Consider the following 121,896-nt stretch of genomic DNA (forward strand, 5'->3'; position numbering starts at 1 on the left):
ATGTGCCAGCAAGTACTTACAGTCTGCCATATCAGGGCAGATAGGAAATGGAGACGCAGAAGGCAGCAAAGACACAAGGGTTACTGATGAATTAACAACCACAGAAGAACCTGAGAACAGGTAACATACTGGATTTCTTCCTGCAAGAAGGGGGCAAGGTCTTTAGACCAACTAAAGTGCATCTACACTAATGTATGCAGCACAGGAAACAGAAGGAACAGGAAGCTGTTTCACAGGAAAACTATGATATAGTGGCAATTACAGAAATGTGGTGGGATGTCTCACATGACTGGAAAGCCACAGTCAATGGCTACAAACTTGTCAGAATGGATAGACCAGGAAGGAGAGGTGGTGGGGTGACCCTGCATGTCAGGGAGTGTTTTGTCTTGAGCTTAATGATAGTGATGGTAGGCTTCAGTGTTTATAGGAAAGAATCGGGGGAAAGGCCAACAAGGAGGATACCCTGAAGGGAGTCTGTATTGACTGACCAACCAGGAAAAAAGAGACAGAAAAAAATATTCTTTAGGCATCTGGGAGAAGTTTCACAACTGCTAGCCCTTGATTTTGTGGTGGACTTTATCTTCCCTGATGTCTGCTAGAAACACAGTATAGCATGGAGGGAGCAGTCCCAGAGGTTCCAGAATGTGTAGAGGAGAAATTCCTGACGCAGCTGGTGAGAGAGACAAATAATGAAGGCTGGACCTGCTGTTTGCAAACAGAGAAGGAATGGACGGTGATAAAATGGCTAGAGACCATTTTAGGTACAGTGATGACAAAGTAATATAAGTTCCTAGTTGTTGAAGTAAAGAGGAGGGTCAGTAGAATGGTTGCCTTGGACTTCCAGTGCTCAGATTTTGGCCTCTTTTGGACACTGGTCAGCAGAGTTCCTTGAGAGGCAGTTCTGAAGGGCCAAGGATACCACAAAGGCTGGATGTTCTTCAAGAGAGAAGTCTTAAAGGCACAGTAACAGGCTGTCCCCATATGCCAAAAGATGAGTCATCAGGGAAGAAAGTTGGCCTGTTTGAATAGAGATATGAGGTTGCAACCCAGGGTAAAATAGTAGAGTTTATGGAAGAAGGGGCAGGTTACTCAGCAAGACTACAAAGTTGCTATGAATCTATGCATGGAGCAAATTAGAAGCACCAAATCCCATCCAGAAATTAATTTGGCTTCATCCATTAAAGAGAACAATAAATGCTTCTACAAATGTGTTAGCAACAACTGGAGGACTAATTCTTTACTGTATGCATGTGGGAACATAGTGGTCAAGGATAAGGAAAAAGGCTGAGGGACTCAATACTTTCTTTGCCTCAGTCCTTAGTAGTAGGACCAGCTGTTTCCTGGATACCCAGCTCTTCAAGGTGGAAGACAGGGAGAGAGAGCACAATAAAGCACCCATAATCCACAAGGAGAAGGTTAGTGACCTGCTGCACCACAGGTCTATGGAGCTGGTTGGCATACATCCAAGGATATTCTGAGCGCTGGTGGAAGTGCTCACCAAGGCACTTTCCATCATTTACCACCAGTCCTGGCTAACCAGGGAGGTTCCAGTTGACTGGAGACTGGCAAATGGGATGCTGTCATGGAGGCACCCACAAAACAGACAGCAATAGTTACCCAAAAAAGTGGATTTATTGTAACCAAAATTACCCAGCACTACGTCCAAGACAATTAAAATCCAAGTTTGGATATCAGTCAGGAATATACTACTACATGACCAGTTAAGCTTTAAACTTAACCCTTAGGGAACATTATTTCTAGAAAAATGATCCAAAATTTTTGATCAGTCACCTCATAAAGGGGAAACTTCCCATTCAAAGGTAACCAAAATACATACTCAAAGTGTCAGTGAGGACTCACTTAATCTACAGAAGTATCCTTAGATGGCATCCCATTGTGAGGGAAGAGGATCTGACTGCCAGGCTGTTTGCTGCATGGAGACCAACTCAAAACATCTCCGTAGAAGGACTCCATTTATACCCTAAGTCAAGGGTGCATTGTGGTTATTTATAACTAGTTGAAGGACAGAGACCACAAAAAACACACAAAAGCAGGATGTTTCTGTGCCCAGAGGCACCAGTTAATGTCTGAGAGGCACCAGGCTCACATTTATCAGATTCTAGCAAGTTTCATCCCTTTGTCAGGTGTCTGTCAGGCTTTTATGTTTGTCAGATTGGTTGTTCCTGCCACAGATGCACATCTGCAGGGAACTACAGATAAATCAGTCTTACCTTACTGCTGGGTATGGTTATGGAGCAGATCATCTTGAGTGTCATTATGCAGCACATGCAGGACAACCAGGTGATCAGGCCTAGTCATCATGGGTTCATGAAGAGCAGGTCTTTCTTGATAAACCTTATCTCCTTCTGCAACAAGGTGACCTACAGAGTGGATGAGGGAAAGGCTGTGGATGTTGTCTACCTGGATTTTAGAAAAACATTTGAGATTGTCTCCCACAGCATTCTCCTGGCTGGTTATGACTGGGGTGGGTGGATGCTTTGCTGTATAAAAAACTGTCTGGATGGCCCCAAAAGTGGTAGTGAACAGAGTTAAATCCGTTAAATCCACTTGGTGGCTGGTCACATTAATGAGTTTAGGCTGCTGCCAATAATCCTCTTAGTTGTGTCCAGACTGCTATAAATTGGGGACTAACTTGAAGAACAGCTTTGTTTGTTCAATATAACTGAAAGTATTGAAATAATTGATCTTCTTAAGTCTGACCTTCAAACTCAGACCTTTGTCACTACTGACATGAGGCTGAAGAAAAGCTATTTCAGGAACGGTATATTTGGAAATGAAAATTCATATTTCAGTCTACAGTGAAAAAGATGTTACTGGTTCATTGGCTTAAAACTATGGGGTTTCTCATGCACTTCTTCAACATTCTTCCTGTATAGCACTGCCTACTTAAGGCTTTCAATAGGAAGGTTCTTGTATGGCATGAAAGCCATTGTTGAGTCATTAGAATTGCCAATATATTTAACACTAAACCTATGTATAAATGCTGTGTTGGGCAGAGACCTTAATATCTTAGCTCTTGAAGATCAGCTTTCAACCAGAAGCCCACAACAGTAGAATTAAGTGATTTAACTGCTACTTGCTAGTGATATGGGGATTTTACCCTATGTCACCACCAGGCTGGTATTTCATTCTATTTACTTTTGCCATATTGGCTACTCAGTGACTTTTATTTTCTATCACCTGGAAGCCATTTCACAAAAGGCATTTCTTCTAGGAATGTCACCACATGAAAGGAGCAGATGTTAGCGCTGTTAGCACAAATATCTTCCAAAGGACCTGTAAAGAAAGACAATTGTGAGTTGTAAATTTGTCACAACCGTCCCTAAAACACATTGAGGGAAATGGCATTCATTTTTCAAAAGCACAGAGACCCTCATACAGCATCATTGGAAAATTTTTCTTTGCATTGTGCACAGGCAGTCGTTATGAAGCTAAATACAACAGCTTCATAAAACAATTATACTGTGTTACTGTTACCAAGTAATTTCAAGGGTTGCAAAAAAGAATGAAAAAGAAAAAAAAACCTTACTTGAATGTAAGCTCAATCATTTCTTATACCCCCAGGAAGAATGCAATTTATATTCAAATGTATTTTTTACCTGTCAATCCTTCAGCTTGATGGATGTCAGAATACTACATTTTTAGTAGTCTTGCAATTGCTGGAGAACTTAAATACACCCTGTGATTATATGCTGCAGGGCCGACAGCTGAAATGTCAAATAGCCACTGCAATGCTCCTGGCAAGACTATTCTCCCTTTGTGGCAGAAATTCAGGTGCTTGTCTTCAGCTGCAATTAGCATTTGATTTGGGATAGGCTTTGGTTGCTCTGTTTCACACCCTGTCCCCTTCTTTTCTCTCTCTTTTTCAGGCCTATTGATAGAGTCAGAACACTGCTTAAATTATCATCTCAGCCAGGTCAGAAAGCAAGTTTCCTTCTACATTATTTGATGTTACGGAATTGCTGATCTATTCTCTGTTAAGAAGCTCATGGCAAAATTTTTAGGAAGTATTAACAAATAAGGAAGAAGAAGTTGTTATTTAATTAACTAGCATTGCACCATTATAATTACCAATAATGGAGTAGCTAAAATTAAAATGCTGCAAAATCTTCTAGTTTTGGTTAAATCTATGTTATATAGTAAAAGGGGCAACTGTTTTCTGCTTGCAACTTATGAAAAATATCAAATAGAAAATATACAGAAAAAATAACTGTATTTTTGTTGTTCATAAGTAAAAAGAAAAATCAGTAGATGGCAAAAAAAAGAAAGCACCTGTATTATTTTTGTGTTTGTCTCTGAAGATATCATATAGACCCTTATATCTGAATAAATTATCTTCATTTCATTTTCAGCTCAATTCCATGGAGATATATGAATTGCCTTCTGGTCAGGGTGACTAGAAACACCAGGTATTGTTCTGGTGGACAAGCTGTTTTGCACTGCAGTGATATATATAACAGATATACAATCTACAGGAGCATTAGAGCTGTTCAGAGACCATTTGGACAGGCACTAAGTCTAGAAGTTCCACTCAAAATCTTGTGTACACGCTTGAAAGTTTTGTATCTTACATCAATTTACTAACACCTTTAAAAAACCAGTTACATATCTAATTCTGTATGAGTCACCCAAGGCACTCTAGATAGATAGCACTTAACAATAATCAAGTGAAAACATGTCTAATCAGAAAATCCATAGCGAATTTTAGTGTTTACGGGTCTGACAGCAGAGTCTAGAATATTTTACAGCTCCTGAGAGCACCTGTACTTGGTAATTAATGATTTCCTAAGTCTAGGCAAAACATAATAAACTAAATACCATCTTGATTTCTTTACCATTTCAATTCTCACTTTATTCTTCATGGCTTCTATTTTGGAAAAGCTGAAATTAAAAATAAAAAAATAATAATTAAAAAAAATCCACCAATGCATTATAGATATTGAGTGTTTGAAATGCAGCTGTTAGATGTAAAGCAGAGACTATGAATTTTAAGAATTAGTTTTAAAGTGAGATCAGACCTAAACAGTCAAGAAGATGTGAACAGACTTAATGACCAGTCTGCAGCAGATTTTATGCATCCTACTCTCAATTAATTGGTATGATGTAACAAACTAGGCTCTCAGATCACAGTATCACAGTATAACTAAGGTTGGAAGAGACCCCAAGGATCATCGAGTCCAACCTGTCCCAACAGATCTCACAACTAGACCATGGCACCAAGTGCCACGTCCAATCTCCTCTTGAACACCTCCAGGGACGGTGACTCCACCACCTCCCTGGGCAGCACATTCCAATGACGAACGAACTCGCTCAGTGAAGAACTTTTTCCTCACCTCGAGTCTAAACCTCCCCTGGCACAGCTTGAGACTGTGTCCTCTTGTTCTGGTGCTGGTTGCCTGGGAGAAGAGACCAACCCCTTCCTGTCTACAACCACCTTTCAGGTAGTTGTAGAGGGCAATGAGGTCACCCCTGATCCTTCTCTTCTCCAGGCTAAACAATCCCATTCAAAACATTTCAAAAACAATTATATTAGTGTAATTTTCCTTGCAGAATACAAAAGATCAGATAGAATCTGGGAAACATTAGTGATTGTTTAGAGAAACTAAAAAAATACTTTAAAAAAAAACAACAAAAAAACAACACCCCAACCCATACAGAAATAGCATTGGATCACCAAGAGACATTTTTACTAGATTTTAAAACCTTCATCCAAAAAAATCCCTACTGAAAGTGATGTCAGGATTAAAAACTCTACTGCAGAGTAATTAGAAATAGTTTCACTATATTAAGAATTTAAGATATATACTGTGCATCAATATGAAGCCTAGATAGCTGCCCAGAGTATTTTTATTCAGGATTTTCTTTACTCTATTCCCTGTTAAATGTTGCAAGTAACCAGAAAATAATGTACAGTTGAAATACCAATAGGTAATAGTGCGTTATATGTCAACTCCTGGATTGACCTGAGCATGTTTCCTGAATACAAATCAATACAAATCAAAAGACAAAAAAAAAACCAAAAAAAACACAAGCCCATACCATTAAACCCCAGTACCTGAAAATCCTATACAATGTTATTGTCTGCAGGTTCCCATCTGAAAAGCCTGTAGTTGACCATGGTTTGCATCAGTAGCTCAGTGTGTAACAATAACTATGGGAAGCAAGACAGTCATATTTTCCAATGGTCACTGAGTGTGGTGGGATGAAATTACTCCACAAAATAAAATTGCCAGACCAGCTCAGCTGGAAAAGCAAATGAATATATATTTACAAACACACTAAAATCTAGAAATACATAATGTAATGAATATGTACAAAATATACAATATTTACATATATTTACAATTTATAAACAACACAACCAACAGCTTCCCCCTCTCCCCTCTCCCAGACAAGGAGAAAAGCAGAGAGTAGTTTGTTAGTACTCAGCCACAACAAACGCACGTAGCCAAGGTCAGTAGCAACCAGCTAGTATCTGCTAGAGCAAAGAAACTCAAAAGAGAGTTAGTTTACACAACTAACTTTATATTAGTGATCAGACCAGTGGGATTATTTAGACCTTATCATTATTTTCCGTTTCCAGCCAATAGCAGTTTATTTACATGCTACGACTTTTCTATTCAGTCTGTGGAAAATTTTCCTAGGCACAGTGTAACACTGCCACACTGAGGTTCCCCTTATTTTAGTGAGGATACATTGATACAAAGATATTTAAAGGCAAAAGGAGAATCCATCATACTATTCTTCGGGGTAGGTTTGTACCTGTATTTTCTTGGCATTCCCAGGAAACAAAACTCAAATATATGTCCTGCATACAAGGCACACAGAATCACAGGATGCTAACATTATATCAGAGGCCAATTTCTCTGACCTCAAGTGTGGAAGAAAACTAGTTCAGAATAAGCACATTTCTGAATGCTCTTTTCTGCTATGAACTATAGAGGAACTGACATGAAAAAAAAAAAAAAAAAACAAACAAAAAATAACCAAACCAAAACAAAAACCAACCCCCCAAAAAATGGGTCTGGCTTTTTAGAATATAGCTCTCCACCTTTAATTAAATTCTCAAGAAGACACGTTTTGACAAGTCTGAAGTGATTAAAATGTCAAAAAATCCCATGAATTTCAAGTTATTTTAATAAGATTTAGACATGGAAGAGAGGATGGGCTATTGCCTAAAACAAATGCACATCATTCCAAAGTCTAGATAGATTGCCTTGGTTTAGCATCGTGATGCCTGTTAGCACTGTACAATTAATTGTTTTTTTCATATTCAGAAAAAAATTGTTATTTAGATTGTATACAATTTCCTGCTAACACAATCTCCTGAGAATCTCAGTTACTGTAACATTAGTCAAGATTCTAGGAAGTAGTGTTATTCAATAATATTAAAGACGCACAAATTTACTCCGTTTCTCAGAATCAGCAGAATAGAATAGAATAGAATAGAATAGAATAGAATAGAATAGAATAGAATAGAATAAACCAGGTTGGAAGAAACCTTCAAGATCATCGTGTCCAACCTATCCACCACCACCTAATCAAAATCACCTAGCAAACTCCTGGCCAAGCTGTCAGCCCATGGCTTGGATGGGAGCACACTGCGATGGGTTAGGAACTGGCTGGAGGGCCGAGCCCAGAGAGTGGTAGTGAATGGTGCCACATCCAGCTGGCAGCCAGTCACTAGTGGTGTGCCCCAGGTATCAGTACTGGGCCCCATGCTCTTTAACATCTTTATTGATGATCTGGACGAGGACATTGAGTCCATCATCAGTAAATTTGCTGACGACACCAAGCTGGGGGCAGGAGTTGATCTGCTGGAGGGTAGAGAGGCTCTGCAGAGGGACCTCGACAGACTGGGCAGATGGGCAGAGTCCAGCGGCATGAGATTGAACACATCCAAGTGCCGGGTTCTGCACATTGGCCACAACAACCCCATGCAGAGCTACAGGCTGGGGTCAGAGTGGCTAGAGAGCAGTCAGGCTGAGAGGGACCTGGGGGTGCTGGTTGATGGTAGACTGAACATGAGCCTGCAGTGTGCTCAGGCAGCTAAGAGGGCCAATGGCATCCTGGCCTGCATCAGGAACAGTGTGGCCAGCAGGAGCAGGGAGGTCATTCTGCCCCTGTACACTGCACTGGTTAGGCCGCACCTCGAGTCCTGTGTCCAGTTCTGGGCCCCTCAGTTTAGGAAGGAGGTTGACTTGCTGGAACGAGTCCAGAGAAGAGCAACAAAGTTGGTGAGGGGTTTGGAACATAAGCCCTACGAGGAGAGGCTGAGGGAGCTGGGGTTGCTTAGCCTGGAGAAGAGGAGACTCAGAGGTGACCTTATTACTCTCTACAACTACCTGAAGGGAGGTTGTAGACAGACGGATGTTGGTCTCTTCTCCCAGGCAGCTAGTACCAGAACAAGAGGATACAGTCTCAGGCTGCGCCAGGGTAGGTTCAGGCTAGATGTTAGGAAAAAGTTCTATACAGAAAGAGTGATTGCACATTGGAATGGGCTGCCTGGGAAGGTGGTGGAGTCGCCATCACTGGAAGTTTTCAGGAGGAGACTTGATGGGGTGCTTGGTGCCGTGGGTTAGTTGTTTGGGTGGTGTTGGATTGGTTGATGGGTTGGATGCGATGATCTTGAAGGTCTCTTCCAACCTGGTTTATTCTATGTATTCTATGTATTCTATGTATTCTAATCTGTCAACTAAACCATGCAACCCAGCATCCTGTCAAGCCTCGCCCTGAACACCCCCAGAGACGGTGACCCCACCACCTCCTCAGGCAGCCCATTCCAATGGGCAATCACTCTCTCTGTGTAAAACTTCCTTCTAACCTCCAGCCTAAACCTCCCCTAACACAGCCTGAGATCAGGCTGGTCAAGCAGGACCTGCCCTTCCTAAATCCATGCTGGCTGGGCCTGATCCCTTGGCCAGCCTGTAAGTGCTGTGTGACTGCACTCAGGATGACCTGTTCCATAATCTTGCCTGGCACTGAGGTCAGGCTGACAGGCCTATAATTCCCTGGCTTATCCAACCAGCCCTTCTTGTGGATGGGCACCACGCTGGCCAGCTTCCAGTCCGCTGGAATGTCTCCGGTGAGCCAGGACTGCTGAAAAATGATGGAGAGTGGCTTGGCCAGCACATCTGCCAGCTCTCTCAGCACCCTAGGATGGATCCCATCTGGTCCCATGGACTTGTGGGGATCCAAGTGGCTGAGCAGATCACCAAATACCCCATTCTGGAACAGAGGAAGAGTATGCTGCTCCCTGACTCCTTCTGCCAGCTCTGCAGGCCAGCTGTCTGGAAGACATTCTGTCCTGCTAGAAAAAATCGAGGCAAAGAAGTTGTTAAGTACCTCTGCCTTCTCCTCATCCTTTGTTACAACGTTCCCCTCCGTGTCCACCAAGGAGTGGAGGTTGTCCTTGCCTGAGTCTGCCTCTGAAGCAGGACAAATTTATGTGGAGTAAGAACATAAAAGCAATATGCTTTCATTTCTTTTCCATTCCTCTTCACACTGAACTTTACTCATAACTCATTACAAGGGACAAGCATAATCCTAAATATCCATAGTACATATTGCCTTCCTTATAGCATTACTTCTCTCTGGCCTTCCATTCCTTGATATTTTTAAAATGTAAGCACATACATAGTTTTTGGATTCACATGATGAAAAATTGACCCTTTAGGTTCATATGTTTACAATGAGGGTGGCGAGACACTGAAACAGGTTGCCCAGGGAGGTCATGAATGACCCCTGCCTGGAGATGTTCAAGGCCAGGTTGGATGAGGCCTTGAACACCTGGTATATTGGAAGGTGTTTCTGCCCATGGCAGGGCAGTTGGAACTAGATGATCTTTAAAGTTCCTTCCAACCCAAACCATTCTATAAATATATGTGTTGATCATTGAAGTCCAGGTAATACTGAACAACTCTGTCCATACAGACTTAAAAAGTATTATAGATAATGCATTTCAAAAGGTAATGAAGGATAGTAAATATCCTTGCTTGCTTATTCTGGCTGGTGTGCAAAGCTGATCATAATTATTTTGGAATGATTAATATCATGAACAGATGTTACCAGGAATTATAATCATTCCTGTTAAAGTAAAAATCTCAGTAAATTATTTCAAACACAATCAGTATCTGAGACTTAAGATTTGCATTTTGAAGTTCCCGTCAATAAACTTTTGATGTGTGCATCAGTATTGTAGGTGCATACAGTTGAAAATTACAATGTAGGAAGAGCATGATAAGAATTTGAGGAAATTCTGTATACCAGGATTCAATGTCATCATAGAATCAGAATCACAGAATGCCTTAGATTGGAAGGAACTTTAGAGATTATCTATTCCAACCTCCCCACCACGGGCCAGGACATCTCTCATCTAGACTTGGCTTCTCAAAGCCTCATCCAACCTGGCCTTAAAAACCCCCAGGAAGGAGGTATTCACAGCCTCCGTGAGCAACCTATTCAAGGTTTCTTCTCTAGGCTGAACAACCCCAGCTCCTTAGCCTATCCTCATAGCAGAGGTGTTTGAGCCCTTGGATCATCTTTGTGGTTCTCCTCTGAACATGCTCCAAAAGCTCTGTGCCTTTCTTATTATGAGTACACCAAAACTGGATGCAGTATTTGAGGTGGGGTCTCGCAAGAGCTTCCTTTACCTGCAGGCCACAACCATCTTGATGTACTCTAGGATATGATTTGCTTTCTGGGCTGCATGAGTGCACTGCTGCCTCATGTTCAGCTTCTCATCAATTAATACACCCAAGTCTCTTTTAAGCACATGCTTAAAAGGTTTTGCTGACCTGCTGATGAATAGCTTTCAATCACATTTATACTTCTTCCTCTTTTCCCATACTCTCCAGGGTACAAATGGTTGCTTTCTATGGAAAAATCCATTAGTGTTCCCACATTTTTATTAGCACATAGTTATCCAACTGAATGTAAGATGTTATCTCCCAAGCTTATGTTCAGCTTGCCACAGCAGGTAATAGAGCAGGGAACATAAAGAATAAGCCTTTAGGACTTTCTGATAATCACTATTCTCCCACATCAGAAAGGTATGTCAACTTTCACATTAAACCAGCTCTGCAGTCACTTTATGCTGTCATGTCTAAAGACTGGAGAGCTGACTCAGAAGTCTGCTGCTTCAGTAAAGTGCTCTGAAGAACAGCTGTGTATTGAGGTCTGCTCCTTGGAGTGACTCTGGCTTAAATCTTGAGTCTTTACTGTTATGGAGAATACATATGTTCCATTGAACACTAAAACAAATTCTGTTTTTTAGACGTGGGAATGGCAATAGCTGTTGGAACTTGAGACAGAATTCCACATCTTTCCATTTAATGGCAGCCAGGAAGCACTTATAAAAAATGTAGCATTTCCTGCAGTCTGTGAACTATTACTGAATTCAAGTTTTACATTCCAGTGTGCTGCTGTTTAAACTTTGGTAATGGTCTAGCTGAACAGAACCAGTCTCCTGCTCAGCAGTGTAGTATCTTTTTACAAGTAGTTGGAAGAGGTCCAGCAATATGTGGAGGTGGAAGGGAGCCTGGGAAATGTCAGTGAGAGTTTTGGCAGGTTGGAATAGTTCATCAGAGGTCAGGGAAAAGAAAAAGGCTGGGAAAATTTGAGGGAGCCTCTGAGTGCTCAAGATACTGATAAGGGACAGTAGGATTTCAGAATGTCTCTCTAGAAAGATAGGGAAAAGTAGAAATAAATTAATTGGAGTTCCAGAGAACAAAATGATTTTGTTAGGGATTTCAGAGAAGATTGCAGGCATCACTCAGTGTTCACCTGTGCCTCCATTTGTCCCTCAGAAGGATAAAAGGTGTGAATAAGGCAATACATTACTATCAGCAATAATGCACTAGAACTACTGTTAAGTAAGACATTTCCTGATTGTTCTCCTGATAAATTTCTGCTTATACTGGAATTGAACATTACCAAGGAAGAGACAACAGAAACATCTAAATTTTGTAACTGAGACTAAAGGAAAAAGAAGCTGTATGTAGAAATGAAGACAGATAAATAATAAAAATATCTTTGTTTATAAAAGCCAACTCTCCTGCTAGCAAACAAAACAAGATTAGTACAACTCAGCAGGTTCCCACTCCTCTCCTAAGTTGATCCAAAAGCCAAGATGGGGCAGGGGAAAAAAGGAATGGAGAGATTCCCTGTATGTCAGCAATCCTGATGTTAGGCCTACTGTTTTTATTTTTTTTTCTGGAAGTCCTACTGAAAACAGAGAGTGAAGAAGAAATAGCGAAACATAAAGTTTGGCTGCCATGTTGGTTTACCTGGACCAGTGTTGAAATTTTTATAACACTGAGGGAGACAGAAATTTGCAGAGGGTTTGTCAACATATGCCATCAATAAATATAACCCCCATTAATGTTACTGATTATTAAAGCAATCTAAGAATATAGCCTGAGAACATCTGCAGGTATAAAAAATATCAGACTTGCTATAGACACTACTGTGATTCTAACAGTAATGATGACTGAGTCATTTTCTTCTATTTAATGCATTTTGTCCATCTCTTGCTTTATTGGCAACTACATCTTAAATTACATTATATGTTCTTATACTTAAGTAGGATATATATGGTTTTTAATTGTTAAAAATAAATAAATACTTCTCTTTTAAAAAACATTTCCAGTACTCAATATGAAATCTTGTCATACCAGCTTATGTGACCTGTCATCAGTCTTGTTAGAAGCAATGGCTCTGCTCAGGTCAAAACATCTTGTCCTTCTGACAAATTGAAGCACTTGTTATATTTCTCCTGCTGAACAATCTCCATATCAGCATGCTTTTTTTTTTGCCTTTTTTCCCCTTTTTTTTTCCTTTTTTTTTTTTTTTCTGATTTACAAGGCATCTGAGCTCTGAAGCTTCCCTAGGCCCAAAACTCAGAAACAAAGCACTACTGCTTCTCCTAGCAGTTTGGAACACGTTCCTTCAGAAAACAGGGACTCCAGTAAGTCCTTGCCTCCCACTCAAGTGAAATATGCCCTTCCTCATACAGTGGACCAAACCAGCATTTTGCATTTACAATGTAATAAGTGGTGGTACAAGATAAGTATAGAACAAACTTTGTTTAGGATTCTAAAACAAAATTACATTTAAACATAACTTAATTCATATTTTTAAAATCTTATGGTAACACATTTCTCTGCCTTGTTTCTACACTGTGTTAGAAAATGGGGAAAAAAGGGGGGAAAAAAAAGAGTTAAGTGATATGAGACAGGCAGGATACCACAATGTATATGTCATCTTCTCAGAATTCTGGGTTCCTCTTTCACTCTGTGCCTCCCTTCCCCCCCAACCCCTTAATCCCTCCGTCTTATTCCTCAGCTCCTCATCGGTCAAACAGGAACTTCTGCACATTAACATCATATAATATCTGTCCCTCTTCCCTTTCCTGAACCAAGTATGTACTATGTATCAGAGTCATTGCTGATCCAACCAGTTTCTGGTTCAGAAAGCCTTGTATCAGCCCTTTTTTACTGACTTGGGCATTTTCCATTCTGCAAAACTATCTTTGCAGAGAAATATGGTTGGCCTAGTTCACTAAATCCTTAGTCATCTATTGTCCAAAGGCATTTCCTCCAGATTAGTCAATTATAAGGCTTAATGATTGATTTTTGTAGGTACATACAACAGCTTTGTCAGCTCATAGTAAGTTTAGACATTGAGGCAATTCTTAATACCTTTGTGCCAAACATCAAACAGAAACTCCTGACAGACTTTTTGAACTCCAACAGGTTACTTTAGGCTCAAGGACAAAGGATGAAGAGACAACAAGAGGCCAAAACCAATATTTATTACACCTCTACCCAAAAGTATTAGGAAAATTCTGCAATGCAGACTGAACCCAAAGGAATTGAGCAGGGGTTCCACTATTCTTGGCACAGTGGTTTTCTTCAGGCTTGGTGCCTGCATATTTCTTTGTATGAGACCAAATGCTCTCTCCTCTGTTCAGAGTGGTATTTTTTTGACTGATACTTGGCAAACGGCAGAGGCAGAATAGCTTTACACCTTTATTTTCTGTTAGAGCTAGCTAACCTGTAAACAGCTTGGCTGTTCTTTAGCTCCTGGTGTGTTTCCTTGGGAGCTAAATCTCAGATTTATGATTTCTTCTCATTAAAATGGGCCCCTGTTTTTTAACTACAGTATGTAGAGCTCTGTATCCAGGTCTGAAAAGTTTTACAGTGCTAAAAGAAGGGATTGGGAATACAGAGATTACAACTTTGTTTCAAGTTACTACACAGCCTTGGGAAGCTGTGTATATATGTATAATATAAATGCTACATTACATACTTTTTTATTTAGTATGTGTATTCTTCACTAAGATGATGATGTTTTCCCTTGCAGTTAACTTCAGAAACACTTTAAATTAGTTTCCAGTAGTTTTCAGCTTCTGGTGTATCTGCATCAGGAGTAGTATACATTTGCCTAGGTCTTGCAACTGCAGAATTTGTGGAATTGGAGCAGTCTTCTACAGCAGAAGGCCCATTCTTACTCTGTGTCTACAGGCTACTCCAGATCTGTCTGGGTCTTGACACAGAATTCTCCACACAATGTGCTCCGGTAGCCCTTGGTTCCTTCAGGTACTATGTTGATAGGACTCAAAATCGCATCTTGGAAGTGGGTGCACATAAAGGCTCTGGAAAGACGGTAACTAGCCTGACAATTCTCAAGGTCTTTGTATACCCTTGGTATGCTGTATTGCTGCACATAGCTATGAACTGAAATCCTAAGAGCAAAGCTAAGCAAAGTCCAACCAAAAGAGCAAAGGTTACAAAAGTGAGAATACTATCAGACTAACAAAAAATGTGGAAAAGGGAATGTGGCATTTGAAGATTGTCTCTAAGCATTCTCCTTGTTTGGAGGGGCATAAAATCAACATGCCAGTGGGTATTAAAAAGAGTGATGTGATCACTCAGAATCTGTCAATCCATATTCATCCCACTTTATTACAAGCTCTTTTGGGGTCCAACAGTTGACAACATCACAAGTGAAAACCAACCTCGCTATCTGAATAGTTCTCCATCTAAGCTAACTGTGGCTCACTCACAGAGAAATTCTGCTTTGGGTCACCTAAAACCTTCTGTGATTTCACTCACTTCATGTTGCTATTGTGTGACCTGGACATTATAGAAGAGGTGACTAGAGAGATCCAGGAAGTATAATGCAAGCAATGACTCATAAAATTCAGTCTCCAAGGAACCTACACAATCCAATCAAAAGTTTCATATGGAAAACAAAACAAAAAACAAAACAAACAAACAAAAACAAATGCAAACAAACAAAACCAAAACAAACAAACAAACAAAATTACCACAGAGCCACAAAAACAAAAGTGGCGAGCAGGAGAAATTGAGAGAAGACTGTGTCCACGGAGGCGTCCAATGCAGCAGTCACATTACTGCACAGATTTGGGGTATCTTTCTGTAAGGTTCCTGGCTCCCAGAAGCCTTCCTCTGCCTCTTAGATTTCAGTGCTTTAGACTCTTTTACTACAGGTACTTCTCATTAAATCAACTAATGACATTAATCTGTGTGCTAACAGTTAAGCACATAAAATTAAATTTCACTTAGTAGAAGAGAATTTCATAGTAATCCTTATGGGCACCTGAAGAGTTAAGATTTATCCAACTGTTTACAAAGTTGCCCTCTACTTTAAACATAATATGGTTTTGGGAGGATATGGTTAATACAAATAGCTGTATTGTTTTGTTGTTGTTTTAATGAAAATATACATACATATGAAAATTTTTGCAGCAAACGTACAAATCAGAAATTTAAAAATGTTAAGTTGCTTCAATATTTTTGGTTTAATCAATTAATTGTATCCTGTATCAATGCAAAATAAGAAAAACATTTTATATTTTATTTGATTACTAAACTAGCATTTACTCAAGTGAATAAATCCAAGTGGTCTGAAAGGGCTACCTGCATAAACCAGAAAGTAATCCTTAAAAATATTCCTGTTAATTACATAACAGAAACTATAAGGCAATGTATTGTTGTTGCAAACCTGAAGGCCAAATGGTCTTTTGCACACTAGTGCTGCAAAAGTTTCCTTAATATATTGTGAACTGTGTTGTCAAAAGGAACTAGAGGTCATTATTTGACTCAGCAAAGAGGATTCCCACACTGCAGTCAGCAGTTAGCTAAAATATTCCCATTGCTTCTAAAGTTCATATGCGACTTCAAATTACTATTTTTGAAGAATCTCAGTATTTTCAACTATGTCAAATGATATTATTAAATTATTATTGGAATTCTCTAAAATAAAATACATTTAGTGCTGAAGCAAAATCTCTGCTTCTAACAATGTGACTTAGCAGAAAGGCTGAAGGCTGGTGGTCCCACTGTTTCATGTTTAGGTCTGTAGTGATACCAGCAAAAACATCAAGATGAATCCTTGAAGGTGTTTTTTTTGGGGGGGGTGTTTGGAGGTTTGGATTTGTGGGGACTTTTTAAAGTCAAGACCAACCAAACAAAATTGGTGAAACCAACCAACCAGAACTCCTTGTAATTTTGTACTGAAGTAGTCCTTAAATCCACTGTCATTTCCTATCAAGCCCCAGAAGAAGTCATCAGGTAATCACTAGACAAGGTGTAACACTTCCAGATGCTTTTCCCTCCATTATGTAAGGAAATCCACCTGAAATTGTGACAGCCAATGCTAACAAAATAAATCTAAAGCATGACTTTGCACTAATATTACAACAGAAAGTGACACAGTTTCTCAACATGAGGTACTGCCTACATTTAGAGTAGAATAGAATAAATAGAATAGAATAGGATAGGATAGGATAGGATAGGATAAGATAGGATAGGATAGGATAGGATAGGATAGGATAGGACAGACCAGGTTGGAAGAGACCTTCAAGATCACCTTTGTTGGATTTAGTTGACAGAGTGGAAGCAAAACACGATTTCCTGAAAGAGATATAGTCTATGATGCCAGTCCTGAATCCCTACCCATAAGATGGAGATACAGGTTCCTCTGAAACTGGTGTTCAGGGACAATAGTATTCTAGTCTATTAGGTGAGAACCCTCACAGATACTTATTTCACAGAATAAGAATATTAAGGGTTGGAAGGAACCTCAAAAGGTCATCCAGCCCAATTTCCCTTCCAGAGCAGAATCACTTACACCAAATCACACAGGAACACATCCAGGTGGGTTTTGAATATCACCAGAGAGGGAAACTCCACAACCCCCCTGGGCAGCCTGTTCAAGTGTTCTGTGACCCTCACAGTGAAAAAATTTTTCCTAGGCCTCAATTTCCACCCATTGCCCCTTGTTCTGTTATTGGGCATCACTGAGAAGAGCCTGACTCCATCATCTTGGCACTCACCCTTTATCCATTTATAAGCACTAATGAGGTCACCCCTTAGTCTCCTCTTCTCCAATCTGAAGAGCCCCAGCTCCCTCAGTCTGTCCTTGTGAGGAAGATGTTCCACTTCCCTAATAATTTTTGTGGCTCTGCACTTGACTCTCTCAAGCAGTTCCCTGTCCTTCCTGAACTGATGGGCTCAGAACTGGATACAATACTCCAGATGTGGCCTCACCAGGGCAAAGTAGACGTACTGCCACACCCCTTCTAATACACCCCAGAATGGCGTTGGTTTTCTTGGCCACAAAAGCACATTGCTGGCTCATAGTCAACCTCCCATCCACTAGGACTCTCAGGTCCTTTTCGCCTTCACTGTTCTCCAACAGGTCAGTCCCAAACATATAATAGTACATAGGATTGTTCTTTCTCAGGCGCAAAACTCTACAATTGCCCCTGTTGAATTTCCATGCAATTTCTCCCTGCCCAACTCTCCAGCCTATCTAAGTCTTGATGAATGACAACACAACCCTATGGTGAGTCAGCCACTCCTCCCAGTTTTGTGTCATCAGCAAACTTGCAGACAGTGCTCTCGGTTCCCTCATCCAAGTTGTTGATTAATATATTGAATAGTACTGGTCCTAGTACTGAGCCCTGAGGGACTCCACTAGATACAGGCCTCCAACTAGACTCTGTCCCATTGACCACAACTCTTTGACTTTCCTTCAGCAGTTCACAATCCACCTCATTACCTGATCATCCAGACCACATTTCCTCAGTTTAGCTGTGAGGATGCTGTGGTACTTTTCATCTCTGAAATGTGTGGGTTTTTTCTGAATATGTAGACTGATTTCTGAAGATCTGTCCAAGACAGTTAAAATGACACAGGTGTTGGGCTTGAATTCTCATACTTCATTCAGACACAGATGTGATGAACACATTAACATAGCTAATTATATAGTTAACTATAATAATATAGTTAATTATATACAAGTCTTGTGAAGTATTCACTAGCAGGGAATAACAAAAGATTTTCCAACCAAAAAATAATATGGAAACAAAGCTGTTGGTGGTTTTCAAGACAAAGGACATGGCTGTCTCAGATAATATTGCTTTATCTCCAAGTAGAACTCCTTTAAGGAACATACTTAGTCTAGGGTCAATATTTACATGCAAAGCAGAATCATTTCCTAAAGGCAAGGAGAAGCTTCATAGTGTCAGGTTATAATAAGGGCTAGATCTTTGGGGTGTAATTAATCTTACTAATTGTGGTCAGTTAACTGCTTAGGCTCCTTCTGCACACCTTTCCAAGAAAGAGTGTCTCCAGAGCATAGGTTCTCATAAAACCTGTTGTAGAATCAGTCCTGAGAAATTTCTCTCTTCTTTAACTGTAGGAGGAAGCCTAAAAATCTACCTTTCATGACAATCTCAGATACCAAAAATTTAATACAATCAGTCCCATTTTGTTATACATAGAACCCTGGAGTCAGCATGAAGTTGGACAAACCCAATGATTAAGGCATGCAGTATTTTATCATATCAGTATCAGATCTTTTCAGGTCTATCAAAGAACCAAAATAGAAAAGACAACATTGCAAATTCGTGTTTTTAAATTAGGAAATTCCTTTAATTCCAGTTCACATCTGTTGCTTAGCTGCCTGAAAACCTCTCAAGCTCTCCAATAGTGCATCCCTTCTAGGAAAATCCAGATTCCAACCACCCATGGATTCAATTATTGTTACAGGCGAAATCTTTTTAAACTTATCTTATCTTCAGTCTACTTGCCCAGCAAGGAACCTGACAGTAAATATGAGCTCTGCTTTTATTTTAGAAATCACTGCAGCTTTCCTCCAGGAAAACAAGCAATTAAATGTCTTTTTGTATCCCTGAATGTTGAAGTACCTGAGAAAGGTGTGAAATATTTTTATACTAAATGCTCAAATGCAGAGTTATTCACACATACTTTTTAGTGGTTAAGAATGTTGCATTGTATAATTTCAAGAACTTGCCACATTGTTTACTTTGGATGGGAGGTTCACTCACATTCTGTTAAAATGATGTTAGTTTATTCAAGGTCATGCATTGTTTAGCTACTTTCACTTCCAATTTAATTGACTTGGAAAAAAAAATAATTCCAAGAAAACATTAATCAAATGTTGATAGTGAAAAGGGGACTTTAAGAAGAAAAAAGGTACTCCAAAGCTAGAGAACTATAGCAGGAGGAAACAAACAATAAACAAAAAATGCCCATACACATCCAATCATAATCTAGATGATACTAATGGATATCCTGCTAATAATAACAACAGTAATAGTTCCACATTAAATATAGACATGGAAAGTTAGGAAAAAGCATACTTCACTTCCTTTACCTTTAACTATCTAAATGTTAAATGCTTTAAAATGGCAGGTAGGCTCCCCCTAGAGTTGATGGATAATAGAAGGTATAAGGGATCTACTGTAGCTGTTTGAAGATGACCAGATATATAGCAAGGGGGAGTACTTAATTTCATTAACTGTAAAACAAGCCATGACAAATGGCTTAGATTAGACAGTCACATTTTAAATGCAAAATGTGTATCTTGCCACCCAATGCAGTGGCATGACTTACTAAGGAATTCTCTCTAATACTAGATTTCAGAGTCAGGGCTGTTTAGAAATGCAAGAGAAACAAAGATCAAAACCCCTGTATCTGACTGCAGTGTATTGGCATTAGATTTCATTCAAGGCTGAATCTCATTCATTTGTGTCCAGCATTCAAACTATATGTCTCTTTTCCCTCCTTAAAAGCACCATCTTTATACTTCACTTGGTTGTGTAAGAAAATTCTGGAGTTTGTCAATAATATAATTCTATCATGTCAGATAAAAATGAACCTAGATAAGACTTTATAACAACCACACAGTGGACATTTTACAGAGAAGTGATTCTTCATCAATAGAACGAGGACTTTTAAAATCTAAACTGTCATTTTTGGGAAATAAGATATAAATGTTGTTTGACTCAGTAAAGAACAAAACCAGGGAAATCTTATTAAACCAATTTTATCTCTTATAGGAGATATTTTACTAACTTAATTCAGAGGAACCTCTTTTATATTCCAACCAGTATCAAAAGCTTGAACTACCCAGTTTATGAAGAGTACGAGATGCAAATACTGTTGTTTCTGTTACTGGTCTGTTTGAGAAAACAAATTCCACCAAACTTCAAGGCACTCTCTGCACTGATCTCTATATTATCTTTTAAATTCACATATTTTTCATGTAAAATTCCTTAGTCATTTTTCTGTAAACCAAATTAAACCTTGACCCTCCATTTGTCTAAGTTAACTAAAATACTAAGTGTTAGACTGTGGTTTCAGAGATATTGTACAATGCACTGTCAGGAAAAGGCGTGGATAGCTTGCATACGAAATTTCCTGAAAACTATGTTTACAAGGAATTTGCTTTGTTATAAAGCCTTTAAATCCACTCCACTTATTGAACCCTGCTCTTTTGCTAATATACATCTCTCAAAGTTTTTACTTTGCAAGGCAAAATATAGTATAAGGTTTTCCCACAAATATTTATGCTCTAGACAGAACTTAAGCTGGCATGAAAATTTGTGTTGCCTTTCATAGGTGGGAAAATATAATCTATTAATTATTATAGCATCTGCTTTTGTAATGACCTCTGTAACAGGAAATAGAGCACAAGTGACCCAATAAAGCTGGTGATAAAATTATAAATAACATCTGCTTTTTTGCTATTGTGTTGTTTTTTTCTGCAGTTCTGAATGGACCATGTCATATTATAACTCAGACGGTCCCTCTGCAGAAAGACACTGGAGGAAATCTGTGGGTTTATGTGCAAGTTGCAGGAAGAAAAAGCTGCTAAGTTGCTAAACTACTTCAGCTTATTTTGAGAAAAAAATAGTACACACATATTGTTTAGAAATACAACTTTTCATGTTATATGTGTTTGACTCTCAACAAAAAAATACGTATTACATATGTAAGACTTTTCCTCTATATTGCATGTATAGAGAACAGGAGGTCCCTATAGCCTCAAAATTTTACAATATACACTTGTTTTCAACAATAATGGCTGTAAAGCTGCAGTCCCTTTTTTTCATTAGTCTACCAAACTGCTTGGTACCTGAACAGATAGCTGTGCCCAGTTAGTTCTCAGATGTTGACACAGAGTTTCAGCAAATTCACCACGAGTTTAAGTATTTTACTTGGGTATCTTGTGACAGGAATAAAATTATTTTAATATCTAACTAAAAGTTGATTTAAAGCCAAAACCATTTATTACTATGGATTTTTTTTTTTATATAAATGGGGTAAATTATTTACAATCTAAAAATAAAAATGTTTTCTGAATGACAAAACTAATGAAAACCGGCTACTTTTCTCTGTAGTTCTGCCTTGTAAATTTCTTCCCCTGTTGTGATGATCTCAGCTTCTCCTTCACTTCCTTCACACATATCTTTTATCAAACACCTTTTTGTACACAAGACAATAGTGCTGTTGCTACCCTGAACTTCTAAGCATAGTAATTAGCTATCTGGTACAATACCTAGCTGCTTGATCAACTGCTCTAAGCTCATTCTACAGGATAAACAGGTAGAAAATGAGAGACTCTATTTTACCCCTACTTATCTTACTAATGCCAGCACCTCCCCAGACCTGTGAGACCATACTTAGTCCTCTGTTTCTCCCTCAGATGGCATCAACGTAAATTGACTGCTAGGTTCAAAGATTACTCAGGAAAATGGCACATATGCAATCAAACTGAAAAATTCACAGCGTAATTGTACAATCTCCAACTCTAGAAGGGTGATTAAAATCAGCAAATTAAAAGCTGAAGAAATAATATGTTTGTCATTTTTGAAAACACTATTATCTTGACCAAAATGGATCACCACCATTACTCAAAATTACTCTGTTGTATTTTAGCAAGGTCCTTGTAGGGATGAAGAAATTAAAAGGGGGGAACTGTCTTTTAAGGATACAGCAGAAGACTAGGCACCATGATTATAAATTGTCATGTATTCCAGTCTAGCAATATAGACCAAATAAATATGTACAAGGTAAAAGAAAAGACTGTCCAGCAGACTTCCAATGCTTTTTCCATACCACAGCTGTCATGAGACTGTGTAGGAAGAAAATTAGAAAGGCCAAAGCCCAAATGGAAATTAATTTGGTTTCATCTGTTAGAAAGAACAGGAGATGCTTCTACAAATACATTAGCAACAAATGAAGGACTAAGAAGAATCTCTGTCCTTTGTTGGATGCAGGGGGGAACATAGTGGTCAAGGCTGAGGGACTCAGTAACTTCTTTACTTCAGTCTCTACCAGTAAGACCAACTGTTCACTGGATACCCAGACCCCTGAGCTAGAAAACTGGGATAGGGAGCACAGTGAACCCCCCTTAATCCACAGGGAGATAGTTCGTGAGCTGTTGCACCACTTAGACAAACATCAGTCTATGGGGCCAGATGGCATATATCTGAGGGTAATGAAGGAACTAGTAGAAGTGCTCACCAAGGCACTTTCCCTAATTTACCCTCCGGATAACCAGAGAGGTCCCATCTGACAAGCAATTGGCAATGGTGACACCCATCTACAAGAAGGGCTCAAAGGAGGACCAAGGAATTACTGATGTTAGTACCAGGGAAGGTTATGGAGCAGATCATCTGGAATGTCATTATGCACCACGTGCATTGCAAACAGGTGATCGAGCCCAGTCAGCATGTGTTCATGAGGGCAGGTCCTGCTTTATGAACCTGATCTCCATCTACAACAAGATGATTCAGCAGATGAAGGAAAGGCTCTGAATGTTGTTTACCTGGACAATAGTAAAGCATTTGATGTTGTCTTCCACAGCATCCCCCTGGTGAAACTAGCTGCTCATGACTTGGGTGGGTGGACACTTTGCTGGGAAAAAAATGGTCTAGATAGCCTAAAGAGTGGTGATGAGTGGAGCTAAATCCAGTTGGTGGCAGTTATAGGTGCTGCTCCCCAGAAATCAGTGCTGAGGCAAATCTTGTTTAATACATCTATCAATTATATGGATGAGTGGATTGTGTGCACCTTCAGCAAGTTTGCACACAACACCAAATTCAGTGGGAGCATTGATCTGAAGGTAGGAAGGCTCTGCAGAGGTATCTGCACAAGTTCACATGGGCTGTATGAGGTTCAACAAGGCCAAATGCCAAGTCCTGCACCTGAGCCAGAATGACCCCAGGCAATGATACACACCCTGGGGGAGAGCAGCTGGAAAGCTACCCATCAAAGTACCTGCAAGTGCTGGTTAACTGCTGGCTGAACATGAGCCAGCAGTGTGCCCAGGTGACCAAGACCAACAGCATCCCAGACTACATCAGAAATAGTGTGCCCAGGGAAGTGATCATGTCCCTGTACTAAGCACTGGTGAGGCCACACCTTGAATACTGTGTTCAGTTTTGGGCCCCTTGCTACAAGAAAGACACTGAGGTGCTGGAGAATGCACAGAGAATGGCAATGAAGCTGGTAAAGGGTTTGGAGAACATGTCTTCTAAGGCAGTGTTAGGTCAGCAATCAGACTTGATGATCTTAGAGGTATTTTCCAACTTAAAGAAATCTATGATTGAATGATATGCTTTATTCTTCTTCAGTATGCATTGTTTGGGTTGTGTTTTACTCTCTTTCCATAACAGGAGAGCTTCCTGAAAAATATCACTTTAATAATACCCATGCATTCCAAATAATGAGAACTGATACTATCACCCATCACAAAGATATGTGAAAACAGTGTGTTTTGTATTCTGAGGTGACAAATCTTCCTTTGTCATTAACATGCAGAAAAGTTTGGTACCTTCTATAGATACCTGTCAAGCACATTTTAACTCTGACTTATCTTTCTGAAAATGCCTATTGGTGTTCTTTGAATAAATCACATCCAAAGTGATTTCTTTCTCTTTTCATGGTTCTTTGAATAAGGCATCTCCATGTGTGCATGATATGAGCCACAATGTAGTAGAAAGATTTTCGCCCTGTGAATGAACATATAATGGATGTTTGGCATTAACATCCATTGCATAGGTGGAAAATTAGAAGCAGAAAAATCTGATTGCTACCTTCCATATAGTGTGTGCATCCCTTTCAGAGCAAATGTGGACATTCTGTCCCTAATGAAGCCATCAACTGGTTTGTCATGGATTTTTTTAAATCAAGGATTTATTTCCCAGGGTGGATTCAGCTCTTCAGTTTATATGTCTACAGTATAGACTTCTACATCTCAGTTACCAACCAGAGCATCTTACATACAATAAAGTGAAGAGGGTGTTTCAGGCCAAGAGTTATTTAATCCTTTTAAAACTTATTACAATACCACCTTTCACACACTGGGAAACCCTTTTTCTCTTCACTAAGAGAAGCCTAAAATGATATGTTCAGGTAAAGATATTTCCATTTACTAAGCTAAATTGTAGTCACAGGACTTAGTTCAGCTGCAAATAAACATAACCAGTACTGATAAGTTCTTTGAGAAGTACAAGTAGCATCTATCAATATAAAGTATGCATTGATTGCATGTATTTCCCTTCTTCAAGCAAAATGGTCTCAGTTTTCCTCTTGCAACATTTTAACTGTCATTCCTAAGTAAACTTTGTCATTCGAACAAATCAATAACATAAAAAATAAATGCAATTATATGTCACAGTGACTAAGAAGAATCCTTTCTGTTAGATGTTATGACTATGTAAATGCTGTAAATGTTCAGACTCCACTTCTTAGGAACTCATTTTCCTCAGCCATGTCAGAATTGTTCACTGTCTGTTATGCGCATATCTGCTAATCAATTTCCTCAGCCGTGGAACTCCCAATAAACATTAACACAGGTTAAGTTAATGTTTACAGTTGTGGTGCAGGCTTTGTGGTGGTAGTTCTCTGTTGGTTTTGGGGGTGTTTTGGGGTGGTTTTTGTTTTGGGTTTTTTTTGTGTTGTGGTGTTGTTTTTTACTATTAGGGAGAGCGGATAAAAAACAGTTTGTGAACAGGAAAGTAGGTCGAGCTCATAATAAACACAGGTCTAATGTTCCTATTTATAGCTTAGCTCTTCACTTCCTGCTATGTAAGATTATACTGCTTTGTCTTTTTCTTCACAGTTTTCCTTACAATTTGAATATATTTCAAAACTTCTTTAAGACTCTGTTGGAAAAGGCAAAAATTAATGGGTTAGACAGATTTAACATAAAAGAATTAAAATTTCTCTGTTAAACTGGTGGAATTGCATTTAGTCTAATATAATATAAACATATGTCATACCTTTGCTGACCTAAAAACAATATTAAAACAGAACTTTTTGCTCTACAATAAGCAGAATAAACAACCAGGATAATTCCTTGAGTCTTAAAAGTCTGTGCACTATGAAACAAATTTTTGGCCATCCCACTGGAAATACAATTCCTGCATTGCAACAGGTTTTCTTACACATTTTTGTGAGGCTAGAGATTTGGAGAAAGTCAATAAAATATACATTGAAACACACACAGTTAATTACTCTTGTAACATAAAATTAACAGTATCTGCAGACAGTATTATATGCACAATATCCAATCAATTTTGGATTATTTTAAAATTATATGCTGGATTTTGAATGCATAAAGATAGTAAAAATCTGAGCATTTATAGGAATTTAACAGCTTTTTTCCCCTATCAAAATAGTATCTGAAGTCCAGAAAGTAGTAAAAAAACCCTGTAAACATTCTAACATAATGTATCAAGAAGGAGTAAAACAAACTATAAGATAGCTTTAGTATATAATGTTATCATTACAATGCTTGTATCATTACATATCTGGGGCCCTCAGTTTAGGAAAGATGTTGAGTTGCTGGAATGTGTCCAGAGAAGGGCAACAAAGCTGGTGAGAGGTCTGGAGCACAGCCCTGTGAGGAGAGGCTGATGGAGCTGGGGTTGTTTAGCCTGGAAAGGAGGAGGCTCAGGGGAGACATTATTGCTCTCTACAACTACCTGAAAGGAGATTGCAGCCAGGTAGGGGTTGGTCTCTTCTCCCAGGCAACCAGCACCAAAACAAGAGGATACAGTCTCAAGATGCACCAGGGGAGGTTTAGGCTGGATGTTAGGAAGAAATCTTCACAGAAAGAGTGACTGCCCATTGGAATGGGCTGCCCAGGGAGCTGGTGGAGTCACCATCACTGGAGGCATTTAAGAAGAGACTGGATGGGGTGCTTGGTGCCATGGTTTAGTTGATTAGATAGTGTTGGGTCATAGGTTGAACTCAATGATCTTGAAGGGCTTTTCCAACCTGGTTAATTCTATTCTATTCTATTCTATTCTATTCTATTCTATTCTATTCTATTCTATTCTATTCTATTCTATTCTATTCTATTCCATTCCATTCCATTCCATTCCATTCCATTCCATTCCATTCCATTCCATTCCATTCCATTCCATTCCATTCTATCTCATCTCTCATTATTATACTACATACTCTAATATTCTACTAAATGCATTAATTTACTATCAAACCAATTCACAAAACAATTCAATCTGCCAATCAAGCTCTGTATGTAAACAAATTTTGGAAAGGTCAGGAAAAAAAAAAAAAAAGGATCACCAAATTCAGAGTGTTCTGGACATTAACTCATAGGTTTATTGGTTCACAAAAAGGACTTACAGATATCGTGTGCAAAATTTCAAATAGGATACTAGGTTTCATTAACTGGAAAGTTCAGTCTTTTTAGAAAATCTTACTATGTACCTAGACTGTTACAATATACCTAGCTGCATAAATTCCTTTGGCATTGCACATGTAACTAACAACTATAAAACTATTTGTAGTTTGGCCAGCTATAAATCCTGTGACTCTTCAATGGTCTCTTCTGCATAATTTTGTGTTTTACACATGAAACACAACACTGATTCAGCTTCATCATTACTGCTATGAGTCTTGTCTGCCATAGCTGCAGCTAAGATGGTTGTCTTTAAATTAGATACTGTGACACAGCACTGGAGTGTGGTGATTCCTAAGCCCTAAATTCTGTTCTTTCTGCATCACTTTCTTCATCTTTCTACTTGGGAGTCTCCATGCAGCCCTAAGTACTAACTGGCTACACAGTTCAAACACACCAGTATAGATAGTTTAAATGTAACTATAAAACTAGCCTTATGTGAGGGGTTGAAGCAGACGCCCTCCCCACCATGGGCAAAAATAATGACTCAGGCAAACAAAAGTGGTGGAAATTTTAAATGAGAAGCTGTGAATGTTTACAGAGAGCCAGAAGCGCAGTGACAAAAGAAATCCCAAAAGTATAACCAGAAATATCCCATCCCCACCTGAGGGTACACCCAAGACCCCCAGGGCTCCTTCTTCCCCCTTTCCCACTCCACTGCTAGGCTAGTCTCAGCTAGCCAGATCTGAGACTGCCCATCCCCCCCAGCCTTGGGCCTAGCCAGGCCCAAGGCCAGGAGACATCTCCCCCAAGTTACTGGGTGGCGGCAAGGGAAGAAAGAGAAAGTGCCAGACCCTATGCTGAGATCTCATAGTGGTGCAGGGTATCATGGGATGAAATACCTTGTTTCCTGTGTCCACCCACTGGACTGGGCTTCCAGACACAGGAAGCGCCCCTCGTATGAACACAGCAGAGAGCGCCCAGCCCAAACTGCTACACCTCAAAATATTTCCAAGTGTGTTACAGCAATGGGTAGAGTATAGACAGTTTAATCTACTCAGCTGTAGGTGAAAAGGTGATTTTTATCCTATACAATTTGGTTTTATTCAAATTCAACATCCAGTTTTTATCCTTCTCCACAAAGCATGTGAAACACTTGAGGTGAACAAGACTGTATCTCCATTCTGTCACAGGCCTTACTTTCCTAGTCAGTATAGTTTGCCTAGCATCTTGGATCTATACACTTGGATTGTAAAGGGCTATGTAACTTAGCCTGTGCCAGTATAAAGGCTCACTGCAGCAGCTTCCGGAGTTACTGTGCTGCTACTCATTTCTGGTGTGAAGAAACCTTCATTCTCCAGTACCTATTTTTAACAGAATGCCACAGCCAGTTAGGTAAATGTCTGGTGGTTTTGACATGACTGAGAGACTGGAGATGCTTTGAAAAAGTCTTTCAATGTGAAAAAAAACACAGCAACTTAAACCCCTGACCCTCCATCTGAGCGCTTAATTAGTCTACTAATAAATTTATGTACATTACCCTTTCTGTCAGCTGCCCACTGTTTCTATATAACTCACATGCAGAGGTTTCCAGGCTCTGGCCTGTAGCAATGCTGATCTGTGTGTGTCTTGCACTACAATACCAAGTCTTGAATAAATCTTGGATTTCAGACTCATTCATGTGTTTGATAATCATCTTACTTTTGGAAAATCCAATACAGGATAATAAAACTCCAAGCAGGCTTCCATACAAAACTCAGGACTGTCTTCTTACCACAGTGACCTAGTGATCAAGACTGAAGGATCACAAATCACAAACAGAAATAATTCCCATGGACAGATAGGTGGAGCAGGGGGATTTTGATTATAGGTAAAAATTACTGTAGCACTCCTGAAAGTTACTGCAATCTACAGAAACTGGAATCCCAGATGATATCTTGTTTGCAACATCCAGTAAACAAGTAGCAATGTCTTGATCATTAAAGAATGATGGTTGCAAATCTATAATGTGTCTTTAAAAAAAATAATACAGTTTAAAAAAAAAAATAGAAAAAAAAAAAAAGTCATCACAAAAGCTGAAGTTTCTGTTTGTGCTGATTGTTTGATTTAATGTATGCCACGAAACACATACTGGTGTCATGACCAGGATCATGTTCCTGCAAAAACCAAGATTATTTTTTTTCATGATCATGAAGATTAAAGGTAAACCTGAACAATGATCTATATTTAAATGTTGATTTCACAAAATAAGAGAAGTGAAAGAGGTAAGTATTTTTGTATATGTAGAATAGAAAGAAAAAGAAAACTACAACTGAGATTTCTTTACCATGACTAGTGCAGCCACAGCTACCTTTTTCTGTAACCAAACTGTAACAAGCCATTAGATTATGCAAATTACCTGTGAAGGTAATGAAATGCAGTGTATGCAGTTATCTTGAGAAATTATTGTCATCTATTAGCCGTCCTTCACAGCACACTCTTAGTAAGTTATTCTTCTATACAGTTTCATAATTGAAATTTATCTGAATAATTAATAATACTGGTTATGCAACATATTGTGTGTGGGGGGGGGAAAGGACACTTATTGTTAAGAAACTATAATAAAAAGAAGTGTGGGTGGAGTGCAGAAAGCCCAAGGTAATAACAATCAATTAAGCTTATGTCTCTAAATTCTGGCCTCCTTTCAGCTTAATTTGTATAATGGAGTAGAGCTAATGCACTGATGGACCAAGATTAGCTTGGATAGCATACATATATTTTGTCAAAAAAAACTTATAAATGTATTGCAATTTCTAGTTCAGCCCCTTGGTTTTGTACAATAAAACATGAATTTGCTTCTTTATTTTGCCATCATTTGAAGTTACCAGTTCCATTCCACTCAGACTCCATGCCATAGCTCCAGTTACTTCAGTGCTTCAGAAAAAGTGCTTCAGCACTTCAGAAAGCTGAAATACTGATGTCAGAGAAAGCAGTATCTCATTCAAGTTGAATAGCTAAATCAGGTTGTGTTTCTCTAGCGTTATTTGTAGAATGTACTTTGAAGAGAGATATTGTGTTGGCATATTAAATATATAAACAGGTAAGTAAATAAGCAAGCAGACAATCTCTGTGTTGCAGAAGAAAATTGTGAATCAGGTTTTAAACTGACTTAACAAGTCCAAGTGCCGGGTGCTGCACTTTGGCAACGGCAACCCCATGCAGAGCTACAGGCTGGGGTCAGAGTGGCTGGAGAGCTCCCAAACAGAGAGTGACCTGGGGGTGCTGATTGACAGCCACCTAAACATGAGCCAGCAGTGTGCCCAGGTGGCCAAGAAGGCCAACGGCATCCTGGCCTGCATTAGGATAGTGTGGCCAGCAGGAGCAGGGAAGTCATTGTGCCCCTGGACTCTGCACTGCTTAGGCCACACCTTGAGTCCTGTGTCCAGTTCTGGGCCCCTCAGCTTAGGAAAGATGTTGACTTGCTGGAACATGTCCAGAGAAGGGCAACAAAGCTGGTGAGGGGTTTGGAGGTTGTAGACAGGAAGGGGTTGGTCTCTTCTCTCTAGCAACCAGCACCAGAACAAGGGGACACAGTCTCAAGCTGCACCAGGGGAAGTTTAGGCTCGAGGTGAGGAGAAAGTTCTTCACAGAGAGAGTCATTCATCGTTGGAATGTGCTGCCCAGGGAGGTGGTGGAGTCACCGTCCCTGGAGGTGTTCAAGAGAGGATTGGATGTGGCACTTGGTGCCATGGTCTAGTCATGAGGTCTGTGGTGACAGGCTGGACTCGATGATCCTCGAGGTCTCTTACAACCTTGGTGATACTGTGATACTGTGAAATTAAATAGAAATTGCATAAGGAATGATTTTTAAAACTTGCAGTATCACCTGCAAGAAACTTCAGGTCTACAATAATGCAAAAATCCTTCCCCATGAGTGTAAAATACAATCATAAAGCAAAGAGATTGGTGAAATATTTATAACAGTAAATGAAGCAATACAAGCTCATGGCCTTTCTGTATTTTTGTGATACAGTCCCTTATATCTTTACAAATATGGGATGAATATTGAAAAATAGGCACCTATGACCATGCATAAAGAACAGCAGCAAGACTGGGCATATGAAATACTTCAATCTTTTAAGAAGGAAAATCAGAGTGTTTCATTTCATTAACCATACAGATTGTGTATTAAATTGGTTCACAGCTTCTGCATGATTATATACAATCCCAAACAGACTAATGAAGAAGACATAAAAGATATTCCAGGGAGCAGATTTTACACAGAAGGGCATTTTCCCATTTTCCCTAACTTTTCTTACCAACATGAATTAAACCATCACAAGTTGCAACCCAAAGTTTTATTAAGATCCCACTGCAAAGTAAAAAGGATTTTTGGCACATTTGTACCACTGGTTAATACATACAGAGTAGAAACATGGGCATTCTCCAAGAATATCAAGTATCAGCTAAAAGCTGAGTTGTAAAACATGAAAAGATTTATACATAGAGTATTGCTGGAACCATGCCAAATCCTAAAGGGACTTAGTTCTGGTACTTGAAGAAGGAGACCTTGAGTATCTCAGACATAATAAAAACAAGACTAGAGGCCCATAAGTTCTGCCAAGTGAATTCTAGCATGGTCCTAGAATCAGATACGGAAAAATGGAGACAATGAAAAAGACCAGCAGAGTTCATACACAATCAAGGTGAAAGACATCTTGGAGACTGCGAATAAGCAAAGGTACGAAAAAAATGTACAACATAAATTATCACTAATGTACAGTACAATGTAAACCACCAAAGACTGTAAGAAGAGCTTTTAATGATAAATCTTCAATCAGAAGCTACATGAACAAGCTCAGCAGTACTCTGAGGCAGTGTATAACACAGTGTAACAACACAAGTGAGCACTGCAGAAACATCTTACGTCTATCTTGTAATTACTGACGTTGCAATACTATTCTTTTAATGGAAATAATCTAAGCATGCTGATGGCTATTTGAAAGTCTTAGATTACTCATTGCTGTCTTTTGCTTCAGGTTAGAGTTTCTTTATAATGTAACAATAAACATAAATTAAAATTGCTCATATCCTCTGCAAGAATGGAAGAATAAATTTCTACGGAAAAATTAGTTCTATGTACATTATAGTCATATTATTTACAAGACAGCCTGCCCTTGCAACTATTTGAAAAGCTTGGTTCCTGTTCCTTCACCCCTCACCTTTGGGATAGAACACATATCCACTGTTATTTTTCAGGAATAAGACCCTCTTGAAGGGAAAACAATTGTGTCTCCATGGTATTTTTAATATTTGTTGTCAAAGTGTAATCTTTTAAAGTCTTTAATCTTTAATCACAAATACTTTTATCAGATTCTATGAAGCTACTAATGCACTTATTCCATAATGCACATGCTAAAATACTTTGCTGAAACTGAATTGGGACATAATGTTCAAAATGACAAAACATGTTTAATTTAGATCACTAGAAAAAAATGAAATAAAATCCTTACTCAGCATTCTCTGACCGCTTTAGAAAGGCACAAAAGGAAATGCAAAACAATGATATTATTTAAACTCATTTAACTCTGTCATTATAGGTAATAATTTCCTGAACTATTATGATCCATTGAAACTAATAATATTTGTTAGACAGACACTGAAATTATCTAATATTTAATGCCTTCCGGGCCTGAGCACACACCGTCTAGAAATTGCTCCTTAACATACATGTGCTCTTTACTACTAACATATAAACTTTTAAGCTTCAAGAACAGTGTTTAGTAATATGTTCTGAACAGTTGCCAAAATGACTGCACCTAAAGCAATAAAGACTGAAAAGATGCACGCAGAATGTGTGCAAATTAATAAGAAATGCTAGCTCATTTATTTTTTTCTGTCTTTCTTTTGCCATTGCCTAATGTAAGATGCAAAGGACACCAACACAAAAAGATACTAATAAATAATAATACCAATAATGATTTGGAAGAAATTAGGAATAATCCTACATGAGGAATGCTTCTGTATATAGTCAAGAAGTCTTATTCTCCAATATGGTGTACAATCCCCACATATGTATCAAATATCCCATATACTTCAAACAGGTTTGAACTGATTATTTATATCCATATGAAACTCCTTAGTTTCAATTTCTTCCTCTAGTGTGGTTAATTGTCAATTGTCACCCAAAAAAAATATCCCTCACTATGATTTGAAAGACAGGCCAACTCCTCTACATTCATTTAGTTAAAGTATACTGATAGAAAGGGAATACAAAGATTGGGGGTTAGAGTTTTTGGGGGTTTTTTCGTGTTTGTTTTGTTTTTGGGGTTTTTTTAAAGGAAAACAAAACAACAAAAAAGCCACACCCACCACAAGAAGTTATGAAACTTGGGGTTAAAATTGGCAGTAGTAATCCAACTCCCCTGAAAAAAGAATAATAATACCAGCCTCTTCCAAAATCTTGGCATTCCTTTAATTTGAATGCCATTTTTGTTTCCTTTAATTTTATCCATAAAACATTTAACAAGAAAAATGTGTCCAGTCTGTTAAACTGATACCAACAGAGCTCATACAGCAAATCCTCACACAGCAAAAGTTACACGTGAACTTAATTTCATAAACTTTGAGCAATCCCATTGTGGTAATTTAAATGTATTTTTTTTCTGTATAAAGAGTAGCATGTACATGAATTATTACTGAATTATGACCTGTGCTTTTAAGCCCAGCTTTAAAACTATGTGCTGTTTTCTACAATTTCCACAGATCTACAAGTAAAGGTACATGAAGAGTGTTTGCATAAAAGTAAGAGGGAAGATGAATTTAACTACTACAGTAATGATTAACAGCTGCAGTTCATCAGCCTCAGAGGAACTTAGAAAAATTCCACTAACTTCTACTTAGTCACCAGATTCTTTGCTCCAATTCAAAGAAAAAACCCTTACAGATTTTTTGACAACTCATTTGCTTGCTTGAGGTACCATGAGTTCTCGTTTTATGAACAAGAAAATCATTTTTCACTAGGTCCATTCTGTGAACTCGCACTGCTGAAGGGATGTCACTCCACCTGAGCATCACTCTGATAAACACAAACAGTCCTTCAGTAAGCTCTTTTATTGTTAAATGAACCCTGAAAATTCCTACTCACATGCCTGAATCTGGCTGATTATTTACCTTTGCGATTTAGTTAGTTATTTAGTAATGAAGTCATTTAGGGGGCAGGAAAAGAGGGGGAAGGGATGCCACGGAAATGTAAATGAGGGCAAAAGCAATCGTCTGGTATTTCCTCAATGCTGCAAAGCCGAGGCAGACGCAAACACTTCGATAAAACGCTTAGAGTTATTGCATCCTCAAAGCCGCTGAGAATGGGGAGGGGGCGATTTGCTTCCTTCGACAGGCAAATGTCCGTGTGTTTGTAAGAGAAATCAAACTCCACTAGCCAAATACACACCCTACCTCAACGACGTGCATCTGTTGCTGAGAAGGTGACTTTGGAGCACGCCCAGCTCTCGCCTGCGCTACTGGGAGGGGGGCTGACCAGCAGGAGACTCATTCATTAATTATGAGAGGGAAGATGTCCCTTTAAGGTCTGCTGTTCTCTCTGAGGGCCGTAGCCAAAGGCTTGGAGGGGAGAAGTTTGGCTTTATTTGTACATCTGAGTGCTGGCTAGTTCTACGGGGAGGTTTCTAAAGCTCGGAGGTCTTTGGACGGTAGGTAGGAGGAAAGTTCTGTGCCGAGAGAGGAAGCTAAATTCTTCTTAATGCGAAGAAGCAACGTAAAGACTAACAAACAGGAAATGCCTAACTCGGCTGCAGGGCGGACGGGCGGTGCAGAGCGCTGAGTTCCATTCGCCGCACAGCACCGCCGGGCGCGCCGGCGGCAGGACCGCTCTCGCCACCGCGGCTCCTAGCCCCGGCTCTTGGCCCCGGGCTCGCTGGAGCCCAAGTATGGCTGCCTCCTACTGGATGCTTACAGGTGAGGAAAGCTCTTTTTCTGTCTTGCTTTGAAGACCCAGGTTCCAAAAGCAGCTCTGCAGCTGGCGGGAGGGAAGTGAAGCTACTGGCGGTTGGTACTGGCGGTTGGTACCGCAGCACCGCGTACCCCTTCTCTATCCCTCCACCCGCCTCTGTCCCAGGATTGCCCTGCCCGGAGCTGCCTTCCATCTGAGTCCGTTAGGGACTTCCTCAGTTTGCTTCTCTGTGGGAACTTAAGCCAATCTTAGAACGCAGTGGGTGGTGGGGTAGGCTGCTAGGTGAGCATGACTGACTGAATGAGAGGAAATACTGTAATTGAAGCTGCATCGGGAAAAGAGGCTGCTTTCCCTTTTCACCTCTCCTTGGCTTTCAGATGTTCTCAGTAAAAGGGGAAGTGAGGAAGCAGTTAAGTGCGCTCAACTAACTTCAGAAAGATGAGTTCATCCAGAGATGGAATATGTAATACTCCTTTTAGGGTTTCATTTATTGTTAAGGATTTAATTGCTCTTTTAGTAAAGCAAACACAGCAAGTAACAATCCCCCTAGCTAGTTAGTCGGTAGTAACATTTTGGATTTGAAACCGGGGGAAGCTAAGAAGTGGGAAAGAGGCTAATGCAATACTGGCATTCATATGCTTGCAAACTTTGACACTGAGCTCCCCAGCAGCTTTTGAGCTGGCAAACAGCACACAAAGAACCTGTGGCAGTACAGAGGAAAGCAATTAATTTCATAAGAATCACTGAAATGCAGGCAGCAGCAAGTGGGGAAAAGGCAAGTCTAAAGCTTTTTCCCATTTGCCTATTGTGCAAGAAAGAACACACAGAGGAAAATGTGAGAATCTAAATGTAGTACTTTGGTGTGCCATACCCTTGTTCATGGATTTCTTTACTACTTTTATTAAACAGTGATATTCTCCAAAATAAGGTTTCACTGGTGCTCCTTCACAGAAGGAGGCTTTGTAAAGCAACAACAATTTTGTGCACCATAGTCTCCCTTCAGAATTACAAGTTGCCACTGGTATTGCTGACAGATAACTCTCAAGGTTTATTGTCAGACAGGAAAACATCTCAAGGGTGGGTCCCATCCAGATCTGTCAGGGGCTTAAGAGTTTTTGTTGCTTCCTTGGGTTTGTTGCTTTCTTTTAAATCAGTGTGAAACACAACACATTTAGAAATAAGAGGAGGCATTACAGATACAAGGAATGGGATTCAAATTGACTCAGATAAGTAAAAAAAGTTGTCCTCCATAAACATGACAAATGTCATAAATATAAGGACAAGGAGTTTTAGAATTACTGTTGAATAAAAAAGAAATGCTAATGAATTATGTACCCCTCTTTCTTAAAAAAAAAATAAATCTGATATGCATCAAAAGACATAACCAATCTAGAGTAAAAGAGGTGCATAGAGGTGTATGTGTATTTATAGATTTCTCTTATTTTTTTTTTAATTTGGTGCTGGTGAGACATCTTAGAACTTGAGTAGGAGTCTAACAGATGCAAATAAACAGGCAGAGGTGAACAGAGAAGTGACAAGCCTGATAAGGGCTGAGGAAAATGACCTACAAAGGAAAACAGAATGGATTAGGTTTGTTTATCTCAGAGAGTGATAACTAAGGGCAAAGTGTTGAACATGTCAAATACATATGTTTAGTAAGAATATTCTTCCAAATATCAAGGTTTTCTTTCTTTTGTAAGAGCACTTGGGCATGACTTTCTATATCTCATATGTTGGTTTATAAAGAGATAGATGAATAGTTGATTTTTCCACATCCAACAGAGGACAAGAGGGAATCAGTGTAACTTGCTGTGCAGAAAATTTAGGATATATTTAGAACTTTCTTACTCTTGAGGTAATGAATAGCTTAAAGGCACTACCAAAAACTCCATTTCTGAATAATCTTCTTCACTGAAAGCTCTGGTGAAGTTTCATAGTTGAGGTTTGCCTCATCTGGACTCAGTATAAGGACTTGGACTAGAGAGCTGATGACAGTTGCTCCAGCCTTATGCTTCAACAGAGGAGGAAGAAAGAAATTGGGCTAACAGGTTCCATTACATTTTAATGCTTCCTCACTTAGTTTTATGCATAGATTGCTCCCTCCTGGAATTCTCTCCTCATTCATGATCAATATGTTGCTGGTACTGATTAAGAGAATCCACCTTTAAACTGGAAAAGGCCAGTTATTATCAAGTCAGCACTTTATGCAGAAAATGAATTTGAAAAGGCAGGACAGACACAGAATAAATAAAAGCATGAAAAAAAACCCACACCACGTTTTCCCCAGTTTCTCCCTCCATCTTTATTTTTTACGTTCCATTGCTTTTGCAACAATAAGGTCCAGCATTTCTTGGCAGATTTCTCCATGTATCTGAGATTTTTCCCCACTACTTTTTCTTATCCAGGGCCTGAGCATGTTTGCATGAACTCTTGCTAAGTTGCTGATAATATGAGGTAGAGGGGGTTTCCTATAAACAGGACCTGTCCTTGTCTATAATCTGTACACAACCCATCTTCATAAAGCAGATGATCAATAGCTGAAGATATAGGGCACTGCATCTCAAATGTTTTTCAAAATGCTAATCCTGCAAAACCAGAATGCCTCCAAAATCCCTATGAAAATATGCATCACCATTTTTATCCTGACTGGTACTGCACTTAAGAAGGTCTAAAAATTGCTGCAATTATTAGTACCTAAAAAAAAAAATGTCTTTTTAAAAAAGGATAAATGGCAAGAACTGTCCAGTTCTGTACTTAACAGACTAGAAGAGATCATGCAGTTTTGAACTTCTGTGTTAAGACTTAAAATTATTAACTTGTTTTAGCTCTACTGGTGCCAAAATCATCTCTCTCTCTGACATTAGCAAAATTAGTATGAACTTACTAACTTATAATTACATAGTTTTTAAAGTTTTGGAAATGGTTTTCTTCTACTGGCCATTCTTTGACATATTCAAATAAACAACCATATACGGTAATCATGGATAGATCATGTACATTTACTGTTCATTACAGTGTAAAATCTCACAATTTTTTTGTTTGAGAAAGGATTTCAGCACGTTTAAAAATGTTTCTACAAGACTCAATTCAATGAATTGACTAGCAACTTTGTTTCAAGGTGGTTGTTCTTTGTGTTGGGGTGAGTTTTCTTGTTTGTGCTTGATTTTATTAAACACAGCAAGTTACCTGCTTGCATTACCTGATTGTCTATTTTCTACTGGATGGTACTGTGTGCCAACTTGCAATCTTTACCTAAAATATATTGCATCTCCAGGGATGTGAGGATGCTTGTAAATATTACACTGGAACTAACAAGCAGAGAGAAGTTTGTAAATACACAGCAGGAGGGAAAGAAAAAAAAAAAAGGGGGGGGGGGGGGAAGGTAAATATGTATTACAGCCAATTTTTCTTCACATCAAAGTCACAAAGAATGTAAAGAAGAAAACAAAGAAGAAAATACACCATAAAGTCACCATGTAGCATTAGATAGGTCAAAGGAATTCCTAAAAAAAAGCTGAATGCACACTCTCTGCCTATCCCACAAAGCATTAGTACAAAATCATGAGAATGTACAAGCCCAAATTAAACATTTGTATGTGTGCTTATGTTAAAGTCCCTTGGGTGGTCCAGCTTCCTTCTGTGAAACTATTCATGCTAACCGAGTTAAGCATGTGTACTCACAGGAAGAGAGTTTGAGGTCTCATAAATAAGTCCTATTATGTAATATCTGATAAAGTTGTTTTTACATCAGTATTAAGCTTAGAGACAAGGAATGCACATTACTGGGCCAGATCTGAGTTCAGTGTCCTGTCACAGTAACTGACTAGTGCTAGCTCCTTGGGAGAAATGTATATGTGCAAATGGAATGGGAAATATCAGATTATTTTTGTGCATACTACCATTGTATCTTGTTAAATCCTTGACTTCAAAGCCTTTCCAAATCAGTAAATTCCATAATCTATAGTGTGGTTTTCTGGTTGTTTTGGGGGGTTGTCATTGGGGGTTATGGTAGTTTGGTTTTTATTAAAAAAGGAAATGACTAAGAGAAACCAGAAGCTCTCTTACCTTTTAACACTTCTAGATTTCCCATTTTCATCTCTGTAAAGATGTGCTCTTGCCTTTCAGTTACCAGTCTCTCTGTGAAGACATTCCAAACTCAGTGTATCTGTGCCAGTTACCCTGACATACTCATCATGGCACATTAGTTTTCCCACTTTCTCAAATATTTGCTATTTTAAATAATTCTTCATACAAGCATTTCTTCTGTTTTTCATTCTTTTTCTCATTCTTTCTAAATTTGCAGCATTCATTCTGAAATGGGTTTTTTAGTGTCATGATTTCAAAATAAGCTGTAATACTTGCATAATGACCTTACTTTTGAAAGAAAAGAAAGAAAGAAAAGAAAGAAATAATTACTTCTGTCTTGTTAAATCTGTCTCAGCTGCAGGTTGAACTGTGTGGCGTTCAGGTCCCTTTCCCTTGCAAATATAATTGAATTTATCTGTGTGGTTTTGCAAGGCATATTACTTGTATTTGTCAACATCAAACTTTATTTGAAACATGCTTTTCAGGTGCTGATCAACTGTCAGATTCAGGGAGCAGGTCAAGTTCCAGTATAGGTTGAAGGGTAACTGGAAAGTTTAAGCAACGACTTTTAAGTTGAAGCTCAGTTTAAGAGCAATGTCAAATTACTAGTTCAGGTTCTTAAGTTGCCTGGTTTTACTGTCACTCGGTGATGGTTGTCGGACTGCACACCCCTTCCACGCACCAGCAGCTGTCGGCATTCCTTGTGCTCGCGGGACTCTGAGGTACCCTGGCACTCATTTATCAGACCCAGAAAACTGGCTACTTAGCCATACCTTTCCCAACTCCTTCTCGATTTCGAACGATAACCTTCTGTTTCGGCGTGGTTTAGTTTTGTTTTGTTTTGCTTTGGTTTTAACCCTCATCTCAAACGTGAGGAACTGTGTTAGGAACCTTTAAAAGTTTGAACTGTCTGTAACAAGGTAGAAAAGGGCCAGCCCCTCACGGACCGACGGTAGCAGGGACATACATGCATTTACAGCCCTCTCCTGCCTTGCACACACAGGTGTATCAAGGCTGCCTCCTCATTTCCCCCGAAAAGGTTTCCTTCCGGGAAACTCCGAGCCTCCGTGGCCCTGGCTTTCGGTGTCTGTCCGGACGCCTCAGGCCTCTCACACCGTGCCTAATGACGGGACCCAACTTCAGCTGCTGCTTCTGCGCGTACTACCAGGCTCGCCTGCAGAAGCGGCGGGGGAGAAAGCGGTCGTGCGCATGAGTGCCAAGCATGGGGCTGGGAGGGCTGGGGAGGTGAGCGTCCGGCCGGCGCCGCTTAGGACGGGCTGCGCGCATGCGCCATGGGGTTGCTGAGTGCTGCGCCTGCGTAGCTGGACGGGTGAGGGGCCGCGGTGAGTCTTCTCGGGAGTGTTGTCGCCGAGCCTGAGATTAAGGCGAGGTTTCGCCGCGAGCCCCTAGTAGTTCAGTGTTCGGGAAAGGCTGATCATTGCGGCACTAGGCCTGCTGGTGTACCTGCTGGCCACTGCCGCCGCGAGCGAGCGGAAGCCGAAGGCGCGCAGCGGCGCAAGGAGCCGCCAGGATGAAGCTGGTGAGGAAGGACCTGGAGAAGGATAATGCGGGGCAGGTGACGCTCATCCCCGAGGAGCCTGAGGACATGTGGCACACCTACAACCTGCTGCAGGTGGGTGATAGTTTGCGGGCCTCCACCATCCGGAAGGTGCAAACCGAATCGGCCACAGGCAGCGTGGGTAGCAACCGCATCCGCACCACCCTCACCCTCTGTGTGGAGGCCATCGACTTTGACTCGCAGGCCTGCCAGCTACGGGTCAAAGGCACTAATATCCAAGAGAACGAGTATGTCAAGATGGGAGCCTACCACACCATCGAGCTGGAACCTAACCGGCAGTTCACACTGGCGAAGAAGCAGTGGGACAGTGTCGTGCTAGAGCGCATCGAGCAGGCCTGTGACCCAGCCTGGAGTGCCGATGTGGCAGCCGTGGTAATGCAGGAAGGGTTAGCTCATGTCTGCCTGGTCACTCCAAGCATGACGCTTACCCGTGCCAAGGTGGAGGTGAACATCCCCCGCAAGCGGAAAGGGAACTGCAGTCAGCACGACCGGGCCCTGGAGAGGTTTTATGAGCAGGTGGTGCAAGCCATCCAGCGACATATCAACTTTGAGGTGGTGAAGTGTGTACTGGTGGCCAGCCCAGGCTTCGTAAGGGAGCAGTTTTGCGATTACATGTTCCAGCAGGCAATCAAGACTGACAATAAGCTTCTGCTTGAGAACAGGTCCAAATTCCTACAGGTAAGGAGCTAAAACAGTCTCCAGAGTGGGTACAAAGAGGCTTAGGAGCTGTCTGTGATAATAGAAGATAATTAAAAGGGTAATGGTAAATAATTCACTTACTAGAGAAAATAAATTTCTGTTTGAGCATCATAGAGAGATTACTCTTGTGACACCCAAACTGTGAGGTAGTTATGCCAGATACAGGGATGGTTCTTTGGTGGGATACCTTAATATGGATTAGAGAAAGTATTAAATATTTCAAACTCCCAATAAAGGTATATTTAATTTTAGAGTGAAGTACAGATTGGAAAATAGTTTGGTATTTTGTTTGTTTATTTCTTTGCTTTTAAAACTAAGAAGACACAGTACCTGCATATGGTGTAGATTAATTTTGTCTTTAGTTTTGTGCTACGTAGTTAAAGGTTATGCAGACTGTGGGATTTTTTACTGTTCCTAAATCATGTCACTGAGTGGGTGGGGTTTTTTCCTCCTATCAGTTGAACTGGCAAACTCAGAGACTAAAACAAGTGTTTCTTTTCATAAGGATACTTGTGTAATTTTTTTAATTGCAGTAAGCATGTGATGTCTGCTTGCAAAAGGCTGAGTGGCAGGGAGGAGCACTAGTCCCTGTACTTAGCAGTCACAGTGTTTAGGAGCTACATTGCATGAAGAAGCCTCCTTCTGCATTTGTAGCAGAGCAATAGTAGGAAATGTGAAAATTTTTAATATACTTCACAGTTTTGCAAGTGTAGTAGCTGTGCAAGACTTAATGCTGTTCTTCAAGGTCTTCCTCTTCTTGAAAGCTATAAGAGAAAGAGGATTAAGTCTTAATTTCTTAGCAGTTTCTAGTGGCTCTACCTTGGGGATTGTCAGTGATAACTTGCATGTTTAACCTAGTCTGTGAATAAGAGAAACAGCTATCCCACCCTTCTTAACATACAGTTTAAGTGATTTAATTTAGGCTTTAGTTTGCGGGAGAGATCTTTCAAAGAAATAATCATGTAGGTTTCAAGAAAGAGATAACTTCCTTGAGTTATTACCAAGATGAGTATTATGTATAGTGGAAGCTGTTTGTGATCAGATAATCAAGAAAATGGTCCTTTTTATTAAAAAGCAATATTATCATCTTTTACTCTAGGTCCACTCTTCCTCGGGACATAAATACGCATTGAAGGAAGCCCTCTGTGACCCAGCTGTAACTAGCCGTCTTTCTGACACTAAGGCAGCTGGTGAGGTCAAAGCCTTAGATGACTTCTATAAAATGCTGCAGCATGAGCCTGACCGGGCTTTTTATGGTCTTAAACATGTGGAGAAGGCCAATGAAGCCATGGCTATTGATACTTTGCTGATCAGTGATGAGCTTTTCCGGCACCAGGATGTGGCAACACGTGCCCGCTATGTTAAATTGGTAGATAGTGTGCGGGAGAACATGGGCACAGTGCGCATATTCTCCAGCCTTCATGTGTCTGGAGAACAGCTTGGCAAGCTAACGGGGGTGGCAGCCATCCTGCGCTTTCCTGTTGCTGAACTCTCTGACCAGGAAGATGAATCTAGCTCTGAAGAAGATTGATAACAATGACCTCATTGCACAGTTTGTTTTCCAAGTCATGTTGAAATTAAATTAAAAGCCCTCCTTTCCTAAATACGGTGAGCATATGTGCCATGACATGTAATTTAATTGTTTGTAGTGTTTCTTACAGTATACAGCTCTGCTCAGCACACTTATGGGGATATCTGTTTTGCAGTAGCAATTATTGGTATGCTCTGCATTGGAACTGACTGCCTTTGCAAACTACACCCTGGACCTCCAGCAGTACAAGAAACTAATTTGATTACCCAAAGCTGCGCATTCTGCACATTAGGGCAGACTGGCAGCTTAGTGTTTTGAAATGTGTATGTAATGGGTTGGGGCAGATCCCCTCCCCACCACAGGCAGAAATAACGACTCAGACAAACGGATTGCAAAAGTGATGAAAGTTTAAATAGAAAGCAGTGAATGTTACAGAAAACCCAAAGCGCAGTGACAAAGAAAGATCCCATCCCCACCTGAGGGTGCATCCAAAACCCCCAGGGCTCCTTCTTCCCCCTCCCTCTGCTGGGCTAGTCTCAGCTGGCCAGGCCTGAGACTGCCCATCCCCCTGTGGCCTTGGGCCCAGTCAGGCCCATGGCCGGGAGATCTCTCCCCCAGTTACCAAGTCTCGGAGAGGGAAGGAAAGAGGAAGTGCCAGACTCCGCACTGGATCTTATAGTGGTGCAAAGAATTATGGTAGGGAATACACAATTTCCTGTGTCCATCCCTCTGGGCTGGACTTCTGGACACAGGAAGTGAATGCACCAGGGGGGCACCCAGCTCAAACTACAACAGTGTATGAGAAGATAATAAACTAAGAGGGAGAAAATTCCTTGAAACTGTCTGTTCAAATACTTGAAGGGTTGTGAAATAAATGTATACTTGTTAACACATGGCCTATCAAAACCGTGCTTGATCTTTTTAGTAACTCCCCATTCTTCCTAAGATGTAGCAGAGGAGTGGGATCAACAATGTTAGAGGAGGTTTTGTGATGTTGTTTGAGTCTAACCACATAAATATTTCTGTGAAATACTTGACTGAATCTTTCAGAAACCAGACCTTTTGAATTAACCTTTTGCATCACAATATCAACAATTTGTGAAGTTCAGTGCACCCATTTCAGTTATTCAGAGTGCTGGGGAAATTGTCCTGAAGGCTAAGGTGTGATGTATCTTGCTGCGTATGTTCTGATAAAGTGGCGTTGGGATTATTTACTTTCAATTCTGAGTCTATGAAGAGCTTACAGAATTAAGACCTTTGTTTCCATGAGGAATCTTTTGACAACAAATAGTTTAAGCTAATTTTTCTGTTTGTGTACCTCTTCAAAAACCATACTGAAGATGCAGTACAGAAGTAAAGATACAAATTTATAAATGAAACTTCATCTTAATGGTAAGTGTAAAAAACAAAATTACTTTCCCAGTTATTTGATCTGCTGAAAGTATTGAGAGCAACTAAGTTTTTTTTCCTTTACTGGAGACTAAAACTTAGGCTGAAGAAGCAGAAACAGCTTTCCAATTCTGACACACCATCAAGGGAATCATTTAAACCAGAGTTTGATGATGTAGGTTGTGTGTGTTAATAAGTGTTCCATTCATCAGTGCCAGGGGAGGTGGGGAGTGGGAGAGGCTTGAATTTAAGAAACCTGTGGAAATTCCAAGCTATTGAAAGGGAGATAACAATCGAAATTTTAAAATAAAAACTGAAAGTTTCAACTTTTAGTCTGTGTCTGTCTGGAATGATTTTAGGAGAAGCATTTTTAATTCTGATGTATGTTGATGGCTGCCAGCTCTGCAAATTTGATGTAATCTGTTGCCAGCTGAAACAGCCTAAAATACTTGACAGAGAAGCACTTTTTAGTTGAAAGGCATCTGCCCTTTTCCCATCATCTGTGCAGTCTAACTTAGATTAGTGCTGTACTTTGTAAACACTTTGATTGTTCTTTCACTGAAGACAAGCAAGCTTCTTAAGATGGTTGTTAGGGTCAGCTTGCATAGATAAACAGTGTTAATTAGTTGTATGTTTGTGTCTTGAGCGATGTTGAATTATAGAACTCATACCATGCTTCCTTTAATAGTTAGGACTGGTTTAAGTTAAAATTTTTGTTCCTTTCTTTTAAAAAAATCTTCCGAAGCTGATTATACAGTTTGGAAAGCACCCTGATTCCTGCTGTATATGAAGTTACCTGTATGAAACAGGTAGAGGAGTCTGAGCTTCAATAGATATATGCAGCACATTACAGCTTTAAACAGTCATAATTTCTAAATAAAGTTGATCATTTCTTTAAGGTAAGCTAGTATATTAGTATTTATCTTCTTACAAGTAATGCAAATTTGTTGCATTTGTACACAAACTAGACTTACATTCAGAATTGTAGTATATAGCAATTTGATATACAAATCAAACTTCCTCAGTTGCGGAATGGTTTGCTGTTTTTATTAGACCAAACTGATTCCAGTTACTCACATTTTCTTGTTCAAAATGGAAGTATTTTGTCTGTGTACCATGAACAGATTACACTGGCAAGTCTCAAGTCTGTGTTTTATGCTTATGGTAGCATAGCACTAAGGAAATGGAGCAGCCGTTTTGCTACTTATTTGATGTTTTGAAGACACAATGGCAAACATCTGGTAAGATATTCATAATGATAATCTGAACTCACTTAGAATTATCATTCTGCACAAACTTCAATTTGTGAGGTTTTTTCCCTTCTTTTGGCTATTGCTATAGTGACAGGACGTTTCTGAAGGAAATACACATCTAGTTGCCCAGAGTATGGAAGGGTGGTAAGCATTTTTATAGTAAGACGAATATACAACCACTGTGTAGACAAATGCATCCTGTTTCAGGAAACAGGTTAAGGGCTTGATTTTTAAAGTAGACTGTTCAGTAGTTGCAGATGCTTGACATGGCAAAGTTCCAGGGTTGCTAATGTCTTTAAAGGAATCTTGAATACATGAAAAGTATTGACAGATATCCTTGCTTAACACTGACCTTAATGTCTGTGTGTAGATAACACAGAGACAAAATGTATGTTATCTGGGGATCAAGTAAGTGCTAGGGCCATGGGAACATTTTTTATGTGTTTAGAATTATACATGAGAGAAAAACTGTCACCAATAAGAAAGTTATTCTCTTGCACCATAAAGTATTCATTAGTTTTGAACAGTGTCTCATTTTCTGTTACATTCTGACCTAACTGTGAATTTGTAGCATTATCTTCCAGTTTCTCAGTTTTCAAAATAAATGAATATACGTTTGCAACATTTCGTGGGAAGAGAGCTTTAAAAAGTGTCATGAAATCAGCTTGATCCTGAATCCTGTAGCACTCTTCAAGGATTCAAATAAATTCATTAATTTCAGTCATAAAACCTCTCCTGCCAGCTCATACTTTGAAGCAGGTCCCAGTTTGTTATTTTTGTCACCTTTGGCATTTAAATACAGTTATATAAAGTTTTTTGGTTGTTGCTTACTAAATAAAGTTTGGTGCAGAACAGAGGCCAAAATACTCTTACAAGTTACAATGCAAGATCAAAGATCTGTCTTTCAGTAAAGCTAAAGCATTTAATAGTATGTGACCTAGGGAAATCCTATTGTTAACCTTGTACATTATGTGAGTAAAATACTGATAATAAATGATGTTTTGACTCCCTCATCACCAGTGTAATGAGCCTGCAGCTCTTCAGCTTAATGTGTGATATAGCTAGTATGATGGTTTTAAAGCAATGTAAATGTCTGAAGTAATTTTCTTTTGCTACTGTTCACTCAAAGGTTAAGTTGTCCAGAATAGTAAAATTATCATACTTGCCCTTTGAAAATTTTTTAGTTGAACTTCTGAGCTGCTGACTTCAGTTTGCATTTTTCTATGAAAGCCACATTCTCACTTGATTGACTTATAGCTTAAGCTTCTCTAACTTCCATCAGAAATCTGCATTATCTATCCAGAAAACGTGCTCAGTTTCATAAAGGCGAAGGGAGGATAAAAGACGTGGTCTTTTTTTTTGTCATGTCCATTCACTTTTCTCTCAACCTGCTTCATAAAGGAATAGATGTCTAGTTTTCCAGGGAAAAAAACCCAAACAAACACACCAAAAAAACCCCACAAAAACCCCACACCCAAACACGTTCTCTGTTTATGCTGCTATTTTATCTACAGCCACATTTGTGCAGTGTGTGCTATGGCACTTCTACAAAAGATCTAGGAAGGCAATTTCTAAACTGCGAGCCTGCAGTTAGAAGGTTTTGTGTGCGTAACACAAACCTGAAATTTCTGTAAGACATAGTATTCTGATGTCATTCCTTCATTTTTTATCTGAATACTTTCTAAGGGAAACAAAACTTCAGGCTTGAATTTATTTTCTTGCTCTCTGATATACCAGTGATTCTTATCAGTTATTTACTTCTTTATCCTAGGCTAAAGTTAAAATATTTATTTTAGAATGGACTTCTGAAAATGTAGAGCTAGCTGCAACTGAGCTGATTTAGGTTAATTTAAAAAAAAAAAAAAAAGTTTCTTGTTTGAGCAGTGCTAATGTGGGGAGTGATATAGACGTAGCTCTAACATGAGGCTGGGCTTTCTCAGCAGCGGAAAAAGTAAACATAGGATGTGGAGCTTCTTGTGTGACAGTTGCCCAAAGACTTGCTTAATGAGTGCAAAGTTTAGCCCTCCCACAGTTTTTATGCTTGACTCAAGTAGGGCATTGACTTTGGGGAATAAATGCTTGCATGATACAGAATATAAAAGAATGTGTCCAGTCTAACAGCCAAACTCTATTGCATGATCTTTCTAAACCTCTGAAATTGATAGTTTTAGAAATGCAGTGTAGTTTTCTATGAAAGAAGAAAGTCTCTTAAGGTGCCTTAGCCTAAAATAGAGTGTGAGGAGGTGGTCTCTGAAATCATACTTGTTTATTCTGTTGTCTGAAAATAATTCTTCCTCTTGTCCTACTTGAGGGCTGTACAAGAAAGGGGAGGGCTGATAGCAGAGCAGTCTGTGCTTCCAAGTCAGTGTCTTTTGGGAAATGCAATGTGAAGCAGTAGCTTTCAAGCCTTGCCAGCTCTTGTGAGAATTTGCTGTATCAATCTCTAAGTTATTCCCCTCTGTTTTGGGAAATGCTATGTTCACAGCTAATGTAATTGCTCTCATGCTGCAATAATAATGACTTAGAAGTCAAATTAGAGCTTATCGTGAATCCTCTGACAAAGTAGTTGTTCCATTAGGGAATATTAATTAGTTGAAACCAGTCCTCCTTTTAAGGAATGTAAATACCAGACTTGATGGTAAGTTGTTTCTCTGGTCCAAAATGGAATTTTTAATCAAAGCCAAGACTTGAAGAGCAAAGAAAAAAGCTAGGGGGTTTACGGAGTCATATGGGAGAGATGATACTAAGCTGAAGAACCTTTTCTGTTTAATTGTTAACACTGGCCTATAGATGTTCCCTTTTCTGCCAGTGTCTTTGGTGAGTATCAGTCCACATTGTATAAGCAAATATTTTTATAGTTTGGTTGAGATAACTAAACCATAACTGACTTAAGCATGTTTCTTAAAATATGGGGAACAGTATTTGGATTTCTAATTTGAGTGGAACAAGAAAGTAATTGAAAGCTGGGACTATTCCTATTTAATACACTCCAGCTGTAGTTTTCACATTTCAGAAAAAAGCCATGAGTAGGGTTCTGTGTTTCAAAAAGATTTTGGATCTGGTGTCAGGGAAGCACATCTACTTTTGAAGACAGATTATTTCCCATGAAGTCTTAATACAAACCCTTTGACATTCACTCAGAACAGATGTTTCTATCCAAGTTTTTAACTGAAAGGACTTCAGAACAATATGTATCTGTGTATGCATATCAAGATGCATTATCCTCATAGAAAGTGGTACCTTTGTGTAAAAAATAACACTTCCTAGGTCATAGTTGCTTTCATTGCTGAAGGAACAATTCAGAGCGCAGGCTTGCCAGTTATCTGTAGTCTAAAGATTTATTTACAGTCAGAGGAGCTTGGTAGCAAATGCTACCATTTGCATGTCTAACAGTTGTCAAATGCTCTTGAGTGTCTCCTTCAGTGGTTTTGAGACCAGCAAAACCTGCTGCAGCTTTCAGAGATAATGATATTATTTTCTTTGACCTTTAGTGTTCAGCCTTGTGACTTCAAGTATTTAGTACTGAGAAATTAATCTCATTTGTCTTTCTTGGCCAAATAGTTGCCATACTACTACTTACATTCACTTCATTAAAAAGGATTGTTTCTCTCATATAATTTATTCCTCTCCTGAGTATAAATTGCTGTTCTGTGATAGAAAGGCTGAAAGAAGCTGAAATAGACCTTCTTCAGATAATTGTGCTGGGAGAACATTAGCTGTCTGCCTGGACCACCGTGCCTCCTGCAGCAGCAGCTGCTCTCCCTCCAAGGTTGTACTTAGGAACTGCTGTAACAACAGTATTGAGAGGCAGAAAAGGAGCAGCTGCCTCCTGAGGGAGCTTTTCCAAGTTCCAGAGCCATGAAGAGAGATGAAAAGTTATAGTTCAATGGAAAACATGAGATGCTGTGTTGGGCATGCAACTTCTTCCTCAAAGAGAGCTGCAGTTGGTTTGAAATATCTGTACTCTGCTGTAATCTTACCCTCAATTGAGGGTAAGATGCTAGTGTCCAAGACTGAGGAGATCTGAGGCTGAGACTTAAAATTGAAATATTGAGATATGCTAAATTTGTCACTATAGAATAACTAATTTCTGACCACACTGCTATACAAGTATCACATGTGAAGTCACTGCTGTAGATGAGGCTTGTGGAAGACTCTGGTTTCCTTACATACCTGTCTGAAAGCTGCCTTCTTTTTCAAGAGTAGAATGTAGTGCTTTGTGAAACAAACACCTCAATGTGTTGTGTTGGCAACTGGCCTAATAAGCAAAGGAAAAAATTCTAGTCAGACATTAAAAAAAATAAACAGAAACTGATGGAAATACACCTCCCAGAGTTTCTGAAGGGATATTTAGTAAGAGTAAACAGTAAGAAAAAGTCTGGGAAAAAAATGTTTAAAGGTTTATTAGTTTGGGGTTTTTGTTGGTTGGTTTTTTAACAGTGTTTCATATTGTATCAACCAAAGCAGTGTTTTTTAAGCTAACCAGATTAGTAAGTCAAGTCATTTAAATGGCAAGGTTTTAGACTTTTTCTTCTGAAAGCCTCAGAAGTCAGTTATTAAAACTATTAATACACAGTCAAAAACAACATCTTAAACATTTTAAACTACTCTTTCCTTAGCTTATGCACTTTTATTTTGACATAAGAACTGCCAAGAAATAAATGTATATTGGAGACCAGAAATTTCCTACTGCTAGAGAAATAAGTTGAACAGCCTTCCAGTCAGAAGAATCGGAGCAAAAGTTCACTTTTACATGGAATTTGTTTACCTTGAAAAATACTATGTGGATGCCAGCAATAGACAGGAATCAGTTCAGCAATCCTGTACCCTACAGCACTTGCCACTGGTATTTTAGCAGAGCATGCTTTTACCCTATTAGTTCCAGTCAAATTCTTAGTATGTGTGTGTGTGCCCAACATCTTGATAGACTCACCACAGTATCTCCTGTCAGACACAAATTAGCCATCTGAACTGATGATGCAAAAATGCCTAGATTAAGTGCTTGATATAGATTTAATGAGTCCTCTACTTTTGATCTCTGCAAGTTTGATGTTCTCCAGGAGCTTTAAAAATCTATTAAAAATAATTTTTGCATGTTTCATATATAAATAGGCATCAGACTGAAGTTGATAAGTAAATGTATTTCCTTTAGAAAGTATGTTTTCTCCAGTGATTCTGAAGTGAGCTGCTGTGACTTGGTCCTTTGTTTATTGGTACAAAGTCTGTTTCAGACAAAGGAAACTTCAGTATGCAAAGAGCTTTAGACCAAAGTATAAAAAGAGAGCACAGCATCAGTACTCCTGCACTGCCTCCTTATTGGTCTGGTAGGAGAAGCTGGAGAGGATACTTTGCCTCTCTCTGCTGCTGAAACTGGAATTTCAGTGCTACTTACATAAAGCTGCTATTAATGCTATGATAAGCCAGCATGTATTTGCAAAACGGGTATTGTGAGACATAAGGTACAACATGAGGTTCACTTGTGCCTTTTGTAGGAGGTCCTTATTTAACACTCCCGATTCCCATTGACTTTAGAAGACTGAGTCACTCTTGGATAACACCAAAACTTTTCAAACTTCAATTTAGCCTAAACAAGTGGCATCTACACAAGAAAATATTTGCTAACTGATAGGGTTCCATGGTACTTCTGCGAAACTACTGCAGATGTTTGAAAGAAAGAGTAACACATTCTTTGTGAAACTCCTGGTAACACCAGAATATGCTCTGAACATGCCTGGGACAGACAGATAGCCTAAAATCATGGGTGTATTTCATGTGCTGGAGGTGGGAAATACAAGTTGTTAGCGCCAGTAATTCATCTAGCAAGTCTATCTTAAACTGCATCTAAAAAACAGGATGTTTTTCTACCTCTAAAGTCCAGCTTTAGTTTTTTTTTTTTCAGGGGAACAAACCTTCCTCTTACAAACTCTTCATGGCTAGTTCCAAATTTCCCTGAATTGTTTATTGACCAGTAAAAGAGAACATTTGCAGTAAAAAGACTTGGAATTAATTCCATAGTGCTTTCAACATTTTTACCAGTAAAATCACTACACCAACAATACAGCAAGAGGTACTCAAGCTCTTGCTTGTACTTGAGTGTATCTTCAAAAATAATTAGATATGGTTGAAGATGTATATGGTTATGCTGAAGTTTTCAATGCATTGCTATTCAATAGTGATAACTCATGGTGCTATACTGGCTTTTGAAGAATTCATTAACTTTTTCATTGGAAAGAAATATCTTGATGATACAAATATAGCACATAAAAATTAACAGTAAGTCCCCATAAACATTTTAAAAATATTTTCCAAAACTGCACTTTATAATGACAATGTTAGAGGCACTGATCTTGGTCATATTCCATTTTGAACGTGATTATTTCAGGATGTAGCTTTCTAACTTACTCTGGAGTGATATTTTTCATTCTCATTTCAGCATGAAGCTGCCATTTTGGCTTTGTTGGTTTTTCTAATGACTGCAGATGAATACTGTGTGTCACTTCCTGACTAACTGGTACCTGAGTCCATTTACAGAAAGTTCAGTTTTGTCTGCTGCCTGTCCACCTCACAGGCTCAATGGAGGTTAGTTATCAACATACAAAAGACTGAGCCTGTGAAAGTCCTTGTGCTTGTATTAGACCATAAAATGAGTAAAGCTGTGGAAGTAAATGGGCTTTTCTAGATTAAGCAGCTATTTTATGGTGGGTTAGGTTCATAGAATATTGGATTTTATGATCACTGTGGTCATGTGCTGTTCTGCATTGTTTTACTTGTATTTCTCAGTTAAAAACATCAACTGTATCCTATCATGGAGCCATATTATTTAAGATGTCAAGTAGTGGGAAAGATTTCTTAAACACTGCTACCAATTTGTAGGTAGATACAAACAAGGAAACAGCATGGCTGAGGATTATCTTCCCTTTTATCAGTGAGCAGTCACAAGTTTCAAACCAGAAAAGCTCTGTATGTCTTGGTAGAGAGCTGATTCTGTGATAACTCATGCTAATCCAAGCTTGAGACAGGCTCAAGATTTTGCTAGTAAGTCAGGGCTGATCTGACCTTGTGCTGTGAGAGCACTAGCATCTGGGAACCATTCATGGTGGAATTCCAGCATTTCAACAAATATGTGACTTATTTTCCATTACTGCCTGTAGCAATCTCTTATCTACTATATTCTTGCTTTAGCAGTTTATCTCATCGCTGATAGGAGAAAAAGTTTTTAAAAGCATTTTGGACATTATTGTTGTCAATACAGTTGATTCATTGCAAAGAATTAATATATGCAATAGAAAAGAGGAATTATTTGGATGTTCGTTCATTTATTTCAATCTGAGATCAGTGTCATGCATTTTTAAATGTCTTTAAACTATTTTTGGCAGCACTTGGTTGATCTCTCAAGTTCTTCTCTCATAAAACAGGAATTGCAATTATTTAAAAACAAAACAGGTTTAAACATTACTAGGGTGCTCACATTTGTGAAACCGTTGGGTGTTTTGTCTCAAACTGTCGTAGTGCTGTTTAAATGGAAGTCAGTTTTGTAAGTAGCCTCTTGATTTATGTTTTGCTAGAATCTGTTAACTTTATATAACTGAAAAATAATGTAAATCTTTGTGATAAGAAGCAGTTTTAAGTTTACAAGTTTTGAAATCCCTATTGAACCACAGATTAATATTGTAAACAGGGAAACATGGAATAATTCTTTATGGAGCCAGGTCATAAGAAGGTGGAGCAAAATAATGGTTCCTTTTTTCTTTACTGGAAGATGGCTGGGATAGAGAAAATTAATGCCCTATTGTGTTCCAATGAAAATCATCATAGATGCTGTATTACCAGAGATAGTAGGAAAGGTGTTCTCTCTACAACTTGACTAAAGTTTGCATGCTGATTTTTTTAATTTGTTTTTTTTCAATATACACATTTGAGATTTAATTCTGAAGTGTGCCCATCCCTGCTTAGCTTTGGAAGTTTTTCTTAGTTAATCTCTCTGCTTGCTTTTGAATTGGTTTTGGTGTTTTTTTTTTGTGGGCTTTTTTTTCTTTTTTTTTGGTTGATTGGTGGTTCTTATTATCTGTAATCACTGCATACCTAAATTGTATGGATCAAAGAAAAAGATAGATATTAGTAATATTAAATTTTTTCCCCCTTCCACTGCACTTACTACAAATATTAGATAGAATAGAATAGAATAAACCAGGTTGGAAGAGACCTTCAAGATCATCATGTCCAACCTATCATCCAACACTACCCAATCAAATAAACCATGCAACCAAGCATCCTGTCAAGCCTCGCCCTGAACACCCCCAGCGACGGCGACCTCACCACCTCTTCGGGCAGCCCATTCCAATGGGTAATCACTCTCTCTGTGTAAAACTTCCTCCTAACCTCCAGCCTAAACCTCCCCTGACGCAGCCTGACACTGTGTCCTCTTGTTCTGGTACTGGTTGCCTGGGAGAAGAGACCAACCTCTGCCTCACTACAGCCCCCCTTCAGGTAGTTGTAGAGAGCAATAAGGTCACCCCTGAGTCTCCTCCTCTCCAGGTTAAGCAACCCCAGCTCCCTCAGTTTCTTCTCACAGGGCTTGTGCTCCAAGCCCCTCACCAACCTCGTTGCCCTTTTCTGGACACATTCCAGCAAGTCAACCTCCTTCCTAAACTGAGGGGCCCAGAACTGGACACAGTACTCGAGGTGTGGCCTAACCAGTGCAGTGTACAGGGGCACAATGACCTCCCTGCTCCTGCTGGCCACACTGTTCCTGATGCAGGCCAGGAGCCATTGGCCCTCCTGGCTGTCTGGGCACAGGTGAATTGATATTGGTGCATATTATAGACATATAATATGATCTGTGGGCTTTTAGTATTCATGTTGGCTATGTATGTTTTTACAGCACTCTATGAAAACTGACTTGCCTTTACATTTGATGGTGCTCTGGCTAGATGAAGGGGTCATATCAAGATGTTTGCACTTCCTTTTGAAGGATTTTTTCTTTTTTTGAAGTCTAGAGTGATTCACTTGAAAGTGAGCCAATGATAATGCTCAGCATAAGGCAATGAAAAGCAGTACTTTGTAGCCATTTTGAAGTAAAGAAGTGGAAAAAGTTGCTGCTTTTCAGAAAGTCATTATAGCCACCAAAGCACTTCCACTGTGATATTAGCCTTAAGACTGCTTGCCTTTGAAAAAAATTACCAAACAATCCCTGGAAACAGCTAGGGGGGAAAATTAATGAATAATGATACCAAAGCAGAAGGAAAAAAAAAATAATAATGGTCTTTCATTCTGATAGGGAGATAGTTATATGAGTGTTTAACTAGGCATCATTTTTGCATCAGTTCTCAAATTAGCACATTTGCCAGGACATTCAAAAGGAGTTTTGAAATTTCTGTCCTAGGGCATCTTCTTCATGGGTATTTTTTGATGGGGTAGATTGAAGGGTACAGTGATCAGATGAGCTTTTTTTGGGGGGGGGGGAGGGGGGGACTGTTTTTGTTTGCTAGGTTTTATTTTTCTGTGCTATGATTCACAATCTTTCAAAAGAACATAGACTTTACAATGTGTAAATAACACCAGTGGCAATATATCCACGCTCAGAAGTAAATTCATTTGTCTGCAGTGTTTTTGGGGGGTTCTCTAATTTTTTTACATGATTTTTTGTTTCATTTTCTGAATAAAACTTGCTAGCTGAGAAGGGAAAACACAAATATAAAAAACAGATTCAAAAGAAAAATATTTAGACAATGGCATCTGCAATTCCCATTTGAACACTGACAGGTAGTAATTTCAAGACCTGCCATAGTAATGAGTTTGTGGTGCTCATTATTTGTGTACTGAAATTATGAGAGGTGTAGCCAATGATGCATAATGACAAGTCTCCATCTTCTCAAAATAAACCTCCTTTGAATAGAAAATATGCATGACACTTACTGTTGATAGCATACTACATTGACTTCCCTGCCTCAAAATTCCTGGTATATTTTTACAAGTTTTCAGATGTTTTTATCATGAGCTTCAACTTTTTATATTGTAAAATACATCTCTGATTCAAAGAGGCATTTAAGATAACTATTATTAACTGTAATAGAGTGGCAGAGTTGTATTATCTATTGCACAGACCAGGTATGTCTTTGCATTGAATCACAGGCATAATGTTAAAGAAACTGTTACTTGAAGTGATTTGTGTGATTCTATAATAAGCTAGAAAAGATAAGGGAGCTACCTGCTTCAGAATGAAAAAGAGTGGGTTTCCTCCCATTTACTGAGCGTTACAGATTTTAATTTCTTAGGAAATTGGAAAAAAGTACTTAGACATCTTTAGAAAATACTTCACATGATAGAAATAATAATGCTTTGGATACTCAATTAGCATGCTTGTTAGAAAGAAACTACTGGACCTACCTGGCCTTTCATTTAGCCTGAGTGCCACAAAACTAGTTGGAACTATGTAAAGTATGCTAGTTAGTGTAGGTAAAGCAGTTTAGTTAACAATGTGAAGACAAATGAAAAATTGCAATGGAAGAGGTGACCTTGGGCCTTGCTAATGATTTTAATGTGTATTTCCTGCAACAATAGCCATTGCTGGTTTACCATGCTGGTTTTGACAAGGCTACTCAGTGGAAACATTATGGCAACAATACATCAGCCTGCAAAAGTGGGATTCAGCATAGTTTAGCAAGTAGAAAACTTGTAGAAAACCGCCTGAAGCATCATTCTTGGCTCTTCCTAATCAACATAGAGGAATTTTGTGCAAAAAAAAATCTACAGGTCCATGAGCAGTACGGAAGAGCATTGTGTAATCTTTTTCTGTAGGTTAGAGTCCTTGTTTGGGTGGGTTGGTTGGTTTGTTTTGAGGGGGTGGTATTGTTTTGTTTTGGGTGTTCTTTGGGGGTTTTGTTTTGTTTGGGGTTTGATATGGTATGGTGTTTTCTGCATTTTTTCACAAAATTAATCTCTTGAACTTTTTTAAGCTTCTGATATTTCAGAAAAATAACATAAACATTCATTTTAACAATGCTTTCTGTGTGAAATCTTAGTTATAGATGACCATAAATATCTTCTACCTAAAAAAAACCCAACAACAGCAAAACAACCACCACAAAAAACCCAATCCAAAACACAAACAACATCAAGCAATAAAGGGTCCTAGGGACTTGTAGATAAAGCTAGATGGTTGGGAGCAAAAGGAAAAAATACTTTGATAGCAAAGAATAATAAACCTAGAGGGGAACACAAACATTGTAGCAATGGAGTTAAGTGCTGATCCAGAAGATGGCTCCAGAAAATGGATCGGAGATCACTGCAACATTTTCTAGGAGCTGTTTCAATTTCATCAAGCTGCTAAATTTGCAAAGCCTCTGTATATCTGTACAAGTCTAGTAGCTGATGTCACAAAGTTTTGAGTACGTGACTGCATGTTTCTAATGCTTTTTCCCCTCTTCTGTGGGAAACTGCAAAATTCTGAGAAGAATTGTGCTTTCCAAACTTTGAACAAAACAGTTTGTTCTGAAGACTGTCAACTGAGTGGGGCAGACATTCATGGTCTCTGTTATTGTATTTCCAAAAGCTTTGCCTGTTGCATCGTGTTACTCATTTAGGACCACATTACAAAGTGTTGATTCAGTATATTTTCAGGCTTGACATTATAAAGGTATTTTCCAGTACAAAGTATTCAGTACAAAGCCAACAAAGGAAGCTTTATGTAATGGGTTGTAGAAAGCATTTCATTGGTTTTGAAAAGCACGTGGCTACTGAATCAGGACTCACTTTCAAATATATATTTCTTGCTCTTCTGGGAATATATTCTACTTTTAATATGAGGATATTTTTAAGATGATTTGGTCCCATACCAGAAAGTCAGTATTTTGCTCTTCAAAGTTTAAAATTTAAAGGAAAAAATGCTGGAGGCCAAATGATACAAAAGTTCTTCTGTAGCCCTGAAAAATAAAAGGCTTGATTTAAGTAGTATTGGAAAAGTTTCAGGTTTTTGACAGGTTTTTGACAATGAACATCTTTATTTGAAACCTGATATTTAGCCATCCAGAACTGAATGCAGCAGGACAGAACACTGTAGCCCCAAACCTCACAGATGATGTTTGTACCACACTCTTGTATTTTCTTCACTTCTTTTTAACAAGATCAGACTACGATTCAGAAGTGACATTATCACAAATAAAGAAAAAAAGAAAACAAAAGTTGAAGATTCTGCCATTTCCTTATCCATCAACGAATCCTCTGTCGTGTGTTTGAGTCATAAATTGGCAAACAGCATTTTCATAGGTATGTCTTTGTAAGCAGATGCATGTTTAATCTCCCCTTCCTACCAACAGATGCAGTTTAGCCCAAGTCCACAGTCTTGTGTTGAAAAGATGCAGCTTTTAGGTTTTACTTGCTGAGTCTCAGTGCCTCCCTTACTCAAGGACACAGTTTCTTCTCTGCTTCTGGCTTGATTCTAGCTAGCTGGGAACAGCAGTTCATTCTTACAGGTCAACATGCAGTGGTATCAATTTCCTCAAGTGAAAGAGCTCTGATTACAGAGAAAGATACTATTTGCCAATGTTTTGTAAATGAGATTTTGTGGGAGGCCAAGCCAATGTATCTAGTCCTTCCCTCACTGGGTAACTGTCACCAATGTCTCAAGTGCTTCTTTTTACATGGTTGCTTGATACGTTTTCTAAGACTACAACAGACACAGGTGGCCTTTTCTATTGTCAGCATTTACTTCTAAAGGCATTCAGTTACTGCCTTACAAACTAGGACATCCTTTCTAATATCACCTGGATTTCAGTACATTTTCATTGGATGCCCGTTCTATTGCTTTATTTCACTGCGGTGGGGATTGCAAATCTTTAAAATATCCTTACAGCATTATTTATTTTAGTTTGCTGTACAAGATCCTAAAGCAGGTTTTTTTGTTTGTGGGGGGTTTTGGTGGTGGTGGTGTTTTTTTTGTTGTTGTTGTTTTCAAGCAGTCCAGGTATATGAAAATTTCATAAATTATTTTAATCTTTAGCTCAAACTTCACTGTCCTCTTTCATTTTCCAGGATGGAAACAGTCTGATTTTTTTTTTTCCTGCTAGTATTTTTTTTTTTTTTAATTGAGTTTCCCAGTATTTTCCAGTTGTGCATGCTCTTGCAAAACATTTCTGCTCAGTTCAAAATCTAGTCCTGCACAGCTCAGAGGCAGACAGCACAAACATTTGGTGAAAAGATCTCATTAAATAAAAGAGAAAAAAAAAAATTAGTGGCTACTGGACAACTATGAGCTACCACTCTAGGTTTGCAGAAGAAATAATATTTGGGTTGTTGTCTTGGTGACTCAGTGGTAACCTTTCATGTATAGGTACAAACTGTGCTCAGCTAAGAATGCCACATACATCATCTAGTGCTCGCCTAAGTTGAAACTGGTAGTGAGAAAGACATGGTCCCAGGTTTTCTGCAGTGCCTCATTTCTTCTCAAACAAGAAGCTGGAAGATGTAACTTCAGTTTAATCCACCGATAAACATTTACATTCTACATTGCTGAACTGTATTTTTAGTCATTCTGTTTAACACAACATGAAACAATTCAAAATCTTGACATAATTTACCTACACTAATTGTGAAAGAGTGTATAGTCAAATACTATGTACCTTACAAAAATTAATAATGTTTCTTTTTCTCCTTAATTCCCATGATTCTCAAAAAATCCTCTCCAACTTCCCTGTAGATCTTCTTTTTCCAGTGCTTCTGCCAATAGTCTTTCAATTCATATACTCTTTGCTAGAAAAAGATGAGAATGCTCGTACCTTAGAAAAAATGGAAGTTTGAAAGAGTACAAGCTGGACATTATTATTAATAAAAAGTATAGTTTTCCCAGTCACAGTCAATGACTTTTTAAATGTTTTGAATTGTCACCTTGTGTACAATTATTTTTTTTGTTCTAAAAAAATTAAACAAAATGTGAAAGCTACGTTGCCATGAGTCAGTATGATGCTGTTAGCTGGACGGGTAATGTGGGTCACAGTAAACTCCAGTTTTCAGTTTATGATCTGCAGATTTGAATGTGTCTTTGATTAGTAAAATTTCATTTAAGAGAATACATGGAAAATTTAGTAAGATACTTGAAATCTATTAATTATTTTGTGTTAATCGTACACTGTTTATCATGACCCTTACTTTTATTCAAGAACATTTTCCTAATGATGTTTTGTAGGATGTGGAAGCCACAGATGTCACATTTGCATATTAAAATATACCACATGGTTTGTGTATGAAGTCAAACTTCAAAGCATTTGACTTCTGACTAAAATAGAATAGTAACATGAGAAAGCAAAAGAACAGCCATGTGAAATCATGTGTTGTACAGTATCATCTCTGCATGACTATATGTAGATCAATAGCTAGAGGAGTCAAAAAATACCTGAGTAAGCATATATAATATACCTCTTCCAGTTGCCAAATATTTCTGGCTAACCAGATGTGCATTCTGTATGATTTGTAACCTGCTGTGGTTTTGTTCTACCATACAATAGTGTAGGCTGGAAAAGACCTTTAAGATCAAGTCCAACTGGTAACCTAACACTACCAAGTATTAAACCATGTCCCTGAGCATTGACTGTGTCTGCAAGTCCTTTAAATCCTTCTGAGGTGATTCAACAGAGTCCCTAAGCAGCCTGTCACAGTGCTTGACAACCCTTTCAGTGATTTATTTTTTTTTCCTAATGTACAACCTAAATCTCTCCTGGTGTTTCTTGAGGCCGTTTCCTCTCATTGTGTCACCTGGTACATGGGAGATCAGGCCAACACCCAACTCACTACAGTTTCCTTTCAGGTGGTGGTAGAAAACAGTGAGGTCTTCTCTGAGCTTCCTTTTCTCCAAACTAAACACCACCAGTTCCCTCAGACACTCCTCAGAAAACATGTTCTCTAGACTCTTTGTCAGCCTTCTTATCCTTCTCTGAGTCTGCTCCAGAACCTCAATGTCTGTCTTGTAGGGAGGACTCAATATGAACACAGGTGCTGTCCTCCATTAACTTATTCCATTGAGTATGTAATATTTAGCATCTAAAACATCCTTTGTTGACAAGGTCTACAGCTCTGTTCCCTGCTATGTGGAGTCACTTTCTTTTTATTTCTGACCAGTGTGTCCCATCTAGGTTGTCTTAATTCCTCTAGTTTTGTTTTTAAGAAGAACACTTGCTGTTATTCTAGTTCAAATTTGACCTCAGGAACACAATATTTTGAGAAGTTAGTAGCATTTTTTCTCTCTTCTAGTTTGCTTGGTTTTACATTTCACATTTTCAAACTTTCTGTTTCAGTTATGAGGATTAGAAGGGTATTAATAAAAGTCATTAATTTTAAGTGCATATTGTGTATCAAATTCACGAAACTCCAAGACTGTTTATTTATGGTGAATAGTATCACAGTATCACTAAGGTTGGAAGAGACCTCAAAGATCATCGAGTCCAACCTGTCACCGCAGACCTCATGACTAGACCATGGCACCAAGTGCCACGTCCAGTCCCCTCTTGAACACCTCCAGGGATGGTGACTCCACCACCTCCCTGGGCAGCCCATTCCAATGACGAATTAATACATAGTAGTAATCACAACAGTTGTCCATACTGCAGTATTGTTAAGAAATTGTCTATGAGCAGATAATGGACTGATGATAGAGGATACTATGATGAGTGTAAAGAGCACAGAATGGAGGTGTAATCTTGGCTAGCCTGCTTTCTCAGGCAATCTCATGAAAACCATTGTATTGTCTATGAGGTAGGTTGTGAATTTAAATTGCATAGTCTGAATCCCACGCACAGGGTCAGAAATAATAATAGCAATTATTTTTACCCTGAAATTTAATAAAAGATTTGAACTGCTGATAACTTGACTGAATTTTTTTAGAGTGATTTTGTTGATTTTTAATTTTGCTTTGATGGCCAAGAATAGGGGAAGAAAACACCTGTTGCATGTGAACAGGCATAGTATAATTTTTAAAAAATAAATGTTTAAGGAAGATGAAAGATGCATAGAATCCTTTTCAACAAATAATTTCCCATCAGATTGTCAGCCATTACAATTTTTTAACCACTTGCAATGAATCCTTTATCTTTTTTGAAGAATAAAAATATGCTCTGTTTCAGTCTGTTCAGTTTTTATGTTTCCTGACTCTGACTGGAGGAAGGAAAACTAAAATAACACAAATTAAACTTTTCCTTCTTTTTTTTTTTTTCCTGTACAGAGAAACCAAGTGATAAATAGTCTTTTGTGGTAATTTTACTGCATTAAGCAGGAAATAAGATGCTGAGAGAGACAGATTAGCATTGACCATTTGGGAGCTTATTATAGTAATAAACTTTCTATGAGAATGTCCTCTTCTCAGTGGTGAATAACAGATGTATTTTAGTAAGTGAATGTTATTTGGATACTTTGACATGCAGCAAGTATGGGTTTGGATATTTTTATTTAACTGTTAAATGTTAGCAAATTAGCACAAAATGCATCTTTGAAATGAATTTAAATTTGTGTGTAATTGTGTCTTTAAATGGTCTTGGTGTTCTATAAATTCAAATAATTTGTTGGCTCCTGTGTATTAAATGCAAAGTTCTGCACCAGTGGAGTCAATGGTTGCTTTTTAAACTGACTTCAATAGGACAAAGATTGAAGAGATCACTAAGAAGAAATAAAGATAAAATAAATAACCTCTTGTTAAAAATTTAATTAATAATTTGATCTTCTTAATGAGACTTCTGTTAGGTTTTGTTTATCACTTCAAGCTGGAGTTTTCACCCTAGGTACCTCATTTATCAGAAACTTGCTACACAGTCAGATTTTCATTGTATTTTCCCTGGTGACTCATGATCTCTGAGCTTTAGGGTATGGGAAATATGCCTGAAGAAGCATTTTCTCTCATGACTGCTCTCATCATAGTCCAACACCACCACTGCAGAGCAACTTTTCCTAAGTGGGTAAATGTTGGATTTCTACAAGTAGTCACATATACAAGTGCTTTTGAGATAACATCATCTGATTGTATTAAAATTGTATTCTGTTCTTTTCTAAATAGAAAATGTTTACAAGTACTCCAGAACAGAGTTTAGAGAAAACTATATTCATTTTTTTTCTTCTAATACTGTTTGAAATCAAATAAATCTGAAAGCTTTTTCTCCTTCTTTTCCTATTTCTGTCTTTTGGAAACATTCAAAAATTACTCTTTTTTTTTTTTTGTTTTAAACTTGAGAATTGTTACCTTGAATGAGGGAAGGAATATTTTCTGTAAAATTTTTACATTAGTAATGTATAAGCTAAAAGGAGTAAAAAGTAACTGAAAAAATATTTTATTTACTATTAAAGGTATTCATATTTTACTTAGTGTTATTTGAATTGAGGTTTACAAATGTGCAATGGACTTCCCAAAATAGGTTTTGGGTACAGAAGTCCAGTTGCTGTGTATGTGACACATTTCTTGCCATCTGTATAAATATGCCCAAAATACCAATTGCAACCCTTGTCTTATACCCCCAGGTAAATCATAATGGAAAACTGATTTCTTAAAACTCTTGTGTTTTGTGTGCATTCCTAAATACACTTTCTTCTTTCTTTTTTTCATTTTTTTTTTTTCAGCTCTCTTTCACCTCGCTGGCACTTCCAATGTTGATGTTAAAAATGCAATGACATTCAGTGGGCCTCTGGAGGACATGTTTGGGTACACAGTCCAACAGTATGAAAATGAAGAAGGCAAATGGTAAGCTGTTTCTCTTTTCTTAAGTGGAAGCTCCAGATATGAAGTGTGCAATGACTCAAGTGCTATACTATTGTTTGTATTTGATACATAGGGGTGAGATTCTGTCATATTTCTTAAACTAATGGGGTTTCCTAAGGAAACCTGTAAAGATTGGGAGACTGAAATATCCTAATTTTTATCTACATTTATATCCTCAAAGACACAAATAAGTTCACAAAGTGGGTAGATTCTGTCATTTATAGGGCTGAGAAAGCTTTCTGTTATAAGTAAGCCCTCTTTTTTTCTATTTACCAAATAAACCCATTATTTATCTTGGTTTTTTTGTGTGTTAATGCCCTGGCAGTGAAATTGTTCCTCTTTTACCTAACCCATATTTTACATTGATTTCTGAAGTTTTCTATTAGAGGTGGTCTGTACTGGGTTTTTTAACTAGTGGAAAGATTTCCCTGTCAAAATATGTATTAATATATTACACCACCTCCCCATTTGGAGGACTAATTTTGTCTTACAATTATAATGTGTTTGCATTTGGAACTTGGAGCCTTCTTTGTAACCTGTCCTTTCATTCATGTTGTTCTCCTGCAGTAGAAGTTGCATTTTGGCAAGCTTCCTTAGTGTCACTGCTTCTTGGGTTTATGCTTAATACTTGCTTACACTTTGAAAAAACCCAACAAACTTCACAGGTTAACCACTGGGCTGGAGGACTGAAATAACAAGTGAATGGTAAAAAGTTTGAGGATTCTGAGATCTCCATCACTCTTAGCAGATTGCTCTGGTTTTCCCAGAGTTTTGTCAGTAATTTCACATTGTTGGCAAAGCCAGGGACTCCTGTGGGCAGCCTGGGATGACAGGCAAGTGTCTGTATGACAGCCAAGTTAGACTGTTCTGCAGTGCTGAGCAATCTCTCCTGCTGTTGACTCCTCCTGGAGTCAAACAAGTGCTGTTTGACTCCAGGAGACTGTCTACGAGTGCTGTACAGTGATCAGCATGACAAAGGGAGGTCAAAACCTAATAGCCTATAGCAATTAGGCCAAGATATTGCTTTATTAACGATGCTGGATGTGAAAGGGGTCACCCCTCCCAGTTCACATAACTGAGAGTGCACTCCATGTACTTTATATACACTAACAGGGATATGTGTTCATGACATTTCTGGGAAATGGTTTACATATGTATGGAATAATTTAAATACATAAAATCCTTTTACTTCTTGGTCATTGCTGTCACTTTCTGACCGTCAAACAATACTACACTCTTGTTGATCTCTCTTGCCAGCTTCTTAGTGTGTGAATCTTTATCTTGATCCCTTGATGCCCAGCAGCCATGTCTGGCAGCTGCAACTTTAGCTGAGCTCAAGGCTGTACCAGTACCTATGTTAATTAAAATACTTTAATTTATGTCTAAACCCCCTATCTCTTGTGCTAAGACTTACCTCTTATGCTACCAGCAAACTTTTCTAATAGACAGAAATTCTAACAGAAAGAAAAACACTTAGAGAAAAACAACTAGTGAAAAACAACATGGTGAGTCTCCTTACTTCAAGCATTATCCATAAGGGATGTTCATGGAAATGAAACTGCAGATCCTGCTTTTGAAGCTGCTAGTTCTTGATTGCACAAGTTGTTGGATATTTTACATATACACCTGCAAGAGAGTCATGGGGGAATAATAATGACCTTTTTTGAGCTAACTTAGATCTTCAGGAAATTGTGCCTGTTCTAGGAGCAGGAATTTTGCAAAGTAAGCTATGTTGTGCTAAAGTATGTGAAACTTTTCAAGAGCTAAAAATAAGGAGCTGGAAACAGCAACTCATCAACTTGATGGAGAACAGGAATTTAGTGTGCTAGATCTGAACATCTCTGAAATTAAACTCCAGAGCTGATGTTAAATTGTCAAGCTTTCAAGTTACTTTCAGCATAGCAGTACTGAGAGCAGCAATGTAGGTTGACAGTTGAAAAAATAAGTAGCAAAGCGGCTTTGTCAACTGCTGTAAAGCTACCTAGATACCACAGAGAGACCTTTTCAGTAGCAGATGTTCTATGGCTCTGACTGCTTCTCAGTAAAACTCGAGTCTTCTAAAACAATACCAGTGTGTAGAGACAAAACAGCCTTTCAGACCACTTTTCTCTGTCCATGAGTCTCCTTCTTTCTGAGAAACAAACAGCACAGGGACATGATCCTGCTGAGCATTGATTACTTCCCATGGAATGACCAGCACACTCAACTCTGCATTTAAATGGAAGTCAAGGGCACATGATAGGCTATAGTGCTTATTTTGTGCTTATTTTTAAGTTTTGGTGTACAAAACACATGCATTGTAGCATACAGCTTGAAAGAGCAGTCAGGTTCAGAATACACTTGGAGCATTTTATTTTGCTTTAGAATTAACTGGTTATTAATTAAAATGATTGTTATTAATTTAAAAAACTTATTAATTAAAAAAATCTTAATGAAGTTGTTTAAGTATGGGGTTTTTAAATAGAAGCTGGATTGTGTAAAGGGGTTTAAATTCTCCTTTATATATATATTATTATTTTTTTTTAGATCTGTATGTTTCATTTCATCTATTTGCATCATTCTATTCAAATATCTTCTGCCTGGACTCACCAATTTATGGTTCAAGGTTGAAACAATTCCTCAATATCTTTTCAAAATCATCTGAGTGTCCAGAATCTAATCTTACTGAACCATTTTTTACTCCTAATGGCAAGATTTCTCTTTCCATTGTGTACTCTGATTTCTAATTTAATAAAAATTATTTCTAACACATTTAGTGGAGCCAGTTGTTATCTGCTGGATAAAGCTGTGTTATTTAGCATATCTAATGAAGATCTGAGAACAAAATCAGTGTCCATCTCTAAACAGTGATTCCTGCTGAAAATTTGATACAGGAGTGGATGTTAATTTTGTGGTGCATAAAAGCACTAGATGAGAATAGTGATTTCTGATAACATCAAATTTGGGGCAGGGAAGAAAGGCATGAGGTAGATGTCCTTAATATTTTAAAATTTTGAAATTTATTTAGTAACTCTTTAAATAATATTGTTTTTTATTAATGAGAGGATTCATTTGCTTGACCAGTCTAATAGTCTTTTCTGATGGTGTGACTGTCTGGGTAGATGAGAGGAAAGCAGTGGATGTTGCTTCAGCTAGGCTTTTCACATTGTCTCCCATAAAACCCTCATAGGTCATCTTAGGAAGTATGGGTTAGATGAGGTGGATTGAGAAGTGGATGAATGATGGAGCAGAGACAGTTGTGATCAATGGTGCATAATCTAATTGGAAGTCTGTGGCTCATGGTGTTCCCCAGGGGTCTGTACTGGGTCAAGTCTTGTTCAACATCTTCATGAACAACCCAGATGAGAGAACAGAGTGTATACTCAGCAGGTTTGCTGATGATACCAAACTGGGAGGATTGGCTGACAAACAGAAGGCTGTGCTGCCATTCAGTGAGACAGGCTAGAGAGCTGGGTGGAGTGGAACATAATGAAGTTCAAGAAGGGCAAGTATAGGGTACTGCACCTAAGAAGAAATAATTTCATGCACCAGTACAGGTTAGGGATTGACCTGCTGGAAAGCAGTTTTGCAGAGAAGGACCTGGGAGTGCTGGTGACAAGTCAACCATGAGCCAGCAATGTGCTCTTGTGGCCAAGAAGGCCAACAGTATTCTGGGCTGCATTAAGAGTGTGGCTAGCAGATCAAGGGAAGTTCTTCTCTATCTCCTCCTCCTCTACCCTGCCTTACTGAGGCCATGTCTGGAGTATTGTGTGCAGGTCTGGGGTCCCCAGCTCAAGAAGAAAGGAAACTATTGGAGTCCAGTGGAGAGTCTCAAGAATGATTAGGGGACTGGAACATCTCTCTTCACAAGGAAAGGCTGAAGAACCTGGTGGTCTTTTAGCTTGGAGAAGACTGAGAGGGGATGTTATCTCAAGGCTTATAAATATGTAAAGATCAGATCTAAAGAAGATGAGGACAGACTCATTTAAGTGGCACCTAGTGACAAAACAAGGGCCAATGAACACAAACTGGAACATAGGAATTTCCTTCTGAACATGAGGAAAAAAATTCCTTAGAGGGTGACTGAGCATGGAACAGGCTGCCCAGACAGATTGTGCAGTCTCCTGTGGATACTTTTAAAATCCACCTGCACTTGTTCTTGTGCAGCCTGGTGAATCTGCTTTAGCAGGGAGGTTGGACTAGGTGATCTACAGAGTCCATTCCAACCCCTACCATTCTGTGATTCTGATTCATGTCATATTTTACATTGCTGACTGAGGTTACTTAAGATTAAATTATTTGGGGTGCTTGTGAGCCCTTCCTTTGGCGTGTGATCTCCCAACATTAAAAATACATTTTCTTCTAAAATATATTAAAGATCAAGGAAATATCAAATAAACTAGGTATTTCCTTCTGCATTACTTGTAATATGTGTCATCCACCCACCATCATTGCTTTGATTTTCCACTGGAATTATTTTAAATGTTTTTCTGTTTTTTAATTTGTTACATAGGCACATTTCCTGTCTGTGCTTCTATTAAAAGAATACAAAATGGCTGCCTTTGCTTCTATCTGAACTGCCATAGTAGATACTTCTCTTGCTCTCCATCCTATACAGCACTTGCAGCTTCATCTGTCTGTAAGTTTTATTTGCCAACATTCATTCCTTTTAAGAATTAAAACATTTCAGGTAACTTATTTCATTTGCAGGGTACTTATTGGTTCACCATTAGTTGGCCAGCCTGAGAAAAGAACAGGAGATGTATACAAATGCCCTATAGGAAGGGACAACCAGTCACCCTGCATAAAACTGAACTTACCAGGTATGAAAGAAAATAAAGCTGTGTCATGCGGAGGAATAACAGAAGTCAGATCTTAGGAGATCTTTAACTCATAAATATGCATTCTAAATGTTTCTACACAGAAAATTTGCCTAGGACTCCAGAGCTGAATGTGAAGGAAATTTGTTTCTATTTTCAAAATACTCATTGTCCTATGGAAAACTTGCATATAAGTATAAAATGAAAATCTGTCTTTGTTATCAAAGCTTTATTATGACTGGTATTAATTCACTGTGGTTAGTAGTCCTGGCCAAGGATACAGAAAGGCCATGGAGATAGATTCATGGATTACATCTTCCAAAGCTCTGTAAAGCCAGCAAAAGCCTTCCTAATGCTATCAGTAAGCTTTGGATGAGATGTAACTAGCCAGAACCATGATGATGCACCTTAATATGATACAGGTAAATAATTTTTTTACTCAAGTCAAGAAATTCATAATGTTTACAGGAAGAGATTTCCAGTTAATATGCATTTCACTAAATATATCCATCATATAATTTTTATCTCTCTCTCCTATTGAAAACTTAAATGTAGTAATGAAGCATAACTGTAATAAATATAAAAGCTATTTATAGTCATTTAAGTCATATTAAAGTCATTTATAGCAACACAGGGGGAAAGATTAATGTTTGTTTTCTAATTAAGAAAACTGTGTGAACAGTAACCTCTTGCTTTCATTGTGCTGTTATTTTTACTTTTTGCAGTTCAAGAAAACTATTTGAGACAGCAACCCAGACAAATTTTCTGGGATAAAAGCCAGTCAGAGAAATTTTTTCTTGGTTGTTACAATTGAAGAAGGAGTAGGAAGGGTGTAAAAATGTCTGATGAAACCACTCTCAATCTGGATTTTATTTTAGAAACTGGAAGCTCCATGCTACAAGATATATACTTCAACATTTTGTTTTCATGTTCCCAAATACTTAACATTTTAATCTATTTATAGCTGCTACTTCAGTTCCTAATGTTGTGGAAGTAAAAGAAAACATGACTCTTGGAACAACCTTAGTGACTAACCCAAAAGGAGGTTTTCTGGTAAGAACGGACCTTTTGCCAATTTTTAAAGTAGTCTGGTTTTTTCCTTCTGCTAGTATCATAACAGAAACTTTTCACCCTTTTTCATCTTTTAAAGGCATGTGGACCACTTTATGCTTATAAATGTGGACGTCTGCATTATACAACAGGAGTTTGCTCTAATGTCAGCTCCTCTTTTGAAACCATCGAGGCAATCGCTCCATCTGTGCAAGGTATGAAAGCCACAGAAATTCTTCTGTGCCCAAAAATACAAAATGCCAAACAAGATTAATGTATATACTTAGGCATGCCAAAAAAATATGAACTGCCTAATTTAGCTGCCAGCATTACCAAGTTAAGTAAATGTTTTCATTGTCCGTATGTAACCTAAATTCTTACTACTTTTGGAATTTATCTCAGTATAAACAATCTTTAAGTGCTATGTAACATCCAAACACAATTGCTAAGAATAGTTGCTTATGTTTTTTACTTATGGCCAGAAGACTCTCTTTAAACAATGACTGCATACTATGACCTAGCACAAACCCAATTTGGTAATATATATTCCTTTTGAAAAATTGGAGAGGAATAAATTGGCATTGAAGAAGGTAGGAGACACTGGTAAATGCTACAGTTATGTGATCTTCTGGTGTAGTTCTAACATTTTTACTTACAAGAGGGTGCCTTGATGATAAACACAAGACAAACCATGTAAAACAGGATTCAGATGCAGATGAACAATAGTTATTATCAAACATGGCAGTTCAGCTTCACGTAGAAGGGTATGCATTTGCTACTAATCAGAAAAGTAACTGGAGCTGTCAGATATATTTGATCCTTGTTAGCATCAATTCTTATGTGGCAATTTGTGTTGCAGTGTGTAAAACCCAGTTGGATATTGTCATAGTCCTTGATGGGTCCAACAGCATTTATCCATGGGAGAGTGTCACAGCCTTCCTAAACAGCCTCCTGAGAAACATGGACATAGGTCCTCAGCAAACACAGGTAACAGGGTAGATACTTGGTGGTTACTTAATTTGCAAGGACAACAAGGATTTACAGTAAAAGGAATGGGCAGCTGATCTATGGCAGGACATTGCTGATCAAGTCAAGAGAATTCCAGTGAAGGTGAGACCCCTGGATGCTCACATTCCTAAGAGACAGGTTCAGTGGCTCAGTTGGTAGGTCATGGAACTATGAGTGCAGAGGTCATGGGGGGATATGGAATAGCTCAGTTGGTAGTGCATGAGACTATGAGTGCTGAGGTCATGGGTTTAAATCCTGCAGAGTTCAACAGAGCTGTGACTCCTCTTTTTTGATCTGTGCTTAATAATGAAGCAGGTCTTAGATACTTTTCTCTCCCGGTGCAAAGTATACAACAGATACACATAATTTATCACTGATAGCAGGATTACACACATCGAAAACATTAACTTTGGATCCCAGCCATCACTTAAAATTACTCTTTCACCTACTGGAATCTTAAACTCCCTTATCTCAATTGGCAGAGTACTCAAAGTCACATTCCTGTATCTTGTAAGCCAAAAGAATGCCAGACAGTGGTCATACAGAAGCTGGATCCTATGCATAAACCATAAATAAACTTTCTGCATTCGATATTTACCTATGTGATCGATAATTAAGCCTAAACAATATTTGTAAATCAGAACCCCAAAAACTGAGAAGAACAGACACTCTGAAAGCCAAAACACCTTCATGTTTGCTTCCCGACTCAGGCAAGCAATAAATCAAGTTAATTACTCTCAGGCCCCACGTTGGGCGCCAAAAAAGGAATGTGGTGGGTGGAGAGAGAAGGCCCAGCTTTCCCTCCCTCACTGAGAAGGAATTAAAAAACCACAGCTAACTCAGCCAGAAAAGCAAAGGAATGTAGCTATATTTACAAGCAATGGGAAAACGCAGGATATGTACATGCAATATACAGTATTTACAATATATACAGAAATATACAGCAAAGAAGGATACAGGAACAGGCCGCTCCCCACCTCCAGACAGAGGGGGAGTTCCCCCCTGTACCCTCTTCTCTCCCCCTACCTCCCCTTTTTTCCCAAAGAGGGGTTAGAGAGAGAAAAAGGCAGTCATAAGGAAGAAAAAAGTTAGTAGGCCACCAGGATTAGTGCTTATCTGTTATCTTCAGTCCTTCTGGCTAGATGCCCAGAAGCAGACAGGCTGGAAAGGGAGAGCGAAGAGGAACCGAATTGAGTGAAGTTCCAGCTGCACTAAAACTTAAAGCTACATTCTACCAATCTACCAATGAAATTTGTTTAGAGTATCAATATTTACAAAAATATTCAGCCAGAGTGTCCCAGCACTGTCCCTTTCTTAAAGGCACAGCCTCAAACGGTCACAGCGTCATCTATGGAGCTCTTCAATTCCAAAAATTTACAGCAATTGGGTACTGAAACAAAATGACTGAAATTACAACTAAGGCAGCGTCTGCTGCCAAGAAGCAGTGCCAGTGAGACTTTCCCTTCCCCACCACTCAGGCAGTCTAGAGAAACCAACTTTCTGAGAAGTTAAGCATATTAAGTGAGGCCATTCCTTTCCCAGTTCCTTTCTGTCCACAACCACTTCTTGTCTTCTTTTGTACCTCATAGCACCAAGGCCATTTTAGCTCCTCCAAGGCACACGTGCATGATTCATTCTGCCTTTGATTATTAGCTTTTTGTGCAGTGTTCAGTGTTTTGAACTGTGGAGCATTGAGCATACAGCTGTTACGCACTTGTAATCCTAATTAACAAGTAGCTTTTAAGCTGCATGTTACTAATGGCAGAAGCTGCATTTATAGAATGAGGGCCAAATTCCCAGCAGATCCACCAGATTAACAGAGTTACAACCAATTGCTCAAGCAGAGGATCTGACATACGTTTCGCAGTCTACTGAACAGTATATGTAAATAGCAATTCCAGCAGAACTCAGAGAGGAGGAGAACATGGATGCTGGGATAAATTTTAACACAGAATGTTTTTTTAACAGCAAAGATCAAGGATTTTCTAGGATCTTTTGCAATATTTGATATGTTGTCAGTCAACACTCAGTGGTTTTGCTACTTCAGGTTGGCTGCTAACATTCAGGTCCAGCTTTCACAAAGGACTCTGTGAGAAGGTGTAAAGGGTACATCTGTCTGCAGAGAGTATCCCTATCATCTTCTAAGTTAACAGTAGTTTCCAAGTCACCAAACAGCTCCTCTGCTGACTGGACTGAAGACTGGCAAATTAAATTATTACTTAAGATGTCAACTTTATAATCATGTCCTATTATTTCAAACACAATGGTCTTCCCAATATTGGTTGGAAGAATTAAAAATGCTTTGTGAATTTTAACATAAATTATTAAAAAATTACTAAATTTTTTTTCTGGTCCCTTAAGCACACTCAGACATGTGCCATCTTGGGAAAATACTTAAGCTTGAACTTCCCAGCACATGGCAGTGGGAAAATTATCACTGCCTTCTGCCCATAAGGACATCATGGGAATAGTACACAGAACAATCAACTCTACTGCACCCTCACCCACCTTCCTCACCCTGCAGTTCCTGAATTTTTACATTGCCACACCTCTATTATATTTAGATTTGGAATCCTGCCTCATCTGTGCAGCTCAGTTCAAACACAAAAGGTCCCTTGCTGGCCTGCACTCCGGCAGCCCATCATCACTACCTACAAATCCATTCTACCCACAGTTTGGCATAGTTACCCCTCTTCTCACATATACACTTATTCACTCAAGAATGTTAGCTTTGGTATCTGGTTGCCATAGAGCAGAAACATTTGAGAGGGAGGTAAGAATGGGATAAGGAGCAGAGAGACTGAAAAACTGGAAACAGAAGGCAAAATCTAGCTGGAATGTTCTCAGTTTCTCTTACATTCCATGCTTGTCCAGAATATATCCCATTTCTCTCCTCTCTTCCAAGCACCCTGCTTGAGACCTCTGACGCAGCCAAAGGTAGTAACAATTTTATACTGTTTCCTCCACCCACAGTGTCTCCTTTCACGGAAACTCTGTTTAAATACTATTGGATGAGGAGGAGGAGAACAACACAGCAGTCTAAATTCTTCCCTCTTCTCTGGGAGCACAGAATAGAAATATAGGATCAACTGTTTACTTTCTGTCTGTTTAAATGGAATTTTGCATGTTCATCTTTTGGATATTGTTGAGCCTGTAGAAATTTGTGGACTTGCACTGACTTCAGATTGTTTTTCTCTTGCACAGTAAAGGAATGAGGTGATTAGAGAACAACTCCTTAGCAGCTTGGGTGTGACTTGTTCAAAACTGTGTTTTGATTAGAGGCATTCAAGACTTTTTTTTTTTTTTTTTTTAATCTGCTTACCACCTCCATAAACAATGGTCATTAGATTTGCAGCATGCCAGAACAGAAATTCCTCAGTGCCCTATGTTTGCCAAAGTTGAAAGTGAAAGCCAAAAGATTCAGATATAAAAAGCTAAATTTTATGATTTATTTTTTTTTTTTCAGAATTATTTCCTTCCCTGGGTGATTAAGGGAATAGAACATCTCTCTTAAGAAACCCAGAGCTGTCTAGCCTGGAGAACAGAAAGCTGAGAGGGTTTACACATACCTTATGGGAGGGTGTCAAAAAGATAGGTCTGGACTTATTTTCACTGATGCCTAGTGGTAGGATGAGGAGTCATTTCTCCTGGCCTTATTCCACATTTTAATGTAATTGAGGGTAGCTTCTTTCCACATTTTTAAAAACTTTTGTAGACATAATTTTCTTTTTAATATGAGAGTGTTTTTAGTCCTTTGCATATGAACAACCTTCTTTGGTTGAAGAGTATCAAAAAGAGAAAGCAGAATACTTTGATATGTTCAATTTCGGCTTTAAAGCTATATTGGAATTGCCTTCAGAAATTTTCAGACATATTTTATTTCTCCATTATTGTATGGGAAAATGTATTGTTTAGGTGTTTGGCCTATACCTTTATTATATCTCCAAAGGATCTGTATCAGTGTACTACTAAGTCATGCCACATGTCAGTTTTATCTCCAGAAGAACAGAAATGTATTAAAGAGATATTGAAAAGATACAGGATGAAGAAAGACCTTGCAATAGTTTATGAATAATTTCTGAGTTCATGGGAGAAAACAAAGTGTAGCAGAATTAATTCAGTTTTGCTTGATTCTGGTATATTTATCAAGCTCTCCATAGCAGAGTATGTATTATCCAACAGTTCTTGCTAAGAAATCTCTGCTCTTCTTTTATGCTAAATATGATCAAAGTACAACCAAAAGCATTTCTGATTTTCCTCTTCATCCCTAAAGTGAAAATACTAGCATATAATGTCCATGTACTACATGATTTTCCTTTCATTTAGTTTGATGTTGTTGTTGTTTGTTGTTTGGGTCATTTGGTGGGTTTTTGTTTGGTGGTTGGTTGGTTTGTTTTGATTTTTAACCAAATAGCTTAGCTTAATAATTTATTGGCAAAGCTAGAATGTATTTTCCAAGTAAGGGGCTGTATTCACTTATAGAACAACAATAAATAATTGTCCTTATAAAAAGTTTTGTCCCTAAGTAGAACAGTTCTTCACTTGCCTGTTCTTTTTGCAACACTTTTTCACAGGAACTGGGGACAATTAAAGAATTATTCCCTTGTGTAATATAAAAGCCATGGAATGCTAGGGAAGGGAACATAATCTTAGGAATTACAAAGATGTTCAATAGATTATGTTCAGTAATGCTGGGAAAAGTATTAAGTTTTATGGAGTAGAGCAAAATGACATCCTTCTGTGTAGTACTGTTGCATTTTCCAGATTCAAATTAAAATAGTAAACCAAAGCATCCAATGCCTGTAAGCATTGCTGTTAGGGGCTTACTGAAGTTACACAGTTTGAACTAGTTTATTGTCCCCTAAAGGCAAATTTGTGTGACATAGGAGTCTTATTTATGGTTTTCCATTAACCAAAAGCTAATTGAGCTACAACAGCTCAATCCTTCTAATAGGATATAATTCTGATTTTATAAGATGGTCTGGATTCTGTGATTTTTGTAGAAGATTGGAACATGCGACCCAGTAGTATTTTGTTGGTTCTGCAAAGTTGTTGTTGTCCTGTTTTGAGACATGGCTCATTTTTCACTCCATGAAATATGTAGAACATGATGATCAGTGTTTCCAAAGCTAGGTCTAAGGAAGGGTCCCACAGAACAATTGTATCCCATAAGATAACCACATGCCCCCTTCCTTCCTGATTTTATAAACTATGCAACACAGTGCAGGCTTCCAGACTCAGATGTTCTTCCCATTCACTTCCTGAGAAGGAAGTGTTCAAAATGTTTACTTGCTGTGATCATGGTCAACATTTCCTTTCAAATAAGGAATGATACAACTCAATGTCAGAACACCAACATAGGTCTCTGGAATCATTAAAAAAGTCATATACTTTTCACACTGGCAGGAGTCAATAGTTGATTTTATTCCTGGTACCAATAAAATCCCCATAGCTGCAAAGAGCCTGTGAATCCACACCAGCAGGTTCCCTGGCTTACAATAGTCTCTGACTGCACTTGAGCGTGATCCTGGAACACTTAGAACATTCCTGCTCCAAAAGACCAAATCAAATGAAAACTTTTTGTTTATCAATAGTTAATGGTAGTCTTTGTAAATAATTACCAGTGTCTTGTTCAGATTATAGTGTTTCTCACTTTAGACACATGCCACAAAACAGTTGCCTTAAAGGGAAGGAGTTAAAAGTTTAATATACAGCTTGGGTGTTAGTCGGTGCCACTTGATGGCACTCAGAAGCATGTGCCCCAGACTCTTGTGTAAACACTCTACAGGATTAATAAGCAGCTGCCCATGAGAAGAGCAGGCTCTGGATTCTCTCAGTGGCAGATGGATGAGGGCATGCCTCCAAGAGAAAATGAAATTATCTTAAAAAGGAGCAACTTGTCATAACTTTGAACTTACATCAGTTCTTCCAAATTCAACTGTATTTTCAGAAGGATACAGAAATTAAACAGGGTACATTTTGCTATCACATACCATAATAATTAGTCCTATGTAACTAGTTTTTCATAATGATTGTGATACTGAATTTTAGTATCAATTATTTATCCAACTGTAACCACTGCTCTACAAGCAAACAAACATTGTGTGGAATGAAAGTACTTGGAAAACCACCTATAATGCAATTGTAAAGTACATACTAAGCCACTTTTAAAATAATATGATGGCATAAACATCCCAGAGGGCTTATTGATCTTCAGTGGCTAAACACTAGAGTACTTTTAATAATACATGAGTGAGGCTTTAACACTGCATTATCCAAAATAAGACCTATAAATTGGCATGTGAGACATAAAATTGAAATATGTATTGTGTGGATTCTTCATTGCAAAAAGTGTCAGGAACTGACAAGACATGAATGCCTGCTAGGAGAGTGATCAGATCCTGGTCTGTCCTGCTGTCTTCATCAATACAAGGATACTTGCACCTTCTTCTCACCTTGGGGGGGGGGGTGTCTAAATTTGTCATTGCAATGTTGTTTCTAGGCTGGGTGAGGGTAAATAATCTATTAGGTATAGGAATATTATATTTGGATGGAATTAAGAAAGTTGAATGAACTGTAGCCTAATATGCTATACAGAAAACTATTCTGAGAAGTCATGACTGGTTGTTAGGTCATTGTCTTGGCCCAGAGGAGAGCAGAGCAGCAGCACAGACTACCAGAAATCAAGTTTTGGCTTTGTTCCTACTTTTAATAGAGGCTATTTAGAAACTTCAGAATGTTTCGCAAGATTGAGTGTATTCTAGTCAGTCTTGCTGAAGTCCTTTTGGTGTTTTGTATGGAGGGAAACATGCAGAGTTCACAGGTGGGAATTTACTCCCCTGCAGGAGATATGTGTTTTCTTTACAGGTAGTTGGCTTTTGACTATGTGTTTCAGGTTGGAGTTGTTCAGTACGGACAGACTGTAGTCCATGAGTTTTTCCTGAATACATACTCAACCACAGAAGATGTGATGGCTGCAGCCACAAGAATACGTCAGCGGGGTGGCACACAGACTATGACAGCCCTGGGAATAGACACAGCAAGGTATATTCACAAAATATTGTCCTGCATATAGTAGAAACAAACATAAACAGATAGGGAGACAATCTGATTTTATAAATTAAAAATACGGTGTGACCAACGTCTGATTTCATTTTAGCTAAGTAAACAAAAGAGTGGATACACAGACTTTGTCTAGCATCTAGAGCAGTTGTATAGAGTATCCTGGAAAGGCAGTTGTCTCCTAAACGGAGGAAACGGGGAAGGAGAAGAGACATGGAGCAAAGATGTAGTCCTAGACGAAGGGCTGATGATCTTTGTGTCCACACAGGCATCAGATGGGAACTCTCTGTGTGCAGAGGGATGAGGGAAATTAAATTTTTCAGAGGAAATGTGAGGCTTTTTGATCACTGGGAAATAGAGGATCTGTTATAAGAATAAATTTATGTACAAAATCTTCCTTTATGAGAAAAATTAAAGTTGGCTTCTGCAGAATAGACAGTAAATGCAAACCTCTCATACACTTTAGATCCATACAATATTGTCCTGGTATTTTCTCTTTTACTTTTTTTTTGGCATGACACCATGACTCTATTCCATAAAAGATTTCATTTGCCCTTTCCAAACAACCATTTAGTGAAATGTGTATTACCTTTCTGATGAACTATTTGATTATCTAACCAAAGTTCTCTTGATATAATGTCCTAAAGCCAAGGGAATCCTTCCATATTCACCAGTAATGTTTTCTTTGGATACAAACAGAACCTTGGGTGAATTTGAACAAGTTCATGAAAGCAAAGCCAATTGAGAATTTCCAAATTCTCAGAAACCGCATAGGGTTCAGAAAGTCCCAGTGCACCAAAAACTCATGCAGGCTTGTCTATCAGCAAAAGCTTCCTCTGATCCTGCAGTCTTCCTATCCATCTAATTTGGACCATCAGCAGCAGTAGATCTTAATTTTCACTCATCATGTGGCCAGACTTAAAGTTCTGTGCTATTTTTTTAAAAAGAGGAAACCCTGCTTCCTTCCTTCTCCTCCAGAGGCCTAATCTAGCCTCACTTTTTCTGGTCGACTCAAGAGTCTGGGTGAGCAGCTGCCCAAAACTTCAGCGCCTATTTGTCTGTCTGCATCAGCAGAATTCAGTCATCTTCCACCTACCTTTGCTCACCTGCAACCTACTTCTGCCACATCCCCAACAACCAGTTTTACTGTAGATGGGCAGAAGTGTGGTTACTTCAACCACTTGACATGCTGCTCTAGGGTGGATATAGATGGGGATTTTGTGTGAAGATTTTGGGATGGAGAGTGTTTTTAAGCTCCAAAAAGCTGTTTTAAGGTACCAGAAATTTATTTGGAGTAGGGAAGCATTTTTCATTGTCCAGCATTTTATATTCTGCTGTTGCTCAGATGAATGAATAGTGAATGAATTCCTTTGAAACCTTTTGGTCGTGAACTATCATGTAAGTTCCAGTTGTTGTTGTTTATATTTGTTCATGGTAAATCTCCTTTTTCTTTTTCTCCTTTTAAATCTTTTAGTTTGACTGTGCTAATATGAAGCATGTGCTAAACGCTGCCATTGCCTTTCTCTATATGCTTTATGCTGTCTTTAGGGAAGAGGCTTTTACTGAGGCTCACGGTGCAAGAAGAGGAGTGCAGAAAGTAATGGTTATTGTGACTGATGGGGAATCACATGACAACTACAGATTAAAAGAAGTGATTGATGACTGTGAAGATGAAAGCATTCAGAGATTTGCTATTGCTGTAAGTGAAATTTAATGGGAAAATTCAGAACCTTAAAAGCATGTTTCTTCTTGTAAATGTAAATGCTGGTAAAAAAAGTTGATTTCACAGACTCTTTATGGAAATGATCATTTGAGAGAGAAAGGAAAGAAAGAACCTAAAAAAATCAAAAATTTGCCATGTGATTTTGTAGTATTTAAGATAAAGCAATCTGTCTTCCTGGTGACAACAGGTATGTGAATTAAAATGAGAAAGACTTTGAGGGGCAGTATAAAATCAAACAATTTTTTTAAAAAGTAGTATTGACCAGAGCACCTAAGCTTAAATCTGCGAAATTTCTACAGACACATTATGTAAAAAAACCCCAAACACACAAATGTAAATTATCAACAATAAACAGGTTTATTATGGCTGTTCCCTGTGCTGGCATTATAAAGTCATCATTTTCATGTTAGGCCAACCTAGTAGCTGAATGAGAGCATGAACAGGACAGAGGCTAAGCCATATCAAGAAACATTAATAATAGATTTGGTGTGAACTCCCCACTGTATTAGTTTATTCTATGCTAAAATAATCTGTTTTTTCTTGTTAATTTTGAAGGTATATTGGTTTGTTGGTTCTCCATTCATATCTATCTTTGTTTTGGTAAAATGAGGCAGTATGGAACAATCACTACAACTTCAAAAAAGGTGTTGCCTTTCATTTAAAGAAAGACATTAAATAAAAGTTGAAATCAACAGCACACAAATTTTCAGTGATGTCCTTTATAAAGGTAAAGATCATTAAATGAAAAGTCATCCTTGAAGCTGATATAATTTTTAGCACTAAAATCCCTGACTAGAACCAGACTTTAATTGCTCCAGTGTCCAAGAACATGGGAATTCAGTTTATACAATTATACCTTTAAAATATGTTGTGTATAGGGCAATTTTGCTGTGAAAAATACTTGTCAACCTAGCAATTGTAGAAATGAGACTTTTTATTCTAAAGCATCATGAATTTTTACAGCAGTGGTGTTTAAACTGCAGAACCAAATCTAAAGTCTCGTGTCATGATGGAGTTGTTAACACTGAATGCAAGTGTTGTTCTATGTAATTTTAGGGCAAATAAGAAGAACTGTTCTATACCTAATTAACATGTCAATAACTGCTTATTTAGCATGTTTTGAGGAGAACTGGCAGTATCTATGCAGAAGCCAGTGTACGTGTGTATTCTGGCTTGGGTGTCGTGTTGTTTTTTTCCTAAATTAAGGCATACATCAACAAACCACAGAATCTTAGAATAAATCATTAGAACTTTGTGTGAGGGAGGTTCTAACAGAGCAAATTGAGGTAGGATATGATTTTCTGATGTTCTCTGGCAACCTGTGTCAAGGATATCTTTTAAAATGCATTATTAAATGTATCCTTGACTTTTTTTTTTTTTCTTTTTAAATTCTTTTTAGATTCTTGGCAGCTACAGCAGAGGAAATTTAAGTACTGAGAAATTTGTAGAGGAAATAAAATCAATTGCCAGTAAACCTACTGAGAAGCACTTCTTCAATGTGTCAGATGAATTAGCTCTTGTAACTATTGTTGAAGCACTTGGAGAGAGAATATTTGCCTTGGAAGGTATGCCAATATTTAATTTTTCACTTCATTCTGCTTTATGACTGAAGCATATTAAAGGCCACCTGCTTTTATCTTCCCTTGCAATGTATTGTGCTGCATGTGTTATGCAGGCATTTTTTTCACTCTGATCATAAAAACACTTTATGTTTTTGATGTCTAGTGTAATGATGTGAAATATATTCAGAGGGGTTACAGCCTGTGAAGGGCAATAGTTGAAAAGAATAAGTAACCATTAGTTTTAGCTGGAGTAAACATGAAGTTGCCTTCCCTTGGGTAAAAAAACCCACTACCAAGCCGTATCCTTACTAACCCATGATTTGCCTGCCTGTAGCTTTAGGTTTTCTTTTTAGTTATTAATGACAACATATTACTTTCCTATAAAAGTTAACATGGACTTGGTGTATAGTATTGACAAGATATATTTTTCCTTTGGAAATATTCATGATACTCAGATTTCAGCACAGAAAACTCATTCTCTAATAATGCCTGCTTATATTTTTCATTCCAAATTAGATAACATTGTCCAAATCTCAATTTCAAGCACACTGCTGGTAACAGAAGACTGAGTTTATTAGTTATAAATTACACTGGCCAACTTTGAAGGGATTCATGTCATACAAAGAAAACATCCATCTATTTGTGCTTATTTTTTAAAGCATCTCAACTTTTCAAGTAGCTGGAACAAAAGACATTCTTGAAAGTCAAGAAATAGTACAAACATGAGCGCATACTTTAAAGTGTTTTTTTTAATTGGGGCTATGTTTCTCAAAAAAACATTTAGGATTTATTTTTTTAGTGTGTCATTTAGCTTGATCAAATATTACTATTTTCAGCTGGTCATTGCTAAATATGTTTCACAGTATATATCCTTAACCATTTTACTTTCCTGAACGTTTTCATATCTCACTTTTGAAATAATCAGTTTTAAGATAACTTAGTCTCTTTACAGCACAAATTTTAGTCTCTGTAAGCTCAAGGAATTCTTTAAAGTTCATTGAAGAGGGGGCTTGTTGGTTAAGTCCCTATTCACCGTATCACAGTATCTCAAAGGTTGGAAAAGACCTCGAGGATCATTGAGTCCAACCTGTCACCACAAACCTCATGACTACACCATGGCACCAAGTGCCACGTCCAATCCCCTCTTGAACACCTCCAGGGACGGCGACTCCACCACCTCCTTGGGCAGCCCATTCCACTGACAAACGACTCACTCAGTGAAGAACTTTCTCCTCACCTCGAGTCTAAACCTCCCCTAGCACAGCTTGAGACTGTGTCCCCTTGTTCTGGTGCTGGTTGCCTGTGAGAAGAGACCAACCCCTTCCTGGCTACAACCACCTTTCAGGTAGTTGTAGGGAGCAATGAGGTCCCCCCTGAGTCTCCTCTTCTCCAGGCTAAACAATCCCAGCTCCCTCAGCCTCTCCTCATAGGGCTTGTGCTCAAGGCTTCTCCCCAGCCTTGTTGCCCTTCTCTGGACACGTTCAAGTGTCTCAATGTCCTTCTTAAACTGAGAGGCCCAGAACTGGACACAGGACTCAAGGTGCAGCATAACCAATGCAGAGTACAGGGGCACAATGACCTCCCTGCTCCTGCTGGCCACACTATTCCTAAAGCAGGCCAGGATGCCATTGGCCTTCTTGGCCACCTGGGCACACTGCTGGCTCATGTTAAGGCGGTTGTCAATCATCACCCCCAGGTCCCTCTCTGTTTGGCAACACTCCACCCACTCTGACCCCAGCCTGTAGCTCTGCATGGGGTTGCCGTGGTCAAAGTGCAGCACCCGGCACTTGGACTTGTTAAATGCCATGCCATTGGACTCTGCCCAGTTGTCCAGTCGGTCAAGATCCCTCTGTTCAGATGGGCAGAGTCCAATGGGATGGTATTTAACAAGTTTACTAGGTAGAATGCATTGTCAGTGGAAAAATAGTTGCTCAAATTAAGCTTTAAAATTTAGTCTTCAATTTATGTATTTTACCTTTAGGAAACTGAGGAAAGGTATTGTCTTTCATTAGTATATTAAATATAATGGATATAGATAAAAACCCTAATCATTGCTAGTCATGACAACACAACTGATTTTCTGAGCATCTTTCTACTTAGGTTGCAGGTTTCATTCCATAGCTTCACATTTTGAACAATCAGTTTCTATTGAAACAAACAGTCTCATTCTGTCACACTCCACCTTGTCCCTTTTAGTGATTAGTCGCTGTAAGATAATGTCTGTCTGTCAAATGGAACCCCAGCTTCCACAGAGTGGAGTGAATTGTGCTGGTTGGAACTCCCTGCTGGTAGGGTATGCTTTAGATCACGAGCCCTAGACATGCCACTGACTTTAGTAATGCATTCCTCTAATCATAAGAAAAAATTGCAAAGATTTGGACATGAAACAAATGGTGTAGCTGAATAAAATACCCAAACAAATGTAGTTGTAGTGGCAAAACTGTTTAATTAAATTTTGTAAATATTATCTGTTTATATGGTAGTCAGCTGACCACCATAGATGACTGATCCTTATTATCACCCCCTCCAGTATTCTGGGACATAAGTATATTGTACTCCTTGAATTCAACTTCCATTTTCCGCCAAGGATGCAAAAACATAGATATATTTATTAGAGATTATTAACTTTTATTTGTAACCCATTGTATTTTGTGTGCTTTATTTATATTTATTTATGACCTCTTATAAACTTCAAGGATATTTATGTCTTAAATATGTGCCTTATATTAAAGTTTTATTTTCTGTAGACTTGATTGCATTACAAAAAACAGACATTCAAAACAAACAATGTGGAAAATTCTTTTCATCCATGCTCTAAGAGAAAAGCTAGGTAATTTAACTACTCCCTAAAGGCTTCTTGATGTTGAGCTCTTCAGTAGGAACTCAGAGATGCAGTGATTTCTGAATAAGACACCTAATATGAGACAAGAAATGTTGCCTCCTCAACCTGTGAAAAGTCACAGAAATCACATAACCTGGCTGCAAGTGAATAAGGAGAGAAACTCAAAATGGGATCCTAGCTTTTTGTCAAAACCATTGAGCTGATCCAATGGGTTAGTGCTAGAAAATGCAGGATAAATAAGTTTCTTTAATTTTTGTTTCCTCCCAATGGATTTCAGGAGGTATTCTAGATTTGCAACTGCTTCCATGGATGCATTTTTGTGGCAGGGTAGAAAGTATATTCTGTCTCACTTACCTTTCTGCTGACAGTCCAGCTTCTTGGGGAAAAGGTCAATTAACCTCACTGATTATAGCTGAATTAACTTCTGTGTATAACGTGGAGGTGACAGGAACCTTGATTGTTGAATTTCTTTATTTGAATCTGTTTACATTCTCTGTCTACAACCCCTTGCTAGTACAGTAGCACATTTGATTTTTTCTTGAATTTCTTGTTTTCTTTTTTGGTTTTGGCTTTAAAAAAAAAGTGCAAAAGAAAACCAAGACAGAGTTGAAAAATCAGATCCAACAACACCCCATAAATGACAGCCAGTGGCCCTTAAGACATAATATGTTTCATATGCGGGGTCTTATGGCACAGACTTCTAGTTTTAGCAGCAATTCTATGTTTTATCCAACCCATGGGCAGGCACAAATGTTTTTTGACAAAATACCCTTTGTAGTAGCTTGGCAGTTTGAAACTCAATGGAAAGTTAGACTGAGGGCTGTTATCTGAGCAGGATTCAGAGCTCCACATGCCAACAGTGCCAGCATTGTCCCCCGCCTCAGACTGTTAAAGTTCTGTCTTTTCAGCTCATTGAGGAGCATCCTTTACTGCATGAAAATACTGTTTATCAGCAAATGTGCAACTTAAGAGTTTCATGCTTTAAAAGGACTGTATCAAACTCAGCCAAGCAGCTACATCTTGTGCAACATGATAGCCTATGCTTGAGTGTCAAATATTTGTCTCTAAGATCATGTCTCCTTCCTATGAGTGGCTATAAATCCCAACAATTTGCAAAGACACCATGTCCCAGGCAGCAGCCTCTGTGGTTTAGTAGTTGAGTATCAAAAGTTCAGTATTATTTAGTAGTCTAGATGCCTGGAATTCACACAGCCATGGCTTGCTGTGACTCAGTTTCATTCACATAGTCGGAGGTCAAACTCATCACTCAGCTGGTAGCAAATTGTTAGCTCTTCCTGTACAAAATCAGAGCAGACTTCATAGGTCCTCTCTGCTTCCTTTTAGTGTATCTTGCTCTCAAGGAGAAATAAATATGCAGAATAGAGTTACCTTATTTGGCCACTTAAGGTGGCAAAATAGTCTTTGAATATTGCTTTTAAGAAGAGGAAAAGGCAGACATTTTATTCCACTGATGATATTTGAAGTGTATCTGTGAGCAAAACAGCCCATTAGAGTTTAATAATAAGCATATGACCACTTGACAAGATACTGAAAATAAATCACCTAACACTTTTTTCATGTAAAGTCTCTTAAGAGAACCAGGAAGATTTTCATGTCTCTTTCTGGGCAGGAATCTGTTTCCCCTGCCTGTCCCTAAGGCTTGTGAGTCTTGGACAGCTGAGATATTCCTATGTTGTTTTTTTGCAAAGGTTCATACAAATATCAAGTGTTTTCCATTTAAAGTTCCACTAGCTGCCTACAAATTTTCAGTTGCTTGAATACAATGCCAGGATTTACATGGCTGATGTTTTATTGTTCACTTAGCTCAAGTGGAAAATGGCTTAACCATATTAATCAAACATTCCAAGCATATTTGACGTCAGCCTGAGGTCAAATCTGATCAGTTTTAGCCTAGAGTTATTTGTTGGACAATTCTGAGATACAATCTTAAAATGGAAATTCTCATAGTTAGTGATAGCATTTAATGCAAACCTTTATTTCTGTATTTGTTATAAAAATCTATGGCAAACTATATTCATTAAATATTCTAGTTATGCTATTCTTTACTATCACATGAGTATTTTGATTACTGTTCAGATACTTTTCAGATTGAAACTTATTTTTTAAATGGGTTTTTTCTTTCTTTTTTAATAGCAACAACAGACCAGCAGGCTGCCTCATTTGAAATGGAAATGTCTCAAGCTGGATTCAGTGCTCATTATTCTCAGGTGAACAAACTGAAAATAAAAGTTCTTTTGCAAAGCAATTTTTGGTAGCTGATGGCACGAATTTGGAACAAGTGTTCTTTGGACAGCCCTGGTCACTGCTGGAACTTTTGCAGTTTCCTGTAATACAGTTTTTTGGGGGTGGTTTTTTTGTTTGGTTGGTTTATTTTGGTGGTTGTTGTCATGGTTTTTTTGTTGGTTGGTTTGGGGTTTGGGTTTTATTACGGTTTGTTTGTTTCTTTATTTTTTTTGTAAAATATGTATCAAGAATTATTATAAACAATGAAACCTGAAGGTGATATGTATCTTTTTCACATGAACTTTTTATTTAATTCTCCCATAGCATTTTCTATTAGGATGACAATCTATACTATTTTGAGAAACACATAGAGAGACTTTTTCACCTGGGCCTTTAGTGACAGGACAAGAGGGAAAAGTTTTAACCTGAAAGTAGATTAGAAGAGATGTTTTTTGGTTGGTTTGGGGTTTTTTTTAATGATGCTGTATGTGGTGTAACAGGCTATGGAGAGTTGTGGTAGGTTGAGAGAGGGCCTAGCTCTTCCTCCCACACAGAGTAAGAAACCACAGCTAGACTGAGTCAGAGAAAGCAGACTATATTTACAAGCATATATGGAAAGCAGGTTATATATATATATAAAACACAATATATACAGGTATTTACAATATATATACAGAAATATACAACAAAGAAAAATAACACAACAAAAATTTCCTCCTCAGGGAGGGTTTCCCTCCCTGTAACCCCCTCTCTCCCCACCTACCTCCTTTTTTTTCCCAAAAAAGGGTTAGAGAGAAAGAAAGGCAAGTTATTAAGGAAAAGAGTTGTTATTTAGCTTCAAAAGCTCATGCAGAATTAGTTTGCTTATCTCTGCTGAGTTTTCTGAGAAGCAGGCAGGGAGAGAAGCAGCTCAGGCTGGCACTGCAGAACAGGCTGAAACCCAGACTCCCAAAATGAGAAAAAATTCCAACTGCCCTACAATTTAAAGTTGCATTTTGCCCATCTACCAATGAAATTCGTTTAGAACATCAGAGTGTTTTTGTTCTAGTACCAAAAACATTCAGCCAGTGTCCCAGTACTGTTTCTTAAAGGCACAGCCTCAAATGGTCACAAGAGTCATGGATGCCCCCCTCCCTGCAGGTGTTCAAAGTCAAGGTAGACAGGACTTGGAGCGGCCTGATCTAGTTCAAGACATTTCTGCTCATGGCAGGGGGCATTGGACTCGATTGGTTTAGAATAGAGTTTTAAAAATTATTTTATGGTTTTATGAGCTGTGGAAGTGTTCTCTCTTAGTATGTAAATTGGTGCTATATTGTATTGGTGATTTTTAGGCAGAAGATAGAAAAAACCCTCACGTTTCTGTCATGGATATGATTTGCATTATTACTAACATGACATTTTCCTAGTTCTGTTAGCACATCAAATATCTCAGTTTTCAGCGGGTGAATATTTATTGAACTGAAATACAAAAATCCCTAAGAATTTGCATTATCCAAGATTACATTTAGCCTTGAAAAACAAAAAAATATCCATGGTGATGATTTGCTCAGTGTACACAAATCAAATCAAAACTTAACATGAGGTCAAAAGAAATAGGAAGAGTTAAAGGATATGAAAAATTTGTGGCAGTGGAAAAGATAGGAGACTAACTGAACTCAGAAAACACCAAGGAATCCAAGACAAACTGACACACATATGAAACCCTTCAACATAGTTTTGTATACATCTCAGCATATTACTGGTGAAAAAAAGAGAAAATACCTGTAGTATAATTTAACATAAATACTTTGTTGCAGCACTACTCTGTTCTTTTTTAGTCTCTGCGCTGCAATACACATGATGCTTTAGACGGTCTATCATACCTTAGAAACAAGTGTTATCCTGATAAGGAGCATGATTTTCTTCTATTTCATAGAGCACAATCTTAAAGTTCACAAATTAATGTTCTCCTACCATCAGAACCTTACATCCAAATTTGGTCTTCTACTATTGATAGACTCAGGGTATCTGGTGTCTCTTTTATCAAGAAGGCTACATTCATGCCTTTAGTTAAGAAAAGTAAGCAAAACATTTCTTAGTGACAAAAGGCTCTTGCATTATGTACAAGACTTGCAGATTCAACAGAGGAAGGTTCAAGCCACTGAAAGGTTCAAGCTACTGAAAGTTTGCCTGGGGAATTCATTTAACTGTTGTATTCTTTATTAATTTTACCAAATTCCTATGTCTTTCTGTTTGGCCCAGAATAGTGAGCTGAGGTTGTAGGAGCTGTGTTTCATTCTGCTGATTTTCCTAAATGACCCCTTTTTAAAATTTATTTATTGGCTATATTTTTAACAAAAACTGTAAGGCATACTATAATCATTTGGGACATGTTATAACAGGAAAAGCAGGGCTAAACGTGCAAATGGGAAGCATTTCCCAAATGTAAGCATCATGGTCATGAATGTGTAAAGATGGTTCACACAGAGAACAGGCTTTTTATTTTTCTCTGCATAAGGATTGGATCATGCTTGGAGCAGTTGGAGCATATGACTGGAATGGCACAGTGCTCATGGTGAAGGACAGTGGGATTTTAATGCCAACTAATGAAACATTTCGTGACAGGCTTTCAGAAAAAAACGAACCCCTTGCAGCCTATCTAGGTAAAAAATGTAATGTTATAAGAATTTTTGCCAAATGCTACAGGATCTATTGAATTTCTGTCACATTATTTATCTTACAGAATATTATCTTCAATCTAGGAACCTGGGAAATTCTATAATATATGGACATGTCTACTGTATGATTCTCTTGTTGGTTTGGGGTTTTTGGGGGGTTTGGTGGTTGTGTGTGTGTGTGTGTAATTGTTTTGGTTTTGGGGGGAGTTTTGATGTTGTTTTGTGGGTGTGTTGTTGTTGGGTTTATTTTGTTTGATTTGTTGTTTTCTTCTTGTTTCTCTTTTTTTTATTGCTTTTTTCTTAATTGCTACTTTTACAATAAAAAAAAAAATAGTCCAAACACAGACCTAAGTATATCAACACTTTCTCCAACAGAGATGAATATCTGTTCAAAGATTTCACTAATTCCTCTGGTATTCTTAACAAGGTTTTCTGTACCTTGACATTACAGTTTTATACAATACTGTCTAAATCTTTCCTTAAATTAAGCTGATTCCTCTCACTCAAAGGACAAGCACAACAGTTTACCACCGTCTTTTTTACATATGTACTGGCAGGCTATTGTTTTCCTCTCAGCCTTTTCTACCGGTGAGCATCAGTGGCTTTGCTTTCTCCTCTACAACTTTCTTACTAGACCTCATGGTTCTGTTTGCTCTGTTATCTCATTTAAGCCACTGAAGAAGAATCAACAATAGAATAACTGCATTTTTTTCTCTAATAATACTGTCTTCTTTGTGGGATGACATTGTCTCTCTCATTTTTGGTGAAGTTATTTTAAATTTAGATCCTATCCTCCATAATACTTGAAATTGTGCCACAGTTTTGATTCATCTGCAAATTTTTTGTCTTCCTTCACTCAAGTTGTTAAATTGCTGTTAATATTCAACATGTGTTCCAAATGCCCCCAGAATCACATCTAAAAGACTCCATCAGTTTGACAGTGAACTGGTGACAACTGCTCTTTGAAAGTATCTTTTCAACCATTTATTTACAAGTTATTTTATCAGTACCATGTGTGAGAACACAAAAGCAAATATGATTTGTCAGCCTGGGAACAGGTTTAATAAGAGTGGTGCTCATCTTTCTGAAGCTGTAGGCAAATGTTTATCTAGCCCTTTTAATTAATTCTGCACTTATCCTCTCGCCTAAGTAGGGCTAAAAATGTTGTTGTAGCATATGCCTTAAAAATGCTCTGACTCATGGCAAGTATTTCTGATGCACTGTGTACTGCATCTTGACTTCTTTTCCACTTCCTAGGATATACTGTGAATTCAGCATTGACACCTGGAGGTGTACTGTACATAGCAGGACAGCCACGATACAATCACACTGGCCAAGTTATCATTTATAAAATGGAAGGAAGAGATGTACAAGTACTTCAGAGGTTAAATGGTGAACAAGTAAGTAAGCATTTGTGCTTATTATATGAGAGGAATATGGCATGAGAAATAAAAATCATTGTTTCAAATGACAACCCTGCATTAGAGAGCAAATGAAGGTGGCAAATGGAAGCTGTAAGCAAGATCTGAAGGAAATGTTAGGTAGGTGCTCTGGTATAATAGAAAATGTACTCTACAACAGCCTACTTCTAAATTTTCTCTTTGGTGGTTAAACCCTCATTAGTGGCAAGAAGTGGTAGTAGCCATCTCTGTATTTGCAATTTTCACTGCCTGATGAGTGGAAGGGGATGTCACTGTCAGGAAACAGGTGTGACAAGCAGGTTTCTGTGCAAGGTCATCAGCTGGAATAGCACGAAATATTGAAAAGCTGCTTCTATTGAGTAGCAGCTCACTGAGAGCTGTTCCTGCAGGAAACAAAAAAATATATAAACACATAATTGAAGATGGTGAGATAATGTTATGCACATGGAGTTGAAAGACTTGCCTGCTTGAGTCTTCCCCCACTACAAATCAAGCATCTTACAGAAGAATTCAGATTGCATGCTTTTCACCTATAGCTGACGTCTGCGACTCAGCTAATTAATCAATCTTTTAGAAGTCAGTCAAGAAATGTAGGCAATTTTATGATTTGAGAGATCTGGCCTACTTGACCCATTGTCTGTGAGATGAGATGCATCTTGCCTTAGAAGAGACTGCTTCTCATGTTGACAGTAAGTGAAATGCAGAGTGCCTGGCTTAGATGCAAAGTGAACATTACTCAGATAAATCCCACATTCTTGTACCCAGTCTGTGAATGTATTTAGCTCTTTGTGTAGATCTTGTTTACCTGCATTTAGTAGCAACCTGGGAATTTTGGAGACTGCATTGTGTTGTCTTGGAGCTTTTGTCCTACCTTTTCCCCCTGGCAAGACTAAGACCACTGGTTTTGCTCATTCTGTGTATTGTTGTTGGGACTGAGGAGAAAAACTAGTTTCCTCTAGACATTTTTATTCAAGTACTATCTCTAGAGATCTTACTTCCCTTAGTAGGAAGGTGACATCATTTGTACCTTTCAGACTCAGGAGAATTGAAACTTGAATGGACCATTCTTAAATAAAAATCTTCAACAAACCCTAAACCAGAAAACAAGGTTCAAAAGCAAACAGAAACAAACAACAACAACCCTTATGGGTAGCAAGGAAAATTTCTGTATAATGCTTAATATTTGGCATTGTTGCAACCAACCACAAAACAGGTCTCTGAATAGAAGATGCTGTGTGATGTTGTTGACTGTCTCTGATTCATATCTTGTATTTTTCTGCAGATTGGGTCATACTTTGGGGGTGTCATTACCACAATTGACATCAATAGAGACTCCTTTACAGACCTTCTTCTTGTTGGAGCTCCTATGTACATGGGAAATGAGAAAGAGGAGCAAGGGAAAGTGTATGTTTATAGTCTGAACAAGGTAAGAATAAAGTGTATTAACCAGGAACAGAACATGTTCCTTACTGTCTTCATATCCTTTATTCATTCATATTATTTTACTTATTCATTCTTTATTTATTCATATTATTTTAAAGAAATATGATCATTTGATCTGGGGAAGATGACCTGCTGAATATAGAGAGACACAATATTGACAATTGAGAGTAGTAAAGATTATTCTTGAAAACGTTCTTCTTCAAACTCCTGTTTTGTCACTTTTTTTCCTAATGAAGTATATTATACAGATAAGCACCATGTCCTGTAAGCTGCAATATGGCTTAGATGCAAATTTAGAGTATTAATTTTCTGTCTCATTTTCTTTTCTTGTTCACAGATTAGGGAATAGCATGGCTCATACATCATGAAAGTGTGTGTTATAGTAACTTTGTGACTTGCTTAACAACCTAGAACTAAATCACATGCATCTCTTATACATATCATATGCATCTTATACATGTCACAATTAGATAAAGGAGTACACTAGCTGCACCTTATCTTAATTTGATAAGATTCTTCCATTGTCTGTGTAGATGGCTTTTTTTAGCCCAGTACTATTGTGTATCCTTATAGCAGTTATAGCCTGGAGAAGAGGAGACTTAGGGGTGATCTTATTACTCTCTACAACTACCTGAAGGGAGGTTGTAGACAGACGGATGTTGGTCTCTTCTCCCAGGCAGCCAGTACCAGGACAAGAGGACACAGTCTCAGGCTGTGCCAGGGGAGGTTCAGGCTGGATGTTAGGAAGAAGTTCTATACAGAAAGCGTGATTGCCCATTGGAATGGGCTGCCTGGGGAGGTGGTGGAGTCGCCATCACTGGAGGTTTTCAGGAGAAGATTTGATGGGGTGCTTGGTGCCATGGGTTAGTTGTTTAGGTGGTGTTGGATTGGTTGATGGGTTGGACACGATGATCTTGAAGGTCTCTTCCAACCTGGTTTATTCTATGTATATGTATAAACTCTATTCTATGTATAAAATATAGAATCACTAAGGTTGAAAAAAGCCTCTAAGCTTAGCAAAGCTAACCACCAACCCAACACCACCATGCCCACTAAACCATGTCCTAAAGTGACATGTCTAGAAGGTTTTTGAACACCTCCAGGGATAGTGACTCCACCCCTGCCCTGGCCAGCCCATTGTCATGGATTGAATCGAACCTGCCACTGTTATTCTTACTGTGGTGGATTGAAAATTCCCCCCAATATAAAATTGCCAGACTAGCTCACTTAGAAGCCCATGAAGCAGTATTTAAATGCAAAAGTTCAATCTAGACATGAAATGCAATGAATATGTAAAAAATATACAACATTTACATGTTTAGAATAGAAGAAGAGAACTACTAGGTTGGAAAGGACCTTCGAGATCATTGAGTCCAACCTACCACCGAACATCATGGCACCAATTGCCTCATCCAGTCTCTTCTTAAACACTTCCAGTGGTGGTGACTCCACCACCTCCCTCGGCAGCACATTCCAATGGCCAATCACTCTTTCTGGGAAGAACTTCTTCCGAACATCCAGCCTAAACCTCCCCTGGCACAGCTTGAGACTGTGTCCTCTTGTTCTGGTGCTGGTTGCTTGGGAGAAGAGACCAACCCCCACCTGGCTACAACCTCCCTTCAGGTAGCTGTAGACAGCAAGAAGGTCTCCTCTGAGCCTCCTCTTCTCCAGGCTAAGCAATCCCAGGTCCCTCAGCCTCTCCTAATAGGGCTTTTGCTCCAAATGCCTCAGCAGCTTTGTTGCCCTTCTCTGGACATGTTCCAGCAAGTCAACATCTTTCATAAACTGAGGGGCCCAGAACTGGACACAGGACTCAAGGGATGGCCTAACCAGTGCAGTGTACAGGGGCAGAATGACCTCCCTGCTCCTGATTGCCAGAAAAGCAGGGACCTTTACTGGACACAGTACTCAAGGTGTGGCCTGACCAGTGCTGAGTACAGAGGCACAATGAATTCCCTGCTCCTGCTGGCCACACTGCTCCTGATACAGGTCAGGATGCCATTGGCCTTCTTGGCCACCTGGGTACACTGCTGGATCATGTTCAGCCTACTATCAACCACTACCCCCAGGTCCCTTTCTGCCTGGCTGCTCTCCAGCCACTCTGACCCCAGCCTGTAGCACTGCATGGGGTTGTTATGGCCAATGTGTAGAACCTGGCACTTAGGTGTGTTAAATCTCATGCCGTTGGACTGTGCTCATCTGTCCAGCCTGGCAAGGTCCTTCTGCAGACTTCTCAAACTCTCTAACAGACCAACACCTGCTCCTTGCATGGTGTCATCTGCAAATTTACTGATGATGGACTCAATGCCCTCATCTAGATCATCAATAAAAATATTGGAGAGGATGGGGCCCAGCACTGATCCCTGGGGCACACGACTAGTGACTGGCTGCCAGCTGGATGTGACACCATTCACCATCACTCTCTGGGCCTGACCCTCCAGGCACTTCCTAACGCAGCACAGAGTGCTGCTGTCCAACCCACGGGCTGACAGCTTGGCCAGGAGTTTTCTGTGGGGGACAGTGTCAAAGGCCTTGCTGAAGTCCAGGTAGACTACATCCACAGGCCTCCCCACATCCACCAGGCAGTCACCTGATCATAGAAGGAGATCAGAGGTTGGTCAGGCACAACCTGCCCTTCCTAAATCCGTGCTGGCTGGGCCTGATCCCTTGGCCATGCTGAAAGTGCTGTGTGACTGCACTCAAGATGACCTGTTCCATAATCTTGCCTGGCACTGAGGTCAGGCTGATATGCCTGCACTGATATGTCTGCTGATATGCCCTGGTTCCTCCTTCTGGCCCTTCTTGTGGATGGGCATTATGTTGGCCAGCTTCCAGTCATCTGAAACCTCTCCAGTGAGCCAGGACTGTTGAAAAATGATGGACAATGGCTTGGTGAGCTCATCTGCCAGCTCTCCCAGCATTCTAGGATAGATCCCATCCAGTCCCGTGGACTTGTGGGGATCCAAGTGATTAAGGAGGTTTCTAACTAGTTCCTCCTGGATCACAGGGGAGCTATACTGCTCCCTGAATCCATCTGCCAGCTCTGGAGGGCAGTTCTCCACAAGACAACCTATCTGGCTATTAAAATTTGAGGCAAAGAAGGTGTTAAGTAGCTCTGCCTTTTCCTCATCTTTAGTTACAATGTTCCCCTCCATGTCCACCAAGGAGTGGAGGTTGTCCTTGCCTCTCCTCTTGCCATTAATATATTAATAGAAGGACTTTTTGTTGTCCTTCACAGCAGGGGCCAGTCTAAGCTCTAAATGGGCTTTTACCTCTCTAATTTTTTTTCCTACATGACCTAGCAACATTTCATAGGTTACCTCACCTTCCTTCCAAAGGTGATACACCCTCTTTTTTTCCCTTAATTCACCCAGAAGTTCATCACCCATCCAGGCTGGCCGTCTGCCCTGGCGGCTCACCTTCCGGCACACTGGCACAGCCTGATCCTGCACCTTCAAGATTTCTTTCTTGAAGTAGGTCCAGCCCTCCTGGACCCCTTTGTTTTTAAGGGCTTCTTTCCCCAGGTACCTTCTGAGTTAGTTCCTTAAGTAAGCTGAAGTCTGCCCTCTGGAAGTCCAGAGTGGAGGTTTTGTTGCTGCCCCTCTTAGCTTGACTGTGTATTGAAAACTCAATTATCTCTTGGTCACTGGATCCCAGACACCCTTCAACCACCACATCTCCCAAACAAAGCCTTACCCCTGGTAGGCTCATGCAGCAGCTGTGATAAGAAGCTGTCCTCCATACACTCTAAGAACCTTCTGGACTGCCTCCTCTCTGCTCTGTTGAGTTCCCAGCAGGTTAAAATTGCCCATAAGAACAAGGTCTGGCTATCTTGAGACAGCCTCTAGCTGCCTATAGAATAATTCATCAACCTCTTCATCCTGGTTGGGTGGTCTATTACAGACTCCAACCAGGAAGTCAACCTTGTTGTCTTCCCTGTAATTCTCACCCACAGGCACTCAACTTGATCATCCTTAATCTCTAGTTCCATGGTGTCTAGAGCCTCCCTGATGTTCAGAGCCACCCCTCCACCCCTTCTCCCTCGCCTGTCTCTCCTGGACAGCCTGTAGCCATCAATTGCAGTGCTCCAGGCATGTGAGTCATCCCACCACGTTTCTGTGATGGCAACTACATCATAACTTTTTTACTGTAACAAGGCTTCCAGCTTCTCTTGTTTGTTACCCATGCTGTGTGCATTTAGTGCCCTTTATCTGGGCTGCTGGTTTCACCCCTGACTCCAGCTTACCTCCCTCAGACTCCTGTCTGGGGGGACTGGTTTCAGCCCATTCCCCCTTCAAATCTAGTTTAAAGCCCTGTCAATGAGACCTGCCAACTCCCTTCCTAGAACACTTTTCCCTCTGTGGGATAGGCCATTCTTATGTGCTAGGATCTTTCTCCCCCTCTGGGACAGATTTACTCCATCTATTGCTAGTGGACCTGGTGCCACAGAAAGTTCCCCAAGATCGAAAAACCCAAAATTCTGTTGGTGGCACCAGCCTCTGAGCCACTTAAGCAGGTGTTAATTACAGCTGCTGACCTGTTCCTTTCAGTATTCCTTCCTGCATCTTTACAAGCTCTATGAGGAGAGGCTGAGGGAGCTGGGATTGTTTAGCCTGGAGAAAAGAAGGCTCAGGGGGGATCTCATTGCCCTCTACAACTACCTGAAAGGTGGTTGTAGCCAGGAAGGGGTTGGTCTCTTCTCCCAGGCAACCAGCACCAGAACAAGGGGACACAGTCTCAAGCTGCACCAGGCAAGGTTTAGACTCAAGGTGAGGAGAAAGTTCTTCACTGAGCAAGTTGTTCGTCATTGGAATGTGCTGCCCAGGGAGGTGGTGGAGTCACCGTCCCTGGAGGTGTTCAAGAGAGATTGGACGTGGCACTTGGTGCCATGGTCTGGTCGTGAGGTTTGTGGTGACAGGTTGGACTCAATGATCCTTGGGGTCTCTTCCAACCTTAGTGATACTGTGATACTGTGATCTAAGGGTGTCGATGAAACAATTACCTGTGTCCCTGAGCCCTCAACCAGTTTTCCCAGAGCCTTGAAGTCCTTTTTGATTGGCATTGTACCTCTGGTGTCAACATCGTCACTCCCTACCTGCATAACTATCAAGGGATAGTGATCAGCAGACTGTACCAGACTAGGCAGCCTCTGGTAACATCCCTGACCCCAGCCCCAGGGAGGCAGCAAATTTCCCTGTGGGAAGGATCTGGCCAACATATGGGGCCCTCTGTTCCCCTCAGGAGGGAATCACCAATAACAATTACCCTCCTCATTCCTTTAAGGAACAAGTCCTGATGCAGGAGGCAGGCTGTTTTTAGGCAACACCTCAGATGGTGTCTCTTCTGTCATCTCATTCACCTCACCCTCAGCTTCCAGTGCCCCATGTTTGTTTTGCAAGGGCAGCTGGGAAGATGAGGGGAGCCGTGAGGGTTTTCCTTTGCATCTCCTAACTGGGACCTGTATCCATTTCCTGCTGCGTCTTGGGTCACCTCCCTCTGCTAGGGGAGCCTGCAGAGCCTGCTTCCTCAAATCCAACTCCCTTTCACATTCCCTTACAGTCCTAAGTCTAGCAACTTCTTCCTTCAGCTCAGCCACTAGATTAAGCAGATAATAGAGCTGCTCACACCTAATGCAGGTGTTAACTCCATTGCCCTCCATTTCAGGTGCCAGGCTCCTGCTCTCTCTGCAGCCAGTTGCCTGGACACCTGTCTAGTTAAGTTTGACCTCAGTCCGGGTTGACACAGATCTTTTGAAAACAGCTTTGCTGTGTGTTACCACCATCCCTATCCCTGGCCACATGACCTGACTTGAGAGCAATTCAGGAACGAGCCCACATGGCTCAGCACCCCCCTCCCTCTGGTGAAAGCACCACCACTGCAGCAGTCTCTGCCCACGCCATGCTGGCCTCTTCGGAGAGGAAAGCTGGCTCAGGGGCATGGGGGGGACATGCCGTTCCACAGGGGCTGGTGCCTGGGGTCCTGCCTTAGTGCGCTGCTCTTGAAGATCAATTTACAATTTATAAACAGCACAAGAACCCCCCTGGGCAAACCAGGGGGCTACCAACAACTTCCCTCTCCCTGTCCCCTTCTCCCTGTACAGGATAAAGGAGAAAGAAGAAACAGAGAGTTGTTTGTTAATGTAATACTCAGTACTATACAGCACTCAATACAACAAAGCAATGCAGCCAAGGTCAGCAAAAGCAGCAGAAGCCAGAGCTAGCATCTGCTAGAGCAAAGGAAGCAAAAAGAGAGAAAGTTAGTATACGCAACTATTTTATGTTAGAAATCTGGCCACTGGGATTATTTAGACCTTATCAGTTTACTTTTTACTTTCAATAGTAATTTATTTACATTCTGCCAGTTTCTGTTCAAGATCTGTGGAAAATTTTCAAGGTACAGCATAAAACTACTACACATACCATGCTGCAGTCATGCTGGCTTCAAAAAAATGAAAGGGCTAGCTGGAGCAAAGTATTATGTTCTGATTGCAACATGAGAGGCTTCCTGTTCTGGTCACTGCTTCTGGGTTCTTGGGTGCTGGCTTTTCTTCTGCAGGCATGGTGGCTGAACAGGTGGGAGTTGAGTAGCTGCTGGTTTTGGTTTTCTGTTTTATGCTGGGTTATTTTTTTCCCCTGTGTATTTCACTGTGCTGGTTTTGCAAATAGGCTAAGATAAGCTAATCATACATTGTATTATTAGATTAATTAGATTATTAGCTAAAATATTTATTCATTGTGGTTATTATATCTTGTGTGATATTAAATTGTTATCTATTTATCTCAGCGCTGAGTTTTGAGTGTTTTCTGCTCACTCTTGTGTTGGGGGAGCCAGGCAGGTTAGCCCTTGCACTAAACCATTGCACCATTCCAACACCTGACCACTTTTTCAGTGATAGAATACATCCTAGCAATGATGTCCTCCTAAAATACTCTTGTGAGAAAAGGACCTGAAGAGACTGGATCTATTTCGCAAGGAAGTCTTCCAATTTCTACGTGCACGCTACTAGCAACATATTGCTGGTGGATAGGGTTGGCAAGAAAGCAAAAATTCCGTGTTCTCCAGTAATGTGAGAGTTTGAAATCTGTTTTTCCTGTACTTCCTTTTATCCATTTCCAAATGAAGGAGGTGCAGCAACTGCTTGCTAGTGCTAATCTCTAACATGGAACTCATGGGACCAATCTTTCTGAAAGATTAGTTACACACCACACCACATGTATGGTTTTGGTCTAGAATGCAAATATTTGGTCTAGACCCAAATATGTATGTTAGGCCTTGGAGTGTGTATCTGCTGAGGACCTAATTCAGTCTGTGTAAGAGAAATGCCATCTTTTTTTTTTTCCTTTTCTGGAATAAGGGTATTGCCATCTGTGTTCCATCAGAAACTTGGTCTACTTCTCAGTTTAAGAGAATGCTTTTGAAAGAACTCTTAATACTATCCTGAGAATGAAGTGGTTCACTGATGATAGCATGCAAATATCATTATAATATTACACTTTCCTATGAAATTCTCACTTCAAGAAATATGCAGAAGCACCTAAATGCAGAAAGAGGAGAAACGAGAATGTGTCTTCCACCCATTGCTTGGAAACAGCGTTTGAATTAATAGTTACAGAATCACAGTTTCTGCCATGCATGCTATTACTAGCAAAGGGTTGTAACTGTTTCTTTTACTTCATCAATCTGTCTTCTGGACAAGGGCTCTTAAAGCATATCTTGCTCAATAGGCTGGACAGATGGGCAGAGTCCAAGGGCATGAGATTTAACATATCCAAGTGCCGGGTTCTGCACATTGGCCACAACAACCCCATGCAGAGCTACAGGCTGGGGTCAGAGTGGCTGAAAAGCGGCCAGGCAGAGAGGGACCTGGGGGTGCTGGTTGATGGTAGGCTGAACATGAGCCTGCAGTGTGCCCAGGCAGCCAGGAGGGCCAATGGCATCCTGGCCTGCATCAGGAACAGTGTGGCCAGCAGGAGCAGGGAGGTCATTCTGCCCCTGTACACTGCACTGGTTAGGCTGCACCTCGAGTACTGTGTCCAGATCTGGACCCCTCAGTTTAGGAAGGATGTTGACTTGCTGGAACAAGTCCAGAGAAGAGCAACAAAGTTGGTGAGGGGTTTGGAACACAAGCCCTACAAGGAGAGGCTGAGGGAGCTGGGGTTGCTTAGCCTGGAGAAGAGGAGACTCAGGGGTGACCTTCTTGCTCTCTACAACTACCTGAAGGGAGGTTGTAGACAGACGGATGTTGGTCTCTTCTCCCAGGCAGCCAGTACCAGGACAAGAGGACACAGTCTCAGGCTGTGCCAGGGGAGGTTCAGGTTAGATGGTAGGAAAAAGTTCTATACAGAGAGAGTGATTGCCCATTGGAATGGGCTGCCTGGGGAGGTGGTGGAGTCGCCATCATTGGAGGTGTTCAGGAGAAGACTTGATGGGGTGCTTGGTGCCATGGGTTAGTTGTTTGGGTGGTGTTGGATTGGTTGATGGGTTGGACGCGATGATCTTGAAGGTCTCTTCCAACCTGGTTTATTCTATGTATTCTATGTATTCTAAAAGGTTGATGAAAATCCACGAATTTTAAATCTGTTCTTTCCTAGACAACTTTTGAATATCAGATGAGTCTTGAACCTGTGAAACAAACATGCTGTTCACCACTAAAGCAGGACACTTGCAAAGTTCTTAAGAATGAGCCTTGTGGTGCACGTTTTGGGACTGCGATTGCTGCGGTGAAGGATCTCAACCTTGATGGATACAATGACATTGTAATAGGTTCTCCCTTAGAAGATGATCATCGGGGAGCTGTATATATTTATCATGGCCATGGAAACAAAATCAGTAAAAAATATTCCCAGGTATGAAGTAAAATGTTGCAGACTGACAGATGATTTTCGTGTATGTAGCACAAATCCTGTTTTCCTATGTCTTCCCAACATTGCGCCAAACTGTGACCTGAACTATCATGATCGCTTCTATTCTATTCTATACTGGTACTGATTTAACCAAATTTGATTCTAATATTAGAATGTTTGTATTATAAAAAAATCTGAAATGTTCTGTACAGACAGACAGTAAAGTAGGCATTTTGCAGTTCTGAAAATCTGTAGTATGTTCTTCACCAGAGTAACAATTCGAGGGGTATTGTAATGAAACTTTAATGTAGAGTCTAAAAAGCCGTCTATCTGCCAAAAAATATGTCTTGAATGTTCTTATAATTCTTTCAATATGCACTGCATAAACTTCTTAATGTTTCTCACAGCGTATTGCATCAGGTGGAGATGGAGAAAAAGTGAAATTTTTTGGCCAGTCTGTGCATGGAGAAATGGATTTAAACGACGATGGGCTGATTGATGTCACCATTGGAGGCCTTGGTGGGGCTGCCCTCTTCTGGTATGATTACTTACAGCAACTGTCAAGCCTGAAAACAACCAAACGTTTTTCTTAGCAGACAGATGTAAATTGTGTACAATACGGTTTGGGCTTTTGTGATGATACTGGTTTCATCTCATACTTTGACACAGTGGATATCCATGTGGCTGCAGCTGTGATTCTTCATGTCTCATGTATATGCTCATGAACAAGTATAAAACATCATAGATAACAGTCGTGATTACAGGAATGTTTTAGAAACGTTGCTAGACTCACATGAAGAATCTAGTCTCCTAGACTATATTCAGAATAAAAACTGACACAAATTGTGGTGCTAAGTAAAATAGAAAAGAACCCTAAATGTTATCTTTTTGAGAGCACTGTGTTGCATATTATCTTATTAGCAATATCAAGTTCAAATGCAAAAGAGTCACTAAGGACACGTGCAAAGTTCTTAAGAATTAGTCACCCTTTTGACTTCCTAGCAAGAAAACTCTAGTTTTACTCATGCAGAAAATTAACTTTCTGGTTAACAATGAGAAAAGGTGATTTACGAAAAGATTATTCAGTTGCTATAATGAGCAGTATATTTTTTAGGGAGAAAAATACCAGTAAAAGAAATTAACAAGGCTATATGTAACTAAACAAGACTATTCCCATCTTTGGCAAGGCAGTTTCTAAGCCTGCTTCTTGGTTTACGTGACCTGCTCTTTCATGTAACTCGCCTGGTAAGTGATCAAGCGTGTCAGATTTTGATACTCTCCTCAAGCTGACAGCATCTCCTCATCTTCACAGAATCATAGAATCACAGAATTGTTAGGGTTGGAAGGGACCTCAAGGATTATTAGTTCCAGCCCCCCTGCTATGTGCAGGGACCCCTCACACTAGATCAGGTTGCCCAGAGCCACATCCAGCCTGGCCTTGAAAACCTCCAGGGATGGGGCTTCCACCACCTCCCTAGACAACCCATTCCAATGTCTCACCACCTTCATGGTGAAGAACTTCTTCCTAGCGTCCAATCTGAATCTACTTACTTCTAGTTTTGCTCCATTGCCCCTCGTCCTATCACTCCCTGACACCCTAAAAAGTCCCTCACCAGCTCTCATGTAGGCCCCCTAAAGATACTGGAAGGCCACAATTAGGTATCCTTGGAGCCTTCTCTTCTCCAGACTGAATAGTCCCAACTCCCTCAGTCTGTCCTCATAGGAGAGTTGCTCCACCCCTCTGATCATACTCATGGCCCTTCTCTGGACACGTTCCAGCATGTCCAGGTTTATCTTCCTAAAAGCTCCATGTGTGACTACAATGAAGTGTCCCCTCACTGCATTGTTTAGGTCAAGGAACTGAAGAAATATGTTTTGTCAGCTAATTTTTCTACTGGTTTACACTTGAGGGCAAAAGGTAGCTGAGCCTAGAGCAAAGGAAGAGACAGGAATGTATTGCAGGGACAGACGTGAAAGTGATTTCAAGTGAAACAAATTTGTAGTGAAACTCAGCCTGTTTGTCTACTCAAAGCCTAAGAGATGGCACACTACACTCCAGCGCCAGGGGAGGTTTAGGCTGGAGGTTAGGAGGAAGTTCTACACAGAGAGAGTGATTGCCCATTGGAATGGGCTGCCCAAGGAGGTGGTGGAGTCGCCATTGCTGGAGGTGTTCAGGGCGAGGCTTGACAGGATGCTTGGTTGCATGGTTTAGTTGATTAGGTGGTGTTGGATGATAGGTTGGACACGATGATCTTGAAGGTCTCTTCCAACCTGGTCTAGTCTACTCTAGTCTAGTCTGTTCTAGTCTATTCTATTCTAATAATACATCTGCCTAGAGCTGCCTGTGAGGGTGGATCCAGGCCTTCAGCCTTTTTTAAAAAGGGACTGGCTTTACAGAGTTGCATAAAGACTTTTGAAAATATTTCCTTTCATCTGGTATTTGTTGTGAAACAAGTACAGCACTGTGGAGAAGCTTGTTGCTTATCAATCCTATGTATAGTTAATTACTAGACCATCAGGTATGTGTATTTTAGTGTTCAATGTTGCACATTTTGCAAGTCCATTCTTAACTTGTTTTTTTTAAAGTTGCTGCTGTTGTTTTCAAGGCACTTTCTCTCTTTGTGTCTTTCTTAAGGTCTCGAGATGTGGCTGAAGTAAATGTTTCTATGCAATTTACACCCAAAAGCATCAATATCCAACAACAAAATTGTCAGATCAATAAGAGAAAAACAATATGTATAAATGCCACGATTTGCTTTAAGACCAGACTAAAGTCAAAAGAGGATATATTCAAATCCAGTAAGTAGATAGGCACTAAGATATGGAGTCTTTACACTATAAAACTGCTATGTTTGTATTTGTATTTGTTTATTTCTGAAAAAATTGAATGCTGCTCTTCTTAATTAATTGTTCAAGGTGCGTTTAAGATACTTTGAGAAAAAAGAATGTGTAGAGGTAAATTGGTTCAAATTATTGGTCTCCACTTCCTCTGCAGGCCTGCAATATTGGATTACTCTAGACTCACAAAGACAAATATCTCGAAGCTTGTTCACAGAAAGCCATGAGAGGAAAATGCAAAAAAATATAACAGTAGAAGGGTCCGAATGTATTAAACATAACTTCTACATGTTGGCAAGTAAATCATTTAAAGTGTTTTTCTCATGTTGATAAAATAATAATCCAAATGTATTCCATTAATCATAGACTGGACAACGGAATGTGTATGCAAAATTAATCCAAGAATAGTATGAAAACTTCACTACTTAGGATTTATATATTTGTATATGTGTATAAACTATTTACTTACGCTCAGGCTATTTACCTTTGTCTCTTTGTGTCTGTCTTAAGAAAGAGCATAATAGTGCCTTTGAAACTCATCAGGAGCACGTGAGCTGGAAGTCTAGTTTTCATACTAGTACAATATCTTCTGCTAAAATATAGTACAGAATCTCACAAATTAGATTGGGAATAGAGAATACTTTTCACTACAAAACAGAAATGTAATTAGCAACTGTAAGTATAAAATTGCCCAAACTATAACTAATGTGCAGAGTAAATGGAGATGTATATTATAAGCTGCCTGTATTTAAAATGTATACTGACTTCACAGTTGTTTCATAATTCAAAACTAACGGTAAATGATGCCTAGAATTTGCTTGAATATGCAATTCACCTCCTAGCAACAGGCCTCAATTTGACTTTGTATAGGTGATACAACACACATTGGTATATATTTATAAGGATTAGGTTGTACATTAAGTGCTTTATCATCATCTGCAAGCATTTAAATGCTTTTCTAGCAAGGATGGTGACAGTGTGACTAAGAAATATTTTACCTTGGCATTTTTGGGGGGTTTTTTAACCTCCTTAGATGTCAAAATGCATGTCTATAAAGCAAATTTGTTTTCTTTATGTTCTAGGATAAGCCTGATTTTCAGGACTCTGTAAAGGTTTTGTTGGAGTTCAATTTTTCTGATCCAGAGAACGGACCTGTTCTTGATACCAACCTGCCAAATTCAATATCTGAATATGTAAGTCGGCAAGATTCTGTGTTAATAACCTAAGTATTTAAGGTAAAATTCAGAGCCCACAGAAGAGCTGAAAGTATTTTCCACAGGTTGTCTAATGAGCAAGGGTCATTGAACCTGTCCGGAAGACGCTTCCTGTAAATGAGGAAATAGTAGGAGTGAAACTCTTGAATCAATTTGTTGGAGAACCAGCCTGGAGTTTAAGTCAGTCCAGAGTTTACTGAAGATAGAATACAAGCAATTTTATCATCATTTTCTATGTAGATAGATCAGAGGAATGTTGGTAATTCACTTTGATTGTGCTTGGAATTGTTCATAGTTCTATTTCATCTCTTTTTCTGATTGAGATGAATCACTTAGAAGGGAATAAATAGAAAGCTTATGTTTCACTTGCGCATTTTACAGGATATTAGCATGTTTAATATTAGGGAAGTCTTTATCAAACAGAAGAGCTTATATGAGATTAGATAATGAATAAAAATACAAGTATTTAATTTTAATAATCAGTGTCACAAAATTGAGAATAAAATACTATTGTTGCAGATTCCTTTCACTAAAGATTGTGGAGCCAAAAATAAATGCATTTCAGATCTTGTTCTGAATGTAAAAGCAAGCATAGCTGGAGACAGGTAACTACAACATTTCTATGTAAATTCTAAATTCTGAAGTCTAATGAGATAATGCTGTGCCATGATGTCAAAGTCAGAAATAATATAGTCTGGATGTTGAAAGAAGTTTCTCTGTGTTTAAAACAAAAGTTATCCAATATTCTTACTTTATTTTGCAGCTCTTCTCCATTCATTGTAAAGTCACGTAATGATAAGTTCACCATTCAGCTCTCTGTGAAGAACAAAAAAGACAGTGCTTATAATACAAGAGTTTTGGTTCAATATTCTCCAAATATTATTTTTGCTGGCATTGAGGTAGGAATTTTTCACATTATCTTATTTATCATAACCTGTATTCATAGAAAAACTGAATTTCACTGTTCTGCCATCATCTCAGATGATGGCAAATGTCTCCCTGGGAGTCATGTCATTACTAACCCCTCTATAAGAATACAATTGTCTTGACCTGAGGGAACTTTTGCTAAGCCTCCATTGACTACAGATGCAAGTTTCGTAATGATAGACAGTATATGCAGACATCTTATATGAATGCAAACACAACAAATCATCCGTAGAGCCAGAAATGCCTTGTTATTCTTCAGTACAGCCCCTGAGCCTCTGGAATTCTCATTTTGTACGTGTATAGAAAAAGTACTGTCTTGGTTAGGACAGCATAGATCAGTGCATGCTTCATCCCTGCCTCAGAGAGTATTTCCAAAGTACCTCTTTTTCTGAATACCTCAGCAGACATGCTAAGAATTCACCCCAGATCACGTGGTAAACACTGGGAGAAGATTCTTTTCTATCAACAGACCTGATGTTGTACATTCAAGGAAGTCAGTGGTCCGTAGCACCATTGCTGACTCTCTGACAATAATTTATGGAGTCTGAGTGCCTCTTCCACTGCCATTATCAGGAACACAGTTATGGGAATTACATGTAAAAATTACTTACTTATACCTAGAGCCCACGAATAATTTGCATGAAAACCAGTTTTCATATCATTGCTAATGTCTCAAACACTTTCTGTGGAAGAGAATAAAGGCTACTAATTGATGTAGATGTTCACAAATGGAAATTGTTTTACAGAAGTTGTCGCTTGCTATTTTTGTTCCAGTTCAAGTCAGACTTTTACATCAAGCAGCAATACTGTAACACATTCAACAGGCCCTTAAGGTTCAAAAAGAGTTTGCACAAGATCATGATTTCACTTTTCTTTTTGCTTCAGGATATACAGAAAGACAGCTGTGAGTCTAACCACAACATCACCTGTAAAGTGGGCTATCCATTTCTTAAAACTGCAGAAGAGGTAAGAAGTGTCCCCACATGCAAGTTCTTCACATCTGCTCAGTGGAAGTGAGAGGCCTTTTCAGCAAGCAGTCTGCTTAAAAGCAAGCTCCAGCTTAAAAAGCTCCAGCAATAAGTCTATATGGCAGGCTGGACTGAGGGAGCTTTGGCTAAACTAAGCCTTTGAAAATATGCTTCTAAGCTTTGCTTAAATAGTTCTGATACTGAATTGGGAAATAACAATACAAATATGATCAACTGTCTTTCCTAGTAATTTCTCATCTGTTCCTCTGTGTTGCAGATGCATAACAGAGGGAGGAGAAGGAGAGATGGCCTCTTATGTTGCCTCCTATATACACATTTCAGCTTGTGTCTTGGACTTGTAGGAATTAAGTCAGCTGTTATTTTCTTGCAGCCAAATAAGCATACTCCCCAGTTCCAGGGCCCACAAGCCTCCGTTCCCAGCTTTACTGGATTTTTCACATTTTCCTTTCATGCTTTGATTGTTACTATGTCTGTAGCTATAAATCCCTAGAAATGTCATGTTTGCATTTACATTCAGAAATCAATTAATCACTGATTCACCAATAAGCATTTATGATATATTCCATTTTAAAGTCTCTTCCTGGCTATTTTTGTTTTTCTAAAGATGAAGAAGTATCTGACACGATTCTTTCTTCGTCACTTTGTAGTAAAGATTTGTACACATTAAAAGTAAAATGAAAGTCTGAGCTGAAATATCCTGTACAGTAGTAAATATTGTCAGGATATAGAGAGGCTCATGTTTGGCACTACATTTGTGTAGTCAGTTGGTGATAGACTTGCCAGAGTTTAAGAAGTAGGGGATCTTTGTGAGACTTAGTAATCCATTTACATGGTAAACATAGTCCAGATTTTTTACTCAATAAGGATATTTCAGCAGCCTTCCATACACAGCTCATCTTCACAGTAATTGACAGGCCTTGAAGCTTTGTTCCTTTCTCCTTATAGATAAAAAATTGCCTGCAAGACTGGTTAGTTTCTCTTAAGTATTATTTACCTGTGTATTTCTAATATATGATATAATGTTTTACAGAGGCCTCTCAGTTCTGAACATTTGACTCTTCTATTGAATAAGTGATAACTATTGGATTTTCATCTTAACTGGGGCAAATTTGTTGGAAAGTTGGAAGGTTGATTCAGTCTCAGGCTGCACCAGGGGAGGTTCAGGTTGGATGTTAGGAAAAAGTTCTATACAGAGAGAGTGATTGCCCATTGGAATGGGCTGCCTGGGGAGGTGGTGGAGTTGCCATCATTGGAGGTTTTTAGGAGAAGACTTGATGGGGTGCTTGGTGCCATGGGTTAGTTGTTTGGGTGGTGTTGGATTGGTTGATGGGTTGGACACGATGATCTTGAAGGTCTCTTCCAACCTGGTTTATTCTATGTATTCTATGTATTCTAAAACTCTTACTATGTGAATAAGGATTCCATAGATAAAATAGCAGAATGTGCTAATTTTCCTTCAGGTCAAACTTTGTTAGTGTGCTTTTATTTTTCTTTCTCTTTTTTTTCCCTTTTTTTTCGGTGGGGGGTGGGATGCTTGTTTGGTTTGGTTTTTTTTTATGTGTGTGTTTCAGTTTATTTATTTATTTTTAAAATGTGTAATGTATTTTTCTAAACAGATTTCCTTCAAAATATCATTCCAATTCAATGCATCATATCTCCTGGAAAATGTTACTGTTTATGTATATGCAACAAGGTTAGTTGCAATCACTACTGACTTTCTTTTTAGTTTTGGGGTTTTTTTATACTTTTGTGTGTGTGTGTGCTTAGAAAAATCTTCTTATTTCTGTTTCTTAGCAAAACAAGGACAACTTTGCTGAACTCATAAGTGGTTAAACAAACTTTAATGCTGGCAGTTTTACAGATGTACTCGGTCTGGCAGTAGACTGAGAGGACTAAATAAACAACTGTTTATCACTAAAGCCTGAGAATTACAAATGAGTCACGATTTCCAGAAGTTTTACCTTCAGATAAGATTTATTCTTTTACAGAATTACTACATACTTTAGCATGAATCACAGTTTATGCCAAATGAAATTATCTGACCTTCAGAGAGCAAGAGCATTGCAGAAGTTGTCTGTGATCAAGGAATTCTTGCATTCAGTGTTTGCTGTTCCCCCAAAATCCAGGGCTGATGTGGGAGTAGTGGCCACTACTAAGTCCATTTGCATTGGGTCAATTGCAGTTCATGTTAATGAAGATGTATTTCTAAGCTAGGAGTGGTCCAGAACATAACTTTTAGTTACTGGAAATAGTCTTTTGAATTTGGTTCTGGGGCAACTAACTGGAAATGAATAGGGTTTTTTTTCTATACCCAGAACTGTAGGTACTTCAGTTTCTTAAATTCCATCTACACCTAGTAGTTGTGTTGCATCTGCGCAGTATGATCTGAGCGGCATATTTTGTTTTATTTTAGTGACAGTGAAGAACCACCTGAGACCTTGAGTGACAACAGAGGACACATTACAATTCCAATAAAATATGAAACAGGATTAATATTTGTAAGGTATTGATGGTTTTTTGTACTCTATTTGATAGCAAGTTAAATAGCAGGTGTTCAAAGAGAAATATAGTATTGTTTTGCTGTTAGGCTATTATCAATAGCTATAAATGACAGCTTCTAGGCTCATGAACAGGAGCAAAAATTTCATTGAAAAGAACAGTTACATGAAAGAATGGAGAAACCACTGTCCCTATCTTGCTCCTTTTTATCTGTTTAAATTTGATCTACAGTTTACAATTAAACAGCAACTTTTGTTGATTCCTGTATTTTATTAATTCAAAGGTGTTTGTGGTATAAAAGAAAACAAATACTTTCAGCTTCCTTATGGTCCTGAGTTTGTATCACTGTGATATTACATGGCACAGTGTTTGATTTCCAGCTTCAAAAATTAGTCTTGATTCTAGATTCTCAGGGATTTGTTTTTAGCAGTTTGCAAGTCTTGTAGTACACTTTATTTTCAGAAATAGATAGAATTCAATTAAATTCAATTTCTGAAAATACTATAAATATTATCTGTAGGCTATACGGCACGGTACACAGTCAAATTCATTTTTGATTCATTTTGTAGTTGAAATCCAGCTTTTGTTTGTCCCATTGGGAATAAGATTGAATTTAGAACATGCTGATTTTATTCTCTATTTACTTGGTCTGTCTTTTACAGGACCCTGCCTATTTCACAGGACAATATTCAGGATAAGGGACAGCACAGCTAGAGTAAGAATAGTAAAACTGGGCCCTGATATACCATTTCTGAGAAAAATATTTACTCATTTGGTAGTTTTATCTGAACAAAACATTTTAAATGTACATAATTAAAAATTAGTACTACTCAGAAAATAGATCAGTTGAACTTCAGTGGAAGTCACAGTGCACTCTAATTGCAAAACTAATCATGGAGGATTCATGAAATAATGAAAAGACCTATATTATTAACTGGTACCATTTTTGTGAATCTTTCATTCTTATTGGGGTCTTGCATGTTTGTTTTTTTTTTAACCTACAGTGTTTTCAAGGAGCACCATGTCATAATTGCAGCAAATGATACTGTTCCTACTGCTATTAACACAACAGAGCAAATTGGGGATGAAGTTACTCTACATTATAGGGTAAGAAACAATTATAAGTAAAAACACAGGAAGGGAAAAATTCACAATCAAATGCCAACAAAATAAGGAAAGTACTAATCAATTTATTTTTTGTTAATAGATTGAAAAAGGTGAACACTTTCCAATGCCAAACCTCACACTGCAGATCTTATTTCCCAATGTAACAGCAGCCAAGAACACTCTTCTTTACCTTACTGCATTGTCACATTCCCAAGTAAGCTAAGCATTTGTATTTTTATGATTCGTCTAAATTTTAAGTTTTTGTTCTAAGAAACTTCAAAATTTGAAATTGTACCTTGCTTCATGGCAGATATTGCTTTTAGCCCAAAAGACAAGGTGCTGGTGTTTTAAGTACATACGCATGTGCATGAGAAAACAGATAACTTTTCTATAAAGGAAACAAGCAGACTGATTTATGAGTGACAGGAGTTACTTTATTAGTTTTATCTACTGAGCCTCAGATTATATCTGTTTTCAGCAGTACTTCTGGCAAATGCTCTATTCGGGTAGTGTACAAGTAGAGCTCAATCTCCTGTTCAGTCCCCTTCTTTCTGTCACTGAAATTAGCCTTCTTGCATGCCTGCTCTCCAGCAGTAGCAGTGCTCTGGCTTCTTCGTTCACTGGGGCACTGAAACATCTTGAAGGGGATGGTAGGTCATGTCTTTCAACAAATGCTCTTCACTGCAGCTCTCATTAGCATTTTTCCATTTCAGTCCTCTATAGCAGCTAGAGATCCCAATTCCAGCAAATCTCATTATTTCAGATCCATAGATATGAAAGCCTAAGCTATATCAGTGGGTGGCCAAAGAACACAAATATCACTAAGTGGTTGCCTAAAGGTCTTCTTGGCCTAAATGTCTTTTCTGTTTTTTGGGTTTTTTTTCATTTCTCCAAAAAATTTATTTAGTTGTGAGATGTTGTACCACTGAAAAAGTAACCAAATGAAAGTGCAAACTTCACTTTTAAACAAAATCCAACACACATACAAATATTTAATGTTTAGAATACAAAGAAATTGTGTTGGCTTTTAATTCCTTTCCCCACTATTGTCATTCATAGGCAGTCACCATGTTTGACCCGTGTTTACACATGAACTTAACAAATTTGTGCTTTTCCTGTGGGTATAGATCATCTACTGCTAGCAACCCTCTAGTGACAGCAGTGTGCCAAAGCACTCTGCAGAGGATTTGCAGTTCTCTTCATGCTAGCAATTTGAAAGTGAATGTCCTGACTGAAAAAAAACAAACAAACAAACCAAAATTTCCCCACACCAAAGGTACCAAGGGATTTCTAATCTGACTTTGAAGGAGCCATGGAAGTCTAGCTGAACATCAGCACCTATTCCTCTTCCCTGGGTCCTGCTACGGACCCAGGGAATTTTTAATCTGTTTAATCCACCTGTCTGCTTCCTCAGGCAGAACCTTTGTGGATTACCTTAGAAAAGTTGTTTAGCTCTTTTGATAGCTCACTCTTGCTAGTTCATGCTTCTACAGATGTTTCAGTAGCTGGATAGAGTTTAAGTTCAATTATCTCATAAAAAAGGTAATGTGTTGTTTGAATAATGATACTTCAGTACCTACATATCTAAATTTCCTGTTGTGCAGTATTGTAATATGCAATTCTATTGCATTTAGTGGTTAATAAATATTAATAATTTTATTATTAATGTTGGTTCATTTCCAGAGCATATTTTGTTAATAAATTGCATATTCAGACAATAAGAGAAACATTTTTATTTCTACTAACAGAATGCCATCTGCCAAAGTAGTTACCCTGTAGATCCCTTAAAGATCAGCACTGGGAAACCATTTGTGTTGTCAAAAATAAAAGAACCTACAAAAAATACAATTATGGTAAGTCTCCATATAATATATATATTAATCTCAGATATTAACCTAGATCTTGGAGCTGACTGCTATAGAAATGTTTCTCTCAAACTGTATGCTATGAAAATTCACTTTGTCTAAACAGCCTGGAAAGCCATCTCTATGTGGACAGTAGTTTCTGTCTAGAAAATTGTATGCAAACTGAACTTGCAATTGTGGGGTTCTTTCAAATTTAGGAAATGTGTAGATAAAAGCAGCACATTTGATCATGCAACAGCTGAGTAAGTGTCAACCTTCTGTATTTCCATTGTGATTAATAAATAGTAATATCCTTAAAGTATCTGATTTCCCTTGCAAATTTTTGACACTTATTCAAATGCCAACACTATATTCATTCAAACATTTTCCATGCAACTGGTAGAAATGTAATTGATGATTCCATTTTGGAAATGATTAGCCTTTCACATTTAGATGGAAGAGTTGCAAAGTAATTTTATTCCTGTAGTTACGTTGGCACATCAGGGGGAAAAACATCACAATACCTCCTCAGCATAGAGGTACAAGCTGAGTTTTGATGCAAATGAAACCACGTCATGAGCAGAGTATTTTGCCATGCTTATCATAGTCCTTGACAGAGATATTAAAGGACTAGACTAAGCAAATGTTTCCAAAATGTCAAACATAATTCCCAGCTAGCGTGTGATACTGGGAAGTAAAGCTATTTATATTTTCCAGCACACATCCTACCCTGCTTGAAAGATTCAGGTCTCCCACCTTAAATACTACAGAGAAGCCATAGCTGTTTTGGCAGAAAAACACTTGCTACAGATTATGCCTCCTTTAGAAGCTCTACTGATGTACTTGCAACAACAGAGCTTCCTCAAGTGAGCCTGCAAAAACTGAGCATGAATATACTGAAGTATCATTTTTAAGTACAAAGTCCCAGTAATTGACATCAGTTTAGTACTGGTGTCATAGCAAGTCTATAACTGTATGTATAATAGTTTGCATGGTTTTATTTCAGTAATATGAAAAGTCTTTTCCTTTTAATTCATGCTGGTGCATTCTCAACAGGACTGTGATACATACAGCTGTGCATCTATTAATTGTGTCATGATCCCATCGGACACATATCAAGTGAACGTTTCATTAAGAGTATGGAAACCTACCATCATAAAGGTAAGTAAATCAAATTCATATTGAGAATACTCCTGGATTTGAGAAACTAAAGGAAATATTCTCCTGCCTATTAAAATTGTACCTTTCATTTCCTTAAGGCTTCACAGTCCCCTGGTATTTGAAGCCAGTTTGCTATTCTAAATTTTTTTTCAAAATTGTTACATGCATTTTATTATTGCACTTAAAGTATATGCTTAGAACTTACCAGGAGTTTTAAAACATGGTAAGAAGACATTTCTTACTTGTTCTGTATTGATAGTACTTTGTATGCATCCACAAATTCTAATTTAGAAAATGTAAGGAGGGATGCATAGAAATGCCACTTTTGAATAAGTTTTTGTCTATAATGATTTCTCAGATCTAGAAAGGATTGTTTTGATCAAAAAGAGCAGAGGAGAAAAGTCCACGTTGGAGAATACCTCAGTATTGTCTAATAGTTACAACAGTGACTGTGGCCTGTTTTGCTTAGTGATAAATTTCTTATCCTGAGTTCCTGTCTTCTCTCTTTGTTTTACTCTGGAAAACAACAAAGCAGGAGGGGAGATAAAATAGAATATTTAAAAGTACAAATCCACCCCAAAGTAGTATTCCAGGAATTAATTGGTGTTTCTTTGAAATCTCTGCTCTCTACACTTTCAAAGCTCTACTGCTGTCTTGTAAACAGTGATGTGTGTGCTGAAGGTGACACATTCAGCAGCTTCACTGACTTTCACATTTTTCAGCATCTCCCAAAACTGTAGCATCAAGTTTTGCCATGTAGAGGGACCTTGACAGTCTTGAGGGGTAGGCCCATGCAAGCATAATGATGATGAACAAAGCGAGGTCCTGCACTTGAGTCAAGAAATATCACAGGCTGGGCATTAGCCAGCAATGTGCACTTGCAGACCAGAAAGCAAATCACATCCTGGCCTACACCAAGTATGGCCAACAGACTAGGTGAGGTGATTTTATCCCTATACTCTACTCTCATGAGATCTCATTTGGAGTACTGTGTCCAGCTGTTCAGCCTCCAACATAAGAAAGACATAGACTTGCTTGAGCAGGTCTAGAGGTGGCTTACCAAAATGATCACCTCCTCCATGAGGACAGGCCATTGATGTTGTTGAGCCTGTAAAAGAGAAGGCTGTAATGAGACCTTATAGCAGCTTTCCAGTATTTAAAAGGAGCCTACAGGGAAGATGAAGAGGAACTCTTCATCATCAGGGAGGGTAGTCATAGGACAACAGATAATGGCTTTATATGGAAAGAGGATAGATTTAGATTACATATTAAGAATACATCCTTTACTGAGAGGTTGGTGAGACACTAGAACAGGTTGCCCAGAGGATGCCTCTTCCCTGGAAGTATTTAATGTCAGGTTGGATGGGACTTTGAGCGACTTTGTCTAGTAGAAGACATCTCTGGATGTCTGTCTGGTAGAAAGGGATGGAAATAGATGATCTTTTAGGTCCCTTCCAACACAAACCATTCTATGACTTTTACAAAGCTTTCTTCTACTATAAAGCACAGCAATTTCTGTCTTCTTCTAGGCAAGTATTCACAGCTTAACCCTTGTTGTGAAAGCATTACTTAGGAGTGAGAACTCATCGCTGGTTTTGAGAAAAGACCATCAAAAATTGGAGGTAAGAACATAATAATCAGTGGATTTACTCTTCATAGGATTTATTGTGCTACTGAATTTTTCTTCACTACTAGTTAACTGATTGTTACTAGTTATAATGTATTATCCCTGTCTAAACAAAACTGATTTCATGTTACAGTAGGAATGTCAGAATTCATCAGATAATATGAAAATCCCATTACCCACCAAGGTGCTTGAATGAGAAATACTGCATTAAGTATTTCTTCCTGCTGCAGTATGAATGCTTCCTGCATCTATGTAAATCCAAAGCATAATTAAAATTCTTTTAAGGAATTTTAAATTTTAAGGAATTGTATTTAAACATTTGTCCTGGGTCATTCAGAAGTGATCTCACTTACTACATTGTATTTTATTACTTCTTTACTCATTATTTCTTTCTACTTCTTTACCCAGGGTATATATTTAAGACAGGTTCTTTTAATTTTCAGAAGTTCCTTGTAATTTTCTTAGATAAGAAAATATTTAACACTATAATAGTGGTGTCAAGTATAAAAAGAAATGTTTTGAATTGTGTTAGAGTTGTTATTTATCCTTTAATACTCTTAATTCAAGATGTTAATAGTGGTTAATGCATTACTTTCCTGTGGGAACTTGTATATTGAAGGCTTGTTTATTACAATACACACTTACAAGCAAGTATTATGTGTTATTATTGTTAATACCCCCAACATTTAGAATAAAGTAATATTTAGTGTGAATTAAATCTTACACAAAGTATTTTCCGAGATACAAACATCACAGGTCAGCTGTTCGCTGTTATTGTATCCAGGCATTTAAGTGATAAATTAAAATTCAATCCAGGAGGTGAAACACAGTTGAGAGACTTGCAGGTAATGAGAGCTGCCTTTACAAAACAAGGATTTTCAGAATTATCTGGCTTTAAGACATAATTTCAAATTGAATGTTTATCACTCAGCTCTGATGCTTTTTTTGAATTATAACATTCCTAAGTTATAAATTCTTAAGTTAAAAAATTCAAACTCCTATATGGTAACTTTTATTTAAATATTAATATTCCTTATTTCAGATTAGTTTACACTGCATATGCCTGGTTTAAAATAGAATTAGTATCTGCACAGTCTTTTACATTTATTTCATTTGCTTGCTTTTGAAGGCTGTTAATCACTTCCACCTTTCAGTGGGGTGGGCATTGAGTGATGAAGAATATGCTACAGAAACTCATAATATATACTTCAACTGCTCTACAGGTTTTGTCCTGTGTTATTACTAAAACTACTGACTTACAGCAGCACTGACCCTCATTAAATGAATGCACTTGCATGACAGAAGATATTATATAGAGCATTTCACGTTGGAGATTGTTCTCTCAATTCCCACCTACAAAATTCAGTACTTAGAGTGAAGTAGTTTCCTGGAAATCACTGCATACTGATAAAAGTCATAGTGCACTGTTGATATTTAGAGGACAAGCTATTTATTCCTTGCATTCTGAATACTTTGCAGACCATGATTAAAATTTCCAAAGAACTCCCCCCAGGAACAGTGCCCTTATGGGTTATCCTTCTGAGCATCTTTGCTGGACTCTTGATTCTTGCACTACTTATATTTGCTTTGTGGAAGGTAAGCTGCACATTCTTGTCATCATGAAAATAAACAGCTTTGCTTAAATTCTCTGCCATGTCCTTCTCATGACTAGAACTTCACAGAGACTTAATATTATCTAATAAACAGAGAAAAATCTTGTAGAAATGACAGATTAACTAATTGCACTGTATTTGTATTACCAGGATGTTATGGAAAGAAAAATATTAAGAGGTTTTAGTATTATTAAGCATTTCTGAACTTTTTTTTATTTATTAGCTTTGTCTGTGGCCTTTGATAACCAGGTGTGCTCTTTTCCCTTTGTGCAGGAGATGCTCGGGCTGTGGTGTACATATTGCCACAAGTAGGCACTCTTCTCTAAGCAAAATATTTAGTTCATACTTGCATTAGAAAGTTAGCGTTTATATATCTCTATATGCATAATCTCTTGGGAAAAATGCAAGTATAAAGTAAAAATATTGTTTGTTCAATTGATTAACCATTATTATTAAGCATTTTAGCCTTTTACATTATGTGAGCATAACAATGATTCAGCAGCTGCTCTCTATATGTTAACTGTATTCTTTTTGACTGGTCTCATGACATATTTTTCCGTTTGGTTTTAGGTTTTATTTTTTCCGTTCCAGGAAAACCGATGTTGTACTTCTGTGATAAAAATGTTACATTGCTTTTCACTGCCCTGAAAGGCCCAATATGGGTTGAATGCTTTAAGCAGTTCTTAGTCACTTTTTTCTTTTTCTGCAGGCTGGATTTTTCAAGAGACCACTAAAGAAGAAAATGAAGAAATGAAGAGAAAACAAACAAACAAATCAAGAAAATATAAAAGAGGGAAGAAAAAAAATCAACACCTACACACACACACATAAGAAAAGGGGGGGAAAAACCCCCACACACACACACAAAAACAAAAACAAAAAACAAACACCAGAAATTTTTGCTCAGGTCTGCCTAAAAAGCTATTATTGTAAAATTGTAAATTTAGATGCAGTAGTTACAATATTTTTCTAAACTTTAGTGGATTAAAAAACCCCAAAAGCAGAACAAGAAGCAAATCAAGCACACATACAAATGAATGATGCAAAGGAAGAATAAACCTTATAGCATTTTGAGACACTCAAGGACATACTTTCAAGTGTTACTAATTTTCTGCAGAGTAACTGAGTTCAAACATTCTAAGACTTTTAAATAATCATATTTTTATAAACCTGTCTATGTAGAAGCATTTTCCATTCCAAATTGTGCAACAAGGCAGCTTGTCTGTAGTAATCCCAGTCTTTTTTATCACCTTAAAATTTCCAAAATGTCTTTCTTATGGCATTTCTGTGAAAAGCAGACTATTAGTTCACAAAGCAAAACATGCAAACTTTGAGAATACACCAAATACGATGTGGTTACTGATGGAATGACAATTCAGAAGATAGAAGCACCCATAGAATTTGGGGTCAAAATTACTGAAATATCTTGGGACTTCTCTTTCTGCTTAATGTGTCCAGATGAACCCAGGGTAGTCCAAGAAAGAGATTTTTACGGACATAAGCAGACCATAAAGGATAGGTCCATTAAATTACATAAATGTTGGGATTTCTAATAGATTTTCAGCAGGCCTAAAAGTGTATTCACAAGGCTGATCTGATTGCACACTGTACTCAAATAAGCAGGGGCACAATTGTATCTGCAAGCTGAAATGTCCGTATTTATGCAGAAAACATTTAGAGGTACCCTGAAAGTTTAACTCTTGCTGTATGTCTTGGAGTAGCTAGGAGGGTGCTTCATAAACTGTCACTGTAAATTTCTTGTGTAGCTATTTAATCCAATGAGTTTAAAGTGTACAAAGTGATAATTAACAAAAAAACTACATTTAGAAATTTCAGCACTGGCAAGCTTCTTCTAATACTGTCACACCTCATCTTTGTTATTTGCAAGTTTAAGTGAAGAATTTGTGTACTAAATAAGCACTTACAAATTATGTTTATTTTGTGTCAAAGATTAAAAGTTTATAGGAGAATACACTGAAATGTAGATAGCAAAAGATATCTTTACATTTTTTTTTCCTTTCTATTTAGACTATTCATTTTCCTCTTTTTGTTCATGCACTTCTCTTTCTTTCATGGGGATCTCTCCCGAGGGCTTTTGGGCTGTGCCTTGTCCTCGAGAGCTTCTTATATCATTTGCAGCCACACAAAATTAATAGAAGAAAATGGGAATGTGCTGGCAAAGTGTGATGTTGCATCATCATGAGATGACTTAGTATTGCTCATTGATACATTGATCAGAATGTATTGAGAAGTACTAAGTTCTATTAGATGTACTTGGTCACAGAAAAGCTTTGCCTTGCCATGGAAGTGAGAAAAATTTGTTTCTCATCTTAATAATGAAAAAATTATTGCAGTTTTCCAAAGATTTTGAATTTAGTACTGACATTATAGTAATAGCTTACAGAGCAGTAATGCACTCTTCTTTAGACCACAGATTGTGGTGGACAAGCTGGCAAGTACAGCTCTCTAAGTATGCCAGAATGTGCTTTATTGTTTGAAGGATACTGTCACTCTTCAGTCCCTTCTATTTAGCTCCAAAATTAGAGAGGGTAGTTATTGGGAAAGGCTAAGAGTTATGATAATGCTGCAAGTAAGTTTAAGTTTGGAAGTGTTTGCAATTTCTCTTTCTGTCTGTGGGAAAAGCGGTTATTTCATAACAACAGTCTGCTGAAGGTAGCAGCATGACTCAGAGGAGAGAGCAAAGCACTCCCTGGGAACACTGTGGGTGGCTATGCTTTGTGGAGCCTCGGAAGAGCCACCGAGTCAGTGGATTTGCTTAGGCTCATCTGAACGCCTGAAAGTGCACCTTTTGTGAAGGGGTGCGAGGTGAGTTGCCCTCTTTCTGAGAGCAGAAGGAAGACTTGAATGGAAGGGAAAAAAATGTTATCAAGGTGTTGAGGATAAACTTCTTGCTTCATTCGTCATGTGAATCACATAGTCCTCAAAGGAAGGAAAAATCCATTTGTTGAACAGTGACTATAAATTAATGTGTGCAGGGCTATTTTCAGTCCCATGTGAAATACAGGTTTATTTTACGAATATGTATGGTTTTGCCAGTTTGTTTGAAAGATTTAGGCAGAACTTGTCACTGCAATGTCTGAATCCCTCAGAACTGTAAATGTTTTTTCCTTATGCTATGTCTGTAAAGGAATAGCAGTGCTGTTATCCTGTTACCATTTTGTAAAGGAACAGAATTATGAAAGAATTGCCTTACCTGTGCACACATAGAGTCTGTGGTAGCAGAGAAAATACTTGTATTTATTATTATTCAGTCAATTTGTTAACCCTGAGGTAATTTTTTCCTGGCCTCATAAAAGAACTAACAAGTTGTGCAAGTCACACATCCTTTCTATACAACATCCTTTTGTTTTGTTTGTGTTTTAGTTACAATAGGCTGTTGACCAGAGCTTTTTACTTTTCTGATGACATTTCATGGTTTATTTAAAGGCACTAGCCTAATTGAAAAAAATGTAGGTCAACAGAATAAGGTCATGCAAAAGTATGTATTTTATCAGTGCAAAGTGTGTTTGAGATCAGTGTTTCATTCTTTTTAAACTTTCTTTGTAATCTAAAAATTGTAATAAGCTTCATATAACCTCACTGCTGCTTTCTTTGTCATGATGCTTTCTCCCTTTTCACTTTTGACCTATTATCATATTTTCAGTTATATTATCTGTTTGATATATAACTAGGTAAAGGGGATACTGCTACAGCACATTGTTCTTATACAACCTAAATTAGTAAGCACAATAACTTTATCTGTAAGAGCCTTTCCACACAGCACTGAGAGAGCAGTATTTTACTGCTTTTCACTGTATGCGACAAAATAGCCTACTGAAAACAATATTGTGAACGTCAGGAACATCTCACAGAAATTTGGCAGGCACAAGAAATAGCAGAACAGCACGGTAATATGATTCAAATAACTGGCAGGCTAAATATTTTGTTTCATTCAAAGTCAAGCTCATGAAAAAAAAAAAGCAAATTAGGTTTATAACCAGAGATTAGACAATGGAGGGAGTGTGACCCAGCTCAGTTCCTAACTTCAGCACTGAAGCAGTTAATCTTAGAGGAAATGGAAAAGCTACATTTCTACATCTCAGAATTTATCTAAAAAGGAGCAAGAGCTTTAATCTATTGTTCCTGCTTCAACTTGAGGCTGTTGGAAAAACAGCATCTACATTAGAGCAAACACCCTGGTCTGCTGCTTATCTTCCTGTCTGGTGTCATCCTAGGTCTATATTGTCATCTTTCTACAGACACAACCCAGCTATCCTGACCCCTTACTTGAGCCCTTTAATATATATCCTGTGCTGAGACATTCTGAGCAAGATGTTCCTCTTCTGCAAACCTTGAGTCAGAGGAATTCACCTTCAACTGGAGCCAGGGGTTTTCATGTTACTTGGCACTGCAAAGCTGGAGTTAGGGTCACACTAAAGAATAGTCTATGTGTCTTTATTTCTTTAATTATTTTATAGATTGTGATCCAAGTAAAAACAGAACAAGAGAATCAGAATGCACCATTGTGGGTTATACCACTTCACAGGAATAGGAGGGAATTTGCATCCTTTTCTAAAAAGGAAAAAAAAATATTCTGCACAGCATTTTCTTTTTCCTGTAAAATTATTGCATATGTTTTATTAATAAAAATAAAAATTAAAGAGCCTAGTAAGCGTCATTTGTACTTTGATTTTTTAGAATAGAATAAACCAGGTTGGAAGAGACCTTCAAGATCATCGTGTCCAACCCATCAACCAATCCAACCCACCTAAAAACTAAACCATGGCACCAAACACCCCATCAAGTCTCCTCCTGAACACCTCCAATGATGGTGACTCCACCACCTCCCCAGGCAGCCCATTCCAATGGGCAATCACTCTCTCTGTATAGAACTTCTTCCTGACATCCAGCCTAAACCTCCCCTGGTGCAGCCTGAGACTGTGTCCTCTTGTTCTGGTACTGGCTGCCTGGGAGAAGAGACCAACCTCCACCTGTCTACAACCTGCCTTCAGGTAGTTGTAGAGAGTAATAAGGTCACCCCTGAGTCTCCTCCTCTCCAGGCTAAGCAACCCCAGCTCCCTCAGCCTCTCCTCATAGGGCTTGTGTTCCAAACCCCTCACCAACTTTGTTGACCTTCTATGGACTCGTTCCAGCATTTGCTATTTGGCAAAAGAGCTGCTCAGAAAGGGCACTCCTTTTTGGTTTCTTTTTAGTTTTTTGGGGGGTGGGAGGACCTCGACAGACAGCAAGGACCGTCAGGGTTGTCTTCTAGTGTGCCTGCTCAAGAGGGTGATGTCAGCCGTGGCAAATTTAAATATAGGAGAGCTGAGCCGTGCAACCGCCATTTGTCAAGAGAGCCTTCTCACTCGATTGCAGCTAGCAGCATGTGCCGAGTCAGCTGACACAGTACAGAGGCCTCTGTGGTAGCTTGGACAAAATGTAGTAGTAAGGTCGCCCCCATGCCCCTGAGCCAGCTTTCCTCTCCTGAGAAGCCAGTGTGGCTTGGGCAGAGACTGCTGCAGTGGTGGTGCTTTCACCAGAGGGAGGGGGGTGCTGAGCCACGTAGGCTTGTTCCTGAATTGTTCTCCAGTCTCCCAGACTGAGGTCGAACTAAGGCAGACAGGTGTCCAGGCAACTGAAATGGAGAGCAATGGAGAGAACACCTGCATTAGGTGTGAGCAGCTTGATTATCTGCTTAATCTAGTGGCTGAGCTGAAGGAAGAAGTTGCTAGACTTAGGACTGTAAGGGAATGTGAAAGGGAGTTGGATTTGAGGAAGCAGGCTCTGCAGGCTCCCCTAGCAGAGGGAGGTGACCCAAGACGCAGCAGGAAATGGATACAGGTCCCAGTTAGGAGACGCAAAGGAAAACCCTCATGGCTCCCCTCACCTTCCCAGCTGCCCTTGCAAAACAAATATGGGGCACTGGAAGCTGAGGGTGAGGTGAATGAGATGACAGAAGAGACACCATCTGAGGTGTTGCCTAAAAACAGCCTGCCTCCTGCATCAGGACTTGTTCCTTAAAGGAATGAGGAGGGTAATTGTTATTGGTGATTCCCTCCTGAGGGGAACAGAGGGCCCCATATGTTGGCCAGATCCTTCCCACAGGGAAATCTGCTGCCTCCCTGGGGCTGGGGTCAGGGATGTTACCAGAGGCTGCCTAGTCTGGTACAGTCTGCTGATCACTATCCCTTGATA

General features: G+C 38.8%; 2 protein-coding genes across 2 annotated transcripts; both read left to right on the forward strand.

The window, feature by feature from the left end:
- The first annotated feature begins 40,423 nt into the window (after positions 1–40,423).
- PELO (pelota mRNA surveillance and ribosome rescue factor) lies at positions 40,424–42,868 on the forward strand. Its single transcript, XM_054178303.1, has 2 exons — positions 40,424–41,306; positions 42,427–42,868. The coding sequence occupies exons 1-2, from the start codon at positions 40,581–40,583 to the stop codon at positions 42,856–42,858; spliced, it is 1,158 nt and encodes a 385-aa protein (XP_054034278.1). The 5' UTR covers positions 40,424–40,580; the 3' UTR covers positions 42,859–42,868.
- Positions 42,869–59,443: 16,575 nt separating this feature from the next.
- On the forward strand, positions 59,444–116,500 carry ITGA1 (integrin subunit alpha 1). Its single transcript, XM_054177827.1, has 30 exons — positions 59,444–59,474; positions 63,090–63,210; positions 67,918–68,030; positions 68,992–69,080; positions 69,178–69,292; positions 69,937–70,064; positions 76,981–77,129; positions 78,696–78,846; positions 80,270–80,435; positions 85,429–85,502; positions 88,016–88,160; positions 89,433–89,575; positions 90,879–91,022; positions 99,631–99,885; positions 100,290–100,420; positions 102,518–102,681; positions 102,878–103,014; positions 103,803–103,913; positions 104,454–104,539; positions 104,698–104,833; positions 105,747–105,827; positions 107,467–107,543; positions 108,264–108,353; positions 109,354–109,456; positions 109,557–109,670; positions 111,205–111,309; positions 112,357–112,461; positions 113,991–114,083; positions 115,568–115,684; positions 116,411–116,500. Exons 1-30 carry the CDS (start codon positions 59,444–59,446, stop codon positions 116,453–116,455), a joined length of 3,519 nt encoding a protein of 1,172 aa, XP_054033802.1. The 3' UTR covers positions 116,456–116,500.
- Positions 116,501–121,896: the final 5,396 nt, after the last annotated feature.

The sequence above is a fragment of the Dryobates pubescens genome, chromosome Z, assembly GCF_014839835.1.
Source record: "Dryobates pubescens isolate bDryPub1 chromosome Z, bDryPub1.pri, whole genome shotgun sequence".
Lineage (NCBI taxonomy): Eukaryota > Metazoa > Chordata > Aves > Piciformes > Picidae > Dryobates > Dryobates pubescens.

Excerpts from the sequence above, each read along its gene's own strand:
- ITGA1 (XM_054177827.1), top strand. The coding sequence starts at position 59,444 with ATGAGTCAGTATGATGCTGTTAGCTGGACGG. Across the intron at positions 80,436-85,428 it reads GAGAATATTTGCCTTGGAAG|CAACAACAGACCAGCAGGCT; the intron begins GTATGCCAATAT and ends CTTTTTTAATAG. Across the intron at positions 99,886-100,289 it reads TCAGTAAAAAATATTCCCAG|CGTATTGCATCAGGTGGAGA; the intron begins GTATGAAGTAAA and ends TGTTTCTCACAG.
- PELO (XM_054178303.1), top strand. The coding sequence starts at position 40,581 with ATGAAGCTGGTGAGGAAGGACCTGGAGAAGGATAATGCGGGGCAGGTG. Across the intron at positions 41,307-42,426 it reads ACAGGTCCAAATTCCTACAG|GTCCACTCTTCCTCGGGACA; the intron begins GTAAGGAGCTAA and ends CTTTTACTCTAG.